The following is a 122,191-nucleotide window of genomic DNA, read 5'->3' as shown; positions in this document are numbered from 1 at the left end:
CAAAAGGAAGCACCTCTGATTTCTCTGCTCTGCGGGCTGAGGGTCACACCTGGTTTTACAGCCAGGCAAAGGAGAAGAAAGAAGCAATTCTGTTTACTTAAGGAGTAATTAATATCCCCGCTCCTGGCATGTACGGAGGCAGCAGAAACCTCCCCCACAGCCCATGGAGAGCAAGACTTTGCAGCCCTTTATTATTTCATTATCAGCTGGGCAGGATTAGGAGGGTGGGTCGGGGAACAGCACCGGCTTTAAGCAGGTTTAGCTCCTCTGAAAAGGCTTATCCGGGCTCAGCCTCACTTGCTGCCTGCGACGCAGTTATTTGCTGAGCAGAGGCGTTTGAGTAACGTTGGGGGTGCAGGGGGTCGTGCATTTTTAATAGGAAAAAAAATGGTGAAACCCAGCAGGGAAAACCTGGGAGGTTCCTTTACCAGGAACTGGCTTTATTTGTTGAATTTCAACGACCAGGGAGGGCAGTTTCTCAACTCTGCCAAATCCTGCATCACTCCCTGGAGAAAACCAGAGCCTCGGTGCTGCCCTGTGCATGCCAGGGGGCTTTGGGGCGGTTTCTTGCATCGGACCAACACGGCGCCAGGGCGGGACAGCCATTGCAGGCTGCTTCCTGCAGAGCTGGATGAAGTTTTGCCCTTTCTCCTTTACCAAATTTCTCCCTGGAGCCCGGGTGGGGTGGCCAAAGCACGCCGATCCCAGCCCGGCAAGAAGCCGTGGGAACTGTGGCAGCAAATCCCTCTTCTTCTTCTTCTTTCCAGGCCAGAAACGGGAGGCTGTGGTGGGACGCTGTGTCCCCCATAAGTATTTCTGCCCCGGGGGATGCTACCCACAGGCGCCGAGCATCGCGGTGGGAATCATGCTCCTCCCAGGATCGGGATCATGGCTCCCAGCCCAGCTGGTGGCATCCCGGCCAGGTGGTTCTCATTGCAGCCTCTGACTCACCTCCCAAAAATGCCTGCGCTCACATCATGGCAGGAAACCGCTACCGGGAAGTGGTGAAAACCCTGCAACAGCCTGAAATTCGTCTTCTCCCAGCAAAGGGGGAGATCAAATGGCAGCACTTTGGCCTCAGTCCCTCTGACGCCAGGGCTAGTCATCGGGGTGACTTTTCGGCTGAGCGAGCGGTGCGGGTGGTTACTCCAGACTCAGCAGCTTCTCGCAGGGCATTTGGGAGTGTTTCCCCAGAGCAGGAGTGACCTCAGAAATATTTTTGATTCAATCATCAGCTGGGAGGAAGGAGCTCAGCTTGTCGGCATTGCCCAGGGCTTCCCGGCAAGCCCTGTGGTCCCGGGATGTGCCAGTGGCCGCTGAGAGCTCAGCTGAGGGGTAGCAGGCCATGGTGGGCTGCAGAGCTTGGCTGTGATTTAGGAGCTGCCGTAATCCCCAGCTCCTCGGAGACTGAGAAACCTCCTGGGTCAAGCCCTGGGCCCCGCGTGAAGCTGGGGTTGTGGGTGATCCCTGCTGCCCACGGGTCACGGAGGCAGAGACCGACGGTGCAGTCACTTGCCAGAGTCTTGCAGCAAATGGGTGGCAGACCCAAAACCTGTGTCCCGTCTTGTGTGCCTCAGGTGGGATGCAATCCCAGTTGCTCCCCTCCGGAGGACACCTCTGTTATTTCTGTCCCCTCCTGCTTGGTGCTGGTCCTCTGCATCGGCACCAGCATCTCCCCGGTGGGCACAAGGGGACCGTTCCCTGCGAGCCCCCATGGCTGGGGGCTGAGAGGGGCCGAGCCACAGTCCCCGGGGCTGGGTCTGTCCCAAAAAGGCTCCGTCTCCGCACCGGCTGCTCCTGCAGGCGCTGGCTGGAAAGTTCCCACTGCTGCAGTCGGTGCCTGTCCCCCTGCCAAACCCTGCAGCCCTGCCAGCCCCGACGCAGCACAGAGCTGCGCTATTTCTGGCTCCACCTTGAGACATGTACCTTCAGCAGTGGGAACGATGCTAAAAGAGACGGATCTGGGATGAGCGCATCCCCTTCCCGTCACCGTCCCCGGGGCGGACGCGGCAGAGCGGGCAGGGATCTGGAGGAGCCGCGTGCCTCGAAGCGAAAGGCTGCGGTTCATCCTGCAGCAGAGCCGTGTCCTCTGCTTGCCTCCCCCGGAGCTGCCACTGCGGGCTGGGCAGCAGGAGCCCAGGATCCGGGCCTGCCCCGGCACAGAGAGCCTTGGGTCCATGCTGAGCCGGGGTGCATCAGCTGGCGGGGGGAAAGGGTTACAGCGCGTCTGGGGAGCCCCCAGTCTCTCTGCTTTCTTCCCCCAGGACAAGCTCCCTGGGGAGGAGCATCTCCTCTGGCAGCTGGGGGCAGGAGCAGGAAGAGCCTGGGGGTAGGATCGAGCTGAGGGGGTGTTTAATTGCCATATTTAATCTTTGTCTGCTGCTTCTGCCTCAGTTTCCCCAAGCACAGAGCATCCATCACATTCTCCAGCGAGCCCAGGGCATGGTGCTCCAGACATAGAATCACAGAATGGTTTGGGTTGGAAGGGACCTTAGAGATCACCCAGTGCCACCCCCTGCCCTGGGCAGGGACACCTCCCACCAGCCCAGGTTGCTCCAAGCCCCGTCCAGCCTGGCCTTGAACCCCTCCAGGGATGGGGCAGCCACAGCTTCTCTGGGCAACCTGGGCCAGGGGCTCACCACCCTCAGTGAAAAATTTCTCCTTAATATCTAACCTAAATCTCCCCTCTTTCAGTTTAAAACCATTACCTCTTGTCCTGTCACTCCCCTCCCTGATCCAGAGTCCCTCCCCAGCTTTCCTGGAGCCCCTTTAGGGACTGGAAGGGGCTCTGAGGTCTCCCCGGAGCCTTCTCTTCTCCAGGCTGAACCCCCCCAGCTCTCTCAGCCTGTCCTCACAGCAGAGGGGCTCCAGCCCTCCCAGCATCTTTGTGGCCTCCTCTGGGGAGGGTTCCCATATGAGCCTTCTCCCAAAAAAAACTTCTGTGGGGCCTGGGGCACCCCACCAGCCCTCCCAGGACAGGACTTTGAGGGGTGTTTCCTCTTGAAGGGAGCCTGGTGGCCTCCATGGTCACGGATGGACCGGATTCCCCGTGCCCTGGGTGAGCCCCCTCTGCAATGAGAAAGAAGGTGGGGGATTCACCACCAGCTGTCCCCACCGGCTCGCCAGCTCCATGCCGCGTCCCTGCGCCCTGTCCCCATGCCGCCCTCCCACACGCGTGGCCTCTGCAGCACCGGGCGGGCAGGAATGGAGCCGATCAGGACAAACATGATGGGCAGACACCTGCCCACGGTGCGGGAGCCCTGGCTGCCGAGCACCCTTTGGGCTGCCGGTTGGGTCAAGGGAGCTCGTTAAGCTCTCGTAATTAGGATAGCCCCAAACGACTGTTTATCAGCACTGAGCGGTGGCGGAAACAATCCCGCTTCCGCATTAGACATCGCATCTGGAGGCAAACAAGTGGTGTCCGTGCGGGACCGGGGCAAATCAGTCCGTGCGGGACCGGAGCAAAGGGACCCACGCAGGGCTGGTGGCGGGCACCGGGCTGGCTGTGGCATGAAGCGGGCATCTGCCAAACATCGGAATGGGGTCACATGAAGTCCCCGTAGACCAGCACCAAGACGGAAAAGCTCTGCCTGGCTGTCCCCTGCCATCACAGAGGCTGAGTTTGTGCTGGTCCCATTCCCTATCGGAGAAAATCCTGGCTGCAGCCCCCTCCTCTCCCTGTTCTGGGCATCCACCCCAGGGGCAGGCTTGCCCTAACCCTTCCTGTGCCCGAGCGCATTGCCGGCTTCCACAGCTCGCCATGAAGCCGCTCTCAGTCCCTTTCCCCAGCCGACACCCAGCAGAGCCCGGCCGGGCATTCAACCCCTATTTAAAGTGCAGGCAGGCAGGGTGAGGGGAATCCCCGCGGCATGGGGCCACGGATGGATGTAGCGCAGTGAGGCCAGAGCCCAAAGCAGACCCATCGCCCCATGGCACCTGTCAGGAGCAGTGCCACAGCTGCTGTCACATCCTCCCACCAGGTCCCGTGCCTTCCTGTGCGGAAATGGGGTGTGGGTTAGTCACCGGGAAGGGTGAGGGGCAGGTCAGGACACCACGCTCCCCAGCATCCAGCTGTTTCCTCCCGTGACACCTTGCTGAGGACCTCGGGGCTCTTTACAAACACCGGACCACAGCATGGTCACAGCTGGGGAAGCAGCCAAGCCCAAATCTCACCCTGAATCGGCCGCAGGTGCTGCGGTTCCTCAGCCAAAAGCAGCAGCCAGCAAGTCCCTGGGAGTGGGTTCTGCCCCACCTCCCCCTCTAAGCATCTCTTTGAACCCAGAGCGCCCAGGGAAGTCTTTGGTGATGCTCCAAATCATGGCACCTCGCCTTAGGTCACTGGGAAAGCAAGGCTTAACTGCCTTATCTGCCCAGCTGGTCATCCCGTGCCCTCCCTGTAATTTTTGGCCAGTCCCCGTGGGTTTAAGCGGGGACAGAGGGCTGAGGGCTCACCGCTAATTAAACTGCGGTAGGTGTGAAGAGCGATGCCTCCCCAGGGTGCGAGCTCAAGGTTACGGGGTCTCCGGCTGCTGCCAGCCCCGCCGCATGCAGAGTGCGAAACCCACATGAGCATTGCCACGAAGGGTGGTTCGAGGATGAGGAGGTGGCGAGGAAAGGCCAGATGAGGAGGAGGAGGGAGGGACTGGGGCACATCTCTGCCTGCCTTACCATTCCCACGGTGCGTGTCCGAGTGCCTGTCGCCTGCTTCCCCGTGCAGAGGCTCAGCTCTGCTTTGGTTAGAGCCTCAGGGGAGCAAAGGGCCAGCTGCAGCCTGTGGAGCAGAGATGCATCCATGGGGAATTGGCTAGCAAAATAAATCCTTGTTGAGCTGGGCCAGACCCTCCAAGCCCAGCAGCCCCTCGGGAGGGTGAGATCAGTCCTGTCACCATCAGAAGCTGCTGTCGGTGACACTTGCCAGCCGCCGTGGGGATGGAGTGGCTCCCAGCTGTGCTGGCACCTCTGGCAGGTCCCCTGGGCTCCATCCCCAGCGCTGTGTGCCCTGAGGTGGGGTTCACGGCACAGCCCACCCCCTCTATGGGGCTCCATGCCCATGGCACCTCCAACCCGCATGGATACCTGGTGGCAAACCACCAGTCATGGGCTGGACGTCGTCCCCCTCCATCCTCTCTCCTGGAGGTGTCCCCCGCCAGCTGCGCGCTGTCCTCCTCATCCCTCGCAGTGCCTTGGTTCCTCCAGGCTCTGCTCCTCTCGCCCTGTCCCAGCTGGAGAGATGCAGAAATGGTGTTAAATGCTTGAGCAGGCACCATGGCCCTGCCAGCGCTGGTCCGTGTGCTGCTGGACATGATGCATACGAGCTGTGGCTGCTGTGACTGCCCAGAACTTTGCTGCCACTCTCCTGGCGTGACCGTGGGTCCGTGCTGTGCCAGCCCCGTGACTGTGGACCATGGGAGCACCCACGATGGCCACCCACCCCACACGGTAGAGCCACCCACAGCAAACCCACAGCGTCGCTTTGCCCTCGCGTGTTTGCAGACCCTTGCTCCAGCCGGGTGGCCTGGGTGCCCCCCCCCGCTGCCCACCCCCCCGGGAGCCCTGCCCGGAGAGTGCGTGGCGCTTGGGGAAACTGAGGCAGGTTGGGGAAACTGAGGCGGGCTGCGGGGCGGGGGAGGGGGAGGGAGGGGGGGGGGCTCGGGGCAGCCCCGGGACAGGCCCCCCCGGGCTGGGAGGGGGATGTGGGTGGGTTAAATTTTTATGAATGGGGCCGCCCCGCCTGCCATTGCCGGGCGGCGCGGCGGGTGTCAGCAGCGAGCAGCGGCGGGCGGCGCTCCCCGGTGCGTCCCGCTCCCGTTCCGCCGCCCGATGGCCGCCGGCCGCCGCGCTCCCCCGGAGCCCGGTGGGGGCCCGGTGTTACTTCAAGGCATCTTCGGTGCGGGACCCACCGCCGGTGCCGCCGCCTGCTCCTTGGCTCTCACCCCCCGGGAGTTGCAGGTGCGGCGTCCCGGCGGTTCCTCCGGGGGCTCGGCCGGTCCCGACGCCTCGCTCCGCCTGGCCGACTGCGTGGGCTCCGCCGCCTTCCCCGCCGCCGCCGCCGCCGCCTGCTTCTCCCTGGTCTGCTACCCCTTCCGCGGGCCGCGCTGGGGCTCGCCCGCCCGCCAGCGCCTGGAGCGCACCTTCCGCGTCTGCCTGGGACCCGACGCCGAGGGCAACCTGCGCATCGCCCAGGCCTGGAGCCGCAGGATCCGGGAGCTCTCGGTGCCCGCCGTGCCCGCGCAGGACGGTGAGTGGTCGCCCCACGCTCGGGGGACAGCCCCTCCGCGTCCCCGCTGCGGGGCCCGACGGGGCGAGCCCCGGGACCGGGCAGGAGCGGGGGGTGCGGGGTGTGTTGGCGTTTGCCGGGACCGGAGCCAGCAACCCCCCGAGGGCGTGGGGACCGCCAGCTCTCCGTCGCCTGTCCCCAGGCGGCCCGGCTGTCCCCCCGTGGGGACGCGGCTGGCGCCCTGCCGGGAGCGCTGCGCCCTGGTCGGGCTCCGAAGGAACAGGTCGGGGTCGGGGGGGGGGACACGGGACGGACAGGGGGCGATCTGCAACCCCGCAGGGTCACCTGGATCCGCGCCCCCCCGCCCCGAGCCTGCGGGGGACGGGGACATCCCTGTGCACAGCCCCGGGGCCGGGGGTGGCTTGTCTCCCCCCTTTCTCCCTTAAATCGTAAGGGGCAGCAGGGACGTGGTCACACCACGGGGGCCCTTTGCACGGGTCCCCCCTCCCCTCGCATCACTTCGGTTCAATAGCAAAGCTCCAAAGGGCAGCATGAACCAAGAAAAAAAAATAATAAAGTCATCGTTGCTGACGCAGGCAGGATGGGAGCCAGGCACTGTCCCCGGCAGGTCCCATCCATCACTTGGGAGAAGGCGCATCCCTGCGGGACACCCCCGGGCCCAGAGGGGTCCCAGGGTGGCAGCCAGGAGGGGTCGGGGTGTCACTTCCCGCTCCCTCCGGGAGCTGCCACCAGCTGGAAGGGGAGCGGCTGGCTCGGGGGCCAGGTCCCCCAGCTCGCGCAGTCAGGGCAGGGCAGGCTGGCATATATTTGAACATCTGAGCAGAGATTCAATTATATGCACTACTTCATTTATTTAGCTGTCCAGTCGCACTGATCAGACTTGGAAATTAAGAGGCATGCGGTTAGAGGGATCCTGTCAAATCGCATTTAGCCCAGCTCTCCCCCTCCGGATTTTAAAATGCAGCTTTTTTACATGACCTGCAGCTACAAAACAACTTTCTGCTACTCTTCCTAAAGAATAAAAACAAACCCAGTGGAAAGGGGTGAGGGCGAAACCAGTTGCCTGGCTCCGTTTCCAGCCTGAACTCCGCAGCTGCAAGTCTCCGAGCGATTTAAAACCTTCGCCCTTTCAGCGGGCGGAGCGAGGGCGCTGGGGCAGGAGCAGCTCCATTGCATGGCGGGGGCCTCGGGGGAAGGCCGAGGAAGGAGGGCAGGGGAGAAGGTGGTGTGGGATATTTTTGCAGTTATTTCTTGAGCTGAGAGCCAGCAGGATTTGCAAACTTCTCCCCCGCCAAGTTTGAGCCGGAGCTAAAAATGCCTCTCACCACACCCTGCGCTCGCCCGTGGCCTCACGTGCCGCCATCGCCGCCTGCACGGGACAGATAAGGCCGTACCGGGCAGCTGCATGTGAGTCCGTGCAGAGCAATCCTGTCACCCCATCCCTGTGGGGAGGGGACCGGGGAGCCACCAGTGATCCCATCCTGGTGGCGTCTCCGTTCCAGCATCCTCTGGGATAAAAGCCCTATGGAGAGCTACAGCGGAGGGGAAGCTTCACCCTCCTTATATCACCCCCAGGGGGAAAACCGAATCCCTCCGCAGTGGCTGACCCCAGAGCTGGGGCTGCCCGCAGCACGCAGGGACGTGTCCCACCCTGCAGCTGGCTGGGACGGAGCAAACCGCCCCCGGGCTTGTGTCCTGATGGGGAAATCCAGCCCCTGGTTGTGGTCGGAAGCTGCCGTCGAGCTGCTGGCAGCAGCCACGGCGGAGCGGTGTGTCATCAGCGAGCAGGACGTGGCCTTGCCGCAAGTCCCCATTTTGGGGGACCTCGTCGTGCTCGGCCCCTCACCACGCGGAGGAGGTGACACTCTGTGGAGAGGGGACGCAGCGGGCATGTCCCAGTCCATCCCAGCCTCACGCCAGCTGGGTCACCAGGCAGGACAGCCCTGTCCCCCCACCAGCCTGGCACGCTTGTTCCTTCTGCCCAGAGAGTTTCCAGGAGGATGCAGGGACACGACAGAGCAGCTGGGGCTGCTGATGGAGCCGTGGCAGCGCGGTCCCCACGTGAGCGCGGCTGGGACACATGTCCCGTGGGGGGACGTGGGCGGAGAGCAGAGTTTGTGCAGTGGCAGCAGCTGGAGCCCCTTCCTCCTGCTGACTCAGTGTCTGCTCCGCTCGCCGCTGGAGGTTGAAAGCAGCCGCACGGTGCCGGGAAGTGGCCGAGCCTCGCCGAGATGCCAGGGGCCGGCCGGTGTTGCGCAAGGGAGAAGGGATGCTGCTGAAATCTAGCCCCCCCGTCCCTGGCCTGAGCATGGGCCACTGCTGCTGGGCTCCAGCTCCGAACCAGCGCCCCTCGCTCCCGCTGCAGGAGCTGGGCTGAGCCCCGCGCTGCTGGTGGCACTGGTCCCACACTGGGATCGCATCCCCTTCCCTATTCACGCCCTGGTACCAGCAATCTGTCCCTGGTGGCAGAGTCACGGCATCCCTCGGTGCGCTGAGGAGGGTTTGCCTTTCCCCCTCCAGCCGAGGACCGGGTCCTGGGGGTCCCGGCCGTACCCCGCTGCCCAGCGCAGGCCATGGGGCAGCCACGGGTCCAGGCAAGACCCGGCTGCGGCTCCGTGTGCGTGTCAGAAACGATGCGGCTGATAAGAAAGTTTGTGTGTTTAAAAACTGTATTTAGGTGCTTGAAGTACCTCGTGCAGAGGTGGGAGAGAGCACGAGGTGGGAGAGAGAGAAAAGCCCCCCATCACCTGCCTCCGGCCGCTGGGGCTTGAGCACGAACCCCCTGCCCGCAGGCTTGGCTGTGTTTGTCCGCGGGGGATTTTAGTCACCAGGGAAGGCTCTGGAGGGGAGGGAGGGGGACCAGCACAGCCCCGGGGTCGCTGCCCCTTGTCCTTGACCAGAGCTGGGGTGGCCTCCGCTCGCCGCGTTCCACCACTGTCCCCGAGGGCAGCTGGTCCCCTCGCATCTGGCACCCACTGATAAGGGGCCGGGGAGGGGGGGGCAGCCAGGGACAGCCAGCGCCCATCCCCAGGCTCAGCCCTGGCTCACGGGTGGACCTTTGCTGGGGACTCGGTGGCAGGTCCCAAGCAGGCGGCTTGGGGACAAGGAGGTGTCCTGGAGGGTGACAGCCTCAGCGGGTCGTTCCCAGGGGCAGAAAATCAACCTGATGGTGTCAAAATCAGCAGGGCTCGGTGTTCTCCCGGGGCTGGGACGGGCACGGAGATGGGATGCTCCAGGCACGTCTCCCCACGGGGCAGCTTGTGGACTCTGCCAGCCGCCGGGGAAGCCCTGGCGAGGCCCTGAGCGGTGTGATGCTGGGTGTCACCCCAGGGAGATGGCACCCTTAGGCACCCCCATCGCCCCAGGCTCCCCCCTCCCCGCCTGCATCCCCGGGGTGGCAGCAGGAGGGGCTTTAGCTGTAAAAACGCTGTCTGTGTGTTCAAACAGCTGGAATCAAAGTGTGCAGACAAGGCGGGGGGCAGGCAGATGTCCTAGCCCTCCCCCGTCCCGGGTTAGAAGGGGGATTCCCAACCCCGGGGCAGTGCTGGGAATCGCGGGATGCTTTGGTGACTCAGCTCCTGACGGAGCAGCTCCTTCTGCTGAGCCAGCAAACGCAGCCCCCGCACTGTCCGGCAGAGCCCACGCACCCAGAGGGGCACCCGACCCCCCCCCGGGGGCCAGATCACGGCTCAAGGGCCCAGAGCTGGTGGGGACACCCCCTGCCCCCAAAAACTGTCTTCACCCTGCAGGGCCAGGGTGTTCCAGAGGCGCTGCGGGAGCTCGAGGCACAGTGGCCTGCTCATTTCGGGGCTGGGGGTGCCCAAGCAGCACCCGGGGGTTCCCTGCCCTCAGGCAGGCTGCCACCAGCCCCCCCGGGGTGCCATTGTGTCACTCCTCCTCCCTGTGCCTCCCTCGCAGGGCAGCTGCAGCCCCGTCTCACCCCATCCCCCTGCACGGGGACCACGGCGCTGGGGGCTCGGGCAGGGGGACGCAGACCCCTGCCAGGCTTGTAATTACAGCCCTCACACGTGAAACCTGAGCCCCGTGGGGAGCAGGGGAAGCAGAAGCGTCCGTCTGCTGGCGCAGGTGTCTGTCCTGGCCCTGCTCCATCTGGGGTGGATGTGAGGAGTCGGGATCTTGAGTCCCTCCGTCCTTGGCTCGCTGTGCGATGTGGGGCTGAGCCATGTGGTGAGCTGTGGGGTTCAGCAGGGAAAACTCACCGCCGAGGGTGGCCGGGCCCTGGGGAGGTTGGGTTGCAAATCTCCCCTTTGCTTCTGCCTTTCTTTCCTCGGCACGTCCGAAAGCGCAGCCGGCAGCACCCTGCTGGGATGCACGGGGGTGCTCGGTGACGCAGAGCCCCGTCGCTGCTGCGGGACGCTGGGCTGGGTATAAAACACCTCTGCTGAGTGCAGGAGAGCTCAAGATGAGTCATAGAATCACAGAATGGTTCGGGTTGGAAGAGACCCTAAAGATCACCCAGTGCCACCCCCTGCCCTGGGCAGGGACACCTCCCACCAGCCCAGGTTGCTCCAAGCCCCGGCCAACCTGGCCTTGAACCCCTCCAGGGATGGGGCAGCCACAGCTTCTCTGGGCAACCTGGGCCAGGGGCTCACCGCCCTCACAGGAGAGAATTTATTTACTGCAGGACCCCCTGTGTCCCCATCTCTGCCACCTCCCCTGCTTTCCCGGCAGGGACCCTCCATCCCTGGTCACCTCCCGTGGGGTGTGTAGGGATGCAGCCTGGGGAGATTGTGGGGATTGGGGGCAGCTTCCCTCCCCCTGACCCTGATCCCCCCTCTCCCCCCTGTCCAGGTGACAGCTATGGGGTGCTGCCCCGGCCCTGCCGCGCGCTGGTGCTGCTGAACCCGCAGAGCGGTGCCGGCCGGGCGCTGGAGGACTTCCAGGCGGTGGTGCAGCCCATGCTGGCCGAGGCCGACATCGCCACCACCGTCTTCATCACCGGTGAGTCCACGAGCGGCTCCCTCACCTCCTCCTCCTCCTCTTCCTCCCCTCTTCCCAGGATCCTACCTGGGTGCTGTCGCCCCGGGATGGGCTCCTTCGAGGGTCTCGTACCCCCCGGCATCACCACGGCTCTGGCTCCTGCGGGGTTGGATTGGCCAACACAGTGGGTGGGCTGTCACAGGTGGAGTGGCAAAGGGTGCAAGGGACATGGTTGCACTCCATAGGGGCGACTGCCTCACCCCCTGCACCCCCAGCTGGGACCCTCACAGGGACAGGGGGCTGGGGTCACTGTATGGGGGGGGGTGGCAGCAGGCAGGGCAGAGGGACGGGGGGCGATGCTCGACTTTCTGCTTTGCCCTGCAGAGAGACCCCACCATGCTCACGAGAAGGTACGGGACGAGGACCTGTCGCAGTGGGACACACTGGTGGTCATGGCCGGGGATGGGCTGCTGTACGAGGTGAGAGGGGCACCGCGGGGCACCCCCCCCGGGATAGGCACAGGGCCAGGAGGAGAGGGATGCCTGGGGCAGGAGCCAAGCGCTGAGACACGAAGGCAGGCAGGGAACGGCAAGGGAGACGTGACCCCCAGCTTGGTGCTGCCCTGGACGGGGGCACCGCGGGCTCTGCTCCCCCCGAACCGTGTGGGGGACTCTGGGGTCTTTGCATGGCCCTGGGTGCCACCAGCGTCCTCCATCCCTACAGGTGGTGAATGGACTCATGGAGCGGCCGGACTGGGAGGACACCATGAAGAAGCCACTGTGCATCCTGCCGGGGGGCTCCGGGAACGCCCTGGCCGCCTCCATCAACCACTACGCAGGGTGAGCCCCGGCCCCGGGGAGGCACCCACTGCTGGCACATGGGGCTGCGCTGGCACCCAGGCGGGGGCGACGAGGGAAGGGAAGGGCTGAGAATGGCTCCAGCCCTGGGAAAGGGCGCTGGGATGCCCAGCACGGGGGTGCCCACCTGCGTCCCCACCTCCCCGCAGGCTGGTGCTGCCCAGCTCCAGCCAGTCCCTGCGAGCCTCAGCTTGCAGCCCTGTGTCCCCAGCTCCCCCCATGGCCTTTTTCTTCTCCACGCTTTAAGTCTGGCACAGCTTTACCCCAAAGGATCCACCCCGGGGCACAGCCGATGCTGCTGCACGGCGTGGGGACGGGGATTGCCCTGTCCCAGCAGCCCCAACTCCATTCCCTCTTACAAACTGGTTTATCCCTCCCAGCCCCAGCAAAACCTCTCCCAGCAGCTGGCCCTGAGGGATGCTGTCACCCAGCTGGCACCCTGGGTGCCAACCACGACGCAGGGGTGAGGGTTGCACGTGGACGGTGGGACGGGAGGAGAGACCCCGAGCTGGGTCCAGTGCAAACTCACCCTCTCCGTCCCTCGCAGCAACGATCATGTCGCCAAGAAGAAGCTGCTGACGAACTGCGCCTTCATCCTGTGCAAGGGGCTGCACACGCAGATGGACCTGGTCTCGCTGAGCACGGCCTCGGGCAAGCGCCTCTTCTCCTTCCTCGGCTTCGGCTGGGGCTTCATCTCGGACGTGGACATCGACAGTGAGAAGTACCGGCGCCTGGGCAACGCCCGCTTCACCCTGGGCACCCTGCAGTGCCTGGCCAAGCTGCGGGTCTACCAGGGCCGCCTCTCCTACCTGCCCGCCGTCCCCGGGCAGGGCACCCCCCCGCCACACAGGGACCCCCCCGTGCCCATCACCAACGGCCAGGTTGGCCACGTCCTGCCGCCGGCGGGGACGGAGGCGGCCGGGGCTCTGCCCGCCGACTCCCTGCTGGTGCCGCTCGGCCAGCCGGTGCCGGCGCACTGGACGGTGGTCCCCGAGGAGGAGTTTGTCACCGTCTACGCCATCTACCAGTCCCACCTGGGCACCAACCTGCTGCTGGCACCGGCGGCCCGGCTGCACGACGGCTGCATCCATCTCTTCTACCTGAAGGCCGGCATCAGCCGCGTGGCGCTGCTGAAGCTCTTCCTGGCCATGGCCAGGGGGACCCACCTGGACTTGAACTGTCCCCACCTGCGCTACGTCCCCGTCCGGGCTTTCCGCCTGGAGCCGCGGGTGGCCACGGGCATCATGACGGTGGACGGCGAGGCGCTGGCCTGCGAGCCGGTGCAGGGCCAGATCCACGGCCGCCTCTGCCGTGTCCTCAGCGGCTCCTGAGCAGAGGGGTGCCACCCCCCCGCCCCCCCAGCTCCCCACAGCGCTGAGCCGCCGGCACGGCCCGGCACCGTCTTCCTCCCACTCAGGAACCACCTCCTCCTCCCGTAGCAATAGCTCTCGGGGGCCGCGGGTGCTCGTCCCCTCGCGTGCCCCCACGCTTAGCTTTACCCCCTTCCTTGGGACAGCCACCAGCGCTGTCCCAAAAATGAGCCAAGAGTCCGATCAGGTACCCTGTGCCGGCGAGATGCCGGCATGTTTTATCGCGGTACAAGGTCCCAGCCCCAGGGCGGCTGCGCCGGCACAGCCCCGTCCCCTCCCTAGCTTGGACGCACAGGGGGGCACCGCTCGCGTCCCCACCGCGGAGCCAGTGCCCCCCCCCCCAGGGGTGGTCAGGACCAAGATATCTAATACAAGAACTCGACTTTTTTAAAGAATGTTTCTACCCAAAGCTTCCTGTAGAAGCAGAGTTTATTCTTGTGAGAAATGCAATAAATATCTAGTGTTTGCAAAAAAAATCCCACCCCCGGGTTTTAAATCGGAGCTCAGGGCTGGGGTGCTGTCACCCCGGGCTGTCACACGCAGCCCGGCCGTGGCAGCTGTCAGGACCGGTTTAGCTCAGCACCGCGTCCCCTCGCAGCAGCCTGTCCCTGCTGCCAGGCCACCGTCGCCCTGGGGCCAGGACCAGGATGGAGCCATGATCCCAGGAGATGCTCCCAGGGGAGGTGTCCCGGAGGCAGGTCACGGGGCATCGCAGCCACCAACCCCCATTTTTGGGGTGCGCTGGTGCCTCCTGGCCCAGCATGGAGAATGGGAGAGCTCAGCCCCGCAGCGACGCTTTGGGACACCCTGGGGAAGGGTCAGGGCCTGCGAGCGAGGGGAGGGGTGGCAGAAGAGGTTCAAGGGGGGTTGTTTAGAGCCGAGGGGTTTGGCTTTCCACCGAGATCGGGGGCCCTTCGGGAAGCTCACGCATCCCCTTCCCCAGGCAGCCCGGGACCAGCTGGAACCCTGCAACAGGTCCCTGCCCGGGGGTTTGCGCCTGAGGGAGGCGGGGAAGGGGGGGGATGCCTGAGCCTGTTTGGTATAAAATTGCAGTAATTAAACCTCATTTACGGCGCTCGAGTACAAAAGTAGAAGAGCAAACAGTGGTGGCTGTTTGCATTTATTCATCTGCAAACTATGCAATTAGCATCGCGGAGCTGGGAAAGAAGAGCACGATTGTTCCGTGTCCCCCCGCCCAGCCCCGCTCCCTCGCCAGGAGCTGAGCTCATGTTCCCGGACCAGTAAAGGGGGCAGCAGCTGGGAACCACCTCTCAAAATGAAGTTATTTCCCCCTCCGTGGCATCGGGCCAGGGGGAAAAAGGGACGGGGCGATGCTTTGCTGAACTTCTCCGACCCTGTGGAAGGGCTGTGGGTGCTGCAGGGAGAGGCCGGGGCAGGGGAGGTCGGTCACCGGAGCCGAGCTGTTGGGCTTGGCAGCACCCAAAAGGTGCCGTCCCCCATCTCCCGGGGACAGCTGGGTTGTTCACAGCAGCAGGTAGGTTGGGATTTCCCTCGCCCTTCCCTTTCCCAGGTTTTGCTGCAAAAACCTACGAGCCATCGGGTCTCCCAGGGGAGCCCCCGGCTCCTCCTGTGCAGCCCCTCGCTCCTGGCACCCCAGGGAGGGGGCAGCAGTGGCCGCCCACCCCTCCAGAGGCAGGTTCTTGCTGGTTTTGAACAAGGACAGACCTCAACAGAAGGGTTTAGGAACTCGCTGCTCCCACTCCTTTGCAGCTCAAGGCCCACGCGTTCAGCCACCTTCCTAGGAATGACCCTGAGGAATCCAAACATCATTAACGTTATTCCGCTGCAGAAAAAGAAAAAAAATCTTCATTTTCAAAGAGAAGAATTCAATTATCTCTGTTATTCTTGTGCTATGAAAAGACTGCGCTGAAGTTGCCAAGAAATAAAGGACACGGTAAAATGGTGTTGTAGGTAAGCAGTGTTTAAACCCAGCCCTGTCCCAGGAGGGACAAGCAGGACCCCTAGAGAGCTGCTGTCACCCTCCTCTTCCTCACCAGCAGGACTCCTTAGGGACATGGTTTAGCAGTGGACTTGGCAGTGTTAGGTGGAAGAAATTCTCTCCTGTGAGGGCGGTGAGCCCCTGGCCCAGGTTGCCCAGAGAAGCTGTGGCTGCCCCATCCCTGGAGGGGTTCAAGGCCAGGCTGGATGGGGCTTGGAGCAACCTGGGCTGGTGGGGGGTGTCCCTGCCCAGGGCAGGGGGTGCCACTGGGTGGGCTTTAAGGTCCCTTCCAGCCCAAACCATTCTGTGATTCTATCTTAAGGGTCTTTTCCAACCTAAATGATTCTAACTCCAGCAAAGCCACGTGGGCACGCATCAGTGAGCACCCAGGAGGTGTGGGAATCCCTGGGGACAGGAATCCCTCGGCTCCAGCAGCCCAGACTGAGCCTGGTCGTGGCTGTGTCTGCAGGGCTGGCACGTCTCCGCACTCACCTGCACGCTCCAGCAAGGGGCTGGGGGCGGGGGGAGGCAGCACCAGCCGTCCCTGGATGCCATTCCATGCCCCCCTCCAGCCACAACAGCTGCCCGTCGAGCCGTGGCACACGCCGGGCAGCCTGCACGCACCAGGGAAAGAGCACGGAAAATAAAGACAGCCTTGACAGATGTCCCGTGAACTGGGGTTTATACGGAGCCCTGGGGGCTGCCAGATCCGCCTGGCTCCCTGCGGGCGCACCGTCACCTCCAGCCAGCGGGACCCCGTCCAGCCCAGCCCCTGGCACAGCGCTGCCCGCCGGGGAGCCGGCCGGTGCCAAGGGCGGCAGCAGGGATGGGGAAAAGAATGAGACAACAGTCGGAACTACTCACAGAGGCAAAATTTAATGGCAAGTCATCTTCCCTCCTTTATTACACCTTGGTTAGCCAAACAAAACAAAACAAACAAAAAAAAAATTCTGCAGGTAAAAAAAGTTTTAATGGTCACACAGCACTTTATACATATATCGTAAGCAACCAAGCATCCACATCTGCACGTGAACGACACACCTCTAAGCATGGCCTCAATAGTCAGGTCTTTTTTTTTTTTCTTTTTTTTTTTTTTTTTTTTTCATTAAATACTGTACAGAATCAAGGCTACAAACTGATTTTTGTAATGCTTCTTCCCCCAACCCCAGCACTTAAAACAGTTACAGGCTGCTCTCATTTGTACATCACACAGTCGTGTAGCCAATTTTAAGGCTAACAATATGCATCATGCTTTGGCTTTTTTTTTTTTGTGTGGTTTTTTTTTTTTAATTATTTTTTAAGGTTTTAGCCTTTTAAATTTTGTTACCCTTAAATATTACATACATACACAAAAAAATTACATAGCTGCAGTGTGCTCACCACCAACCTCATCACCCAGGAGCTTCACATTATCAAAAGCTTTAGAAAATTTGTAAACCTCTGTGCACGCTTGAGTTTGGGACAGCCGGCTACAGAGAGCGAGCGATGCCAGGGGGCAGCAGCCAGGGAGCAGCATCCCCTTTCCAGAAGGCCAATACAGACCAATACACACCTCCCAGGCAGGAAGCCCCAGGAACCTGTGCAAAAGCTCTTGATTAGCGTCAGAAGAAATAAAGAGATTTCTTGAGCGAAGGGGAGGACTTGAAGGGTCTGAGGAGCTCACGCCAGCAGCCTGCCCCCCCCTCCCCAGGCCCGAGCAGCCCCTGCCAACCGCCTTCCCCGTGAGCTGGGAGCTGCAGAGAGCCAAGGGTGGGCAAAGCAGGGAACCCCAGAGCTCCTCCGTCCCTCTGATGGACTTTTAAAACCACGGCTCAGCCCTAAAAGGGTTTTCTCCCTCCCTCCCTGGCCGGTGGGGCTAAGGCCACCTGGCAGAGGGGACAGAGGAAGTCAGCATTTGCAGATCACGAACCGCAATTTTGTCTGGTGAGTAAGCGGTTTAATTATTTGTGGAACAAGCCTCTCCGCCTGCCCTTCCCCTGCCCTGAAGCAGCAGCCTCACCCCTCTGCCCCAGTCGGCCCTTTATGTTTTGGAGACGCTCCTGGCTCAAAGGGATCCATTCACTGAGCACCAGCCACAGCCAGAAAGCGGCCGCGAGTTACTCGTGCAGTTGGCACTGCCCTGCCTGTGGCTCCCAGCATCTCTCTGCACCCTGATGGGGGTGTCCGCTGTGCTGCCAGACCCCCTGCTGCCGGGCAGGGAGGGCTCCCGCTGCCGGAGCCGCAGAGTGGGCGATCCACCCACAGCCCAGGGCTTGGAGAGCCCTGCACGCCCAGGTCTTCCTTCACAGCCAAGCTCTGCTTCCTCCAGAGCACTGGGACATGCCTTCCAAAATCCCAGTAGTGGGTGGTGACATGAGAAGGGCTTTGCACAGCCAGCCCCAGCTCCGGACCATCACGGGGGCAGCGGGAAATAGCAGGCGCCGGGTGGGGGGATTTGGGACAGCGGGTGCAGATCCCGGTGTTTCAAGGAGCAGAAAGCTCTGTGCAAACGTGCTGAGATGCCCCTGCTGTTCTCCGTTTCAAAACCAGGCAGCCACATCCTAGCCTGAGGTGGAGGGAAGGGAACGCAGCCATATTGAGCAAGAGCAAAGGAGAGTTTTGTCTCTCCATCCTTACTTCTGGCAGAGCCATCTGCTCAGCCCGACTCCTCCCCGGGAAGCCCGGCACCGCTGGCTCCAAGGACCTACGGACTCTCCCCGACAGACTGTGCTAAGCGGGTGCTTCTCCAATGCCTAACCATTGGGCAAACGCAGTAGTGCTGGAGTGCGATCTCCCAGCTGCAGAAGTGAAATTAAGTGCGCGCACACAGAAGAGGAGGCTTCAGGAAGGTGTCTTGAGCAGGAGACTCTGGCAAGTCACTGCTTCAAAGTGCTCACGGTCACCGGCTCAGCCAGCGCTCTGCTGCCGAAACACGGGCTGACCTCGCCAGCCGTTTCCCAGCGCTGCAGTTGAGATTAGGGATAGTATGTGCTGTGCCCACAACGCTGCCGACCACAGTGGCCCCAGGCCACCACGGGAAACGGCTGGCGAGGGAAGGAACTGATAACAGTCCGCACCAGTGTCTGATGCGCTCCAGTTGCTGGCTGAGTAACAGCAAAGGAACGGTGACAAACTGCTGCTACAACAGGACCTCGTAATGACACCACAGCTCCTTTCCCTTAGGTGACCCTGGCTCAAACAGCTCCGAAATACCCATCTATGGCCAAGCAATGGAGAAGCAGCAGCCATGCCAGGTTCACCATCCTGACTAGGTCTACAATACGCCCCAAGATCAGCCGCTGCCACCTGCCGAGGCGGAGATCCGGGGTAGGTGTAGTGCTGTGTGACAGCCAGGATGGCTGGCAACCAAAGATGCGGATACCTAAGTAATAAGGGCAGAACCCTGAATCCCATGTATTTCTAGAAGACAGGCATGCATGGTGGGGAAAGGGAGATTCACCTTACTCTGGAGATAAAGTGTGCATGGCTAGAATTGCTTCCAGAAGACTGACCAGAAGTTGCAGAACTGGATGGAAACCGCAGGGCAGCACAAGTGCTAGCGCAGAGCTCTGCTTCTGCCTACCAAGTCCTGATCAGAAGAACCTTGTATCTTTCGGTGAACAACTAAGACTAGAGCAACTCCGTATGGTGTAGACAACTTCAATGCAAACACAATCCAATGTCTAAGTACATATAAGCTGGGGTAGACTTCATAAAACCCATGGTAACACAGAGAAAAATGAAAGATTGGGAGGGCATCGCCCTTCACTTCCAGATACTACAGCAATCACTTCTTCTGGCTTGAACCCCACCAGAACAAACTGCTGGGTGTAGTGCTGGGTGGGAAGAGTCCTTGTGTGGGAAGGTGCCCCAAGATGAAAGTGCAGAGGGAACGTGGCTGCAAGACTGCTTCTGTGCAGGTCTCAAATCTTACCATTGCAGGGTCAAACTCACAAGAGGAGCACATACGTGGGACAGGGGGAAGGAAGAAGGGCTGGGGGCAAAGAGTTATTCATGCTTAAACAACCTTTCCAGAGAGGCGCAATCAGGCCTACCACCTTCTTTGGAACAAACCAAGCTGAGGAAGAAAAGCTGGAAGGAGAAGCCAGTTTACTGGTAACAGCGTTTGCCAATTTCCTTTCTGCTGCTTTCCCTTCTCCCCTGCACCTGCCTGTCCCTAACCTCACCGTTTATTTGTCCTCTGTCCACTCTGGGATATTGGCCCCTGCTAAGGCAGCCCGGTACTGCTGCAAGACACCGCGGATGCTTTTAATGAACCCCTTGGACAAGGGGAAGAGGGGGAACCCGATATCAGGGTAACCGCTCTTCTCCGGAAGGAAACTCCTGTAGCTCTTTCTCCTTTTCTTTGGTTTCACACTAGGCTGCAAGGCAGAGTCCTGGGCAGCCTTCCCCTCGTCCGTTCGGTCTCTGGCCAGGTCTACCCCCCTGGCTTGGCCTGTGCTCTCCGAGTCTGAGTACTGTTGGAGATCACCGACGTTGGACGTCGAGGTTGTGAATTCCGACTCGTCCAGCTCCTCTTTCCCATCAAGTGCAGAGTCGGAAAGCTCGGCGGCTGCCCCCTGCTCTGAGCTGCTGCCGTATTCCCCCAGCGATCCCACATTGTCTCCTGGGCTCTCAGCCAGGGTGCCGCAGGCGGAGAGAAGAGAGGCAGAATCTGCCCCGTTGGCCTGTTCGTGGCTCCGCTCCACCAGCTCGTTTGTCTCCAGCCAGGACTCGATGCGGGACACCAGACGCCAGCCGTTGCAGCGAAAATGCTCACGGATTTCATGCTCAAAGACTTCCACTGGCCTACGCAGCAGCTGCATCATGGACTGCACCACCCGGATCAGGGTCATCTCATTGTAGCAGCGACTATTCTCATAGCCCTCCTGGAGGCCCCGGTCACTGTCAAAGCCCGCCTCATTGTAGTAGGGCTCATTCACTAGGATGAGACCTGCCAAGAGAAGAGGAGACCAAGGGGTTAAGGGAGGAACTTTACTGTGAATCCTCATCCAAAGCAGACACTGCTGGGCTCTGATTTCTGCCCAGGTGGTTGAGGTTCGAGGGTCACAGCATGGCTTCGCAGAGGCACCATGTCAGCTTCACCCCCAGCCCTCAAAGAACCACAGGAGAACACATTCCAGGGAAGCCATGCTTTGAGTTCAGGCAGGTAGCAGAGGCCAGGTTAGACAACCAGGAATCTGCAAGATGCACTGGACTGGTATCACAAGGGCAGTGGGGATCTCAGATGTCTGCTACCAAGAGCAGCACTCAAGATCCTTGGCTGGCAAGAGTAGCCTTCCACCAGTGGGATGCAGAGGGCACACAACAGCAGAGTAGGTCAAAAGGGCAGAAGGGGAAAGGTTTCACAGCTCCTATCCCTTCCTCCTCCCACTAGTAAAAAACCCACAAACACACCCAAAGCTTTTTTTCTTAAATAGGTTTTGTTGTTTTTTTTCCCCTCCTCTTAATCAGAACAAAGGCCGATCTCCAGTAACAGGCTTTGAGCTGGCTGGGTCCTACCCTATCCAGCACAGTCCCATCAGACAGTGCAGTTCTGAGACAGTGCATACTGCGACAAGTCACCCGTACCAAGCTTTCTCCTGCTTGCTTCTGCTCTAATGTAATTACACGTATGGAGCAATGGCACCAGTACTGCCAGGCTGCTGGCAGCCTGCCACCAACTGCATTAGAGCTGGTGGAGGCAAGATCATGTCTCCCAAAGCCCAGGCAGCAGGAGGGGGAGAGGAGATTTTTCCACTAGCACTGAGTAGCTCCACTTAAACATTTAGTATTTCATTTTCTAAATTTGGATCCTCAGCTTTGTAAATGACAAAAGGCTTTTCTCGCGGTGTCGTTCCCCCACAGGAAGATGCAGGTGGACTGTGAGACTTCAGAGGAGCACGAGTCGCTTGTGGACTCAAGACGGGAGCCTTTGCTCTGTGTCAAAGGTTCCTCAAGTCACATGCCTGGGCTCCCCGCACAGAAAGTTGGCCTTGAGGAAGAAATTTGATTTAGTCTGCTCTCAAATTAGATATGGCAGGGCAAAGCCCTATGGCAGGAAGCCCTAGGGCTGGTCTAGACACACCCCTGATTATTCTCTGCTTTGGAAGGAGCATAAACACCACCATCGTGTGCAAAAACATGCCCAGTGTAGGATGGGCGGGTGACTCAGTGGGGATAAAAAACAGTCCTGCGAATGCAGCCCAGTTTAGCAACTTCAACTAACTTCAGTTACTGGCTGAGGACACAGTGGTTCAGCCTTTGTCATCTCAGAATAATAAGGAAAACTGCTCTGTGCTTAGCTGCCGCAGTGAGAAGAAGAGAAAGCATTGTGTCAGAGACCTGGGATGCAGCCAAAAATCAGGGCATGAGAAAAGCTTGCACCTGCTTCGACATATGAACTGGAGAGATAAGGACATTGCTTTGTCCAGCAAGGTGAGAGCAAAAGGCACCACTAACCCAACTGGGGAGGCAGATTCCAATTGTGTGTCCCCCCCAACAAGCCTGCATTCCCTCCTCCCCCTGCCTTTTCCTGTCCCACAGGCTCTGTGGGAGCATTTACCTTGGATGGAGATGAGTACTTGAAGGAGACTGGATTTACTGGTCCACCTTTCTGTCCCCTGAAATGCACATACAAACGTGTTAAAGGGCTGAAGCACCATCAGTTTGCTCTGTGATAACTGTTAGATGAAGCGAGGCCCCAGCTTCTCTGTATTCTTATCGCTAAGGTCCTGTGGCTCGCAGCAGGAACAAGGGACTGACTCAACAAGCACGTGATGAGCTAGTGTCCTGTTGTACCAATCCATCTCTCCATTACTTTTTGCCAGCACCGCACCCCATCAGGGCAGTTCTGCCTGGAACGCTGTAACCCTACACACCAGACACCCCCCCCCAGCCATCCTGTCCATCTACCTGCCCAAAACACAGCATTTCCCTGGCTCTGTTTATTCCAAGTCTCCAGCTGGACTCTGTGCCACACTACACGATTTGTCTGCAGTGTGGGAGACAGGGACCCAAACCACAGGAGAACACCCCATGCTGGTGTTGGCATCTCTGCTCTATCCAACTGTGACACAGCCCAGCTGGTCTGACCACGGGCTTCTCATCAAGGAAGGACAGACAAGAGCCAAATACAGTCCCAGGAGAAGCCAAATTACACCAGTTACCCGCTCCAAACATCTAAAACAGAGCCCAAAGCCAGAGCTATCTGCAGCTCAAGTGCCACCTGAGACCAGAAGCCACCCAGGACTCTTGGCCTGGTAAGAAGTGGCTTGTTCCAAAAGCAGCCTAGCACAACCACCGCTCCCCACACATGGGCAGATGAAAGCATTACCTTGCCTATCCACGTCCCCAAAAGGCTGACACACACTTTGCCATTGTCGTAGAGGTTGGGATTCAGTCTCCCACTGCACTGGGAGAGGTAGCGGAAGAGAGGCGGCACAGCAGGGTAGATGTTGGGGAGCTGGATATCGAAGAGAAAGAGGCCATCTTCATAGGGCGTGCGCGTGGGCCCTTTGATAAGTGCTGAGAAGAGATCCTGTGGAGAAAGGCAATATAAGCCAGGTGCTACAGAATGTCCTCTTACCCTGGCAGCGTTGTATTTACACAGAGAGAGAGGGGATGCAACTGACTCCTGCAAGAGTCACCTTCCCCCTAGAAGCTGAGCTTCTACCATGGCCTGATGGCAGACCAAGCCTTCGGATCTGAATCAGGGCTTCAGAGGACACCCAGAAACCCCCAACGTGCTCAGTGGTTCCATCAGCCCCTCGCTGCCTGCCTGCCTTTCCTCATCAGTGGGACAGGCAGCCCAGCCGGCAAAGCACCCGAGATAGGCTTCCTGTGATGAGGAGCTCCCTACTGTTTGTCACCCTGACTTGGGAAATATGAAAGCAGCCGGTTACGGTAATTACAGCCATATTTCACATGCTGCACACATTCCTGCAGCTCTAATTCAAAGGATTAAGGCTAAGCAGGGAATTCCAAAGAAAGCAATCCGGATGCTGAGCCCAGCACTAACACACAGGCATTTGAGAGCAGACACTTGCCATTCGATCCTCGAAGGTTTTAACCATGATGCCATCAGGCAGGGAGGTGGCCAGGAGAGCCATCTCTTTCCGCACGGTGCTAAAGAACTTCTTTGCTTCTGGGGGCTGGAACTCCATTTTCTTGAAGGCATGGGTATCTGCGGGGCAAAGAGGAGAATGGGATTAAAGTCTGTCTTTGGAAACTGCCACAGGTTCCTCATGAAGGCAAATCTATCCAATGTGTTAAACCTACCATTTGGAAGAAAAGAGTTTACTTGCTTTGGGCTGAGCCTGGAGCCAGCCCAGACATTATTTGATTCACCCCCCTGCCCCCCAGCACCGTACAGCAGCCACAACCTGCGTCTCCGGTTCTCATGGTCCCACACAACATTGTCCCTGTGCCCCACAAGGAGCCCTGTCCCACAGCTGGGACAACGATGCATCGCACAAAGTGATGACCCTTTCTCTGCAAAACCTAAGCATAGCTCCTCATCTTTATTTATACCCACCTGGACGTTCAGAACAGTTTGGCCACCTTTCCTTCTCAGTCTGGCCCGGCTGCCTGGCTCGCCGAGCACCTTGGGCTCCACTGTCACCACTATTTCACACAACCAGATGCTCTTTTTTATTTTTGGCTGATTAACATTGGCATAAGTGAACAAGGACACTCACCCACCAAGGACACCCAGCACAAGAACACCAGCTGTTCCTGCTCTGCTTCTCAACCAATCCATTCCTGCAAAAAAGCCTGAACAAACCCTGCAGCTTTCAAGAAAGTATTTATCTGTAATGGAAAGCGACTGATCTCCACAGCCCTCCAAAGTTAGTTACCACCATGGACAAAGGGAAAGCCCACTTCTGTGGCTTGAGAAATTACGGTAGTGCCTAGAGATGCCATCTAAAAGCCAGGTTTAGGTCCTAGAACAGATTGTGCTACAGAAGTTGTTTTCATTTCTCCTCCCCAATTAAATGAGCTGTGAAAAGGACTAGGAATAAGAGAGAATACACAATCCAAAAGGCCCGGAAGCAAAGGCTTTGGTGAAAGAAACACTGCAGGACTAGCAGTGAAAGACAGAGTATCCCACACTGGCCTGACCTGACACACTCACCTGGAGCATACTCCAACACAGAGAAGACTTCTCCCTTGGCACTGGTGAAGGTGACTCCAGGCTTGCCTCCACTCTGCTGGCAGAGCACTGGTGTCTCACTGGGCCACTCCGACCTCACTGGTGTCTGTGCCTCTGCTTTTTCTTCTTTCTTCTCTGTCTCCACCATGGCTTCCATCTTTTCCTCCTCTGCAATAGCCACATTATCCAAGGTCTTCTTTAGATTTTCCTGCAGCTTTTTAATATCGTCCAAGAACTTCTTCTCCCGAGTGGGTTTTTCCAGCTCCACAGTTGGGGAGGTAGGAGAGCCAGTCAGCAGCTGCTCCACAGTCATATTTTTCAGGCTTTCCAAGATCTTGATGGCCTCCTTTAGTTCCCGGAAGCTCTTTGGGGCTCCGTCCTTGCCAGCTTTCTCTGCAGCAAGATCTGCAACTGCCATAGCCACAGCTCCCTGGACTTGTTCCTCTACTTTTTTCACCTCCTCTGCCGGCGGCTCCTCAGGCTCTAACTCCTCAATTTTTGGGTGGTCATCTTCCATGAGGCCATTGTCTGTCTCCCAGCTGTCGCTTTCATCCTCCCACTCAGAGGATGCCCCGCTGGTGCTGCCGTCGACAGAATCGTAGTCTGACTCCTCAATTTCTGATTCAATATTGTATAAGTGCTAAAGGAGAGCAGAGTTACAAGAGACTTAGGCTGAAGCACAGAGTTTTATTAGTTTTTTAAATGCAAGTCAGTTCTCCCCATGAAAAGGGAGCTTCCATCTAGGATCGGTGGGGCTGTTTCAACCCTTACCATCTACACAGGGTGGACTGTGTTTGATCCAAATACTACTCCCAATAACTGGCACAGATTATGAATGAGCATAGCCCCATCCTCCAGTTTTCAAAGTAGGGCATTGGGGGAAAATTAGGGCAAGTTCTAGGAGGGCTGCAGCCATCCCAGTGGCTGGAATCCAGCCAAGGAGAGCACACAGGCACCAAACAGCTACCTGGACGCCCCAGGGTTTCTGAACGCAGAGCTACTTCAGAGGTATTGGGTATCGTCTGCAGAGTTAGTATTTCTGGTCCTGCTTCTGCACCAGCAACTGTGTTGGCACAGAGCCCTGGTTTGGCTGCCTCCGCACTCCATCCTTCCACAGAGACAATGCTGGAACCAGGAAAACACTCCCATACCAGCTTTCTTCTGCTGTGGTCCGCACTACTTGCCATCATAGCTCTCCTATGCTGCTTTAGCTGTTTTATGTCACTACTGCCTAAAATTCAGCTGTGACAATGAAGCCTAACTCAAGCTGCTGAATAAGTTCTTATTTAAAACATTCTCTTCCCCTTCCCTACTGGAGGCTGAACCCATCCACACTCCATCTAGCCTGACCTCTTATAATTCTGCTTTTGCACATGCTGTATCTCTCATAAGGTCCCACTGCAGAGGCTTATAGATATATTCCAGCTACAGGCTCCAACACAGAAGCAGGGGAGCAAGAACAACTTTATAGGGCTGTGTTAGGAGTTACAAGATGGGGCATTTTATCCACAGGCTTCTGACACTTGAATGACAGCCCAAGAATCCTCTTAATCTTGAAAGATATGACCCCAGAGGCTAAAGCGCGTGGACACTCAGTCATCTTGTCAAAGCCTTGAACTGAACCAGCGATGTTCGGCTAGTCCTGTGCCACCCAGAGACAAGCAGCCAGCAGAGGTTAGTTGGGTTCAACACAAGCGACTGGAGGCAGGAAAAGCCATCAAAACTCACTGCCCTCCAAGCTAATCCAAATCTGAGTCGGAAAGTTAATTAGCCAGTTATGCCATCTTTATTTTTAGAGCTGAGAAAAAGCGCCCAGACAACTCGTCTCTGGGCACATGGACAGGCATTGATATATCACGGTTTTACCAACTGATAATTCACGCTCCTGACATTTCCCCAACTCCCATAATTACGCAGACGAGCAGAATCGAAGGGACTGGCGTGACACAGCAGGAGCTGCTGCAGAGCCCCAGCACCGCAGTGAGAGAACAGCCCTTTGTGGAGCACACATCAGACCTCCGATTGTGCCTGTGATCCAAGCACATGTGACAACAGGGGGAAGGGCGACAGCAGCCTGCTTTGTAAGGCTCTAGTCCACTGTCATAGTGCAGGCATTGACTATTCTACTGTAATTAATGCAGAGCTGCTTGGTTTAAAAAGAAATCTTGATCGAGTGCTTTCTACTTGCAAATGCATCTGCGCAGCGGAGGCAGTGGTGTTCTCTGCCACAGTGATGGAGATGGGACCCTACAGAACAGGTCTTCTCTTATCTTTAGGCTGTCTGCCTTCATTTGAGGCAACAAGGAGAAGAGACATGGGATGAAACTGTACATGGAGTAGCGAATAAGATTACAAGACAGTGCAACAAAAGCCTTAGAACAATGCAGAAGACAAACCAATGGGGTTAAGTGGATTAGTGTAACTACGTCTATATTTTTAAGTTCATACTCAACTCCTTTCCCTCCCTGTCCTGGGAAAAGAATTGGGTGTGATGCCTAGGTTAGCTAAGGTCACAACCTGTGGCTCTAGCCCAGCTTCTGGAGGAGCTTCTTCAGCCAAGAAAAACACTACGGTGCCATTTCACAAGCAAGACAGAACAAACAATCTTCTTTCAGCTGTGCCTTAGTTGGGCAACACAGTGAACCTGGTCTCAAGTCAGAACTGATGATCCCCACGGCCTGCAACCCCCTCTGCAAAGCAGCGGGTGCTGGAGGCCAGGAGCGGGGCCACGGTCAGAGCCACAAACACGCAGTGCAGCATGCGAAGGGAGCAACAGTCTGCCCATACCTTCCTATTCTCTATATTCAAGAGCAGTGATGACCAGTTAGTTGCCCGGTCCTCCTGACAAAGAAAGGATTTCCTTGTGCTAACAGAATTGGGAAGCCACCCTACTGTACGGGAAGGCAGCAATAAATACAGCAAGATTCCCTTACCCAATGAATCTCTCTGCACCCAGGATTTAAAACCAAAACTGTCACTCAGTTAAGAATTACAGGGATACCGCGAGCTGGAACAGGACCTCACCTGTGGCAGAATGATAGTCTTCGAGTTATCAGCCCACACCACTTCCACTTTACTGCTGACATCCACACGAGCCACCTGTCCGACTGAAGGCTGGGGAAACAAGAGCAGTTTGTCAGTCCCTTTTTCCCAGGCATTTCAGTGCAGAGCCAGGAAGGTTTCGAGAAACAAGACATTCCCCAGGCTGGAGACCCACCTAAAGCAATGCTTGCAGCCTGTTGCAGAAGTGACAGGAGTCCTGAGGTCCCATGCCAAGGGGGAGAAGAATCCTACAAAGAGGGTTTCCATGAGAAACCCCACAACACTGCCACGGAGATGGGGGAAATTCCCCCTGGCAAGGAGAGGAGCAGGAGGGCTGGCCTGGCAGCAGATCCTGACTTCTGATCAGGACCAGGGCCATTGCAGGGCTGTGGCCTTCCCAAAGGCAGCACAGCTGGGGTTGTGCCAACAAGGGAACAGGACCTTTCTCTGAATCGGGCTGCCCTCTACTGGGGTGCCAGCGGCTGTCCCTGCACTCCGACACCCAGCATCAGGGGCTCCCAGCAGCTTCTCCCAGCAGAGAGGGGGGAGGCGAGAACAGACAAGTCACCGTTGGCACAGGGTGTGCACAGTAAGTAGCATCTTGCACTGGAAGGTTATTTAGGTCAGCTGAGCAAGCTCGGATGTGTTTCATGCTGCTGAAACTAGAACCACAATAGGAGCCACACAACACCTTTTAACCCTTTTAGGGCAGCAGTCTCAAAAGCTGGAGGTCTTCCCTGCACAGTAAGGAAGCCTGTTTCCTAGCAAAGAGTGCATCCTCTACAATAGAAATTGTTCCTCCTTCCTCCCCAGGAGATCAATCAGCTCAACAAAATTAACATGCACATAATAACTCAGATAAAAACCAGAAGCTCAAGTCTTCTGTTGCCAAGTGAAACTGGTTTCATGACAAATCCACCTTCACTCTTGGCTCAGGAGCCCACAGAATATCCTCATATTAGAAGTTACTCTGAAATCATAAGCAAGAGTTTTATTAAAAGCCCTCAGGCATACGTTTGATTCTTGTCTCAACTTTGTTCTTGCTCTGCTATGGACTCCATCACCAAGGTCAAAGGGTTTCAAAGTTACATCTCCACCAGACTTAGAAATGTGGTATCTTACTCAGGACAGCAGGGGACACTGATACAAAATTAGCAAGCTCCGGAGTTTAGGATGCCCATGTGGGGCTTAGGGCCTCCTATTGACTCTTTCAAGGGTCTCCATTAATACCTGGTGACAATACGGTCACATAAACTGTGCCCAGAACCTACCTCATCTTCCTTAGCTGTGGCTCCGTCTGAGTTGCCAATGCGAATCACAATGTCAGTAGTGCGGAAGCGAAAGTCTGGATGATCAGCAATATCATACACACTCACATCCTCCTCCTCCCCGATCAGCTGCATTGGAGACAGAATGTGAACATGTCAGCCCCAGGATGCTGCGCTGACCTTCAGAGCACCCCTTCAACAAGCAAAAGTACTTTGTGTTATATTTTTGTCAATTTTCAGTTGCTCCAACAGCCTGCAAGGAGCTGCTAATGTCCCTTCTTGTCACCTCATCCTGGAGCACATCCATCAAGGCACAACAACGAAAGAAAGCAGATATTCTGTGTCATCTGCTCCCCCTCACCTTTACTTCAGGTTCCACGTCACTATGATTGTGAGACATGCAAGAACAACATTTTATTCCCTTCTGAACACCCAGATTTCTCAAAGCAGTTCATTGGGGCGCAAAGGGTTAGAGTTTACTTTTGAAATGATCTAAGGCAACAGGAAGCGTCTGACAAAAAACTTGCCAATTAATGGGAAACATCTTTCCTTTGATTTCTCCTGGAGAAAGAGAACCAGGAGCCCACAAATAACGAGAAATGGGTACAGAGGAGCATGCCCCCAGGTCAGACTGATGTTCTGCTTCTGGATATAAAGGGCCCTGCTCAGCTATGGCAATGCAGTCTCCCATCCTAAGGCAGAAAGCAGTACACCAGATTTGTGTGGATCGAGTCCCCCTCTCATCTCCAACTAGACTGGAGTCTGTCAGGACGCTGCAGAGTACAGTGTTCTCACAAGCCCCGGGAAAAAGGTAATAATGTCTGGCAGAGGCAAGCAGGACAACATGCAATAGATTCTCTTTCCATGAACTAGCAAAGACACGGGAAGGAAAAATTCTTATAGTGAACTCAAGAAATCAACTCTCTGTGACAACTTCAGCAAAAATCTTCATCTATACCAAAGCCTGATGTTGACTATGGGATGTAAACCCTCTGCCTGGCCTTCGCTGCCTTGCAGGCATCTACAAATATGAAGCAACATCACCTTGAGCTAAGCCTCCCAGGCCCCAAAGCACACTGCTGTTCCCATCCTCAAGGACAAACTGCACTGCAGCGCTGACTCCCAGCTTATCTGTGTTTATGTGTGAAGTTTATGCTGTTTTGCATCTGCTTTCTCTGAGCTGGTTCCAACAGGCACTGGCTCCTGCACTTACCTCCACATCATCTCCACTGGATTTCAACTTGAACCACTTCACCACACAGGTACGGCCGATATGGTCACCAGACTGCACGACTCCATATAACCCAGGGTCCTGGGAGCTCTGAGCTTTTGGTCATAACAGTAGGGAAGAAAATAAACAAGTTAAGTGGAGGAGCACAGGCTTCACACAGCAACTGAGGCTGTCAGCTCCCAAGCCCCCACAGCTGAAACCTTCCATTTGTGGACGGCATGAGAAGAACTAGTTCTTCCTACACAGTCAAAATTGTACTTGGCTAACAAGTTGCATTTTAATGGGGCGTGGAGTGATGACAAAGTAAGGTTATGTTGCATTGGACTGGGTGAACACATTCACTTTGGGACCACTTTGGAGCTCCATCACCAAGAGAAAACACACTGTCACCTTAGCGCTCTGCTCTCCAAATTAGCTCTACACCAAGACTGCCAGAGTTTCTGGACAGGCTTGGCCAAGAGCTCCTTGAGAGCAGCTCTGCCTGCCAAGGTCCTCATCTAGATATGCATCACCCAGAACAGCTTTTCTTCTCTGGAAAAATGGACTGGACAAAGGTGGAAGGCAGGCAGGTATATGTGTGCGTAAGCATGCATCGGGGATCAACAGCATCAAAGCTGGACCACCTCTCCAGGCCTGGGCTGTTACCCAGCACACTGGTAGCCAGACATCTTTCAGGTTTATCTGGCTGACAAGGATCTACCTCCCACATCCTTAGTGGGGGAATGCAAGGAACTGTGGGCATCCCAGACTGCTTGGGGAGTATGTTTGACAGGCAGAGGAATACAGATTCCCAGAGACCGAACTAGAATGGTAGAGCTTGAGTTGATGGATAACTTTAGTTTCCACAAACTACGTCTAACTCACAAGACCAGTCAGACTATTAGTCATCAGAAATGGCCATGCAAAACAGCATCTATTTTTGCTAAGCTAGCTTTCCCTCTTCCCAACCTGACAATATCTTGTGCTCCCCACTGTTGAAGGGCTATTCCCTGCTAGAAAAGAAGAGGAGCTGAGGGCCAGATGGTGTGCCATCAATATTTCATATCCAAAAGCCGTAAGTCTGCTTGAACTTGTACTGTGACCCTCACTAGTGTCACCAATTGGTTTGGTGAAGAAAAGGGATGCAAAAAGATGCCTCTGGATCCCGAAAACCTCCAAGAAAAAAAGGAGGGTTGTGACAGATAAGCCATACAGAGAAAGCAGCCTGCAGTGAGCTGTTCACTTCTCCCCTCGTTCCACGGGAGAGCTCAGAGCCATTTGGACTTTCAAGAAGACGGGCCACCTCTACTCTACAGAAATACTGAGAATCATAGCTTTGCTCCTTGGCATTTATTCCTTCCACATCTTGCCTGTTGTCATAGTTCAACTTTGGTATTTAAATAACGGTTCTCTGCTGACATTCACATCAAATCAGCTGAATAGCTGTCTGTCCCTTGTTAGGGTCTTGTGCCTACCTCAAGTACTACTAACGGCTACCATGAAAGGGCTACAATGTACATTAGGAGATCCAGATTGAAGAATACTTTGCAATTAAGAGCATGTTTGTTCCCTGAGGAGAGCATTGTTTTGACACCCAATACCTCTTTTGTCCACCACAAAATCCCCAGGGCAAAACTCGTTGTTGTCCAGATGATGGACTGGAATCAGCTCGTTGGAGCGAATGTTTGTCTCCACGGTGCCATCCTGCCACATCACGTCAGCCGAAGTCATCGTGGTCACCACTTCTACAGCAACCCTGGCAACACAGAAAGGCAGTGAGTTACCAGAGGGAACGTGTATGAGCACAATCAGAACGTGATGCTGCCGACATCAGGAATCTAGATGGATCTTGGGAACACAAAGGTACACATATCAGCAGGCTGGGAATTAAGTCAGGAAACCCCATCTCGTCCTCCCTGTGGAAGCAGCTACACAGCAGGCTTTGTTTTGACGGGTTCTCAATCACTGCAGGTGTTACATTGCTGCAAGCCTATACTGCAGGAAGAATTACCTTCCAGGGAGCCAATGCTGAGCTCACTTTTATTTTGAGCGGAGCAAATTAGCATCTACCAGCATCCACTTTCTACCCCGGCAGAGGCAAGACAGGAGCTTCAAATACTTTGAAACTTAAGATCTTCTCCAGTGAAGCACCTTCTAGCCTGGCAGTCTGAGGTGTCTTTGAAGCTAGAGGAGCATGAGACTGGAAAGGAAAGATAAAGCCACATCCACCTCAGCCCTTCCAGAAATTAAAAAAAAAAAAAAAAAGGAGCAACATACTGACTGTGGCTAAAGGGTTTTGTTTAAAAGAGAAAAGTCTCCTTCCCAGCTGTTCAAACACATACATGTGTGTCTCTGCAGCCCAGAAATGAAACCCAAACACGCAACAATAGACCACATGCTGCTACTCTGCTGTGGAGCTTGACAGAGCTGCTTGAAGAGGCGAGTTGCTCGGGGCAGGAGGAACAGAGCTGCAGCCAAGCTGGACGGACTCTTCTACTGAGCCCTCCACCATTTTCATCTCTCCTACAGCACAGAACAAATTGAATCCCATGCTGATTTTAAATCTTCTCTTTATTTTGCTGGCCAGGCCTTTGAGACACAACACAAGTGCCATATTTATGTTGGTTGCAAGTCAAGCCCTAAAGAAGGCACAACAGGCAAATACAACTGTTTTCCCCCAGCCCTGTTTTTATGAACATCAGAGAAATATTTTCAAGTGGAAATAACATGAAGTTTCTAGTAGGGCCAGCACTCAACAGCAGAAACTATCAGAGAAGGAAGCCTGTAAGGGGTCCAGTGCGGCGGGTGACGTGCCAACAGATGGTTCCCTGGGGAAAGTGGGGACACGCAGAGCTGAGGATGGGAGAGCAGAAAGGCAGGTCACCCAAGGAAATGATACTGCCCTGTTTGCAGCGCAGTTTATGCTGCTTCACAAACAAAAATCACAACTTGACATTGATAAAAATCCCTGCGTATCCTCACTAAAAAATAACCAGAGGTCTATGTGCTGCCTTGAGAGCTGCAGCAGGTCTCTAAACGATGGCAAAGCCACACGCTGAGTTGGCCCCCTGCAGTCAGAGATGCTCATGAGCTGACACATCAGATCTGGTGACTAACTGCAGCAAGCCCATCCACTTTGCATTTCTCAGCAGCGCTTGGCAGCACACCTACTGATGGTCTCACCAGCTTCATCTGAATATTCAAACGGCAACGACGGCTCAGAGTGAGCTGTGACCAGCTGCCACACGTGCCCTTCAAACCATCAGCTGGGTTTTCACATTCAGTGCTGAAAAAGCCTCTATTTCTTATTAGCTGTAACACGGTCATCTCTAAAGTGTCCCAACATCTGACACAGCATTTCCTTGTATGGAGCTGCCCAGATCCAGCATGGGAATCTCCCGGTGTGGTCACAGGGATTTCTTCCCACTGCCTGTATGGGCAGAAAGCTACCAGGTTTACCAGCTAAGCTCTCCTGAAAAAAACCTGTAGGAAGGTAGAGGCACTCAGCAAGGGGATGATGAGAAGTGAAAAGTGAAGCGAGAATCGGTTCCCAGGAACTCTACCACACACTCCCGTTTTTTCTTTCACTCGAATACTGCTCTGCTGAGGTTTGTGACCTTCAAATCCAGTTTCTCCAAAACCCACAAGGTCTAAAGGAACAGCTCTCCTTGCACACAGGCAAAGCTAAAATACCTAAAATGTGAGTGAAGTTCATAACATTCTCAAACTACTTGACCCCTTGAATCCTAATGTCACTTTTCTGTGTGTCTCACACATTATCTTGTACTAACGCGTTTCTGATTTAGGATCTGCATACAACTAAGTAGCCCAGGGAAGCCAGCAAGACAGGCTGGCCAGTTGTCAGATGTGTTTGCATCCCTTGAAAACAGTTTAAACATTCTCAAGTTAGGTAAAAGGTAAAAGCTGCTGAGATCCTGTTTTATCTAGAAATGGGGAGATACATGCAATGCCCCCTCCCGCAAGCTGAAATAAATTCCTCCATGGCTCTCAAGGAGTGCACTTTGTTCATTAAAAAAAAAATCCAAAACAATAAAAAGTATACTGCTGGCAAAAAGTTGCAAATCTCTCTCCAGAGCAGGGTAAGGATGACAGATGACCGCAGCGGTGACCCCCTGCCAGCCCAGACCTCCATGCTGATCTGGAGACCTCTCTCCGAGGATGAGCTGCCCATTCCTGCTACCATGGTCTGCCCTCAGCCTCTCTGCAGAAGCTGCCAATGGAGGTAACCAATTAGTGTCATGTTTAAGCTCTACGATCTTTATTCACCTGTCTCTTTCTCTGCGTACAGAGTCTAGCGCAGCACAGATATTCTGCCGATGCCCTGAGGCATAGCTGAAATAGAATAGCATCAGTGTCATGTCACGGGGCCCCAGTTTCATCAGAAGCTGGGCTGAGACCAAGCTGATTTCACACAGGCCACTGCACAGTCATCACAAGATAATCGCTGTTGGTTACTACCAGGCGGTGTCCTAGCATGAGGCACACCATCACCCTCTACCCAAGCTGAGGAGTTGGTTTTACATCTGAGAACTTTGATAAGGGAGATTGGGGCAAGTATACCTGGGTTTGGAAATCCAACTCACCTGTCTCCTGGCTTAAACTCTCGTGAAATCTTGGTCTTCTTTTTCTTGTGCTTCCGCTTCAAGTTTTTGATGGAAAGAGGGATGCTTTTCTTGCGGCCAGTGCCGCTGCCACTCTGGGACGAGGCAGTGGAGCTAGCAGAAGAGGTGACAGAACTAGTGTCATCAGTGTCATCAGCTGCCTCATCATCAGCATCTTGCTCCATGGACTGAAGCCGGTAGTCAGATGACCCTTCGTCTTTCAGCAGAAAGGGAGGCTGCTGCTGTCGTGCTGCTGCTCCCCCTTTCTCCTTCCCTGTTTCTTCAGGCTGCTCCTCCTTTCTCTCCCCAGGACTTGGTGCACTGTTGGAAGAGTCATCCAGCTCACACTTTGATCCAGGCTTAAGCTCTTCTGATTTTTGGTCAGCAGCTGCAGCAGACTCTTTGTCAGGGGCTTCACTGGTACCCTGAGACTCCGGGGAGCACGACATGATCTTCACTATCTGCTTCTTCAGCAGCCGCCTCACCTAGAGACAGCAAGCATGGGTCAAGACACACTCCCGTACACTCAGCAAGCTGCCAGCCAAGCTGGGGAATGGTTAGTTAGCTTTGTACACAGGGGAAAACAGCACCCCATGGGCCTCTGCGCATTTCACCTGCTCCAGAGTATTCTGCAAACCAGCATCTCACCGCTGCTCTATTCACGAGCAGCACTGGACTAGTCCAAGGAAAGTGAGCTTTGCTCCTTAAGGCTATTTTAAGCATGTTCTGAACTTTTTGTTATAGAAGGTCACAAGAGGCTGCAGAAGTTAATCTATATAACAGAGCTATGCAGGGAGGTCACCATCCCCACTGATGATATCCTGTTATTCTAGGAAGACCGCTGCTCTACAGCCAGCATGCAGAAGCCATAGCATGACTCATTTGGCCTAGGAAGCAGAGACTTCTTTCTTGTCTCACTGTAGCAAGGATTTAACTGAACAGTTCGGCTCCATGAGAAACCTGAGGTTATGCTGATGAAAACAACATGTGTCTAACAGCCCCGGCTGTCAGAGCGCACCAGCTCCGATACAGTTTGACCCCCTGCAAGGTGACACCTTTACGTTCAAGGTCCTGTTCACGTTCTCTCATGGTATTAGCTGCACGCTTCACTCAGTGCAGTCAGACTGCTGTACAAGGTTACTTTGCTGCTGGCAACATCAACCCATTACTCTTTACAACGATCACTTCAGGAGTCGCATTTCAAACCACATGACTACCAGGAAGATTTCTGCCTTAAAAGTCACAGCGATCAGAAACACTTGAAGTCAATGCCTCCCTCAACCCCTCAACTCACCTTTTTGGCAACTGATCCTTCACCCAGGACACAGTTCCTCTCTGGGCATTCACAGGTGATTTTTGCAGGTTCCACTTTGTCCGGGAACACATAGAGGCACCTTTCCCCGAGCTGCCTTTGGGCATGGTCAAAGCACCCCAGACGCTTTACCCTGGTAGAACAGGAGGACAGCCATGAGCAAAGTGCAAACGCAGTAAGAGAACCTAGCAGTGACCAGGGTCTTCATAAGGCTGGCATGACCTCATGCCAATGGCACTTCTTCTGGGGTGGCAGAAGCCGACATCCCACCAAATCTTTTCCAGCCACACAATTCTAAAGCGGGAAATCTCACCAGGGACCGGGTGGGGATACAAAGGGTTTGGGTGGGACATCAGTCACTCCTCTGCCTCCAGCTCCCCCTCCCAGAGATGGCTGCCAGGAGACATTTGAAGTTGGCATTTCTTAAATTTGGCTTTTTTTTTTTTTTTTTGCTGTCATCCATGAGCTGCTCTCTTCCAGCTAAAGAACTCCAGGCAGGAACCAGACCGCATTGTGCTATTATTACTCATCTGACTTTTCTTTCAGTTTGGTCCAGCCCATTTTTGCAACTGCAGCCGGCAGAGGGCACCAGATGCTCCCTCCGCACCAGCCTGGGTCCAGAGCAGGACACCTTCGCTGCCTACTGCACACGCACAGTTAAGAGATGCAGCCTGCTCCAGACACAAGTGGAAGGACAAGGGAAGAAGTGAGCTGTTGCCAGACACCGCTTTCCTCTATGCACTTGTCAACTCAAGCATCTGCTAAACTAATTTGGAATATACAGGCATGCAAGGCACAAAACCCACTGGAAACAGCAGCAGCAGCATTGTGTCTGCTCAGTTGGTAGGCATGTCACCCATAGTCTGTGCAGGGTGCTGGGAGTAAAAAGGGGTTTTCAACTGATCTCACCTGGACAGTTTCTCCTGGCTGATTACTGAGGGAGGAGGGCTCACACTGTCAGTACCTCCAGGACAGAAGCTTTTAGTGATCCAAGTAACCTTTAGTTCTACCACCTGTACCTACAATGTAAAGAGAGAGTAGGCAATTTAATTTCTCAGAGGCTTTCCTAGACCAGTGTCTAGGATCTGAACATTTACACACAGGAAAGCAGCAAACCTGCTTTTATCATTTAAGATTGCCAAATGCAGTTTCACCACATTCAGGACCACTACAGTGCTCCCATAGCATTGCTCTTGGTAACACCAAGAGCTTCTACAGTTTTTAACTTCAAGAAAGATGACATCTGGGCTTGGGAAGGAAGCTCTAGGATGCACAAATCAGCGGTCCAATGTCACAAAGAGACATGGTAATGGACTTGAAGCTGTTCCCTCTTTCACCAAAGAGTCAGCACCTTTTCTCCCTTTTTGGATAGCGTGCAACATTAAGTTTCAATAGAAGAGGTGCTTCTATTACCCTAACGATCAGCAGTGCTGGCCTCCAAGTGTATTGGCACACCATCACCTTACAGGGTGCTAGCAGGCACCCCTGGGAGGAAAAGCCAAACCACGCTCAAAAGTCCTGTCAGTCCGCAATGAGAACTTTGTCGCTTCAGAACACCACAGCCACCGTGCATTTGCTCTTGGAAGGTTACCATGGCAAGCTGACTCTGCTCCAAAACGCCAGCCAGGGACTGCGCTGTGAAAAAGGTAGCCGTGTGTCAGCTTGTCAGTCCTTACCTCTTCCACCACCACCCTGAACTTGCTCTTTGTGCTCAGAACAGGCTTCACACCCGAGAGCCACTGCACACTGGAGAAGACTTTAGAAGGCCCGATGAGGACTTGCCCAGGATAAAAGCCATATGAATCATCAAAGAAGAGACCCTGTGGGGGAAAGGGAGGAGAAAAAGACAGCATAAAGGATTCTTGCTCTTAAGATTTAAGATTCCAGCATTTCTCTTCTCTCATTCATGATCAGTACGATTAACCATACAGGAAAAGTCCACAAGTCACCCATCTCAAAGCTCATTCCTCTCCTGAAGACAGCCCAGCAGTTCCTATAGCAACCCACTGGCACACATGTATGGCAACTACGACTTAGTGGGAGAGAAGCAAAGGTACCTGGAAGAAACAAAAAATGTGGATTTCCACACAAGTGTTCTCAGTAATAAGGTAGCCAAGGTGGGCTGAGTCCAGGGCAAGGACACCCAGCTCTTTTCCATGCTCTAATTCAAGCACCTACAGCTTTCAGAGCCAGAGGATTCCTACCTTCACTCCTCTGCTTGTCAAATTAAGCTTCTAAGTATTATTTCTGTCTTAAGTGGATTAGTTAATGACAGTTCTTTGAAAAGAAAACAGGACAGTAAACACAACAATTGCTGCCCTAGAGCTCTTTCACACTGATATTTAGAGTGACTTGATGAGTTGAAGATTCAAAGTGTGGGGGCGGACAGAGCAGTTTAGGGTAGATAAAATACTGAGCACAAAACTGTATTGAGTCTTCTAATTTGTCAGAAAGGATAAGAGCAGTGCAACAAGACCTAAGTCAGGTAAGTATCTAACACAGCAATTCTGAGTACGGGATCAAGAGTAACACTGGAGACAACTCATGTTTCAAACCAAACCACAAGTCCCCAGAGGACTACGTACACTTTAAAGGCAGCCTGACTCAAAACAAGGTATCTCAGAACAGGGCACCCAGAAGCTGGATTCTGCTACAGCATCCATTTAGCAAGCAGAAAACACATTGCACAACCAAAGTGGCAGAGACTAAGACACTGGAGAAGAAGAAAACCAGAGCAGCACATCCTATTAAACTGATATTCCATTTACTCTTCAAGAAATAGGCAGCAAATTTTAACTGAAGTGCAGTTTTAGATCAAACGGACCTTTGCTTTGAAGGCTGGGAAGGATAAGAGCTGACTGCATCGCTAGTTCCTAAGAATTGCATGCCATTCTCAGTCAACTGCCAATACCGCTGGAGTAACAAGCGAGCTGTCCTCAGCCTTTGAAGGTGAGAAGTTAGATCCCATCATCACACAGGGAACTATGTTTTACCCAAAAGCTAGAAAAACCTTCCCCACCACATGATTTGGAAAATGCCAGTATTGTGGCAGGTCTCCATTCAGAGAATGCGATGGATTACAACTGCAAGAGAAACAGTATTTTACATTGTCTGGAAATGTGCTTGTAGCAGAACACCTTTTAAACAACATGCCCTTTTCCAGAAGGGGAACAATTTTGAAAGCACTAAATGGAATAAGAGCCTTTTCAAGCATGTACGGATGTAATGAGCAGAGAGTGAACTTAACATCAGCCATCTGACTGCATGTTATGCAAGTTGTTTGCAAAGAAAGCAGCTGGATATACTAATTGTAATACCTCCTCAAAACCTGCTCATTACTAACATCACCTTTAAGCTATATCCTGTTACACTTACTTCAAGTGAAGATCTAGTGAAGTGTTTTTCAGCTGTGATGCATCGTTTAATTTTTACGATTAATAAGTGCCCATGGTTTTGCCTTCCCCCTCCCTCCTGCTGAAAAAGCTTACAACGTGAAGTTGATCAAAAAGACTCTCAGGAGAACCAGAAGCTCACCGAGTCACTGACGTGAGGACAAACGTCATACAGCTTGGCTCCATCTTCTGTGCTCATAGAACACCTGGAAAACAGACAAGAGACATGGTCACATTTCCAGAGCCATCCGTCTCAAAAGCAAACAGCACCAAACTAACTGCCACTGCCTAAGCGGGTCTGTCCACACACCCAGCGGTAGCTCACTGAGCCTTTACGATCCACAGCAAAACTGGTTATAGACAAGCTATAAAAGTGCTGCCTGGTATTTAAAGGTTCCCTTCAGCAGGTAAAAAAGAAATAATTAAGTAATCTGCAGGATGCTGGACAAGATTTGTCTGCTGCAAAGTCCCATTTGTTATTCACACTGACACCGGAACCCAACGGCAATTTAGTATACTTGCTTCAGTAAGAGCTTCATTTCCAGAGCGAGTTCTGGTGGGATTTCAAATGATTCATTAGGAAGAGATTTTGAAAACAGTTACCTCATTTTACATAGCTATGCATGAGCTGGTAACAGAAACCAAGGAAGGTTTCGAATTACACCAGTAACTGCAGGCGTTAGAGAAATGTAGCTATTTTTTCCTCCCAGTTTTAACATATGCGCAAGAGCCGTCCAGCCTGGGTTAACCGGAAGCCAAAACAACTGAAATCTCAGACACATCCGCCAATCATCTGTTCTAGCTCTCACATTACTGACTTCTCTTAGACTCAGAGCTAGCTGCGGGGTTGTGGGTTAGTTTTATTTTTTTTTTTTAAACATCAGTGTCAACACTCAATTTACAAGACAGATGGGTTATTCCCCAGCTGCCAGGCCCACAAGCCTCTTGGCCCTTTGCTGGTTCCTTCCTTCCTGTGCATCAATAATAAAAGTTTGTTGGACAAGCCAGGTCTCAGTAACAGAGTGAACACGGTGAATTCAGAGGGGTTTAGTTCACAAGTAACTGTCTGACACGCACAAGGAACAGAATTCAGATCCTTCTGCTGGGTTTGCAGAACTACAAAGTAAGTTAACCAGATATTTCTTTCAATATCTCTGGTTAAATCTCTCCAGAGGTACAACTTTGGATTATGTCTTCCTTGAAAAAATACGTTCCTAATATAGTTGCAAATAACAATGAGAAAGCGAAGCTGTTCAATTTTGGGCTGCTTTTTTGTCTTTGATAACAACCACTAGCCTGCAGGTTTCTTCACTTTCACAGGGCTTTTTTTTTTTTTTTTTTTTTTTTTTAAGGTAAGAACCCTCATTCCCTGCATCTCAGTGAAGTTATGCTCTCCTACTGAGAAAAGGTCTGGAATATGCGATCCATCTTTAATGCCATTTTTCCAGGGCAGCTGTGCAGTTTAAAGCCCAGCGTGCTTCAGGTCTGGTGCAATGATCTGCTGAGATTGAAAAAAAAACTGTCACCTTTCAGACAACAGCTTTTCCAGAGAGTGACCAATGAATCTCAACGTTTTCAGAGAAAGACGTATTCTTACTCTACATATAAAGTTAACACAAGCAGATAAACTTCTTAGTGCAAATGAGAAGCCCAGCCTGATCCTAGTTCTCTTAAAACAGATCAGGATCATGAAACCCAAGAGGAACAGCCCTCAACAGAAAGTACCTGGCTCCATTGGAGAGCTTGAGGATGACCTGATTCTTCAAATCATAGACCTTGCCCAGCCAGCAGTCATAGGCTATGTAGTCACCATACATGAAAGGCTATGAAGAAAACAGGAAACAAAACCATATAAATATTAACCCTTGTACTCTGAGACATCAAAGAGGTTCTCACACAATGCAGACTAGATAGCAATCTCAAAGGGATTTAGGACAGCAACTGCAGAAATTCCTGTAAACAGGAATTAAGGCACATTGAAGAGTTTGCTTGACAGTCAGCACATTGCCTGGATTCTCCAGTTAAACAGCTCAGGTTTTCTCTGGGGTGGTTTCCCTTGGATCTTAAAACTTAATTCAAGTGTCCTGTTCTGTTCAAGAGGTGCTCTGCCAAGTAGCAGCATACTCGCATTCAGTTAATATTAACAATTAATTTTTATCACTGAGATTAATTTTCCACCACGAAGAAGCTGGTATCCCACCACCTTTCCACAGGCCGTTTCTTGAGAAAGTTTGTGACACACTTGGCTCTTCACTCTGTAATAATCTTTTCCTCAGAGAAAAAAGAATGATGAAATCCTACCCTGCCCAGTCTCTGGAAATCACCCACCCACTCAAGAGGGAGAACCAGGTATGCTTCAGACTGTTCCAGCTCAACAGAAAGATGCTCAGCTCAACTCATTTTAATAGCCTGTTTAAGCAGTACCGATATTGCAGCTCTAAAGCTCCGTGCCACTGCCACAGGGCTGTCCCAATCAGGTTGTCACACCAGCCCATCTCAATGCAGAAATTCTCACACAATTTAATGTCAACCTGGCCCCTCCAAGTCAATTTGGTCTCAGCAATGTGATCAGAAACACAGAACAGATGGGGAGATGAGGCGATACTGCATCATCTCATTCCAGGGAGGATGCTTGCAGTAAGTTTAAAATAAACCGCAGATGCATCTCGTACAATGTGGATGCTTCCCTTGCATGTGTTACTTGAAACACAGCAGCATCCCCTCAAACCACCGAGCCCTGGCTCCCACGTGTATTTTGTCTGTGTTCTTACCCAGATATGTTGCAGGTCTTTGCTGTTGACAGGGTAGAGGATGCAGTTGGTTCCTACCAGCTTCACAGCGCACTCTATGTTGACATCAATTACAGTTCCACACTGGCTGTCCTGAAAATGCAAAAGAGGAAAAAGGGTTTATCACCTGGGAAAGGCCCTACATACACACACACGTGCTCTGTGTACAGATCAAAAGTGCAGAGACAAGTAAACTTTCAGGACTAAACCCCCTCTTACCCTCCAGGTCCTCGTTCTGAAGGGGCATTTCACATGACCCTAAGACAACTCAGACGGCGAGATCACTATTAAAGACCTGCAATCTTTTCTTCCCAGTTAAAGTTTTAATGGCTGCTAAAGCAGCAGCCCAGACACTCCTGCATCTGGTCAGATAAGACCACACTACATCAGGTGATTAGTATTTACTGGCTTTAAAATCTGGGTGGCTCCTTGGTCTATTCAACTGAGCAGATCTCTGCAACTCCACAGGACCATCCTGCAGGTACTGCCCTGAGTCAGCAGAAAGGGGTAGATCATCAACCACAGAACAAAAGAAAAATTCTTTAAAGCTATCTGTGACTTCTCATGTAAAGCTTGATTTTGCAGGACATTATAGATGTTCTTCATTTGCTGCCATACTAAAAAAAAAAAATCTGGCACCTTTAGTCAGATTTCAAGGTTTCAAGCCAGATAATTTGCAGTTGGTCCAATTACGAGATGGTTGTCATTACCTCCCTCACTTTTTAAGCAAAGTTTTATTCTTTTTTGTCCCCAAGAAAATAACGCATGCTGTCAAGAGCCTTCTGGGGATAGTTTGGCAGGGAGCACACAATATGCACGTTGCTCACACATATGGTGGAGGCCTGCAAGGAAGGGCTGCTAACCCAAACACTGTCAAACATGGCAGCTGCCCTGGCCTCCTGACAGCTGGGACAATCGATACTCTTATTTATTAAAGACCACAAGTCCATTATAAAAGTTGACTGAGGGCCAGCATGACAAATGCCCTGGTATCAGCAACTTCTGAAGCTGTCCTTATCTCAAACATCAAGGTCTCTGCTCCAACAGGACTTGAGCGTAACACTCGAAGGGCATATACCCTGTGAGAAGTGGATTTGTTTGCTCAGTCCACTTATAAACATGCTGTTCTTTTGACCACATTAAATATTTATTCAAGGCTTTCACTCAGAGCCCTGGGCAGGGAGTTCAGGAGTTCAGTGGTGCTCAACTCATCCAGTCTCATCTTGGGGACTGGTAGCAGAGCAAAGACACCCTACAGACACCCACAGTCCAGGATAATTCCTGGGCAGACTGCTCAGCCCATTTGGCAGAGCTTGCCTTCCACCTGCGTCCTGCAAATAGTCTTCCTCACATCACACAAACCCTGTGCTCCTCAGCCCCCAAGGAGGTGGCGATGAGGAGAGTGGGTCCTGCCACTCCAGCATGGCCAGGAGGACTGGGAGAGCCAGGCTGGCAGAGCCCAAGGCAATAGGGGCTCACTCCCTCCAGCGGCTCCACATCACTCCCATTTCTTTCTAGAAAGGCTGGGAAGCAACAGGAGCCTTTCCCAGCTACAGCTCCATCACGACAGACAGCAGCTAAGCCCAGCGTAGCTCACAGCCTGCACGGGCTGCCAAGAAAGAGCCCAGCAGAGCTGTACCATAACTCACCTGAAAAGGGTTTGCCAGAACTATGCCGGATCACCGGATTCACAACAGCTGCTGCCAGCACAATTCAAGCTGTCAGATGAGCAAGGCTTGCTCAGAAATGGCACCTGCTCAACAAACCCACAGCTTCTGCAGGCTACAGCACAGCCACCTACCTTGCTTTTCCTCCAGATTAAGCTAAATTAAGTATGCCCAGTCCATCCTCTGCCCATGCTTTGCAGTTCAGGCCCTGTGTTTTAGATTGCTTAGTCAACAGAACAAAAAAAAAAACCTCAAGAAGCAAATTCCTTGCCCTACACTGAGCATTTCAGAATTAATTGTTCTTTTATCAATAGCCAACATGACAGCAGCTCTGAGACATGATACAATCCAACACCTGCGGCTTCTGTGGATCATCTTGTCTCTGGGCCTAAACCCCCTCTTTTATTGATGGTGAAAGAATAACAGGTAACAAACCCAGGACTGCAACAACTGACATAACACCAACACCCTCTTGCCCATTCTCCAGGTGACAGTTTCCCCATGGAGAAGGTGCCTTCACCACCCTACAAGCTTGTCTCCCATCCAGCACAGTAGGGTGCCATGGGCAAGAGCACCAGGTTTGATTCTCCTTCCAACTGCAGAATGCGTGAGTGAGCACAGAGTGCTATTATATTTAAGAAAGCAAAGATCAACATTGTGAGCAGCCCCAGAAGCTACAGGGTTGTTGAGTCACAGCTCTCCTCCCTCACCTGCCACAGAACCTTGTTTATTATGAGTTTATTTATCTCGCTGTCACACGAAACATTAGCTGGCAACAGGGGAGGCAGATTTGCAGGCTGAGGGGTTCTGCTGAATCACTCCATGGGATTTGCTCAGTAATGCAGTCCCGCAGCGAGAAGCCGCCAACTTGCCTCTTCGTCTTCCAGGGCAGGTCGACAGCCGGAGCACGGCTCCGCACCAGCCTGCTCGAATACAGCCGTCCCGGCCTGTTCATTAGATGTCCCCATTAAAGGAGGAGCCAAATGAAATGAGCTGACATTTCACAGTTCTGTTACAAAAAAATCAATTTCCATCAACCCCAACAGCAGAACTGGAAACGGGAGGTGACTGATCTTCATTGGAAGAGTTACTGGGTTCAAACCCCACTCACACCAGAATTAAGCACACTCCCTAGACTTTCTTCCTGCTGCTTCTGGCACCCTGACAGCATGTGCCACACTAGAGATACTGAATGTTTAAGCAGTAAATGGATGGAGAAGTGGCTCTTTTCCTTCCCCAGAGACAAAGCTTTAAGGCGGACCAGCAAACTCCCACCTGAGGGAACGGCAGCTCAGCAAGCATCGGCTTCACTTCCATATCTTCTGCCTCCCATCCCTCTACTCTTTCCCTCAATGCTCTCTTTTCTAATAAGGGGATCTTTACAGCACCCCCCTCTTACTCCTTTATTTAAAAGGGACAACATAGCCCAGTGCCCTTTGAAGCAACAAAATCCAGGTGCCGGAGATTACAGACCTACTTCTAATCTTTCCCCCAAATGAGCATATCACCTGGGAAAATGAACTCTGCCACTCTCACCACTTCTCATCCAGCTGGAATAGACTTACAGGCCCAACTGCATTCAGAGAAAATGATCTCATTTTATGCATTACCCCCTGAAGCAGTCTTTCCCCACACTCGGTGCTTGATGAGAAGCACATGAATTTGAGTCAGCTCTCTTCTCTTGAGGAACAGAGGATTTCGAGTCCTTCCCGCTCAAGGTTAAAAGTGAGCCCTAAGAGAGTGTGGTGAATACAGAATAAGTTCCACATTGTGCATTTGCCAGGCCAACTGGTGCAGGGCAACCATCCCACATCCTGAATTTGGCAGGCTGACACTTGCAGATTTTCTATTCTAAATGCTCTTGCAATTTTTGGAATATATCTGATTAGCAAGCGAAGGTGTGCTTTGGGATAGAAGCGGTTTATTCTTCCATTTACCATTGACATTCAAAACATACTTGAGGGTAAGGTGAAGTATATAAGTCATCTTCAGATTTGCTATGCTTTTGAATAGAGGGAAGAAATTGAGTTATACCCTCACCAAAAAATCAATTCAAAAAAAAGAAGTTACCAGCCACTAGTACAAATGGTCAAGCGAAAGCCAGTGTTTAAACATGCAAACAGATAATAAACAAGGAAGCAAACCAACTGCTGGGTAATATATCTACTGATACACGTGCAGCAAGCCAGAGAAGCCAATTTCTGCTCAGAAGAGTATGGAAATTGCAAACAAAAGCAGCACATCCATGCTTGCCAAGAGGAGAACACCTTGCTGTCCTGAAAACTAAAAATGACTTTAAGAAGCACTGGAGAACAAACAGTTGAGAGGCAGGACTCAAAGCATCCCTCTGAACAAGGAGGATACACTAGAGTCCAGCTGTGCCAGGTACAATGGCGTGAACAGCTGATAATTCAATTTGCTAGCTGTTCTTTGTTTTGGATTGAAAGACTTTTGTAGAACTGCAGTTTTAGTAAGATATGTTGACTCCAGATTTCCAATCCAAACAACAAGTACATTTCTTATGGAAATATTTTGTTTCAGCATTTTTCAAATCACCCTTCAAGTTTTTCCTCCCTTTTTTCCTCTTTGGAACATTCTGTGAAAAAAGGGGTGGGTTTACTTTGCCTTCCCCCCCCCCCCGCAATTGGAAAAAAGCTTTATTTAAAAAAAAAAAAAAAAACAAAACCGAAACACCAAGGTCAGAGATGAGCCCTCCCCATCCCTGCACCAGGCTGCACACCATGTGGTGCAACTGCAGCAGTTAATGGCCAGCTGCCGGCTTCACCACAACCTTGGTAGCCACATTGCTGGAAGCAAGTCAAGAGAAGATACAGGCGTGCACATGGCAGGCCATATGGCTCGGGGTTATAGGTGAGGTGTAAGCTACAGCAAGAAATTGCCAGCCTAGCTATGCTCCTGAAGAGACCACATCTCATCTGATCATTGATACTGAATAACATTCCCGGTATTTCCTACAAAAAAACCCCAAATCCACACATCTCTGATAAGCAACAAATGCTGTATAATTAGAATAGAATGATGAGGACTTAAAATAGCATCCGGGAAGAGTAAAGGTAATGATTATTGGCTGCTGATTAAAAACCAGCTTGCTTTCTGCCGACCTAGCTGTGTCGGATGCTTCAGCAGTGCTGGGATTTGCTGTATTTCTGTGAGAAATTGGATAAGATGGGTCTCACTGCAGATTGAGAGGTCTCCCTGAAAATACTTCCTCCAAATTCTCTATCACAGCACACCAAAAAGCACACAGCAGCAGTGTGATCTGTTTCCACTCCAGCCTCCCTGTTAGGTTCAGGTCCATGCTCCCCACATCTCAGAATGGATTGATTTAAAACTTAAAGGATGACAGGACAGACGAGCCTCTTGTCTCAGTACCTGACATTATCAGGCTCGCTTGCTCAGGAGACCTTTGCAGATATGCAACAGTGGAGAGGCAGCCTTATCAGCATTTCATTTTCAAAGGATGCAGCGAGGTCTATCAAACACACTAAAAATAGAACACCCTCAAAGCATTACCGTTCAGTTCCATTCAGGCAATCTGGCAAGTCTTATAAATCCATGCAGCAGTATCACAATCAAAAAAGGACAAAGAAAAAAGCACTTACGCTGGAGCTCATATGTCTGACCACATCTCGAGGGACCACAGAACGATCTTCGAGCTTCAGCTAAGGGGGGAGAGAGAGAGAGACACTGAATTTAGTGACCCCAGATGATACTTAGTCAGAAATAACACGACAAATACAAATGCACAGTATCCCAATCCTCTGGACTGAGACAGTTTTCAGCAGAGCATGCTGAGGCACTTCCATACACAGAGTTAACCCCCTTGTCACGTTCGCAAAATCCAGTTGACAGATCCAAAATGGAGCAACCGGCCGATCCGTCCACGACAGACACATCAAAAAAGGGTGCAGACATTCTGACTCGTTCATCACTTCAAGTCTCCCTCTCCTCTTCCTCTGCCTGCATCACGCATCACCTCCTCCCCACAGCCCGTCTATGTACCAGAGAAGACAGAAGGCACAGGAAGAAGCACCACAGTTCTGTGTCTCATCCTGCATGCCTGTCACTCAAGATACGCCCAGATATCTGTGGAAATCCTGGTTGGCCTGGACCATTTTAAGCAAGGTACTGTACACTGAGAAGTCTTAGCTGGCAGGGGAGTTGGTATTAAATTCACTGCAGCAAGCACCTGCCTTGGAAAAAAAGGAAAAGAAATGGCTGTCACTGCACTTATCAGCCCCCAGGTCCATGCAGGCAACACAAAACATCGTTAAGAGCATGGATAAAGTCAAAACACTGCTCGTACTCCAGCTCCTGCTAAAGAACTTGCTGGCAAAGAGCTAGGGCTGGCAACAACACATGCGGCTGGACCATCATTGCATATTCTACATTAGTTCACGCAGAGTTGTGGGGCACCAGGAGTCATTAGTGGTAAGAGGAGTATCACTTGACGAATCTCCAGTGACTACTGGTCAGTTAACCAAGTGATGTCCTTCCAAAAGTGGTCCTTCATCAAGCTGTTTCAGTGATCTCAAGACTACTTGCAGGCTATTTCAGTTAGTGTTATCAACAAGCTCAAAACTACAAAGTGCAGTTGAGATGCTACAGGAGGGCTAATGTCCTAAGCACACTAACAGGGAGGCCACAAGACTGAACTCTAATTTCAGGCTTGCTCAGCCTCACAGGAACTCAGTTCAGGTTCCCTTCTGCTGAACAGGGAGAAGCCTCATATGCATTTCAGCGGTCGAGAACACATTTGCACTGGTACATCATTCTGAGCCCTGCAAATACACCAATGACATGTGAACGCAGTATCAGGGACAGCATTTTTTCACATCTCACTTTCAGAATCCATGACTCCAACAACGCTGCATTCGGTGCTTTTCCTTGTTGATCCCCAGCCCAAAAACCCACTGTGCTTTGTCAGCATTTCATCCTAATCCATACCCTGGCTTACAGCCTGCTTTACTAAATTAGACATAAATCTATAGTCCAAGGACAGGATCCGGAATCAAACCAAAGTACCTGAGTATTTATTGCCTTCTTGATGGCGTGTTTCAGTAAGAGAGGAAGAGCACCAGCCAGCTAGGCTTTTACACCCAACTTCTGGAGTCAGAACTCCACCAGAATAGGAAACCTGAAGCCTCCCACAGCCCATTTCCAGATTGTGGAAGTGTTTTCATTGCCTCCCACATCCCACCAGGGTACGTAGATAGACATCAATTTTTATACAGCTTTCTAAAATTATTTGTTAAAATAAGTACTGTATAGATAGCCCCTTAACATCCAGGCAGCAACATTCACATTCCAGTAAGCACTCACACGCGAGCAGCTGTTTGGGTATTTCAACTGGAGTTCTCTTGCTGCAGAGCTCCAAATATACAACGATACTTTCATTTCAACATGCATTAGGGCAATTTATTCTCCAACACATGGTGCTTAAATTGATGCATTATGTTTCAACATATCATTGAGCCATACCTCTCTGGTCTGTATTAAACAGTATCTGAAGAACTCAGACTTACAAGATGATCCAATGCTACCTGGCAGCAGCAGTATTTGTGTGTTAGTCAACTCTGGCAAATCATAAAAAGTTGTAAATGAGCAGCTTTCCCATTTTGGGATCCTTCCTGAAGGATATAATCACACAAATTCTTCCCAAAGCAAGGCATAAAACTTTCTCCGCAGGGGGACTACATTTAACCTATTATGACATCTCTTGATTTTTAAAGGCAGCCCAACTATTTTCAGCTTCGTGTGCCAGACACACCTGCCTCAGTTGCTAGGATAAGCAAGCTAAGTAGTAGGCAGAATGCCAGCATCAACAATAAATACGTAGCAGGTCTGTCATCACACAAAAGACTGTCAAAACCCAGAAGAAACCCGACCAGAGGAATCCAGAATGGCTGTTGAGAACACATGACAGCTCATTCCTCCGACGTGATCGTCAGCTGAAGGCCAACCCCCTCACTCAGCAGCGAGGGAACTCAATACCGGAGAAGCACTTTTAAAATAGGTACTTACAGCTCAGTTGTTATATTTAGCTCTATGAAAGTCAGTATTAACATGACTAGTTTTATATTCCAGTGATGCGTCTTCATAATAGCCCCAAGAATGAGAAATACCAGTTTCCCGGAGATGCTCTCAGCCAGTCCTGCACTCCTGTATGCCAAGCTGGGCTCAACGCCCTCCAAACACCTCAAACGCAAGGCGTGCTTTGAGTTGCCTTTTTAAAAAATAAATTCACATTTATGTATATTAAGTAAGGCAAACCAAAGACACTCATCACTGCACGCACATTTAACCCAGGCAAAAAGGGATGACCAACACCCACCCACCAGCAGTCAGTTACGTTGGTTACTGCACCGACTGCAAAAAGAAGAGATAGAATAGCTCTGGCACCCAATTTATTTCCTCTGCTATTTAGATGCTCTCAGTGCTCAGCACTGAATCAATGCCTGAGCTCCACATCAGATCTACTAGTCAAAAGGCACCAGCTGCAACTCGGAGAACATCTGATACTTCACCAGGTCTGATGATGCTCTCATACCAACACAGCAGGAGGGATACAGAATTCTGATTTTTTGCATAGAGAACAAGCACCAACAGGAGCATGTTCCCCTTCTCAGCTGAGTCCCCTCACCTCCCACAAAACAAGGTAGCCATCACAGCTCTCACCTGAAACTGGGCAGATAAGGAGAGATGGAAAGATATTCCTGTCTAGCTGCTGAGCTTTAACTCATTTGCTTCAAACCATTTGCCTAAGTTCTTATCACAAACTTGTCATCTGAAGTAAAATCTTTGTATGCTTTTTTAACTGCAAAGGTTGGGAGCTGTGTCTGTGACAGTAAATTGGATTCTCGCTTTAGCAAATGCTCCAGAAGCTAAGCATAAGCATCCTTGGGCAGGGTGGGTTAAACTCACACTGTAACTTCGCTGGGTTTAACCGTTAAACCCCATAAAATGAATGGAAGACGCAAGGCAAGTTTTCCTCTCCAACAGCTACCTTCTGACAAGAGATCAAAACCAGAGCAATGAGTTTTGATGATCTGGACCAGCCACTAGTGCCAAGTATTGTGGCAGGTAAATAAGTAGCAACCACTTCTGAAGTTTAGTGACAAATAACAGAGGAGTTGCTGAGATTAATATAGGGATAACTAGCCCCGGTTGGTGTGTATCCAAACAAAACCAGTACTGCAAGTACTCAGTAGGGACATAAATCCCTGGTCACTATCTACATATTTAAAAGCAGAGCTTAAATTCACTAATTACCTGCTTGGGTTTGCTTGTAACATTATTGGTACGCAACAGTGGACAAAACCACAGTCTCCAGCTGCCAGTGTCATCCCCCCAGTGTTTTATCCAACAAAGGGGAAAAGACAATACATACACACTTACTTCTAGAGCTCCTTGTCCTTTCCTATTCCCGTACTGTCTCTCTTCTGTGTGGGGCAGGAGTCCTGATATTTTACTTTAGGAGAAATAAAAGAAGGTAATTCTGCCTGCAAATAGCAGCATTCTGTTTCGCCACTTTACTCCAAGTTGGTAATGTTGACCCAGGAGACAATTACGAAGTGTCCCCTGCACCGAACAACCCAAAAACAGAAGCTGGGGGACAAGCTTAAACACAGAAGGGAACCATAGTTTTAAAGGCAGAACGCATTTACTTGCGGTCATTGGTTTTTCAGCCTCAAAGACGACAGGATGCACCTTTTGCACAGGCTCCTTACCAGCTTCCAGAGAAGCTGACTGCTCAGTGGACCTTGCAGGTTCAGCCCACGCCTGGACACCAGGAAGGACAGGAGACCTTGCCACTCTGACTCATCATTGCCCAAGGCTGAACTTCAGATCATAGTTCCTTCATTTATCAACACCCAGTGACACGTGGACTTGGGAGCACACCTTTCAGCTGGATCAGCCATGGTTTTACAACGGCATTTCTGCTCAGCTACCCAGCAACACAGAGTGCACCCTGGCTATGGAAATGACGCCTGATCCCGCATAAAGCTTGCCAATGACAACTTAAACTGCTAAAGTTCACACTCAGTCAGTGCTGTCCCAACTGCAATGTCTGACCAATAAAGAATAAGATTTGCTCAAGGGTGCCAGTATGATCCCACAGCCTCTACCTCCAACGCAATCACTGTGGTGGTGAGAACATCAGTTTCTATCCCAGACACATTCCAGATTTTATCTTCCCAAACAAGAGCTCTGGGAATAAGCACATAAGGAAGGATGGAGGAGAAAAAGCATCAGGCACACACCCACCCTCCCTTGGTAGCTGCTTATAAAAATGGGAATACAAGGCACTGAAAAAAAAAAAATGAGGAAAGCATAATGCCGGAGACGAAGCTCTACGCATTTACCTGAACCGCTATATGATGGTTGAGATGTTTATCCAACTACAAGTGGATAAGATAGTTCAGAAATGAACTACCTATTATGGAAGTTGCTTCTGCCATTTAAGCAAGGACTTGGCTAGCAGTGGTCACCACCACGAGGGCTTTGACCTGCACAGACCTGCTACCACTATTCATTCTGGGCTATTTCTCCACATCTCTGCATATTCCTTATGCTTCTTGTGTAACTGGTCTCATTTAAACCACTGTTCCCAGGCTCTCCTCCTACATTTGCAAACAAAAAGTAAAAGAAAAAAATTACTTGCAATTTTATAAAGCCTGTCTTGTAATAGGGATGGTGAGCTCTCTCAGCAGCACTAAGAAAGAGTGAGGGAAAAATAATGAATAATGCCTTTTGGATCTATTACCACGCTGTGGTCTCCTTTTTAGTCAAGCCGAGGTATTATACATGGAAAACATGTCACACTTTTGTCTCTCCTGTGCCAATGGACAAATGCTGTGACGGAGGAGAGATGAACTAGATATCTGATTTCTGTCCAAGTTTAACAGTTAGGATTTTATTCTCACACATATTACGACTGTTTTAAACTGCACTGGGGAGTGCTCCTGGCAAGTCAACTGGCTGAATCTGTTCTGGAGTTAAAATTAATCCCCTCCCTGGGACATCCCTCCAGGTCATCAACTCCGACTGCCAGTGTCCTACGCTTCCCACGTTAGTGTTTTTGGAGAGAGAGCACCTATGTGTTAGCTTGGAAGTTGTCATGGAAACTTGTAGCATCAATGCTCAGAGGAAAAAGAAAAACCACGGGTTAAGAGCAAACCGTAGGGAAGGCAGTCTACTGCAGCAACAGGCAACAAGGCACCGCAGAGCTCTCCAAACCCCAGACGCACTCAGAGAATGCTCCATAATCAAGTAAAGCTAAATCAAAGTGCCCAATGCTGTGAAAAGATACAACCTTGCTTCATTCAGCTGACAGCCGTGCTCCTCAGAGGTCTTTTGAGTGACCTGACCTCTCAACACCTGAAGTTCACGTGAAGCAGGACATGGTGCACCATATTTCCGTGCCTGGTTTCTAAACCTGAAAGCAATTAGGTCCTTTTCTCCTATGGTAAAGGTGTGATTCAGAAACCTACACCAGATGACACTGGTTTGTGACTGGGACCACTGCAGGTCTCTTACTGGAGGTTAAGGGGAAACTTCCTTCTCACATGAAGCAGCTCCAGACCCACTTCCAGCTCTAGTCCTCGGCACTAAGAGAAGACAAAACGGTGTCCAGCTGTAAGGTGGAGTCGCTCAACAGCAGCCTCTGCACAGGGGTGGCTGTGGGACGATGTTCATGGAGGTGGGACAGGAGGAAGGACAGCTGGCAGCAGGCTTGGCAGCACCCAACCCAAGTCACCATCCCCCAATTTCTATTATTTTTTTTTTGAACTCTAAGGTCTGATTGCACACCCAAATTCACTTCAGCTAAAACAGTAGTGTAGCAATCATCTCAACACAAGCTGCTTTTATTTAACTCCAAATGAGGTGTTTAAAATAGCATGTCAGCTGTCCAAATATAGCATGGATACACAGAGTTACATGACAAAGGTTCAGAAATTCAAAGGCCCAGAAGGATCTGAAGCCAAGACATTTTTAATATTTCAGTATCAACACACTACCAGTGGCATCGCATACTACTCTTGGGAAAATATGTTTCTCATACGAAGTTCACTTGCCTTGAAAGACTTCTGTTACATTGATCATATTGCATTGCACATGAGCCGTCTAAAAAGCAGGAGGAGAGGGGATAAAGCAGCAAGAGCAGAGAATCCCATGGAAGCTCCGGCTTGGTTCACACTGCGACAGTTGAAGTGGCACATGTTGCTTCACTTTTAACATCTGGAGGTTTCCAACCACACTGGGTTAGGAAGATGTGAGAATGGGGCAGAAGAAAGACTACAAGAAACTAAAGACTCATGAGAACTCAAATTCTACTACCCAGAAGAGTTGAACAATGAGCTAGACAATACAGAGGGTTTTAACAACCCTGGTGGGATGCAGCTGTGAAAATACAAGTATAAGTTGTCTGCACTGATTGGCACAGAAGTTCTGCCCGTGACAGCTCCTGGTTACTCCTATGTGGAAAGCATGTGGCTATTCCAGACAAAAAGTTCAAAATCTGTTTGAGACAGGAGGTTGTGGAGACTCCCGTGTCACTTACAGAAGAATATGCCCTTCTGGAACAAGGTCTAGGCTTCTGCCTGATCAAGCAGTAGATGTCAAGAGTGGTACGTGGCTCCAAACACCCTACCATAGAACAGAGTCGGTCACTGCTCTGTCACATAACTAATGCCTTTAGATGCATTTCGCTTTTTAACATCATTCTGTGTTTTCATAATATCATGGTATCACTTGTCATCTCAAAGCACTCGAAGAATTACAAAAGGAGGAAACATTCAGAGTTACTTCGGAATTGCACCAGGAGATTAAAAATATTGTTCAATGTGGCCTGTATTAGACTAAGTCTCAAAAACCTTGAGTGACTCAGGAACACGCAACTCCCCATTTGGATTGGTCAAAGTGGGGGAAGGACAGCGAGCAGCATCTTTGTTTCCCATATTCACTAAAAAACAGTCCAACAGCTTGTTTGTGAGGCTGCTCTGGGCAGCGCAAAACACCATCCTGCAAAAGGTCAGGTTGACTATTAACTTCATCTGTAGAAAGAACAGAGCAGGGATGAGGTAGGGAGGTGCTAAAATGCTCCTCAAAACTGAAATAAATGCTTGAAAGGACTTCACAGAAGCCAAGATGAAATCAAGACAGCTTTGCATCATGTGCAGCACTACCTGATAACATATTACAATTCTTTTGTTCTTGCAACTAGCAGATCTGAATCTGCCCATCATCTGCCACTCAGCACATTCACAACTACCAGCACAAACTCTGATTCACCACTCAGCCTACCCCAAACAGCGCCTGTTACCAGCAAACTACTGTGGATTTAATTGTACGGTGTGGACATCACACTTTTTTCAGAAAACAAGCAAAAGGCATGACCTAAAGTAGGATTTACTAATTTAGCTCACTAAGACCTCATTGCTGGTAGGGATGAGCACACAACTTCCAGCCTCAGGCCGTCACACACTGCTCTAAAATAAACTTACCAGTCACCAGCTGAATGGCTACAACAGCTTTAAAGCCGCTGTACTAAGGGGACATGAATTTTTATTAAATTACAGACCAATTGTCTCCTGGACTGCCAGAGACAGGCAATGCCTGCGATCTTCTGAAGAGCCATTTAGGAAACCCAGCAGGTGACTGCGTGGAGGGCAGCAGAGGAGGGGAAGCCTTTGCAACACCCACAGGCCATCAGGCAAGCTGAAAAATGAGAATTGAATCATTGGTTCCGCATCCCTGTTTCCTTTTAACACCGCTAGTGGTGCAGGAAGGCTTGTTATGCAGGCAGCTTCAAAATCCAGCTGTGTCATTAGTTCCTAGGATCTCCCAACAGAGCAAGCCTCCCTGGGGACCTGCAGCTCTTGTAAGACAAACTGACAGCTCTTTAATTTATCTTTATGACATATTACGGAGACACAGAAACCTGAAGTTGTGCCACTCAGCTGAGTTCCTTCCAACTTCAGGCTGAAGCTCCCTGAGCCTCCACTATCTACACACCTACCTGCAATGGACTTGTAGCTGCTTTTGTCCCTGTCTACATTTCTAATCAACCTACCTCTTAGGTTCCCCCCCCCCCATTATTTTTGGATAGTAGAGTTCTTTGGTGGCAGAATATCTTTCCATCCTCTGTAGGTACAAAATTCCTTCCACCACACAGTTCTTGTCCTCTACTCACAGCCATATGCATCTTCCCCCCCCACCTCCCAGCAAATATCACCTTTGAGCCTTCCATCAGAAAGACACTGAAAGGCTCTACTTTCCTTCTCCAAAAAGTGGAATTTGGCTAAAAAGTCTGAACAAATCATTGTATGCAACAAAAGTTCGGTTTAATTATAATGTGGGTAAATGCTGTACTTTGGAGCAGAGGAATCTGGCTTTAACATAAATCTTTTGCTTAGCAAAAGTAAATCTTTTACTTGGATTTCCCTTGTCCAAGACTGACAAGCATTTATTTATTATATTGCCAACAAATCACTTCTGTAGCTCTGCAAATGTACATGACATTTTGGAAAACACTGCAAGACACATTCCCTGGCCTGGTGAACATACCAATCTGAAAACGAAGACAAAGTACAAGGCAGTAATTCAAGGCAAAGAAGACAAGGCGACAGGAAGGTTACTAGGTTATTATTTAAAGGAAGAGAAGTAGGTTTGGGAGCATTTCCCAGCAGAGGGAGCAACACAGCTGGGAAAAAGGAGGATCCTGGAAGTAAAACAAGGAGAGCTGCACAAATCCACTTTGCTCAGAAGGTGAATCCCACCTATAACCAGTGATAGCAACTCGCAGCTTTTCAGCATCCTGCGTCTCACATTTCCCTCTCATGTGTCTAAAAGCTGAGCACCACCACTCATCACAAAAGGGATGCGGCAACAGGGAACCCACTCACACGTGAGCCTGGGTTAGACAACCTGGGACCTAAAGTGCCAGCTCTGGCTTGAAGCAAGAGGGTCTCTAAAAGCCTACTGAGCTGTCTAGACTCAACAGGCAAGAACAGTCTTCAGGGCAATTGGGAAAAGTTACAGAAAAGTTTGACTTTGTCCAACCTTGTCATCAAGTGCTGCTGGATTATTTGTTCCAACAGGCTTACATCCCATATACTCACTCACACCAACTAGTAACCAGGTCTTTCCATCTGGGAATGCAAAGCAATCCCTGTGTGTGCAAAAAAAGGCCTACAAAACCTTAGAGAAGACCCGAAAAATAGTTCAGAAAGAATGAACATGATAATGATGCTCAGCACAAAGATCCGGAAGGCTGAAGTTTAAAAATAGATGGCTACGATTACAAAATATGGGAAGATCTTATAAGAGAAGATTTACTGACTAGTAAGTCTAGCAGTAAGCCACTTAGAGTCCTATGGGGAATCTTTCAAAGATGTCCCCAATTACATGATTTAAGGTAAACATAGGATTTTTCTTCTCAGCAGCAGTTTATAGTAAAAGATATGATCCCCTTTCTCAGTGTTTACACTTCTTGCTTCATGTACCCAGTCTTCTGGGTATAGCAGTTGTAGGAAAATCAGTTGCTTAATAGAAAAGACAAGATGAGCCTAAAGGATGTTCTCCAAGTGCAACGTTCCAGCAACGCAGATTATTACAGCACACACGCCCTTCCATTTTCTTATGGTAAGATGGCTGATTAAAAGCAATACTGTCCTACTACCTCTTAAGAATGTGAGAAAGGCTTGACAAAGAGCAGTGCTCTAGCACCAGATGGCACTGTTACCTGAAAAAACCCACATGAGACTGTGGTAAGAGACAGGAGAAGCTGGCTGGAAGGAGTAAGCAGAAAAGCAGACAACATTTCGCCTATACATCAGCCAACACTTCTCACAGACAGGCTGTCTCTGCACTCCCTCAGTAAAGCCTCATCTGAACACACAGGTCAGAGCTTGCAATCCCCACACCAAGAGGAAAACAGCCCTGAGGAGCACAGCACCTCCACAGACATCCAAGCTCAGCTTGTCGAGAGATGCCCAGTTCAAACAGGACCTAAGGGGATGGCTGTGGAAGCTTCGGTGAACACCTAACCATCCAGGGTGAAAGCGACGGTTGTGCTGAGCTTTTTGGTGGTATCTAACAAGGTCTCAGTGAGATGCATTGGACTGACAGAAGAGACTTCCCTAAGGAGAAGCTCACCTGGATGCTAACACCGACCAGTCTGACAGCGGAAGAGTAGAAGCCCATTTCAGCCACCAGTCTAGATTCCTGGGATTCCCAACAGCCTGCTGTTTTGGCTTGACAATTAAGTCGCATTCCTCCTTGTGTGCAAAAAAAGAGTATGTTCAGTAGCTCTTTCATTTACCTGAAGCAAAAGGATTCCTCAGATTGTTGCCTTGGGAGGGAGACGGCAGTTATTATGCAACAGGTTTTCCACCTTCTGGCTGGACCACTCTGGGGTTGCCATCTGGACAGTACTAGCGCTGTAGAAACGAGTCACTGGCCACTCTGAGTGGCATTTGGGGCACGCTGCCAGGCCTGGAGGGAAAGAGTGGGGCTGCTCGAACCTCCATCTGCCTTTCCAGAGGATAAAAAGGATGCTGTGAATCTGCATGACTATTGCTGACCACTCCTGAGGCACAATAAGTCCACCACACCTTTCTACGTCGTTGGGACTAGGAATAAAGAGTATAGGCATGAGAAATATTCCCTGCTCCATTCCAGAAGAGCAGGGAGGGCTCTTCTGCTGAGCCAAAACTGGACTCTGCTGGGTTGGTGGTATCTCTGTGCTAGGGAACGAAGCATCCCCTCTCCCCTGGCAATCAGGTCAGCAGTGCGCAGGAAGAACTCATTATTAGCCCGCAGCAAAAAATCCACCTTGCAAAAATTGCCAGGGAACAACAAGAGGGAGACATATCAACAGAAAATCACCGTGTCTGCTTTCCAGCTGGTTAGCTCATATGCTACTGCTGTGAATACAAACCAGCCATTTAAATTAGCTTCTAATTGTTCACAATTATTCAGAGACAGCAAAACCTGCAAGCAGCTTTAAGACGACAGGCAAGTAGGAGAGGAAGAATGGTTTAAGATGCCTTAACGAGATTCATATATTCGTGCTTTGTGAGTCTCCCAGCCTGCAATTTCCATCAATGCTGCCTCTCTAACAGGCCCCCCAGATACATGCTTTGCATTGCAGAGGAATAGAACTCACGGGTGTTTCCACACTTCAGCTTTCTACTCTTTCTTGCTCCAGTTTTTGGACTGGTTCAAAAATTAAACCAATAATATTTTGGTCTACCCCAGTCGTTCACAGTCTCTGCACACACAGGCAGTTTGAGCAACACTATTTATAAAGCTGCTTAAAATTCTGGACACAGCCGGAGCTCTTTGATAGGATGTCAGCCATGCGACACCCGAACGAACGTAGGAGGCTGACACAGGATGGTTAGTGTAATACAGCCCACTCTTCTTTCCCTTTCTTTCACCCAGAGCCTCCACCACCACCCTCACAGGAGTCCCTTCCCCCAAACACAGACAGTAATGTTTCACAATTGCTGCAATTTTCTCTCCTAGGAGAGAGGGAAGATATTAGCCTATTATCCTTAAATCCCTAGCATTTCAGTTTTGGTTCACACTTAAGACCCAATGCAAGTCCAGCCTGCAGGTTAAATCACTTCAGGGGACTGAATCCAGACATACCTTAATGATGAAATTCCCTCATTCAGCCATGTTTGGACACAGAGGTACAGCACTGACACAGAGCCAAAATGCTAATTTAGGTTTTAGAAACCATAGCAAATTTAATAAACTTAAGTGGGATTATTTTATCAGATACAGAATCTCCTAGAGGAGACAAAATAACACTGAAAAGCAATGTATAAATAGCTCTAACTGAAAGCACGGCATATGCTGTGTCATGCTACGCTCCCAAGTCAGTCCTGGGCAGCGAGTACACCCAGCTGACCGCTCTCTCTTGTATCTCCTCCGAGCTTCATGCCTGCTCTGAAATGAGAGCATCGCCCTGGAGAAATATTCCTGGTTGATCTGAGATGCAGAACACACTCCCCAAACACACCGCAGTACCACCGTGCCTCAGTGCTCTGCGATGAGGAACGCTGCACGGGCAGACGGGCTGGTTGAAGCCCAAGGAGAAGAGGCAGAGCAGGGAATTCAACGAGGCGGACCAGGACCTGGGCAAATTTGCTAGCTTAGCTGGGAAACACAGGATGGTTAGGATGGAGATGAGGGCAGTTTCCACAGCTAGCGATGAAATGTGCTCAGGGGAAACTCTGACATTTAGCTCATAAGGAAACCAGTGTCACTGCCACCTCATGACAACGCAGCTATGGGCATCTCTCCGGTCCCTCCCCACGCAGAGCAAAGGCAAGCGCTGTTTTAAGAGGTACAATGGCTAAAGGTAGCTGCAAGACATAGTAAGCGTTCTGCAAAGGCTTTCTGTCAAATAAAATGCCTTCCAAACCAGCTGTATCCACAGTTACGTCAGATTTTGCTTTAAAAAAAAAAAATCAAAGCCTTTACAACCAGTTCAAGCAGCCTCTGGAATGCTACAGAGAATCCACCCAAAATTCAGTGACAGCGTGGGTACCCTGTGCATGCATTTATTCCTGATAAACAGCAAAGCCACTCCCCCCGCTCGCACTGCAGACGAGTGTGTGAATGCTACTGGGACAATGCAGCACAATTGCATCACTGCCCAAAAAACCTCAGCTGCATTTTCTATTCACTGAAGGACTTTCAATTATCCCCCCCCTACATAAATGCTGTATTGGCCATTACAAAAAGGAGGAACAGCCCCTAATGAATCCATACACCAGGCTAGAGAAGCCCAGTTATTTAATGACTGAATTTCTGCAACCCCTGCACTGTTACATGCCTTTTTATTCAAGGGGTGAATTCACCACTTGCGGAATGCCTGGGGGAAGACTAAAACATCTCCCAGCCAAAGCAGGTTTCATTCATTGCCTCCTGTTTGTGCATCCTATAATAGAAAAACAACCAACCTTCAATAACTCTGAGAAAATGTCACCAGGACTGGTGACAGCAATGATGCAACAGGGACAGAAGTGTAAAAGCCCTTCAGAGTCTGACTTAATGCTCCTGCAGCAAAGCATTGTTTCACCCCCACCTTGCACAGCTAAGTTTAGTGGACTCACTTTTTCTTCCTTACCATCTCACCCAGAGCACAAAGAAAGCTTTAGCATATTTAAAACCCATCAATGCGATCATACAATGCTACTATATCATTTTTCCCTTCAGGTGTTTTCCAGGCTGACTTCTAAACCGTTTATCATAAGCTCTCCAGATTTGTGCCAGTAACCTCAGACAACACAGCATTTGCCCGTCAGAACGTCCAACATCTGTGTGGAAACACCACTCTCCTCTCCGCATTACTCCACAGGTATCCATTCAGTTATTCAGCAGCACGTTTGATGTGACAATAATTCAGGATTATAGCTCCGGGAATCTTCTTTTCTCCCCCTGTCCCTTTCCTTGGCAACTGAGCAACCAAAAAGCACACACACAGATGGCTCACACAAGTCACTGAGCCACTGGTATAAGTAAATACAATGGCATTGAAACCAGAGGACCGATAAAGCAGATGTTCCCTGGTTTTGTATTAAGTATACACAGTTCCCATTCTAAACCTGCTGAAGTTAGATTATTAAGTACCTCCCTGTACACGGGTTTTCAGGGCAAAATCCTTTATACCTGCATTAATCCTTGACAGCCTAATTTTCTTCTGGACATAGCACACAGGCAACAGTAAACTTCTTGCAGGAGTAACATCTTTAGTCTCCTCAAGTCTGCACATGTTCTACGGCACAACAGAGCCCAACAGCTGTACAGCAATCACAAATTACTGGTAAAAAAATATTTCCCAAGATGCTCAAATCCAGTTTTCAAGAATGGCTTAGGCATTTAGGAGACTCAGCATCAGAGGAGGCCCCTGGGGAGTAACACACTTCCAGGCCAACCAGGAAACCTTCCATTTTTAACAAGAGGAGAATCTCAGAGAAACCTGGAACTGCCCCTCCACTAAAAACATTTCTAATAGGTCACCTCTTACAGGCAAGCAAGGGGAGATTGACTGTTAACAGAACTCACCTCAGAGCTGACTACCTTCCCATAAACATCAAAGACTAAAGTCTTAGAATTTTCCTAACTGGGGTTAAACTCTGTTTTAAGGGATACTTTGCCGCATCCCTCATCTCTGCATACAGATCAGCAGGCTGCTCCTAGCAGGTTTTTAAGAAAGCCTTCTCTGAATTTGTACACCTTTAGCGGGAACATGGTAACATGTCTCGATTCTCTTCCTGGCCTAATATGACAAACATCAGATAGTTACATCACCTGCAGGATATTTCAGTGCAGATCTGGTTAGAAAAGATGCTAAAATGGCACTGGAGGATGTCACTTTTGACTCAGCAGCTCTGTCCAATATTGCACACTTATAACGTGCATTTGTCCTCCCCACCCCTCCTTCAGACCTGCCAGCTCAGCCTAAGGTCTGAGATGAGCTGAGGTCTTTCTTCTTCAGCATCTTTACTGCCTCCATGGACTCTCTCAGGTGTAACCTGACTGGCTGTAAGTACTGCTGCTGAGGATGCCCTTAGAGAAATAAGTGCCTCACTCCAGACAGCGTGAGCAAAAAGCAGTAAAAGCCTGTTTGCCTGAAGTCAGCAGTTCTGCCTCCAAAAAGACACACAGCTAGTCAGTGAGAGGCTTTTTCTTTTTTTTTCCCTGTAAAAAAGCATCCGCCTTTCAGAGCAGAAAGGCACTTGATTCCTAGCACAGATGTGACACTGAGCCTTGCATTGTACCTGTGCTAACAGTCTCTTGGGAATATCAAGAAGAAAAAATACTAAGGACAAATGATGCATCTAATCAATTACAAAGCCACCGATCCCGGTCCCTACAGTATCATGACTCCAAATGTATGCTCTGTACATCTGGATGCCTTCACATCTACACACCAAAGCATAAAAACAGTCTGGTGAACAACTAATCAATAGCTCCATCTGCAAAATACATTTTACCTTCTTAAACCAAGTCAGTTATCCTTGACAGGGAGCCCCATATTTCCTGGAACTGTAATTCACTTGATGCCTACTTCCTAAAATGACCTTTTTTTGAGGATATATTGCTATGCACATACGCAGTAGGAAAGTGTGTTTTTTTTTTCTTTAACACCAGACTCTTTTGTTATGTGCCATATACATAACATGTTCTTTGCTTTAATGACTTCAGTTATAATAGAGGGATTTCAGCCCATCACAACCCCAGTGAAACATGGGGCCGTAAACACAGTTAGAGCAGGTTTGCAAACACTATAAAAATCCCCTCGCAAGATGATTTAGAGCGCTCTGCTACCCTGACAGCTGGAGCTGTGCTCTGCTGCCTCCTCCTCCTTCCTGCTCCCAGCAAAAATGGAGGTTAACTCAACTCCAGCTCTAAGGAGCACTGCCAAAACACCACGGTGAGGACTGTCCCGTAAACCCTTGGAAAGTGGGACAAAGCTGCAGGCCTGTGACTGAGGAATGATCGGACAGCAGATTTCAGAGGCACTGAAAAGCCACGTGGCATGAACTGAACAGCATTAGCACGGCCATAAGTGGAACCGCCCCAAGGTGCTGGGAAGGGCCCATGGGTTGATAAGCCTTAGGCTGCATCATATGGCCTGTCGTTCTTAATTAAACATACAAACTAGGTTCTTCCTTAAAACTGCCCCCACTCGTTAATTGCCACTGTGTGCTCCTCCGATTTGGCAGGCTCCTAATAGGATGTGTAACCTCCAGCAGCAACTCGTATCAAGTCAGAGCAGCCACCACCAGGACGCTCCTACGCTTACAACAGTGATTTTTACTTGAAAAAGATTCCCCGGCTTTGCAGCCCATGCATATGCAAACATACTGTGTCATCAGCCACTGAAATGCACTGGGGTTGAACATGGCAGCTATGAAAAAAATCAGGTGCACCGTTAAATAGTAGACAATAATAAGCCAAGAACACAGGACTTCCCCATTTGAAGGTGTACGCTCTGCATATACTCAAGATACTGTCAAGATTAAAAAGTACGTTGAGTATACAGAAAAAGCAGCAAAAGGGATACTTGTGCTGTGACTATGAATTGACACACTGTTCTTACCCCAAACTAAAAAGTCCAGACAGCACCTGACGCAGCAGAATCCTGTAGTGAAAAGTCCTCAACCATGAACATCTGCATAATGTAACCACCAGCCTTAGACTCGCTGCCAGCAGGCTTTTGTTGTCTTTCTGTCAGATTTTTTTTCGATACACCCCTTATCAGGTGTGGGTTAGGAGATCTCCTGCATGTTACAACATGCGCCTTCGCAACAGATTCACACAGTGAACGCAGAGCCCCCCCCTCTCCACACAGAGCCGGCCTCCATCCCACTTAATTCAGCTGTCCAGATTCATTTCTCACTACCCCGAAACTACGTGCCTGGCTCAGACGGCCATGTATGCAACATTACCTTTATCCTATCAGGTACTTAACCGTGCCTCACACCTCGCTGCTTTCCTCCTTTACCCTTGCCTTGGGCTCTGAAGGCTGAGAATACCGATTTGGACAGAGAAAACACAGCCGACAGGAGGATGCGCTGGTCACGACGCCAGCTCTAAAGCCTTAAGAATCACACGTGCCACAGCGTTTAGGAGGGCTGCAGCTGCTATTTAATTAGGTTTGCTTAATGAGTCATATTAAATAGAGTATATGTAAGAACAGGTTTTCCATTAGTGTGAGGACCTCACTGGATTATCTAGGTGAAATGCTGCCATTACAATGGAGTCTTTTTTCATTTTATATACTTAACCATGACCTACATTCCTTTGCTCAAAGGAGGCCCATCTCCAGAGGGAATGTGCCTGTTTAATCAGCTCCAGCATTTTTTCAGAGTTCAGCAGGGATGGCTGGAGCAGCCTCATGTCTCTTCAGATAACACACAGCTTACCGAAGCTCCAGGAGAGAGTGGTGAAAAAGCCATCAAGTTCAAATAAGGGCAGGCAGTATCTGCAGCCTGATCTGAATCCTGGGAAGGAGGAGCACCAAAGCCTCCACATGCCCCAGCGAGCCTGGCCGGCTGCTTTATCTTGTGCAAGGGAGTGTCTCCTGGTGAAACTGCCATCAAGATCAGGTTTGAGGAGGAAGACAAAACTAGGAGAAGTCTTCGGGGTGGGTCAGCAACCTTAACTCTTGTCTCCAGAGGAAAGGAGCCCGTGAGCCGTTAGTGAAGAGAATGTAGAGAAAAGCAGATTTGCTGGCTGCAATACAGAAAGGGAGCAGCAACTCACATCTAAGGATTACATATTATCTTTGTTTGTCCAAAAGCTTCTCCCATGTTGAAACCAGTCGTTTCAAACTGCTTCCACAATACAGCTTCTCCCCTCTACCAATGCAGACCCAGCAACAAAAGAACCCCCTAAAACACCCCCCGCCCCCCAAACCAGAAAGGAGCCACAAAAGGCTCGAAAGAGAAGGAATTCCTGCAAAGCTGCTCTGGGGCAGGATGTCCAGGGAGCCAGGCACATCCCTTGGGGCTTGAGCCTGGGCTGCTCGGGGTCCCTCCAGGCACAAGGACGTGGCCACAGGCTGCCTGCAGGGCATCCGGCTACAGGGACAATGGCCCAGGGGTCAGGGCTGCGTCAGGAACCAGGAAGGGCTAGAAAAAGCAGTGGCAGAATAAACACACCTCAGTGCCACAGCCTTTGGAAAACACTAATTTGATCAGTGCTTTCTTCCCATCAGGAAGCGTTTCAGATTTACACTTTTTCAATCCCGTATCAATTTTAGAGATTTAAAAAAGACCAACATTTTTTACAGGCAAACCCACATTATTTTTCTGCCCTCTCCGTCACCACCAGCAATAAAGATCCCCAATACTTCCGAAGGCTGTTAGCTTTGTTGATGCAGAACAGGATACGCCCAACGCTGCAAAGCTCCACAATACTGACAGCAGTAAAAATAACTCCCGCTTCGGTATACTAAAGCGGTTAAGATCGGGAGGTATATGGAGAATGTGCATACAATAAGCTGTCACAAAACGACAAGGATTATACTGCACAGAAATAGGTCTGAGATTTAAACAGATATGAGATCACCAGGGGCGTGGTAAGAAAGCCACAGATAAAATCCCACGATTTTCCCTTTTGTTCACATCATCCCAAACAGAACAAGCTAAGGAGAGGATCAGCCTTAAACTTCCCTCCAGCTGGAGGGAAACAAGCACACCCTCTTCTTTGTTATGGTATAAACTCATTTTCTTCACAAGTGCAGCTATACTGGGATACAGGCTGGGGATATCCGTGAAAAGGGCCTTTCTTGCCCCAAGCCAGTGGCCTGGGCAGGGCTGGCAGCCAAACCGCATCCAGATCCAGGCTAAATACCACAGGACAGACCCGAGCGGGACCCAGCGCCACCACAGGCACCGTTCCTACCACACCACGCTCCCTCGATGCAACACCAGCAGCTCTGAAGTTGCTGGTGCCGCTCAGCATCGCATCTTCTCTCAAATTTTTCCATCCCACGTGCCAGACTTGAGGAAATGAAGGGAAGATCCCAAACTCGGGTGCGTGGAAGCATGCACTCTCATGCTGTACTCTACCAGAGCGTGATGGTCTCGGCAAGGAGGCAAGGGATGAAGAGGTGAAATCTGCTCATTTTCCTCCCTCTCCTCACACAGCCCTTTGCAGAACTGTCATTTCCCTTGCCATTTTCAAGTGTTTTGTTTTCAAACCTCAGCCAGAGGAGCATAACCTGGGAGTACAAAGCCATTAACTAACTGCTTCTGGCCTGGAGCCCTGGAGACAGGACAAGCAGATTTTCCGAAGGCTTCAACCCATGAGGGACTGTCTGCCCACATTACTACTACTCTCTGCACTACAAGAACTAACCAATCTCACTGCAAATCCATACAGAAGACTTTACGGAGCCTGTTGTATGACATCCTCAAGGGCCACTGAATATACTAAGCACACTGTAAACCAGTCTCATCTCTTTACTTTTGTCCATGTTCAGACTTTAGAAAAAGATAAAGTTACTTTTCACAACTACCTAAAAATATGAAGATCCAATAGAGGAACATTTACTTGTTTTAGAAGCAAATTTTAAGCCCAGATTTTAAGGGAAATTTAGGCCAACATTTGTATTTAAGCTGAAACGTAACAAGAAGGGTCTCCCCTTCTGTGTACCTGATCAGCAGTAACACATACCATTTGTGGCAGAGTCCCAGCAGAAATACAAGTCACCTCTGAAACCATCCCCTGCCTGCAAAGGTTGCACTGATGGATTGTTTGTATTGAAGTACTGCAATAATTAGTAAATTATTAATCGAATAGGAAAACTCTATGGTTGCCTGTTATCAGAAATCTGCAATTTCAACCCAAGGGAAGAAGCAAATGCCACCTTTCTGGCTGAAATGACTGTAAGGAAACTCCAACTCTTACCACCCTGATCTCTGCATGCCTGAGGATGGAGTCTCCAACTGTATTCTTACCATAGTTGTGTCTTTCATGGAAAAGCATACATGTTGTTTCAGCCCCAAATTATGAGTTCTTCCTAGCTTTCAGTCTGGTCAGTAAGCTAGGCTGAGATGGTAACACAAAAATGGGAATTACTAAAAATCATTTATAGTGCAGTGTGGTGGTACGTGCTTGTCCCTCCATCAGTGCTTGAGTCCTCTGCGCAGCCACGTTCCAGAACCTTTTCGGGATTACACTGTCACCACAATTACACCACCCACAGGCATCAGAACTAAGCCTCCTTGACAGTCACAAGCAGCACAAAGCAGAGATAACTTCCACAGGCTTTGGGTGTTAAGAGATTTTTGCCAATACCTTACTAGCTCAATTAAAGCAATAATGGTAACTGCAAAAAGGCACTCTCCAGTCAAGTGCTCCATCCAGCCACCTGAAGCCTCCAAGCACCTCAGTGTTAAAGCATTTAAGTGTCACACACCTCTTGAACAGGAATAGCCTGAAGATCAGAAGGCTTGGCTTAAAACTTAGCCTATAATTCAAGAGTCCCAGATCTATTTCAATCTGATCTTGATACAGTAGCTTTAAAAAAAAAAAAACACAGATGCCAATGAAGTCTGAAAAGAAGCTGCTGCTCATATTTCAAGAGTAAGCAATGATGGGTAGAGTTCATCATCTCAGAAAGTGATCGTGATAAAGGCAAGTAAAATTTGCAATTGAATCCTATTTTTCTTCTACCACATGCACCATTCACAGACCTCTCCACAAAGTTCAAGTAACACTTCAGGTCTGAATACATCAGGACAAACTGCAATTTTCCTCTTGCGGAAAACCTCAGCATCAGAAGGCCAGTCCCACAACAATACTGCAGAGACAGCATGCGACGGATAAATATTTCAATGGGGAAGTCACCATAGCTTACTCTGTCAGAGGACAATTATAAAAAGAGAATTGTGAAGACACTTGAACACTGCACCAAAAAGCATATTGCTAGATGTTACCAATGGTCTGGGCACTCAAACAACACTTCTTTTCATAATAATGGGGAAAAAAACCACTCTTGTGCACAAAAGTAGGGAACTGAAAGAGTAGTGTTTCCTGAAAAAAATAAATCACTTATGGTGGGGAAGTAAGGTGGGATAAAACAATACGCATCTGTCAGTGTGACATTTTTACAACAGCAGGTTTTTGTGAATGGAGCACCAAGATGATTCAAGAAAATACTAGACTTTCAAACCACTTCAAAGAGAAGCTCTGAAAAAAAGCTATCCCACCATTACAACGTCTCTCGGCAGAGATGCACGGCTCATGATCCATCCACCGAACAAGACAATGCCCCTCTGCTCAGAGACGTGCATCCAACAGATCACTCAGGTTTCACCCAACTGACATTTCAGTAGCACCTGCCCCCAGTCAGAAATAGCTATTTATAGAAAGGTGGGTGTCAAGAAGGGCAATTTCACCCATCAACTTGAGGCCTGGGTGCAAATCACAGACCGCATGTTGTCATTTATGATTAAAAGCTCTTCCCTTTCCTGGGCTCTAATGGAGATTTGCCACTTTGCTAAATCACAGCATAGCTGAACGTGACAGGTACCTTCTTTTCCTGAAAGCGTGAGATAAACTCAAAGGCAATGTTTGGACAAGGCTGAGCTGGCAGCAGCAGTACTAGCTATGCACGGAGCACATACTGACCTTGTAATGTTCCTACCGGAGACTCACTTCCACATGGGAACACAATAAACATCTTTTGTTTTACTCTTCTTCAGAACACAGATAATCCTGCCTCATTTGGGGGGGGGAGAAGCCCTTTTAGCTCACCTGCCAGCATTGCTCATTAGCAGGAAAACCTAAAACCCCAGCTCAACGTCACTCCTCAGTTCAGACACAATGCTCCCAGGCTAGAAGGTCAGACTTAACCAATTAAGCATTTTGAGAACATACAGGGATTTTTTTTCTGATTAAACTGGCAAAAACAAAAGGGCAAATAGATGCCATACCAGCCAGGAAGGCAAAGCATGGGACAGGTCTGCCACCCTCCAGAGCAGGGTAGGGTCCACTCACTTAAGAGTAACAAATTTGCTATTGCCCTCGATAACTTAATTCCCAGAGAAAAATGAAAATAGCAAAGATAAGGGATGTGAGGATAAATGGGTGAGGAGAAAGGGTCTTTGAGGCACCAGAGATCCTGGTGCGGGGAGAAAGCTAAACCTAATCAAAAAGCATGAACACTCAAGGGCCTCTGAAGCAGCAAAATGCTATAAAAATGAAAGAAAGGGCTATGAAAAAAGCCCTGCTACCACAACAAACTTTTGTCTACAGCAGCAGTAACACACCTGATCCTCTTACAGCACAGCAGGAACCAGCCAAGAGCCGAGCTGGCAAATACCTAAGAACTGCAATTTGGTGTCTTTTCTACCGTGCTCAGTAGTACACACAGGTTGGACAATGATGCTCGGAATGTCATTCTGCGTCTAATCCTTGATCTTTTGTTTTAAGCCTTCATTCAAGCGTTGCCAGCACTGTAGATCAGAGGCAGGCAATCCGAGCTGAACTGTAGCTGAGCTAAGTTAGCAGCACTAACGAGGACAAACGGCATTTCACAAAGATTTCTTCAGCTGCTTTCCAGAACAAGACTCACGGACTCTCCTGCTCCTGGGGTGCTCACTTCGGTGCCATCATCACATCAACAGGATTCTTCCAGCACCCAGGAGATGCAGATAGGAGCCGCAGAGCAGACTTCAAAGATTGCTCATAAGTGCTTTTACAAAATGGCTTGCTGGCCCAAACGGTACAAAGCAGTCAAAGATCCAAGCTCTGGAAAGCAAGAACTCTTGCAAAAAAGAGTTTGTTGCCACCCTTAGTAGCATAAGAGCACAACACTCACTTTGAGAAGCAGGTACAGGAGTACGGAGACGGGAATCTGCCCTGCAACCACCTTTAAAAGCTGATCTTTTCAGTCCCTTCCTTTCTCATCCCAGCTTTCCTGGCAGCAAACGCTTATCAATGCCAGATTAGAAGAGATTAATTAAATTATCACAAGAGAAAGTTAAGGTTCACATCAGTTCATGGGCAGTAAAGTACACACAACAGTAACTATCAGATGTAGGGTAGGTGATGAGAGCGGTCCACCCAACTATGGCCAAGAAGGTCAAATGCAGCTTGTCAAATCCAACAGGTCAGGCACACCATCAGTTTCCAACCACCTCCACAACCACTAGGGGGAAAAGAAAATAGCTTTTGCAGCGAGTATTCGCTTTGCAGCAAGTATGCCAGCTAAGGGAGTTCTCAGATAAGAGTGTTTTCTCTACAAAACTGCCTGGCTTGCATGGTTGTACAAATGCTAATCAGAAAGACTGCCGTAATCTGAAGAGAAAGCAACTGCGTGGGGCAGAAACAAAAGCAGCCAAAGCATCCCTGGGAGAGAGGACAGGAGGTGTGAATACACATTGTGTGTTTGCACCTGAATGCCAATTAAGCAGCAGAATACACAGAATTAGTGTACACACTCAGGCCACAGTCACTACACTAACATAACCATTGTGCAAGAGTAGGTAGATTCCAAATGGTAACCAGTATCTATGGGTGGCAATCTGGTACTAAATTATGTTACTGAGAATAGAGGAAAAAAAAAAATACAGACAGAATGATTAAGAGGAAGCCAGGAATTCAGCCTGGATTCCTTCCAAAGTTCAAAGTGTCAACACTGGAAAAAAACCAGAAAGACTCCTCCAATTAAAGATTTTACACATGCATTACAGCGACCACATCAATTACAGCATTTGTCATATTTATTTCCTAAAAATTATTAACCTTTCCCTAAGATCCCCAACAAAACAAGACATATGAGAGCTGATCACTTAATACTCCTGTGAAATACAAAGAGTGCTTGATACGGGAAGTGTTGAGTTTTCATCTAACACTTGGGCTCAGATAAAAGCAGCCTCAGGAAAGAAACATTAATACCATTCAAGCAGGTTCTCGAGGCTGATCGAGGCAGCCAGAGCCAATTCTGATGAAGAAAGCACAGTGCGAGCTGGAGCAGGGGCTGCAAGATGAGCAGGGAAAGAGCCTATCTGGGAAGGAAGTCAGTGATATACAGTCTGAGGGTGAAAAGGGAGAAAATGATTGCGCTTCACCACATAATAGCACATTTAGAACGGCAAGAAGCTATTTAGGAGTCAGGTTTGCTTTTTACAGGAAGAGACGGGTGTAAACTGCTCGCACATTTACGCTAGAAATTACAAATTTTCTCATCCAGATGGGAACAGCTTCCTAATTCAAGAAATCAAAGCAAACAGTTAACTCTTTATGACAGACCTTCCCTGAGGGAGATACACAGCTGCTGCAGTGATAGCGGGGCCTGGCTCAGGATGCCCTGGCTAGTGCTAGCCCGCAGTGCTCACGAGTCATCACAGGGCCTTCCTGCCTGGCACGTTTTTTATTAAAGTCACCCTGTACTTAGCACTTTGCTTTATCATTACAGGGCAGATTTTGTTCGTGAACCAAATGAGACATTTCTGTGTCACGTACCAGCACAATCCCCACCACCACACAAAACGAAATCGAGGAAGTTTCTGGCCTGAGAGACAGAAGGGCAAATAAGCCAATTCAGCTACACAGGTCAGATGTTCTGTTTAAAAGGTAGTTACTGAGCTAATACACACTCCGAATCCGATTGTCTAATTTCTACATATAAAGTGAGATCTCAAAACATTGACAGCTGTCACATTTGGATGATAAAAATATCAACTAATGTATTAAGAAGAAATTTCAGGATTTTCATCTTTTTAATCTAAGCAGCCAGGAATCCTGGTATTTTCTGTGCAGTGTCACCTTCCCCGCTGTGTAATTCTGCAAGGTGCTCTCTTCTTTCTCATGTTTCAGGAATATACAGAGCTGCACAGTCTAGGAAGCAACTTGCTTCATCCAGGATGCAGCTTGCTTCATCCCCTGAAGTTTGCTCCAGTTCAGAAAGCTTCCAGAGTCAGGATAATTCAGGTCTATGTCCATCAATCACAAGCTGCATTAAATATACCCCAAGGAGGAAACATTATATACTACTACACCTCCTCAGGAAGAGCTTCCCAAGCTCTTTGGAACACACCCGAAATGTTGGCCAGCCTATCTCTTACAGGAAGCAAATGAATCATCCACATCTGCAGACTTTAAAAAAAAAAAAAAACCAGAAGTTTTCCAGGAAGGATGGAGATTCCTCCCTCTCCCCTGCTCCCATTTGCTGCTTTAAACTGAAGCCCACAGACAATTCACCAAGACAAGATGGGACTCCAGCATGGGAAACCAGAGCAACTTTCACAACCTGTGGCACAAGGACAGAGAAGAGGCTTCTGGCAGAAGTCACATGTGTTAAGGACAAAACAAATATGAAGAGGCAGTTCATTATGTACCATTTCCAGCCAGTTACACAACTCCGTAGTAACTCTAAATTTAGAAATTGTGGCTATTTTGTCTCAAGACTAATGCTGTTTCAAGGAACTTGGACTCAGACACTGAACAGAAGCATGAATATTTCTTGCAATAGTCATGAGAATTATTCACTTGGATTAGATATGTAACACACCTTCCAAGGAAAAAAAAACAATTTTCATCTTCAAAAGCAGACAGAAGGGCAAAGCCAAAGGACAAATAGGGCCTTGTTGGAAATTGGAAAGCTATGACTTTGATGGGCAGACTGTCTGGTGGATGAGGAACTGGTTGGATGGCTGCATCCAGAGGGTAGTGGTCAACAGCTCAATGTCCAGATGGAAATTGGTGACAAGAGGTGTCCCTCAGGGGTCTGTATTGGAATCAGTACTGTTTAACATCTTAATCAATGACACAGACAGTGGGATGGAGTGTACCCTCAGCAAGTTTGCAGACAACACCAAGCTGAGTGGTGCAGTTGACATGCATGAGGGACAGGATGCCATCCAGAGGGACCTGGACAGGCTTGTGAAGTGAAGGTCAAGGGAGGGGATACTGCCCCTCCATTCCGCTCTGGTAAGACCCCCCCTTGCAGTGCTGTGTACAGCTCTGGGGTCCTCAGCACAGGAAAGACATGGAGCGGGTCCAGAGGAGGCCACAAAAATGATGAGAGGGCTGCAGCCCCTCTGCTGTGAGGACAGGCTGAGAGAACTGGGGGTGTGTTCAGCCTGGAGAAAAGAAGGCTCCAGGGAATCCTTATTTCGGCCTTCCAGTACTTAAAAGGGTTTTATGAGAAAGATGGGGACAGACATTTTAGCAGGGCCTGTTGCAGTAGGACAAGGGGTAATGGTTTGAAGCTAAAAGGGGGTAGTTTTAGACTAGATGTAACAAAGAATTTTTTTTGCAATGAGCGTGATGAAACCCTGGCCCAGGTTGCCCAGAGAGGTGGTGGATGCCCCATCCCTGGAAACACTCAAGGTCAGGTTGGACAGTGCTCTGAGCAGCCTGGTCTAGTGGGAGGTGTCCCTGCCCAGGGCAGGGGGGTTGGACTAGATGACCTTTAAAGGTTCCTTCCAACCCAAACCATTCTATGATCTGATCAACTCTAAACAAAAACATTAAGCAGTGCTCTATGCACACTCACCTCAAATACAGAAAAGCAAAGGTGTGAGGGCAGAGGCCAGTGGCAGCGTTGGACACTTGGGAAGGGCTGAGCCCCCCCACTGCAGGGGCTGAGACCCTCCAACCCCTCTGCAGCAGGAGATAGGGCAGAAGTGGCCATTTTAGTGCCATGCGGAGCAAAGCCGGATGAAGGAAAATATCAAGGCTCCTTGGTGATCGATGCTACTCAAGCTCCAACTGTGTTTCAGCATAGCTGCTGCCAACAATTTCACTGAGGACTGAGATCAAGGACCAGTTATTTAACAACACATCTTGAGCCAAGAGGCCTGGAACACCCACTTGATTCTAGAAACACCCCTATGAACTACACCTAGCCTGCCCTTCGCTAACTACATTTCTAACCCAGCCCTGCAAAACCCACAGCTCACTGGATTTATACCTAAACTAACTTACTAACTTTTAAAGAGACTAGGTTACTCGATTTAGCTACTCACATGAGTAAAATCAAACCAAACACAAGTTCCTCAATAGCAAGAGACACAGTATGCCATCTAGTTTCCAAGCATCCCATATGCCGAATAACCAATGTATTATGGTTCAGGGTGAGAATAATTTGCCCAGACAGAATTCTTTAGCTATAACTGCACTGAGCAACATCACAAGTTTCTCCTCCACCAAGCCGACAGCTCGTGCTCTCCATCCCTGATCAGAAAGGGTCAAACAGAGAAGGCACGGAGCACACACCAGGGCCGGAGCACACACCAGGGCCGGGCAGCAACGATGCAGGCTGTCTTACCCAGAGTCACCCGAGGTGAAAGTTTTTTGTCACCTTTCCAACAGGCACTGCCACATCAGAGCCCAGAAAACGCTTTGAAGATGAAAAGTGCTACTTACCTGCTAAGTATCCTTATCAGCAGAGAAGCAGCACCCTTTCGGACAAGCAAAATGATTCATACACAAGTCTTTTGTTCTCAAAGAAGTTATATCCTTTCAAAGTTGGTAAAAAAATAAATCTGTCGTGATGGAACTAATTCCATCTCTCCCAGAATTAGTGTATTTCACTGAGCAGAAGGTTCATCGTCCACTGACAAATGAAAACTGTATTCAGTGACTTCAACAGGAATGAGGCACCAGGAACTCGCAGCTTTGGGCTAAGAAACACAGTTAAAAGCCTTAAGCTCCTCTTTTCAGCTGGTGATTAAATAGCCCTCTTCACTTTTCAGTCTCCAAACCCCTCCCTCACAAGCAGAAAAGCTAATAGCTTTACAGGCAGCGGTAAGAACAAACCGCTGAGGCTGTGTTTGATGTGTGCTGAATACAGAACCACATGGTACCGCTGTTGCAATTTTACGGTACAAAACGAATGCTGCTTAATGGACCAAGGGCACAGCTACCTAGTTTCTCTTCAACTCAAGAGTGTAACCAGAGGCTGTGAAGTGATACCACTGCAAATGCAAGCTGAGCAGGGTTTCCTTGTTTCAAATTTACGCCCATGAATTAAATTTTTTCCTGGCCTGGAAGCTACAGTAAGATACCAAGTGCTCCTGTCCTCTCCTACCCTGCTTTCTTGCAGGTCCTTGGTCTCACCTCCTACCAACAGCCTTCACACTGCCCGTTCATTTCACAACGAATTACAGCACCAGCTGTTGAGGAAAGAAACAGAGGTCATGATTTTAAAAACTATGGCAAAAGCAGGGAACGAATGCAGCTTTGTAATCACAAAGAAGCCTAACTACCTACCTAGAGCATCCAACCTATTCTATAGCAGGGAGCTACCCCTTGAAAAGCTGGGCAAATTATTTAAGATGTAGCTTGATGCATCTCACTTTCAAGATCTCAACATATATGCACAAAAAACATTTTGTATCTTGGCTTCCACTTGCTCCCCTTATATACCCAAGCAACCTTCTACGCCACGCCAGAAGCTAATAGAGCAAGCAAATCCAAAAAAAACCCACCCAAAACTACAGAGTCTTATCAAGATACTGCTCTAGACACCACTTCCATAGGTCTCTAACTATTAATTTGTTAGAGTTTAAGTCAGCAGGTTAGTAGACACATGGTGCACGCCCTAAGCTCACAGCAATGCTATTTAGCTCGTCTTGCCCGTAACAGCAACCCCCTCCAAAGTCACAGGGCTTCTCAGGTGCAACATGGACCTGACAAATGGAGAAGGATGAGCAAAGCATAAAGGTGATGTAATTTCTTTAAAAACAACCAAAAAAAGCACAGACTATCGTACAGAGGTACAGATTTCTTAGTCTTAAAATCTGACCACTCTCAACCCATGTTTTTGACCACAACCTACATGTCATACTATGTAAGAGGCAGGAATTCCAGCTGCAGGTGCTTATTGGATCTCTCTCTTCATTAAGCTGCTTTAAACCCTACACAATTAAGGGCAGAAGACAAGTGTAACATCACCTGCCCTTTCCCTTACCTCTCCCAAGATACAGTTATCAATTCCACATTCACCATCAATATCTTTGTTTCCATCCGTACCATGCTCTGTAGCTTTCAGCCCAGTAAACATTCACAGTTTCCACCGGGACCACTTCCATTGCCTGCTCCAAGCATCCCCAAAGGCTGGGGCAGAGCGCAGCAGACCTGGCTCCATACACACAGTCCAATGCACAAGGTAGGCAAGAATAATCCTGAAATGCACAGTAAGAGATGCTTTTTATCAAGAAACACAGCCAAGCCCACAGGACACCTAACTGCATGATGCCAGGTGTGCTGTGGGTTACCACTGTAGCTGTAAGATCCTCCACACAATTCATTCAGTACAGACCAAAAAAAAGCAATAAAACTAAAAGGACACCTGTTAACTGAAACTCTAGCACATCTGAAAGCACTGCAGCTATTACAGTTAGCAGTAATTCCCACCACCTCTACTGCCAAAACCCCATGTTTTTCATTGATGTGTCTAATTACCCCTTACAATCATTGTCACCATACCCCCCACGTAGTCTCCTGTTCCCTTCACAGAAACGCTTCACATTGACAGATATTGATAAACATTTTAGATTTCTCAAAGGTAAATCCCCCGCCTAGTCCCAGGACCATTAAGAGAAAATGACTATTGCTGAAGTTTGGTAGCTTTGCAAATTCAAGTTAGCAGAATATTTTAGTTTCAGCCACATATATGCACACATCTATTTAGCAGTCTAACAGCAAATGGAAAAAAGCTCAAATATCACCATGGAGTCTCCCTATGGGTTTTTTTTTGTTCCAGAAGATGAGTTAGCATTCTCCTAACTTGCCACAGGTCTAAAACTCTCAAGAGTGGGACACACTGGCTACACAAGGTAGAGCCTGAACTGAATTACAAGGTCAAGTGCTCCAGAGCACAACTTAAAAAGAAGGAAGAAACCCAAGCCATCATCTCACATCTCTCAGTTCCAGGAAACTCAGGACTGACAACCTCAAAAGTAAATGCAAAGATTTCAGATGAAAGTATCAGCTCCTGTGCTTACAATGACCCATTTGGGCAAAACCCCAGCACATGGTGGGAGGTAACAGTAGAATGGAAACAATAAGGCAGGTTTTTCCTAAGTAGCATTTAGGAAGGTGTCATCACCTTCTGAGCCTTTGAAATCCCCCAAGTAATTAAACAATCAAACACTCAAACGAGAGGAGGCTTTTAGCTTCACAGATGCCAATTATTTCCCAGCACCAACACAGATGCCGAACATTAAAAATAGTGTCTTTCCTCTGAAGAGAGGAGGGGAGCAGAGGAGAGCTGCCATAAGTAAGCAAGACCTCACCCCAAAAAAACATCTGTCAAAGCTTCTGCCATTTAACTTCAGTGAAGAATCTTCAGCCAAAAAAACCCTAACTTTACCAAATTGCTTAAAGCAGCTTCTCTGCAGAAGTCTGCATTGGAGCTGCATCACATCAGCAAAGGAAGAACTTGTACAAGAAGATTGCAGCACAATGCCTTACTCATCCAGGTATTTTAAAGCCTGTCACAGGTTTTGACTGATTCCTTCTAAAGCTTTTAGTGCACATTAGTTTGTTTACTAGTCCTAAGAGCATTACTAATTTAGTTTGGGGTTGGTTTTTTTTTTTTAAGCTATGCCAGCACATTGAAAGTGAGTGCACCTTGGAAGAGAGCACATCACAAAAACTGCTTGCTTGGGGAGTGGTTTCGTCCATTTTAAAAATAACACTCCTGTCTAGATTTGGAATAGTTACAATTAATTGCTTAGCCCAGGTGGCCACTTGCAACTCCTGAATTATCAATTCACTCTGCAAGCTGTACACAAAGCAATTCTCCATACAGTAATAGCGTAGACTATTTAGTACTCCTGAGATTTCCATACAGCGACTTGTGCCGGATTCCACTTTTGCAGTAAAATATTAATGATGAACCCCAAGTCTATACTGCAAAAGCCAAAGAAGTCAAAGTAAAACAGGGAATCAACTCAACGGTACGTAACCTGGCAATGGATACTCACAGGATGGAAAGGTCACCCATTAAAATGGTTCTATTTTACACAGAACTGCAAAAATTCCAGTAAGCCCTTTCTCTTGTCCTGTCTCTAACAGCTAGAAACATCAGGCAGTTTCAAAGAACCCCCCTAGGAGAATAACTGAAATGTCAGATGCAAGAAGAGGGTTAGATACAGCTTCCTCACGCAATAAACACCAGTATTAATAGTTTATGGGCACTGAATTTATGTGCTGCAACAAAACCAGAGCTCTGCACTCTGACCAGCATCTTCCCCACAGCTCCTGAAAAGGACCTTGCTGTCCCTCTCCACCAGCTGCAATGTACCTACGCTACACCATCACACTTCCAGATGGCAAATGCCTTGCCAGGTTGGAAGACAAAAGACTTTTAGGGCACTCTGTTTTCACGCCTCAACTGCAAATAGGTTCCACAGAGTCACTAGCTGGGATTAACATCTGAAGAGCACAGGCTGGTGGGCTAGGATCCCAGCAGCAAGGGCTGGGAGTGGCTGTAAAGGGACGGAGGGAAAACACAGACCTTCTGTAAAAGGAAATATTTCCTTCCTCCAAAGTATAAGCACAGAAAGACTGCAACTTAAAAGTTTAGGTCACAGCAGTAACTACATGTCAGAATTCAGACAAGATACAAAGTGTTCATTAAAACTTTGAAACGATGAGAGTAGAACATCTTCAGACTTCTCCTGCAACCTTATGTTCAGGACTCGATATTTGAGGTCAAGAAATTATAGCAGTGAAGGGTGGGAAGGAACAGAAGGGCCACGTGGGATGAAGCAGAGTTGAATTCAGAGAGAGACTTGCAGAGATAACATCAGATCATTTCCAGCTAACAAGCTGATCAGCCACTGGATTATGTCTGAGGAGCCCTGATCATTTGAATCCGTTTCCAAAGCAGTAAGAGAGCCACCCAAACCAAGTTCTATTCTGCACCTAAAGGCTGCTAAAAGCTTCAAAAAAGAAATAATTCACCTTGACTCTTATAGCAATCCTGGGGCCCTACAGGGTCCCCTACATGTAAATTAATCAGCATCACACATGCGTACCACAGCATCACACCAAGGCACCAGTGCAACCATTTGGTACCCAAGGCAGACAACTCAGAGCAGGGAGCTCAGCAGCCCGGCCGGCTGAAGGTCTTTAGATAAGGTGCTGAAACACAACACCTGCGCTTCCCATCTCCCCCAGCTGCAGAAGCGGCATATCTGCCTTGCACAGGCTTTATGAAAATTAAAGGTGGCAGAGCACTCTCAGGCTTTCAGGTGAAAGGCAGGAGGAAGGGTAGCAGCATTTTAAGGCGCTCTATGAGCCTTACTACTATCTAATACATTCAAGCATTTTTATAAAGTTCCCAAAGGCAGCTCAAGTGTGCAGCAGACCTGCAGCTGAGAAATCCTGGAATTAAAATTCAGCTGGGTCTCAAGTACTCCTGCTAATTTGTTAGAAAAAGCATGAAGTGCTCACACCAGTTCACAGTACTTTCACAACCTGAGTTGCAAGTTACATCTAGCATTCAAAGGATACCATGAAGACAAGAAATATGGCTTTAGCCAGTCACAGGAACTGCTCTTTGGGTTTGCTGGGTCGGGCAAGACACGGATGGCATATTCGGAAAAGGAAAGCTTTCTGCTTACAGGACTGCTTGGGGTTTACAATACACAGCAACAATGATTTCCCAGTGTTCTGAATGGGGAAAGTGGTCATGGAAGGCAGGAAAGGAGCACACTGAGCCAGAGGGTAAGAAATCCTGGCTCTTCTTTTATTCACATCATTGGATGATACTGCTAACGACTATCAACAGGGGAATCAAAGGCAGGAATGCACTCGCATAAACCATTTATTCGGTTGGAGGAGCTAGCGGGGTTTTGTACCAAATGCTAGCTCTATTTCAAGAGAAAGTTTCTATTACTTATTAACATCAGTAATCATGTGCTTGGGTGGCATTCTGCCTACTGTTTCCAACAGGAAAGAGCAACAGCAAGCATTAGACTTGTGGAAGCAACAGTGAAAGCAAACAGCCTATCTATTCCGTAGCTGAAAAAAAATTATTTTAACCCCCTCATAGTTTAAAGAAAAGACAGGAAAGCTCTAGGATTATAAATAGGTACAGAAAACTGATTTTGACCTTTGCACTAGGAGCTAAAGGTGATGTTTCACTACCTTCAAAATTTGCAGCAACTTTATTTCTCCCCTTCCTTGGTTACAACATTCGCTTTATCCAATACACATGACAGGGTTCATAGATCTTAAAGTGCCTGACAAACAGGAGACAGACAGGCACACAGCCTTCTACATGGAAATGGGATCTAACATACAAAACAGGCACATGATGGCACAATATGCGAAAGCCCTGGCCCCAGGAGCACCTTTATCCTCATCCCATTGCAGAAATAAGAGCTCAGGGTAATAAAAGGGTGCCCCAAGCACCCTCTTTAATCCATGGTTTGGTGGCGACCAGAACAGGTTAACATTTTTAAGGATGCCAAACAAGAATCTCACAGCCAAAGATGCTAGAGAGTCACAGTCACAGTTAAAAGATGCATCTGCAGATAACAGCAGGCAACAGCATCCAAAAGCCACCAAACTTCAGGCCCAGGACAACTCTGTGGTGCCAATGGCTTATACTCCTCCCAGCGTGGATAATGACAAGCAGGTCAGGCTTACCTGGCTGGTTATCACATACTGGCATAACCCAAAAAGGGCTGGGTCAGCAGACAGCAAAAAAACCTGATTTATAACCACAAAATGGTAAGTCCCACAACATGTTTCCAATGGCATCAGATTTGTCTTTAGCACAGACTGTACACAATGCCTCTCAATTTTGTCAGTGGGCAGCTTTTCAAATGGAAAAATCAATATGATAAGTACACCTAAATTCCTCAAGCACTTAGGAAACTTCTCCCCAGGGTCTATTACCACCTGAGTGGTAAAGACGCCTACACCAGAGAAGGAGGACAAGAAGGAAAGACAGACAGAGCGTTTATTTACATAACTGTCTTTGATTGCTGGTCCTCCCCAGTCTAGCCTTTTCTAACACTGCAAAGGATACAGTTACCAAGCGACTAAAGTCAGAGCTAACACCTCTGGATTTGGGAACCCAATAACAACTCCTAAATCTGTGTTTACTCACCCAAATCAAGGCGGCTTTGTTTAGATGCTGAAAACCACACTGAACTTGGGACAAATTTTTACTGCAACAGCACACGAAGATTTCACTGGAAGGCTGCAGTGACTGAATTGCGGTTCTTTGGAGAAAGCAAGCTTTTTTTCTTTAAGGTAGAAATACATCACACAGCAGTATCTTTTCTGCATACCTGTTTTCATTTTCCTTATCTCCAACCGGTCACGTGGCTAATGACACTACCACCTAAATTTAGCTCATTCTGTTAGCACTTGCAATCCTACCGCTGCCTGCAGGACTGCAACACACCTTTCTTCCTCTCCATGTCCCCCCTTGGGCGCGCAGGGCCATTCTGAAATGGCAAAGCAGACACCATACCAGAAGTCTCCCGCTTTCGCCTGCCACCCCAGCAGAGCCCTCGGACCTGCAAGGAGAGCGCAGGCCGCCTGTTTTGTTCAGTGCAACGCCCATCCCTCGCAGGCCCCCTTTGTGCTATATTACAGTGCCCCCTCGCTCGCTTTTGTCTCCCTACTGTCAGTCAGTGGGGGAGAAACCCCACGCCAGACCAACTTTGGGAAGTGGGAACGTCCTCATCCAGACCTGCGCCTTGTGGCTCGCCGGTTATAATTAAGAGGTCACAGATTCGCGTATGCCTCGTCAGCGGTGGGGCTAAACGCTCACGTAAACAAGGGCAGAGCCAAACCATGGTTACTCGCCGCTTGAAATCTTTATCTAGTCGAGGTTTCCCTATTCGGCTGTTGACTCCCCTAAACCAGGCGATGACGACACTGTCCAATAAAGGCAGAGATCCTGGCCCACATCCCCAGCAAGGGAGAGGGGTCTGGAAACTGGCTCAAATCACCTCCACAGGCAGGCCTCGCCTTGGGCCATTAAATCCCAGCAGAACAGCCGGGCTCTGCCACCAGCAGCTTCCAGAAGGAGCGTGATGGAGGAAGGGAACGGGATTTCAAACCCCGGAGGACACCGTCCGCCTTCACCACGCTCAGACTGCTGCACGGCGCACGAAGGGGGTGGGGGGAATAGGAGAAAGGGAGAAAAAAAACCCTTTTTGAGTGCCTCCGGAACAGCCAAACCCCACAGCCCACAGGGGAGCGGGCCAGCGGGCCGCACAGGCCCCTGCCCCGGGAGGCCTCCAAGGCCTTGCAGCCGGAGCCAGGCCCCCCTGGGACACACACACACAGGGCCGCCAGGCCGCGGGTAGCCCCCACCCTGAGGGAAGCGGGGGAGCCCGGGGCCGCCCCGGTTACCTTGGTCTCCTTGACGTGCTGCTTGATGCCCTCCGGGTACCACTGCACCCGCACATAGCCCCGCCGCAGCGGGCTGGCGCGGCCCTCCTCCGCCCCGCCGGCCCCGGGGCCTCCGGACTCGGAGCCTCCCGAGCTGACGGCACCGCCGCCGCCGCCGCCGGTCCCGCGTCCGCCCTCCTCTTCCTCCGAGTCCGAGTCCTCGCCGTGGATGAGGCGCACCAGGCCGAAGCGCACCGAGCCGCGGTAGCGGCCCGACACCAGGTCGTGGGAGAAGAGGAGGCGCTGCGAGCCGCCCGGCGGGGCCGGCAGGGGCAGGGCGGCGGGGGGGGCCGGGGCCGGGGAGGCGGCGGGGGCCGGGGCCGCCTCAGCGGGCAGGTCCGCCATGGCGCCGGGCTGAGCGGGAGAGCGCGCGGCCGCCGGCGCAGGCTGGGGGAGGGGAGGGGCGGCGCGAGCCGCGCGCAAGTAACGGCCCGGGGGCGGGGCCCGGCACCGGGGGACACGCCCACCGCCGGGGACACGCCCACCGGGAGGGAGGGGCAGGGGGGTGGCGGGGCCCGGAGCCGGGGGTTCGGCGGGGCTGCGCTCTACCGTGTCCGGTATTCCCGGTTATGGGGGGGCTTCAGTGCGTCGTCCCCGAGTCCCCAGTTATGGGGGGGGCTTTACTGCATCGTCCTCGGGGTGCCCGGTCTTGGGGGGCTGCGCTGCATCGTCCACAGTGTCCCGAGGTGGGGGGGGGGGGGCTTCACTGCGTCATCCCCAGGGCCCCCTGTTACGGGGGGAGCTTTACTGCATCATCCTCAGTGTCCCCAGTTATGGGGTTGGGGGCTTTACTACGTCATCCGCAGGGTCCCCTGTTATGAGGGGGCTTCACTGTATCATCCTCAGTGTCCCCAGTTTTGAGGGGGGGTGTGTGTGTTACTCCATCATCCACAGGATCCCCTGTTATGAGGGGGCTTTACTGCATCATCCCTGGGTCCCCGGTCTTGGGGGGCTGCGCTACATCACCCTTGAGTCCCCAGTCATGGGGGGGCTGCACTCTATCATCCTCAGTGTCCCCTGTTACAGAGGGGCTTCACTGCATCATCCCCAGGGTGCTCGGTCATGGGCAGGGACAGCTGCGCTGCGTCATCCCTGGTCCTGGGGGGCTGAGCTGAATTGTCCCCAGGTCCCTGGTCGTGGCTGAGGGGGGGCTACGCTGCATCATCCCCAGGGTCCCCTATTATGGGGGGGCTGCACTGCATCTTCCCCGGGTCCCCAGTCATGGTGGGGCTGCACTGCATCACCCTGGGGTCCCTGGTCATGGGGGGGCTTCACTGCATCATCCTCAGTGTCCCAAGTTATGGGAGGGCCTTACTGCATTGTCCCTGGGTCCCCGGTCATGGGGGGGCTATGCTGCATCGCCCCCAGTGTCCCCAGTTATGTGGGGGGGGCATTACTGCATCATCACCATGGTCCCTGGTCCTGGGAGGGGCTGTGCTGCATCATCCCCAGGTCCTCGGTCACGGGGGGGCTGCGCTGCATCATCCCCAGCATCCCCAGTTATGGGGGGGCAGAGATGTCCCCAGTCCCAATGCCCCCAGCTGGAGTGGCCGATGAGTCTCACCTCAGAAGCCTGTGTGCTGGGTATTCTCACGGGGAGGGGGTACAAAACCCACCCACCACCCCTTGCTCCCACCTGGGCCCCCCCTGCCCTGCCCCAACCTCCGCCCTGGGCACGGGGTGAGGGTCCACCCTGGCACTGCGCACTGCCCTCCAGCCAACAGCAAAACCCAGTCTTGATTTTATGGCTGGTAGAAGCCCTCATTTGGCAAGTGAGCCAAAGATGTGGCTTCAGTGACTCGAATGTTGGGGTTTTCCCCCTCTATCTGCAGGGATTTTTGAAATAAAATGGTTTCTTGAGTGGGCAAAAGGCTAAAAGATTCCAAACCAGCCCTCGTTGCCTGTCCTTTACCCAAAGTCATCCTGTCTCTTTGCTCCACAGATATCCCCACCTGTGTAGCACTGCCTGGAATATCAGGAAAATGCCCCAGATCCTCAGTCTGCCTTGTTTTGGTGCAGGACAGACCCCAGGAGCAGCAGAACAGTGTTTTCTCTCTCGCACTCTCCCTCCCAAAAACGCAGAGCTGCTCTGCCTGGCTTGGGTGATCCAGCTGGCTATCATTGCTCCTTCCAGGGTTTCTCCTTTCAGGAAAAGCAACCGGGATACAGGTCTGCCTGTGCCCACCTCCGAGATTCACCACCCCACGAGAGAGCAGGGACACTCTCTTCAGGCCTGCTGGGATTTTCCAACCTTGCCCGAAAACCCTGGGAATGGGCTGGGGCAGACGGGTGGGTGTGTGGGTGAGGGATGCGCTGGGAGCCGGATGGTGTTTCGGCTCTGCCCGGCTCCTTGGCTATCCCGAGGTGCGGACAGGAGGGCAGCAGGATGCTCTAAGTGATGGGGAAGCGCGAACTATTCCCGTCCTGCCTTCAAATCAGGCGGGGAAGCACTCCCAGCCTTCCCCTGGGCCAGCCCGACCTCCAGGCCAGCATTTAATCCCTCGCTACAGCATCCTTTTAATCAGAGGGGTAGAGTGTTGACATGGTTCCCTGCCGGAGCATTTCTCGGCATCAACCCCAGGGATAAGGAAGAGAATAGAGCTAAAAGGAACCATTGGGTGGGAAAATAGCAGCAAGCCCTTGGGGAAGCACAACTTAAATATCCATTCAGTGCCACGTGGTTATGCGGATTTTTACAGGGATGAGCACATCTGGGAGTACAGACCTCCGTCTGCAAGCCATGACCTCCATAAAGGGGAGGAGGTGGGGTCTGGAAAGGCAGCACATGAATGCCACCAGCACGAGGATTTCACCCTCCAACCATCACTGTGCTGGAGCAGGGAGTGCACCGCATCTCCCAGCCCACCTGGAACTGGGGGTGAAGTGCCTCCCCCCCTCCCACTGAAGCCAGGGAGAATTGTGCCTTTGTGGGAAGGGGATCAGATCTTGGGATGGGGAGAGGGTGCCCTCTGGCTCCACTGGAACTGGTGGCATGTTCTTCTCAAGGTTTCAAAGCACAGCTTTTTCCAGCATGGTGATGCTTCTCGTCATCTCCTTAACATACATCGTAACGGCTGCTAATAAAATATACATACGCGTGATGGGCATAAGCAGGTGCGTAGGTGGAAACTGTCCCTCCTCGGAGCAATTACATGCTGAAGAGCAGCGGTGGGGTTTCAGATAGCCACAAAGAGCCATGCAAACAATCCCGTTATACAACCGGCGGGCTCACAGCAGGGGGATTTTAATGGGGACAAGTCAGGGCTGTTTGCTCGTTAGCAGGATTTGAGCCGGGTGTGTTTTTGCACTGTGATCCCAGCTGGGGCTCTGCCATGCTTCCATCATGGCACTGAAGGAAAAATCATCACTTTTTCAGGACACAACAGCCTGGGGCCTGGACTGCCACAACACCGACGTGCTTTGGGCATGTTACAGTCCCTGGGTGTCGAAAAGATCATCTCCCATTCCACACGCCGAGCTGTTCACATCTCCACTGAGGGACCTCAGCAAGTCAGACCACCCTGCAAAATACTAAGGCAAACCCAAGAAGCGTTTTGCAGGGCATGATTTTTTTTGGTGAATGAGACTGATTCAGCAGGAGATCTGAACAGCCAGGACTCCTGCAAAGTGACACATGTCAAGCAGCTCCTCCCCGTTATGGCAGTTAGATCACCAGTATCTCCCTGTCGAGATGCTGGTGGAAAGCAATCCCCGTCCTTCCTCCTTGGAACCGGGATGGAGCTGGGTGCATCTCTCATGGGCCATCGTTGCACAGGCCTTGCAGGGCAGGTGCTGGGATGCCCACTGGGTGCCAGGATGCCCACAGGGTTCCGGGATGCCTGCAGGGTGCTGGGGTGCCTGCCAGGTATTGGGGATGCCCGCAGGGTACCAGCATGCCTGCTGAGTGTCGGGGATATCTGCTTGGTGTCATGGTGCCTACAGGGTACTGGAAAGCCTGTCAGATGCTGGGATGCTCACTGGGGATGCTCACAAGGTACTGGGTGCCCACAGGGTTTTGGAGATGCCCAGAGTGTACTGGGATGCCTGCAGGGTGCTGGGATGTCCAGAGGGTGCCGGGGATGCTCACAGGGTGCCGGGTGCCCACAGGGTGCTTGGGATGCCTGCAGGATGCCAGGATACCTGCAAGGTGTTAGGGATGCCTACAGGGTGCCAGGATACTTGCAGGGTATTGGGAATGCCCAGAGGGTGCCAGGGTGCCTGCAGGGTGATGGGGATGTCCGGAGGGTGCCGGGTGCCCACAGGGTGCTGGGAATGGTTGGAGGGTAGTGGGTGCCTGCAGAGTGCTGGGATGCCCACAGGGTGCCAGGGATGCTCACAGAGTACTGGGATGCCTGGAGGGTGCCAGAATGCCTGCAGGGTGCTGGATGCGCGCAGGGTGCTGGGGATGCTTAGAGGGTACCAGGATGTCCACAGGGTGCCAAGGGATGCTCACAGGGTGCCGGGACGCCTGGAGGGTACCAGGATGTCCACAGGGTGCCAGGGATGCTCACAGGGTGCCGGGACGCCCGGAGGGTACCAGGATGTCCACAGGGTGCCAGGGATGCTCACAGGGTGCCGGGACGCCCGGAGGGTACCAGGATGTCCACAGGGTGCCAGGGATGCTCACAGGGTACCAGGATGTCCACAGGGTGCCAAGGGATGCTCACAGGGTGCCGGGGATGCCCGGAGGGTGCCCGGTACCCAGGCTGCGGCGGGGCTCTGGTGCCACCTCGTGGGCTGTCGCCTCCCGCCGCCGCTCAGGGCCCGGCCCGGCGAGGGGAGAGCACGAAGCCGGTTCGTTGGTCCGGAGGGGGCGAAGCTTTGCTGGGCAGCCCCGGCGCCTGCAGACAGGGTCTGGGGCGGCTGGTGGAGCTCCTGGGTGAGAGGCAGGAGAGCTCTCAGCACCCCCCCCGCTCTGCTGCGCAGATCCTCCTTGGCCAATCCTCCCAAAATTTTCCCTTTTGCTGCTTCCGAGGGGCACACGTGTCCCTCCACCACCTTCTCAGAAGAGCTGGTGCCTTCAGAAAAGGTGCTTTGGAGTCGAGCTCACTGCTCGGGTCCCAGGGAATGGCTCCAGACCCTCCCACAGGGACAGGCTGTGAGTTTATCGCTGTCGCGCAGACAAACAGCTTAGCAGGAATTGCTGTGTCCTGGTCCCATCAGGGAACAGAAACATTAGCAAGTGATGCAGCATATGGAAATCTTTCGTCCCGTCTTGGTGAGCTCAGAAAATCTCCCGAGGCCGGGCAGGCAGGGGAAAGCCTCTCCCCTGCAAGAGAGGCCCCTAGCAGTGCCTGATGCCCCCATCCTGCACTAGATTACCCGGCCCTTCCCTTGTTGCTTGTGCTGCACTCATCAAACACTTCTGTCCCCCCCTCAAAATGGCCTCAGAGTGACATCACTTTGTATATGTATAACTTTATGCAAACACAATCCTCCTCCACACTCTCTCATCCTCTTCACTGAGACCAAATTCCCTGATGGGGCTGGTCCAGGCCCAGCCTTGCTCTGGGATGCAGGATTTGGCTTCCCTGTCGGTGGCATCTGGTCCCCAACCGTCTCCATGGGGTCACCCTGGCTCCCCACCAGCAGTGGGCTGGGGCTGGACCAAGGGCAGGAGAGCTCCTGCCAAGCTGTAGGGAGCAGGATGCCCCAGTGACAATCACCCAACTGCCACGTCCCAAAGTCAGAACTGGAGCTAAACTGCCGGGAGGTCTGGGACTGGAGGGTGGTGGGTGCCTCTGCTGAGCCCCTTCCCATCTGCCCGGCCCTCTCCTCCCAGAGGAGCCCCCGCAGAAACCCGTCTTCCCGGGGATTGTGTCCTGAGTGGCCATGACCTAGTTACAAACTACCACAGCCCTGCAGAGAGAAGGAAAGGAGGCTAATCACCACTGGTGCCTGTGTTCCAGGGAGGGGATAAAAGAGGTCCCAGCCAGGTTCTGGCCCCCCCACCTCCTGCTTTTGGCTGAGATTGCTGTGACCAAGCAGACATGGGCAAAACTGCTTCCCTCTCTGCTTGCATTTTTTCCTCAAAGGCCCACGCAGAGGAGTAAGATACCCCCAGCCCTGCAAAGGCATGTGTTGATCTAGTGCAGGCCAAAGCCAGAGTTCAAAGGTGCTTCCCCAGACCATCGCTGGGATCCCAAATCAGCTGTGAAGCAGCATCCCTTCATCCCTTCCCCAGCTCCCCACCACTGTCTGTGGAGGGAATCAGCCCCGCGCCCTCGCAGAAGAGGCTTCGGATGCACTGGTGGGCCAAAAGGAACATGCCAGAGGAAATGCACATATGTGCATATTTGCATATTTTTTTTAGAGATATATACACACACACACACACTCTAACACTTCAGAGTACAGAGTGGAACCAGCCCCTCTAGGGTCTATTTAGAGCCTGGGGCTGGGGTCTGGGCACCATCCATAGAAACCCCATGTTGCTATTTTGGAAAAGCATCATCTTGCAGGTTCCTAAGTCACCAAATACCCGCTCCAGCGGAGAGGCTGGAGGCACCCTGACTTTGCAGGACCTGCTGGTGATTTTAAACTGCTCTTAGCAACTCAAGAGGGGAGAGCATCAAGGGATAAAAGCAGCAAGTAACCAGCCTGGCAAGTGCTGAGAATACCGAGTATGGCCAAAGAGCTGCACCCTGCTGTGAAGTTACAGTGACCACGAGCACTTGCATGCTACCACTCGATGGCAGCTGACAGAAAGGCAGGAGACAAGGGAGAATGAAATAAGAGCCTGTGGCTGACCTTGCAGCGATGCCAAACTGCAGAGCCCTGCTGCCACCTGTGTTATGCCATCGCCAGGAGAAAAGCGTCACCCTCTTTGGGTATGTGGGTCCCCACGGCTAAGCCAGGGGAAGCTGTAAAACAGGGATGTAAGCAGGGTGTCCAGCTTGGTATTTATGTGAGTTTGGGAGGTAAACCTCCTCGGATGGTGCCATATAGGGGAGGACCCTAATGCCGCCTGCGTCCCCTGTGATGGCAGACCCTGCCCCTTGAGGCCAAGGGACTACGAAGGCTGCAGCCACCAAAAGCAGATTTATCCCCCTGAGCCCTGGGATAACCCGGCGCTGTGGCGGGGACAACGGCAGAGCACGGCACAGCCGAGCAACCCCTGGGCTGAGTGTGTCGCTTCATTCCCAAGTCCCGGCAGAGCGTGGGGGACAAATACTGATTCATCTGCCTCCCACGTGCTGCCCCTCGATGCAAATCCTGCCCAGATATAATTGCCGTCTTCCTGAGCGAGCACCCCAGCGGAGGGACCAGCCGGGCTGCGGGGCTGCAGTGACAGCTCGGGGCTCTTTGAAGATGCTGAGAGAGCTGCTAAATATGTAAATCTCAGCACGCTGCTGTGGCTCTCATTTAATGGAGTTTTTGACCCTCTGCAGCTGTGTAGGAGCAGGGAGAGACGGATCCAGCTAAAACCACTGAGAGCAGCATCCCTGCTTGACTATTCCAGCCACGGGCCAGCCTCTGCTCTGCTGGGCTCAGTTTTAATAGCTGGGATTTGCTCTGAAATGCCATTTCTGAAGAGCTGGGTTGTATTTCTCTTTCGATTCCATGAGAAAAAAAACAACCTTAAAAGAGGGAGATAAGGGGGTAGCCCCAGGTCACTTTGCCCATGGCTGGAAACTAAACCAGGTCCTGAGCTCCCCTGGAAATATCTCCAGTGGAGCAAGCCAGCTCTGCCTCCTGCTCCAGGCTTCTTCCAGGGCTGCGTCTGGTTCATGATGATAATGATGATGCCAACATTTTTTAATTATTATTTTTGCTGACCTTCCCAGTCATTTCCTTTCTAGGAGCTCATGCCTGGGATAATCCCCCTTTTATTACTCATGTCCTGATTGGGGACAAATCGTGCTGGCTTTGCCTGTCCAGGTTTTTATGTAATAGCTCCCGGGGATGGAGGGCTGTGGAGGGAAGAGATGCTTGGTCTTTGGAGCAAGCTCCTTGGGACAAAAACCTTAGATCTGTCCCTCTATCCTAGAAGAAGCCAGCCAGCTCCCCTGAAAACCCCCACCACCACTCAAGCCCAAGGAGTGATCACACCTTGCACAGCCAGCAGCCTCCCCATCCTCGGCACAAAGAAATCAAATCCACGCTCGGCAGGGCTGCCTTCAGCTTCCTGTGGGCTCCCGGTGTCGTCAGAAAGGTCTGGATCAGGCACCATACGTTGCTCTCCTTTCCTCCCTAAGTCCTCTGCTCTCCCTGCCCATCTTGCAGCGCGGTCTCAGCGCAGAGCAATCAGCTAAATGCTTTATCCCTCTGCAGGCGGTCACGCCGGGGGGGGGGAAATAATAAAAGCCTAATGGGATCCTTTTGCTGGCCTGTCACCTTAAAGCCTCTCACCTCTCCCCGTCTTTCATCGGGGTTATAAACTCCTTAGGGTGTCATCACGTGCTCCATAAATAACAAATATATAAGCAGGGGCTGCGGAGGGTGCGGCAGACAAAGAGGAGGGGAGGCAAAACCCCGGGTCCTCCTCTCCTGCCGGGACGGCACTGCTGGAGCCAGGTGGGCAGAGGAGCGGCGCGGGGTCCCCTCTGGTAAGCACCCACCTTTCTGTTGCATCCTGGCAGTACTGACAGCCTTGGGGACGACCGGTGGTCCCGAGGCCACCGTGACTTGCCAGCCCCAGTATCCCAGGATGGGGGGAATTGCCCCAAAGGGGAGGGAGGTTGGTGCATGGAGGAGCTTAGCTTGCCTGAAAAGTGACTTTGGTGGAGGTAAAAGCGTGGCTCTCATCACAGCCCCTGTCCCATCCCTACAGTCCCAGCACATTCTATCAAAACCTGGGTGTAGGGATTCTTCTCACTGAAACCCTCCGTGTTCGGAGTGTGGGAAGAGCTCAGGCTCTTTTTTGCAGAGAATATTTGGCTTCAAAACTGGGTGAATAACTCCTTACTATCAACTCAATTGAAAATTCAAGCTCCAAATCCAAGCAGACATAATAAAAAGATGCTGTTAGGGGGTTACTGTAGACTTGCCTGTTTATTTACACGCGAGCACCTCTCTGGACCATGCAGATGCTTTGATCTCTAGCGCGCAAACACAAGTGGGGGGAAAAATTTACAGAGGGAGCTTTTGGTACGCTGCTACATGCACACTAATGTATCGGGCTCATCTCAGGCAGGTTTGACAAGGAGCCACAGCATAAAATTTAGCTTGGGGTATAAGTGACATGAGCAACATCCAGGAGGCTGTGTTGGAGCATTGGAAGGCAGATATCTGAAGCCAGGGAGAGAGGATTTTCCTCCTCGCTCTGGTTCTTACTCTGTGACTTAGGGGGAGTTCCCTTCACCCCTGCGGGTGGGATGCTGCCCAGCTGTAACTGCACTGCTGAGACCCCCGTGGGCGCGCGGGGCCCAGGGTCGGGCTGGGGAGGGCGGCTGGTCCCTCTGCAGGCTGCATGTATCCCCCCACCCCCCACACAGAAGACTTTTGCATCTGCAGGGAGCTGAGAAGCAAAGCAAAAAGCTCATTTCCAGAAAACAGAGGCAGATATACCAGCCCTCCAGCTGTATAACCTGTGTTGCCAGGAATAAAGTGCCGGAGGGGAAAAAAAAAATAGAAGGAAAACAAGCTAAGGAGCAGCCTTTCCCCATCACTGCCTTCTGCTCCAGGATGCTGCTGGTTGGGGGGGGGGTCTCAAGAAATTTCTAAAAATAGCTGGAGGGATCTGATTCTCCTTTCCCAGTCTTCTCTAAGGGGAACTGAGCAGCCACTTGCACAAGGGGTCTTGAACCGCCCCCCCCCCCCGCCCCACTCCAAGCTCTGTGGATGTCCCTGTAGAGACATTCCAGTGTTCAGTACTTTACAGCCTTTAAACCACCTGGGATAAAGACTTGCTTTCGGACAGTGACCTGGCTAACAGCAGCTGTCGGTGAGCAATAATTCCCACTCCATAATTCCCACAGCAGCCGAAGCACCAGCCCTGCTCCAGGCCGCGCTCGGCTGGTCGCTCTGCCCGGCCATCCCTGCCCAGCACCCCCAAAACCTGCCCCAGGCGCTCAACGCCACCCAGGATCAAACCATCCCTGTGTTTTCTAGGTGCCCAGAGCCTACCCTCCTGCCTGCTCTGGGATTTATCCAGGTGGATGAGCCCCTAATCCAATTAGCAGGATGAGGAGTTCCAGAAGATTTGATAAGAAGCTCTACAACCCCCCAGAACCCTGCTCTCCCCTCCAGCTTGGCCACCCCTTCGCTTCTCTCCTATGTGGTTCCCAGAAGGATTCCCATCACCATTTCAGTTAGTCCTTGCACTCACCCCTTGGTGACCAGAAACGGCATTGGGGATGCTAAATAATCCCCCCGCCAAAGAAACCCCCTCTCCCTGATGGAACCCGATCCCTTAGGATACACATCCACTGCCAAACCCGCAATTCATTGGAAATAAATCACGACGACACCCCATCTCACCCCGCACTGGACAAAACAGGCATTTCAAGCGCCCAGCCCTTGGCATTTCAGGATGGAAAATTCCCAGCTTGCGCCGGTTATGCCCTGCGCAATGCTTGTGCTGGTAACGCTTTTGTTTCTATAAATCCTATTAGCTGGAGGCAAGCCTATAATTAGCAGGGAAAGCCGGTACCTCTCAAACAATAATCAAAAATGACCTGGCTTCGCACTGGCTTTGCTGCAAATTGCTTGAATATTGGGCTGAGCAGGGACAGACGGACGGCTCAGGGAGCTCTTCCCACTATTTCTGCCTGTAGGAGGTGTGTGCTCAGCAAAGTTAATAACTCAGTTTGTGGTTCTCTCTGGATTTATTAACTTGGTTTACTCGCACATGAAACAGGAGGCAGACTGAAGCCAGAGGCTGTGAGCCAGATCGAGGGATTTGGCCGGGCTGTGCAGGATGGGCACTGCTGGATGAGCTTGGGGGCCGATGACCCTCCTGGGGGGAACCAAGGGGCCTGGGGTCCTGTATCGCAGGTGGCATGGCCTGGGGTGAGCTGTGCCCGGGGGGATCACACTGCCCAAAGCTCCCGGGGCAGGAGGCAAAGCCTGGGGACACCTCACCCAGTGGGATGCTCGAGGCTTGTGGCAGCAGGCACCTGCTCGTCCTGCCGCTGACCCATCTCAGCTATGTCTGTGAGCACAGACATGACCTAAGAGCCCAACAGGGGCTAAGCTGTGTCGCTTACCCACTGAGTGAGCCGGAAAAGGGAGTAAATCCCAGCAGCTCAGGCTACACCGCGGTGCACGTATGGTGGCCCAGCACTGACTCGCATACAACCATGCAGCACCGCACAGAGCTTTCACCCAGAGATGCTTATTTTGCAGCCCCTCAGCTTCCCACAGCCACATCCCACCCTGCCTCGCCCCAGGACAGGGGCTGGATTTGCCCCAGGGCTCTCCTGCCCTTCCTGCTGCCTGGCTTTGCCACGGGCTGGGGCGGGAGATGCGGGGCAGGGTACCAGGGTGGGATGCTCAGCCCCACGCCTGTTCCCCCTGCTCCAGCTCCGACAGCCCCTGGCCCTGCTCTGTCCCGCTGCCTGGATGTTGGCAGCTGGTCACAAGACTTTTGTCCTCCATGTCCCTGTGTCCCCGAGTTTGCTACAGCCCACGGCCCGTGCCAGGCTCCTCCACTGGCCACAGCTCACAGCGACAGCAGATGGGCAATGGGGTCACTGTGGGCGGGTATCTGCTCTGTGTGTATATATATATGTATATATATACACACACACCACTATGCATAGGAAAAGAGTGGCAAGCAGCCTAATCCTGTGTGTGATCAACAGGTATTTTTGGCGGCTAAGAGCGCTGGAGGAGATTGGCTGAAATAAAGGGTGCCGTGACGCTGCCGGGGCCAGGAGCCGGCAGAGGCTGCCACAAACGGAGGGAGCGGTGGGAAGCCGAGCAGCAGGAGGAAGAGGAGGAGGAGGATGTCAGCACTCAGCGCGTTGCCTTTCCTGAAGCCCGTTCACCTGAGGTCCCCCCGGAGCTCGCCCGGGGGCCAGCGCCGCCACACGCTGCCCGCTAGCGAGTTTCGCTGCCTCAGCCCTGAGGACGCCATCAGCGTGTTTGAGATCGAGCGGGAAGGTAAGGGTCTGCCCCGGGGAGGTCCTGCCTGGTGGCATCAGCTGGAGATGCCCCATCTCTTCCCTCCACCCAATCCCTTGTGCTCCTTGGGGGCACACCAGGGTGGCAAAACCCCCATGCACGCTCTTGTGGGCGATGAGGGAGGGAGACAGCAGCTGTGACTCGTGGCCAGGCCACCATGGGCTCCTTAACAAGGTGGGGGAGGCCGTAATTAAGGAGATGGAGAACCACAGCCCCCAGCTGCCCAGGGTGGGGAGAATGGGAGGTGACCCCGGACCAGGAGAGTGGGGAGCAGCTCTCCCAAAACAGCCCTGCCAGAGGCGAGCGGGCAGGAGAAGGGGAAGGTGGGAGGAAGGACACCGTGCTCAGCCTCCAGTTGCACAGGGGCACTTTGAGATGCACCCACAGCAACATACACCCCCCGCCGCCCCTCCATCCACCCCAGGCACCCCCCCAGCGCCCCTCACCCAGACTCACCAGCCCGTTTCTCCCTCCTCTCCAAAGGGCAGGGGCAGGCAGGAGGGCTCAGCTCAGCACCCGCTGCTGCAGCCCTGGAGTCAGCGAGGAGAGCGGGGAGCCGGTCCCTGGGCTGGGGAGGGCTGCCCCTGGAGGAGCAGAGCTGCTGCCTGGAATCATCCACGTCCCTTAGAGCTCCTTCAGAACAAGCAGGCAGCAGCACACATGCCATCTCTCCCCATCACATCCCATGCTGGGGGGTGGACAGGATCCCCCTTACTGTACTCACCGCCGTCCCTCTCCAGCCTTTATATCTGTCTCCGGGGACTGTCCCCTCCACCTGGATGAGATCCGTCACTTTCTGAACCTGTGCCCGGAGCTCTCCCTCGGCTGGTTTGAGGAAGGGCGGCTTGTGGCGTTCATCATTGGCTCCCTCTGGGACCAGGACAGGCTCAGCCAGGTAAGAGCCAGCCCCGGTTCTTCCCAGCTCATGTCCTGGCAGAGGCACCGCCAGGGCCTGGGGACAAGGAGAAGCCCCCCAGGGCCCTGAGGCTACTCACCAAGTCTTCTCCCAAGACTCATTGCTGCAGGGCTGCTCTGGTGGAAACGAACTTTCTCATTAATTAATTTTACTGATGCTGTTAAAAAAAAAACAAAACAAACGCTCAGTAATTCCCCACAACATTGATTTTAAAATTAAAAAGCCTGCAGGGATGATGGGGTGGGGGGCGGGACGGCACCAGGACCCTTCTCCCTTTGGCAGGGGAGGATGCGGATGCTGGTTCATTGGGATGGGGAACCAAGACACATGCAGGATGGGACGCCCCCGGTCACACTAACCCCCCCCCGTTCCCCCCTCGGCAGGCGGCGCTGACCCTGCACAAGCCGCAGGGCACGGTGGTGCACATCCACGTGCTGGCCGTGCACCGCACCTTCCGGCAGCAGGGCAAGGGCTCCATCCTCATGTGGCGGTACCTGCAGTACCTGCGGTGCCTGCCCTTTGCCCGGCGCGCCCTGCTCATGTGCGAAGATTTCCTCGTGCCCTTCTACCAGAAGTGCGGTTTCGAGGCGCTGGGTCCCTGCGAGGTGACGGTGGGGGACCTGGCCTTCATCGAGATGCAGCATCCCGTGCGAGGACATGCCTTCATGCGCAGGAACAGCGGCTGCTGAGCCCCCCGCTGGTCTGGCCCTGCCGGGGGGGGCTGGAGAGAGGCTGCCGGGGCAGGGGATAAGAGGCTGTGACCCCTCTCCATCCCTGCCGTGGCTATACATCTTCCTCTGCTAGCCCTGGCTACAACCCGTCCCCTCTGCCACATCTGCCTTCCAGCCAGACCAGCCCGGTCCCATCCCCGTGGGGCTGGGGACAGAAATCTCCAGCCTGGCCCCACTGGGAGCACCGACCCCCCCTGGTCTCCACCACGGCTGTGCCAGCAAGCCTGGGTGGGCTGCAGGGCTACACGTCCCCCCCGGCCCCGGGATGGAAAGGCATTGCCCTCGGAGCAGCTGGAGGGGCTCTGCTGATTTAAGGGCACTCACAGCCACGTTTTGCTGAGACACCCAGCAGAGCCCGTACACACACGTGTCCCCAGCCCTGCGCCCCCTCCCACCGCCACCACCACAAGTGAACCACACCACGGCCAAACCCCCTCCCCCCCAGCACCTCCCAGACCAGGCAGGGGTCCCGGCAGCCCCCCCCGCTGCCCGCAGACATCTTTCCAGACCCCTTGGAGCACACCCCCATCCACACATTGCAGAGCCTCCCTGGGGGGCCAGTCCAAACCAGTTCCCCCCCAGCTCCCAAAATCCATGACCAGGCCAGGACAAGCCTTCTGAAAATGCCTCCGGCTGTTGTGAAGCACCAAATAAAGACATGGTGGTGGTTTTCTACGCAGCCCGCGTGTGTTCCTGCCCCGCTCTCACTGCCACCTCACCGCGACAGCCGGAGGGAGGGCACCAGCCGGGATGACAGGAGCCATCCAACACCCCTTGGGACATCCCAGCTTTGGGGGAGAGGGGACAAATCCAGCCCTGGGTTATTCGATGAAGGGTGGGATGCAGGCAGGGGCTGCTCTGCCCTTGGGAAGGGTCAGGAGGCTCCGTGCATCATCTTCTTCCAGGTATTCGGCTTCCCCTTCTGCTTGAGACCCTCCAAACCCTGTCCCCCTCCCACAGAGGGGTTTTAAGAGGTACTGGGGGACAGTACAGCCCTGCACATCAGAGCACTGTCCCCAGGCACTGCCAGCTCATCCTCCCTCCCTGCCACACCGACCATCCTCAAAACAACCAGCATCCCCTAAAAGTGCCACAGCCCCATGCCTAAGAAGGGAGAAGAGGCCTTGTGCGTCTCATTAAATACAAGTAGAAATTTATTAAGAGGGGAAAAAAACCCACAGCTTTTAAAAAAAGTATCAAAAAGAGACAAATGAGGTGAAGTGTCTGTTTTAAGGCTGGAGCAGCGACCAGAGGGATGGAACAGGGCTGAAAACGGTCCCAGGATGGAGGGAAGGATGGAGGGAAGGATGGAGGGAAGGATGGAGGGAAGGATGGAGGGAAGGATGGAGGGAAGGATGGAGGGAAGGATGGAGGGACCACAGAGCTCCTGGAGCTCAGCCGGAGCATGGTTGTGGACAGAGGGAGCGAAGCTCCCAGCCCTTGAATACTCATCGCGGGACATCCCAGCTGGGGGATTCACACCTTCCCCCATTTAACAGCACTGAGACCCACCAGCACCAAAGCAACACATACCAGGGGAGAGACAGCCTGGCACCAGCCCTGCTCCAAACCAGCCCAGCGGAGTCACCTGGACCCCAGGAAGGACCTGCCTTTGCACTGGGGCCGGTGCGAGGGAGGAGGAGATGCTGGGAACAGCAGCCCAGGGATGGTGGCAGGCAGGGATGCGCAGCCTCGGGCAGGGAAGGCAACTAGCCCCGTCCTGCGCATTTCCTTTGAGGCAGGGAGGCCACCTGGGTCTCTGTGCTTTGAGAAAAGGAAAGGGGTAACAGCAGGGACTTGAGGCAGAAGTGAAAGGTGGGAGCACTGATGGCTTCCCAAGGGGTCTGCGAGATTCAGGAGCAGCCACATAAGCCCCCCAGGGTGTTTTTCTCCATACCTGCCTCCCAGTATGGCACTACAAAGACTGTTCATGCCGCTTCTTGGCTTCCAAAAAGGGAATTTCACTGAGATAAGGGGAAAAGGAGCCCCCCTGCACCAAGTCCTGCATCTCCATCCAGTGAGAAGCCCACGTGGGGAAGCACAAGCCTCCTTAAACAGCCTCAGGTGAGCATCAGATGCCAGAGCACGGCCAAAAAATACCTTCAAAGCTCAGCTCTGAACACCTCAGAGCCATGGCAGGGGCCCCAGGGAGCCCAAAGCTGGGGGAACCCTCGGGCCAAAGAGCTGCGGATAAAAAACAAAAACCAAAAAACTGCCCCTGCAAAAAAGGGGGTCGTGTTCACAGTATGAGCTGCAGCGCCCAGGGGCGCCGAGGTGGGACGGGGCAGGGGCACAGGCAGGAGACCTGGGCAGCTTCAGCCCCGGGGCCGGGAGCCCAGCCTGGCCGAGGGTGCACCAAAAACCCACTTTCATGTCCCTTTCCCCACGGAGGCAGCAGCTGGGGTCCTGGGTCGGTCCCCGAACCAGTTATGGCTTGAAAAGCCAAGAGGCAGCCCCAAAGGGGTGTAAGGCAGGGTGGCTCCGGCCCCGCTCCCCACTGCATCCCCGGCGTTTAACAGGGGTGAGCCCAAACCCACCAGCCCCGGGGATGAAGCCGTGACCGGGACCTGCCCCATCCCAGCAGGGAGGGCGAAGACCAACCATGGAAAGCATCACTGCTGGCGCCTCTCCCAGCCCCGTCCCCGCCGGCGGGGTCAGTGCAGGACCTGCTCCAGCTCGTACTTCTCGCAGAACTTGCTGGTGAAGGGCAGGCAGGTGAGATACTCGATCCAGCGCCAGTTCACGGGGTAGACGTAGAGCCAGACCACCAGCGAGGCGAAGAGCCCCACGAAGACCAGCAAGGAGACGATGATCATGGCTCGCTTGCGGTACTTGTCCACCGTGCCGAAAGTGATGTAGGGCAGGAAGGCGAAGGAGAGGAGGAGCCCGCTGAGGAAGCCGAAGAGGTGAGCGATGTTATCAATCCACGGCAAGAGGCCGCAGACGAAGAGGAAGAGGACGATGCCGAAGAGGTTGAGGAAGGCTTTCCAGGGTTTCTCCAGCACCTGCCAGCTCTGGAAGAGCTCCACAAAGAGGCAGGCCAGCAAGCCAAACTGGGACCCGGCGGGGCCCACCTGGGGGAACAGGGGAAGAAGTCATGGCTAGACCCTGCGTACGTCACCCCAGATATGTCCCCATGTCCCCAGGCACTGTCTCCTCCTATCGGAAAACGCATTTGGCTCCTGCCACCCTCTGAGGGCTGCACTCCACAGCCCAGGGCTCAGGGGTGGGAGCCCCGGCATGGGAGGAAGAGGAAGAGAGTCCACCAGCGCTGTTTCGGCAGAGCCAGCGCTTTTGGTGACTCAGCAGCCAGGCAGCATCACCCCCTCCCAGGCCACAGCCCCCACCGCGGGCCCCGTCCTGACGCACCCCCAGGGGGATTAGGGTGCTTGGTGTGATCTCATTTAAAGCCTGGCAGGGTTTCGCTGCCAGCAGATTAGCCATCTGCCCGCCCGGGGACCCCACACGCACACCGACACGTGGCCACCCGTGACCCACGCAGCATGTGTGAACCCCGCACGTGGGGCAGAGACCCCCCTGCCATCCCCACCACGGGGGCACCAGCCTCCCACCACCCCCGCAGCAAAACCTGCCGGGGGCTCAGAGATCTGCGCTGATGGCTGCAGCCCCCTCCCCAAACCTCTGCTGGGACAAGGATGAGCTTCCCCTTGGTCCCTGGGGAGCTGGCTGGGGTCAGGGTGGTGTGGGCAGAGCGCCCCCCCCCCCCCCACCTCCCCAGCCCTCACCTCCGCCCTGTACGGCAGGAAGATGGCACTGGCCAGATTGCCCGTGATGCCGCTGAGGATGAAAATGATGGAGATGCGATGCCAGCCTGCCAGCTTCTCCAGGTCCCTCAGCACCGTCATCTGGAAAGTCACCGACACCAGGCAGTGGATGATGCTGGGGAAAGACCCTGCGTTAGAGACCCCTGCCCTGCCGGAGCCCCTGCCCAGCCCTTGGGGCACAAGAAGTCTTACAAGACACCCTCCACCGATGGCACGTGTCACTGTAGCCTGGCGGTGTCCTCCCCTCTTCTCTCCCAAGCCATCAGGGATCACAGACCTTCCCAACGGATACCCCGCTCCCATGTCACCCCCCACCCCCTGGGAACACTGGGGGCCGTGGCTCACCCGGCATGCAGGAACAGGGACAGCCACAGGCGGTAGAACTGGTCGGGGACCTCCGGGTTGAGGAAGGGCAGGAGGCCGCAGACCTCGTCCAGGCAGTGCACCTGCGAGGGCAGGAGGGGTTTGGAGGGTGACGGGGGCTCAGCCCACACCCCAGAGCCACCGGGAGCAAAGGATGGGTCACAGGGACGCGTGGGCTGATGATGACGACATGTGTCAGTTGTGGGGGACACCCTCGGTGGTGTGGGGTACCCGCACTGCCCGGGTGCTGGGGAGGGAGCAACCGAGCACCCCCAGTGCCCCAGGAGATGCTGAAGGGCCGTTTTCCTGCCCAGGATGTGCCTTTCCCAGGGACACCGGTGCTGCCCGCGTGAGGCTGGCTCAACTCCTACGTTTCCTCCTGCCCCACACCGGCAAGGCGGGCACGCAGCGGCAGCAGGAGCCCGGCCCATAGCTCGGGCAAGTCCCTGCCTTCTGCATTCCCCCTGCTCACACCCATCCCAACCACATCCCAGGATACCATTAAACCCCTTGGCATCTGCAGGGTGATGCGGGACCCAGCTGCTAGCATCGCCTCCCGCGTCCCGGGCCCCGCTCACCTGCGAGCAGAGCGTCGCCTCCTCATGGAAGTAGCCGTGCATGAACTCGCAGTACTCCCGCGTCGTGATCTCGCAGCTGGGCAGAGGGCAGGCAGCGGGCTCACTCGGGGCAGGGCTCGCTCCCCGTTCCCCCGAGCATCCCTCTCCACTCCCAGCAGCCGGTCCTGCTGCCACCATGCTTCCCACCCCCCCAAGCATCCATAACCTCCCTCTCCCCTTGGCACAGGACGCAGGGTAGAGGGGGGAGCCGAGCCCAGGCTGGGTGTCCCCATCGCTGTGACCCACCTGCCCTTGGTGCCGATGCAGCAGGGCCTGCCCTTGATCTGGCAGTCCATGTGGGCGAAGCCTGTGTGGTTGGTTTTGGTCTCGTAGGTGCAGATCTACAAGCACGAGGGAGAGGAGCCAAGGTCAGGGTCTGGCCCCAAGGTCTCCCCGAAGCCCCCCAGCCTGGCCTGTTGCCTCCCATGGAGGCTGCCACCACGGTGCCACCCAGCCCACGGTGGCACCCGGCTCTTACTGGCCACTTGGTGATGTCATCTGGCCACACGTGGGGTGGGTTGGACGCTGGCTCCTCGCACGTCCTGGAGGGAGGAGGTGGATGGGGGGTCAGGGCAGGTTCCCCCAACACATCCCTCCCGTCAGACTAGTAACCCGCTTTGGGCACAGACATGCCCAGGACCTGCCCCTTCCCCGGGCTTGGGAGGGATCCTGCACATTGGTGTCCTACAACACCCCACCGCAGCACCTACTGCAGGTGAACCCTGGGACACTCACACCCGTCGGACAACCCCATTGATGCTCCCTCGCAGCATCCTCCCCTGACCCCTCGCAGCGTGCCAGCAGGCAGGGGCCAGCGCAAGACAACGGCATCACCCATTGCTGCCTACATTTAGGACAGGCCCCACCTCAGTTTCCCCACCGATTCCCTTTTCCTTATCACTCTCCTACAGTGTGTAAGAGCCCCCCAGCCCCTTGGACAAGAGGATTCAAGGCATCCAAGCTGGAAACGCAGCACCTCTGCTGTGCCCTACATGTAGCTGGGTGACCACAGTGCCTGTCCCCAGCTGCCATTCCTACCTGGGGTCCTGGTGACACACAGCCCCCGACGTCCGCTTCTCACCCCGGCCCATGGCTGGCGCGTTGGTGCCCGGCCACTTGATGAACGTCGCCAGCGTCTCCTGGGGAGGACAAAGAGACTGAGGATGGGGCAGCGAATGCACCGCCCTGACCCCGCACGCATCCCGCCCTGGTGCTGTGCAGGGCGGAGATGGTCTCCCCCCCATTTCCCCAGGGATCCCCAGCGGTGCCCGTGGGGGTGGTGGCACCCACCGAACAGTCCTGCGGCAGGGTCTGGATGCAGCCCGAGTTGTCGTTCTGGACGCAGCAGCCGGAGCTGCGCTCCCGGTCCCGCTCGCGCTGGATGAGCCGCTCCACCTGCCGATCCTTGCGGATGCAGGGGGAGAACTTGGCTCCCAGGTGGATCAGGTCGATCTGGGAGGGAGATGCCAGTCCAGAGGATGCTCCGTGGCCCACCCTCAACACCTCTCCTCCCTCCAGCTGCCCCCGGGGAGAGCTCGGCAGGGGCAGGGGGTCCCCACAAGCGATAGCCCTGAGTCTCCGTTACCCCCATGGGGGGAAGGCGGGTGGGAAGGGGGTGGGGGCTCTTCAGACCATCCCACCATGATGCCACAGATCTAGGAAGTGCTGCTGAGCCCCCAGCCCGGGCTGGGACCAGGCAGCATGTCCCAGAGGGATGGGGGCACCGAGAGCCCGGGACAGAAGGCTGGGATGAAGGGTTGAGCTCTGCCCCCCCGGGAAAGGAGCACCCCAGGGACCCCCGTAGGCTCAGGGCAGGGGGAGCAGGGGCTGGCGGAGGGCAGAGCCTCAGTGGTCCAGCAAAGCCCTTACCGAGCTGGGCCCAATCCAGAAGTTTTCCTGCTGGATATACTTGACGCTCTCGTAGACACCTTTGTTCCTCAGCACCTGCCAAGCCAGGCCAGGGTCAGCTGGGGGGGCGATGTGTGGGGGTGCAGCCCCCTCTCCCTCCACTCACGGGGGGCTGAGCAGCCCCCTTCATCCGCAGGGAAGGGCTGCGGGGTGCCTCCAGCGATGCAGGAGGAGAGGGAGGGCAGCTCTGCTGCAAAGCCGGCACGCTCTGCGCTAGCACGCACGCTGCTGCCACATGCCACTGCTCCCAGCAGACGTGGACCCCTTCCCTGGGCTATTTAATGGAGCCTCTCAAACAGCAGGAGCCAGCAGCACCCCAAGATGCTCCCAGCCCTCGCAGGGAGCATGATAGCATGGGACAGTGATGGTCACGGTCCCTCCAGGAAGATGGAGAAGAGAAGGCTCCAAGGACACCTTATAGCAGCCTTCCAGTACCTAAAGGGGCTACAGGAAAGATGGGCAGGGACTCTTTATCAGGGAGTGCAATGACAGGACAATGGGTAGCAGTTTTAAACTGGAAGAGGGGAGATTTAGATTAGATATTAGGAAGAAATTCTCTCCTGTGAGGGTGGTGAGCCCCTGGCCCAGGTTGCCCAGAGAAGCTGTGGCTGCCCCATCCCTGGAGGGGTTCAAGGCCAGGCTGGACGGGGCTTGGAGCAACCTGGGCTGGTGGGAGGTGTCCCTGCCCAGGGCAGGGGGTGGCACTGGGTGATCTCTAAGGTCCCTTCCAACCCAAACCATTCTGTGATTCTATGGATGCCTGCTCTTCTCTCCAGCCAGGGGACCAGGGGAGCAACACAAACGGCTGCAGGTTCCCAGGATTAATCCCAGAGGGAGGATCAACCCACACGGGTGTTGAAGGCACCCCCAGACACCCTTGCTTTCCTCAGCAGATAGCTGGTTGCCATTTCAGAGCCAGACATGTCACTGGAGAGCAGGGAGGGGACAGCCCCAGCTGGCAGCTCTTAAACTTACTAACTCTGTCGTCACGTGCTGGGCAAAGCCGATAGGGGCGATGCCGTAGGTGCCGATGACCAGCAAGGTGATGAGGATGTGGACAAAGGTGATCCAGTACGTGAAATACGGCCTGTGGAGGAAAAGACCTCAGATTTGACCAGCTCAAGGATGGCTGGGCAATGGGATGCTGCAGTCCCCCAAGCATTGAGGGGGACACACATCTGAGTTACAAGCTGGGGAGCCCTGAGCCCATCCCTGTCCCACCAGTGCCCCCTCACCGGTGGCTGTCGGTGATCTCCAGCTGTGACTGCACGATGCTGCTCAGGCTGCGGCGGTACGTCCTGTTCAGCCACTTCCCCACCACCCCCAGCCCATAGTAACGTTTCTTGCGGTCAAAGGCGAAGTGCTTCACTTTGGAAGCGATGCGCCTGCCCCGCCGGGGAGCGGAGTCGGCGCCGGTGGAGGCCGAAGCGAGCCGGACACCCTCCTGCCTGCAGAGAGAGGAGAAACCCTTCACATCTGCCGAAAGGAGCCAGCCGAGAAGTAACCCCGGTGCAACCTCACCACCACAGCCCAGAGCTGGGGAAGGCCAGAGGATGCCTGGGATGAGGGCTAGGGACACCTCTTGGCTTCATCCTCCTAGGAGCATGCCAGAAGTGCCCAGTGCCACACGGCAGTGACAGCTGGGGACACTGTCCTGACTGTGGCAGAGGACCTGGGCAGTCCCCACTGAGAGCTGGTACTCACGGGGTGGGCTGCTCCATCTCGGGGGACATCCTGGCATCCTCCCCCACCGGGTGCATGCGTAAATACGTGGCAGATAGAGGCGGCGACTCGAAAACGTCATCGGGCATGGAGTACGTCTCGTCATGCATGTCCATCTGGAAGGAGGATGGAGACGCATTTTTGGATGTGCGCAATGGGTGAGAAACCTCCCTCTGACCAAGCGTGTCCATCACCAGGGCAGCTTGGCTCCTCCTGGCCCCGGAGCCTGGCGAGGGGGGTGATCCCCATCGACACCCCATTAACTGCATGTCACAGGGTGCGAAATGTGCCCATGATGGCAGCGTTGCTCCCTGCCACCCCCAAGGAGCATCACCGAGACCAGGGCTCTGCAGCGCTGGGCACAGTGGCCACCGATGCCCCATCAGAGCCCTGCTCCACGTCCAGTCCCCATGCAGGGACATCGGGACCCCTCCCCGCTCCGGCAACCAGCGTGGAACGGCGCTTGCCTTACTGAAGAAGGATGAGTCCAGGGTATCGGCAGCATCCACCATGTCCTCGTCCATGAAGCTGGGGTACACGAAGGTCCTCCTGTTGATCCTTGGCTTGGGAGCCAGAGGCTCCAAGACAGAGCGTCCCTTTGGCAGGGGAAGCAAATGAGGGTAAACAACCAGAAGACCCCCAGTTTCTTGTGGCTTCCCTCCCCAAAGCTGGGTGGCAAGGATTAAATCCCAAGGAGCCACCTTTCCCCTCTGTGTGGGAAGGGCAGGCAGCAGGAGCTGGCAGCAGTGTCTGCCTTCAGCTCCTCAGAGCCAGCGTCGGACCACCACCACGTTAGTCAGCACGACAAGGGAACTCTGAATGCCCTGTTCAGTCTTGGTCCCACAAATCCAAACCTGAAGCTCGTCCAGGGCTCCCCGGGGGCTGGAATGCCACTGGAGAAGCTTCCCCTGCAGCAAAAAAGGTCTCCTATAAAAGGTCTCCCGGCTCCTCAGCAGTGAAACCAGGAAGCTGCTTTTTTTATAGGGATGCCGCGCAAGTTCCACCACTTTGGTGGTCCAATTTTCACCAAACCTTCTCTTTTTAAGCAGAAGTCAGGTTAAAAAAAAACCCCCACACCCTCCCCCTCAAACCTGCCCTGGGGAGACAGTGATCTTTGTACATGGCAAAAAGCCAAGAAGGAAAGTTGACGGGTGAGGGATAGAGCTGGAACTCAAGTCGGGAAGATGATGACACCCCCACCCCAGCTCCCCAAAACTCACGCGGAGAAGGGCTGCGGCCGCTTTGAAGCTCATGTGGGCGACGGACTCCCTCTTCCTGCGCGGCAGGCGGCTGTAGCCGGAGCGGATGCTGTTGAAGGACGCCAAGGAGACAACGCCAGGGGTGAGCGGGGGCAGGACGTGGTGGGGCGTGTGGGGACGGTCCGTCTCATCGGGATGGCGGAAGGGACGGCCCCTGGCCAGCGGGTCCACGATCTGGAGGAGGGAAGAGGTGTCGGTGGTGGGAGAGCAAGGCTGGGAGCAGGACCCTGCGCCCCGAGCTCTACCTTGGGCATCTTGGTGGGCTTGGGGGACTCGGTGCCTTGGAAGGAGGGCACCTCCTGGCTGGGCAGCTCCATGTCGCGGTAGGCAGGCTTCAGCTTGCCGTATCTCATGCTGCAGTGCTGCAAGCTCTTGCGTTGCCATTGCTGTCGTTTCCCCTCCCAGTCGCTGCTGACGCCGAACCATTGCGCGGTGCCTCTGGACACATGATGGGCACGCTTGTCACCCAGCTGGTCCCCCCACCCCAGGTACCACCATCCCGCCTGGGCATCCCCTCCGGCAGGTGAATTGGGTTGGGGTGTCTCAGCTCAGCCCGCAGCCGGGCAAGTTTTGACGTGGCTATGGGTCGGGGAAGGGATGCTGCAGAAAGTTGTGGGCCTTCGGGTCTCTCTGGAGAGGTATCTCCATCAAGGCTCACGCCTTGCACAGGACAGTGCATCAGCTCCGGGCTGCAGCAGACAAACAGCTCAAGGTGCTTGTGAAAGTCCTACATAAAAGGGGCTGAGAAATTTCCCCAGCGTACAAAACAATGGTGTGAATTAGCACTAAACAATTCTGCTGCAGGATTATCCCCAGGCAGACACTAGTGAGCCAAAGCAGAGCCGCATGGAACCCTCCAAGGCGTTCCCTCCCAAGCTGGGACTCTCCATCCCCATCCCAAGTCCTCTGCTGGTACTCGCAGCCACAACACCCCCACAGGGACCGAGGGACCCCTCTGGTGACCCAGCCCGGCCCTCACTTGCGGATGCTCTGGGACAGGGAAGTCTGCCGGCGGAAGCCGGGCCGGCGCTCCAAGCCATCGGATCCCTTTGACCGTGGCTCCTGCAGGCTCTTGCTCTTTCGGTAGATGGGGACTTTGGAGGGCTGGAAGACAAAGCAGGGCGTTAGGGACGGGATGGCATATGGGGGGTCCCCCATGGACGGCAGGCCACCAAGCTCAGCGATGGGATGCAGCTCCCCATCGCTCACCTCCTTGCGGGCGCCATCCTCCTCTGCCTCCCGGGGGGGAATGACGATGGAGAGGTTGGGGGGCTTCTTGCTCTGCAGGCGGCTGCTGCTGGAGCGGCTGCCCCCATTCTTGTCGCCGGCTGACATCTCGGGCCGGCGGCGGTCGGCAGGCTGGCAGGGTACAAGAAGTTAGTGAGATGAGAAGAAATATCCCCCCAGGAGCTCACGCACGGGGAGAGGCTGAGTCCCAGCAGGAGATGGGGCCTCATCAGCGGGGTCTCACCAGCCTCAGCCCCCCATGCTGCCGAGCTCATCGTCATCAGCCCAGCCACCATGTCCCTGACGCCCGCTCCCCCTCCCTGGGTTTGGGTGGACAGTGGGTTCCATCTCCCACTCACTCCCAGTCCCCCTGGGACCACTGGCACCAACCTCACCTACTGGGAACAGAGCGAGGGGTGGCAGGAGAGAGGGTCAGAGCATCCCCATCACGTGCCTGTGGGACGCCCAGGCTGCACTCCCCATCCCATCGGGATGCGCCTGACCCACTTGGCACATGCATGGAAATATGGGGGTGTCCCCTGTGAGCCCCAGCTGGGCCGACAGAACACAGAGAGCCGGGGCTCTTGGACACGGGGGGACCGGCCCCCAGGGTTCAGGAGCTGAAAGGGGATCACTGATGCTCCTGGGGGGTCTGCAAAGAGCTTGAGCTGCCCGTGCAGGGGCGAGCGGTGGGAAGGGAGGGGATGCAGCCGGGCAGGGGACACACAGAGCCTGAAAACACCCCATGCTCAGTAAATTCTTCGCATCCCCACCTGCACCACAGCCCCCACAGCAGGGGACGGCTCCTGCTGCAGCGAGAGGGGCTGGGGCAGCCCGTGCCACCTCCAGCCACGGCGCTGGGACCAGGGTGGCCCGAGGGAGGGGAGATGCGGGATGCTCCCCTCCGGCACGTGTGTGCACACACCGGGCTGGGAGACTGAATCCTCCCCAGCACCACGTGCAAGGAGGGGGAAGCTTAATGGCCAAGAGGTGCTTAATTCCTCGAGCAATCCCCTCCCGAGGGTCCCTGCAGCCCGGCTCTACCTCGCAGGAAAGGTAATTCCATCCGAGTGCAAGGAAGTGAGTGCCAGATCCTATTAGGGGCTATGGGGGCTCTCAAAGGGAGGCACGGCCCCCTCTGACCTCTCCACATCCCCCGGCCACGTGCCAGCACCCAGGGGACTCGCACAGGTCTCGTGAGCATCCCTCATCCTCCCGGCATGGCCATGGGGATGGTGCCACCTGCCGCATCCATCCCGTGTGGCGTGCACCGAGCCCTGCCATGGGTTGGCCACGAGGACCGGCATCCCCATGGGATCTGGCCCTCTCCACCCGAGGGTTGGCAGAGTCCCCTGGGGGGACCAGGAATCCTGCTGGGGCTCCTCTGCTGCTCCCCCACCCCCCAAGTCGAGCTCAGGGTCTAACAGTGCCACTGGCTGCAAAACCCCAGCTCAATCCATAGCCCTGGCTCCTCTCTCTGCCCAGGATCTCAACGACCAGCCTCGTACGGCCCCGCTCTCCTGAGGTAATGGGCAACCAGCTGAGCTATTGGGACCCCACCAGCCCCCTCTGCAACAGGGTCCCCCTTGGCAGCCTGTCCCCAAAGCGGGAGTCGGGCACAGGGGCACTTTTGGAGCTCCCCCAGCACGACCCTCCCCTCAGACCCCACCACAAGCAAAGCCTGGCTTTAGGCATGCGGGGTCCCCATGGGAGCAGCTCCCTGGAGATGCAGGAGTCCAGGACCACCTCCACGGGGACATGGGATCCTGAGGCCAGTGTCACTAGAGGGCATCGCTGCTCTCCGTCAGCTCCGGGGCCAGGTGACGGCCTGCTGCTCCTGCATGAAAACGGGTGCTGGGCTCCCTTCCAGCAGGGCCGGCTGGGGTACGGCGGGGCAGGGACGGGGCTGGATGCTGGAGATAGGAGACATGTGTGTGGTGGGGGAATGCCAGCTGCAGCCCAAGCAATACTGTCACAGAGACCCCTCCATCCAGGGGCACCGGCTGGCGGCAGGGCAGGGTCCTCATGCCCAAATTAACCCTGCTCCTCTCCAGCCTTGGCAATAAATCAGTTCATGGTGGGGATCCAGTGGGGAAGATGCAAGGAAACCATCACACAAATGCAGCTAGGACTAGGGGAGATGTTGCTGGAGGCAGCATCCGTGATCGCAGGCAGCATCCCGGCAGGCTGCCTGCCTCCCCTCCTCCCCAGAGGCATGGAAGCAGCACCCCTGGGTGCTGGTCTCATGGGGACCCTTGGGTGCTGCCGGCAGCTCAGCTGCTCCCTCACCCCTCGCTGCCATTAAGCACCAAAGCTGGGAGCAACCAGCCCCCAAATTTCTCCTGGGGGCTCAGCCAGTGCCGGTCCCCGCCAGGGTCTCCCTACCTCATAAGAGTGTCAGGGATCCTGCGCAGTGTGTCTTGATGGCAAACACCCGTGGTGGCCGCCTTCTTCCTCCTCCTCCTCTGTCCTTCACTCCCGGGAGCACGGCCGAACTCCTCCTGCCTCGCCTGGAGGGGAGAGAGACTGCAATGAAAAGCCACGCGTGGGAAAGCAGGCGAGGGCTGCAGGAGCATCCAGGATGGAGGGAGAGCTGAGCTCAGTGGCTCCCTTGGGGACAGGGCTACCGGTGGCCAGACACTGGGGACACGGAGAAAGAGCCGCTGTTTGCAGCGATGCACCTCGCTCCGTGGCAGGGGAACTGCACGGGGCAGGCAGGGAGTTTGCACCCGCTGCTGCCAGCCGAAGCTCTCGGGAAGCGAGACATCGGCAAAGAGCGGGCAGGAACCGTGAGTGCCTCGCCGAGGTATTTAATAGCTGTCAGCTGGGAGAACACCAGCCGGGCGGTCCAGCCCCAGCAAGCCAAGCTTTCCGTCCCGCTGCCAAGCTGGAGACGCTGTTTGTTTTCCTCCCAGGGCAGCCAGCAATGATCTGGAGATGGCAGCTGCTCCAGAGAGCCAGGGAGGGGAACACGCTGGGCTCAGGGCAAGCCTCGGGACACCCGCATCCACCTCCAGCCCCGGGCAATGGCTCTCAGCGGCGGGAGCCGACACAGCCCAGGAGCACAGAAATCGGAGCCAAACTGTGTTATCCCGAGGTGCGAGAGGACACCGTGCTCTTGTATGGCCCCGCTCTTACCTCCCTATCCTGAAATCCCATCCCCAGTTGCTCCCATCACACCCCAGGCAGCCCTTGGTGAGGGGCCTCCGTGCTTCCCAGTTAGGCAGGTTTAAGACCCCGGTGCCAGTCCCCGCTGGCTGCCCGTGTGGCACGGGTGGAGGGACGGAGCGGCAGGCGCAGTGACGCGGCTCCCGGGGGGAGCTGGCACAGCCCGGCAGGCACCTGCCGTCCCGGTCACGCGGCGCGGCCGGAGCAGTTTTCACGGCTCTGTGCATTAACGCAATATTTGGCATTGAGAGAGAGGGGAGGAGGGGAGCAGCCCCTGAGGGCTGAAGTCCCCTCGGCTACATGGGCAGCGGTCACCCCCCCAGCATGTATCCTGATCCACAAGTTGTTCTACCCCATGCCAGCCAGAGAAAACCCCCCAGGAATGGTGCTGGGAAGGCATTTTCTAACTCCCCACGTGTTTAGCGCTGGCACCGCTCTGGCCCAGCGCGCTCAGCCTGAGAACAGGCGAGCTGGTGCCTCCATCCAGAGCAAGCTCACGGTGAGCTCAGCCCTCCGGGTCCCCTTCGCCCTCCCAGCCCCGAGATGGAGGGCTCTGCCACCGGGATCATCGCTCTCTGCCTGGCAGCCCCGGCACCAGCAGCCCCATGCGCGGCTGCGGGTCCCCAGGCACTTGGGGTGGCCATGGTGGCTCTGCCCTGCGGACAGGAAAGGGAAGTGAGAGGCAACGTGCTGAGCTGGCAGGAGGAGATGGCTTCTGTGATGACAGCAGCCCAGCAGGGGTGACGGACACGGGACTCGGCACCCACGACCACGTCCCGAGCTTGGTAGGAGCTGTGCTTCCAGCTGGAAGAGGGGTCCCCAGGACAGCACGGTGTCACTTCAGGCTGGAAAAGATCTCCAGGGAGAGAGAAAAATGCACTGGGGATACTGCCATCACCCATGGGGGAGCAAGAATTGGTTGGGGGGTGGAGGGGGGTAACCCGGTCTGGTCAATAAGAAGAGATCGCCCACCATCTTCCCTCTCAAAGCTGTCCGAAGGCTCGCCAAAGCCTGACATCCAGCAGCGAGGGACACTGCCTGTGTCCCAGGCCCCATCCCCTCCCAAGAGGGCAGCGTGTGCGGGACCACTGGTGAGCAACTGGGATGAGGTTTTAGTCTTCACCCAGGCAAGGCACGGGGAGGGCGACCAGGGCTGGCTCCAGCCCCAGGGTGAATCATGACAGACGTGACCCAAGGAAGCACGCCCAAGGAGGAAAGCGATGGAAAAAGTGATGTGGCTTGTACAAGGCGTCACCATAGGACACGCCAGGATGCTCCGAGTGACGCAGAGGGACCATCAGCAACGCCAAGCACCAACCTGCCGGGCAGAGCTGGGGACAAACAAGCACAGCCATCATACAAGACACTGGAGACAACCCTGCAGAGCAGCCCTGGCCGAGGGGGATGTATGCAGTGCCAGAGAGGCTCAGAGAAGGATCGGGATCGCTCTTCCCGAGCCTGTTGGCGTGGGGGGAGGCAGCATTACCAGCGCTAGAACAAAAGTGCATCAGGCTGGTGCAATTAAGCTGGGAGGAGAACGCAGCTCCGAGCCACCCGAGGGTGCGGGGTCGGGAGTGGGACCCCTCCGAGCATCACCCTGAGCACGACGAGCCCCTGCTCTTCCCTCTCCATCTCCGCAGGGGAGCGAGAAAGGGGCCAGCGATGCCATAGAACCCCCGAAACACCCCCGCAGCCATCGCTGAAGCTCGCACCCAAGAGTCCATTAGGCAGAGCCTGCTGCTGCTGCCCATAAATGATTCACGAGCGCGTTAAAGACCTCTCTCAAGGCTGGAGCCTCGTTAAAAGGTGCTCCCGGTTATTAAAGAGCCCTGGATAGAAAAGTCAATCAGTCCAATCGCTCCGAGCGTCGAGCCCCCGCAGGCTCACACCCCAGCACAGGACCCCGAGCGGCCGCCCGGCACCTTCCCCCCCCTTTGCGCTCCCTTCCTAAAAGCTTTTTTACCATTTTCCAGTATCAAGTTTCCAACCTGAGAGAAGCAGCCCAAGACAAACAGCTCTTGAAATGAAAAGATATTATAAAAAAAAAAAAAAGAAAAAAAGAAAAAAAAAAGGAAAAATACTTCTGGGGTGGGGAACTAAATCTCTTAGGATATTTCTTCTTGGAAAGCCCAGACCCGCGTGTCCCTCGTGGACCCACTCAAACAGGGAGACCTGGAGAGCACCGACCCCCCAAACCCCCATCCGCTGCCCCCCTCCTCTCAACCTCCGCTTATTTTTTGTGCTTTGAGTATTTAGGCTTTTTTTCAAAAGGACAAAATACACTTTACAGCATCACGGCAGGAACCCTCCTGTCCCTAAGGCACTTCCATGTCCCTGTACAGCCCCGTGCCCATGGCACAGACACCACCACCACCACCCACCCCCCCCAGCCCACCCACGGCCATTTCACGCTCTGGCACCACGATATCAGGTTGATTTTTTTTTTTTTTCTACCCCCACCACGAAGAAGGCAACTCCATCTTTTCCCCAATGCGTGCCAACCCCTCCTCAAGGGCACCGGACGGCAAACCTCCGAGACGCCAGGTTTCACCCTGAGTCTTGAGAGGGGACCACTGTGTTTTGGGGGTTCCGAAGCTGCCCCCTCCATCATCACTAACCCACTTGGTCGGCACCGACACCCACAGGAGATTTAATCCCCGTCAGGGCTGCTGGGGTGGGCAAGATGGGGTACCGATGGGTGGCAAGAGCCCGGCCGCACACCTCGCCCGCGCTGCCATGAGGAAATCCCTCTCCCATTTTCTGCGTCGGGGCAGGACATTGGGCAACCGCAGCCGGGTTTGTTCAGCCCGGGCGAGCTGGGAGCCGGCGGCACACCCTGGAAGGAAGCAAAACTACCAGGGGAGATAGAGCACAGGGCTGCGCTGGGTGCCGCCGATAAAGGCAGAGCCCTGCCTGCCCACGGCGGGGCGGGGGGGGGAAGCGAGGGCCGGGGAGAGCGCAGGGCCACTCGCATGGCTGCACAAAGCGGCCACGTGCTGGGCTTCCCCCGGCCAAGGGCTCCATCACCGCGAGCACGCGTGGCCCCGGTGTGTCCATCAGTCCTGGGTGACGCCACCGGTAGCTGCACGGAAAGGGAAGGATTTGCCCGCGGGATGTGGGAGCAGGTGGAAAAAGCCACATGGAGGATTTCCCACGTCTCGCCCACAGCCCGTTCCCCACCCTCATTAATTTTTTAACAGCACAATGATCCCCCCCCACCAGCACCCAGCAAAGCGAGCGACGGCACCCAGAGGCTTCCCAACCCGCTGGGGTGGGCGGCGAGCCCCAGTGAGCCGGGGTCCCTCTGCGCTGCTGCCCACCCACCCCAGCACCTCCTCGCTCCCCCCTTCCCAGGGAGCTCCAGGGGGGTCCCTGAACCCCCCTTCCCGGGGCGGGGGGGCCTCTTCAGGGGGCATCCCTGCATCCCCTTCCCGGAAGGCTCTGGGGGCCCCTGCTCCTCCCTTCCCGGGGGGCTCTCTGTGGGGGCTCTGCACCCCCCCCTTCCCAGAGGGCTCTGGGGGTTCCTGCTCCCCCCTTCCTGGGGGGCTCCAGGGGATCCCTGCTCCCCCCCTCCTGGGGGACTCTCCAGGAAGAGAGCACCTCCTTCCCAGGGGACTCTCCAGGGGGGTCCCCGCTCCCTCACATCACACTAACCCCAAACAGGTGACGCCACACGAATCCACTCTGCTTCCCACAGTGGGGACGCGCCGGTCGGGGTAGGGTGGTGTGTGTGCTGCTGGAGGGGCCGTGGCAGCACGGGGGGGGACTCCCCCCAGCCTGGCAGCCCTGGCCCCGTGCTGCAGCCCAAGCCAAGCAGGGGACGCGCACGTGGAGGCTTTGAGTCACCCCAACGGCTTCGGGAAGAGCAAAGGGCAAAAGCCTCTGCCGGCAGCGAGGGAAGCAAGGGCAGCTCCACCGGTGAAAGCATGGAGGGATCGGCTGCTCCCCGGCAGCACTGCAGCACTCTCCAGACCCAAGGAAGGCTCTTTTCCAGGCGCCACACAGATTCCTCAGGCTACCAGCACTGATTTAACTTGGTTTTATCCAAGAGCTGCGCAATTACTCAGAGCTACTCCAATTCCTCGTTATCTTGGCTTAACCACAAGGTGTATGAGTATGATGGTGGGAGTGCTCCCGCTCCTCCTGTGCCTTCTGGAAGGGGCTGAGGGGTCCCAGGTCCTTATTCCCCCGAGGCGAGGGGCGGGCAGCCTGCCTGCAGGCCATCTGCCCGCGATCCCGACGCCGCCCGTTGTTACTGAGTTCATTCTCGCTTCCCTCTTCGAAGCAAAATTCTTGGTGCAAGAGCGTGATGGGGACACACTGCTTCCCCCAGTTCGTCTGCAAAACACTCATTTTGACAAACAACTCTTGGTGCAAGGGCTCAGGCCGGACTTGCAGACTTCCCCAATCCTCCACTGCCTGTTTCAGAGACCATCAAACCACCCGGACCAGCACTGGGCTAGGAGAAGCACCCGGTATTTGCGGAGGGTCCTCTCACCGTGAGCTCTGAGCACCCCTGTGCCATGGGGGATGCGGCAGCGGGAAGGTGGTGCTCAGCCCCACGAGATGAGCCCTAGGCTGGTAGCAAGATGATCCCCCTCGGCTAAAACTCCCTATCTTCAGCGACAGGCTCCTTATCTCAACGCAGCCGTTTCAAGGCTCACGCAACACGGCTGCTCGCCCCGCTGGTCCCCCGTGCAAAGGGAGAGGTGCGGATGGACACCAGCAGCCTCCGATTTCCCCTAAGGAGGGGGGACAAGGACTTCACGGCCTCCCTTTGTGCCATGGATGAAGGTGGCATCTCTGCTGGCAGTGGGCTGGAGGCTGCCCCTTTGACACTCCCCATTCACCGCCCTCCAGGCATCCCTGGGGATAGGAAAACCAGAGGCTAACCACCCCCGAAAGCCTCAGGGCTCCCTGCGGCAACCCAGGGAGGTTGCTCCCATGCCCACCTCTCCCTCCTCCCAAGGACCAGCAGCCGAACACGGGCCATTCCTCGGCTTTGTTCCCTTCGCTCCCGATTGCCACGAGGCCAGAAGCACCCAGGTCTGCACCCCGCAGAGGAAAGCCTGACCAGGAGCAGCTCATCCCCTGCAACACAGCACAAGCCCAGTACGGGGGATCTTACACCCACCGGTGCCTACGCAAACTATGGGATGCTCTCCCCGCACCGCAGCATCGCCGTGGACCTGTGCCAGCAACGCACTTTGCAGCCTCTGAGCTGCCAAGAGCTGGTGGTGGGGTCTCCCCCACCATCCTGCCCACCATCCCGCCCCAGGGATGTTGCATGCACAGCTCACTGCAGGGGCTGGAGATGCTGATTTTCAAGGAGCCATCTCCATGCCTGCCCCAGGAGCGCTTGGACTGGGTTAAGCCACCATGTGCATGAGCCAACTTAGCCCCAGTTCCAGCATCACCCATGGAAAAGCCCTGTGCCAGTCCCAGTAAGGCTCTCGCGCTGCCGAGGAGCCAGGGAAAGGGCAGAACACGCCAACGCCGAGCATCGGGGATTCTCCCCGGCTGCCCGTGAGCGTGGCGTGCAGCCTTCGGGCTTACACATAACGGGAGGTGACTCCCAGCCCTGCCCCGGCGTTCCTGCGGGCCGGCGAATTACAGGGATAACCACATCAAATCCCCATCACAAGCTGCCGCATGACGCACAGGGAGCGAAGGCAGCCCCGCGGTGCGGGAGGGGGCACCGGCACATCAGGCATCTCGGGGGGCATCAGCCACATCTCCCCTGCTCCGAGCAGGTCTGTCAGACCAGACAAATGCATCAGGAATTACTATTTTTAAACAAAAGGCCAATAAATAAGAAAAAAACAACAAATCACAGACTGATGGAAGGAGGGGATCATCACCCTGGGAGCTGCAGCACCCCAAAAAGGCACCTGTGGATGGGAGGGATGGCGGGGCACATCCCCAGGGTGGGAGCAGAGGGCAGGAGCATCCTGCCGAGGAGTGACCGGCCACGTGCCACCCGGCTGAGCGGGTCACCACAGGGCCAGACATCCAGCACAGGGACCGTGTCCCTCCCACACTGGAAGATTTCTCCCTCCTGCCTGATGGCAGCAGCCTGGGAAAAGGCCGAGGAGCATCGCTGGGCACTTGCCCAATTCCATCCCTGCCCCGTGCCCTGCCGCAGCCTCTGGTGCTGCAGGTGTCGAGTGAGTCGGTTCGCACCCATGCTCCCCCCTCTCAGGGTATGGCCACAGCAGTGAGTCCTGAGCCAGGGGCTGCTCAAACTGCCCTGGAGGCGATAAGCAGTGGGTTTCACAGGAGACCTTCACAGTGAGTCATTTGTGGCATTTCACAGGTGGGGAAACTGAGGCACGGCAACAGAACAAGACTCCCTGCCTTCCCACCGCCCCCGCTGCCCCCACAGGCAGAGACCTGGTCCCTTCCCTGGGCAGCTTGAAAGGACTTCAATAAAACCCTTACAATTCTCTCAGATTTAAGTTACTGGAGGACAAAAGAGGAGGGGGGGGAAGCCCTCACTTGCAAACCCCATAAGTGCTTGATCTCCACAAGGGGTGCAGGCTGTCCCCCTGCCCTCCCAAGGCAGTTATTCAGGGGCTTCCCCTGCCTTCACTGAGCTAATGCGACCTGCACCCCATAATGCCAGCCCTGAGGGTGCAGGTCCCCAAGGACGAGGGGGACACAGGGGTCCTGCACGGTGGCCAAGCAGAGGGCAGAGTTGGTCCCAGGGCCACCCGGGACTTGGACCTTCCCCAAGGCATCCCCCCGAGTCGATTTCCCCCCCCTCCCAGCAAAATGCCTCATTAAGAGAGCAGCCACCAACCAACTGCTTTTTGGTTTGTTTTTTTAAGAAATGGGGATTAAGTGAGAAAAAGAGTACCAGCGCCAAGGGCTTCTTCCATACTCGCAAGAACACACACAGCTTTCAGTGCTCACTCGGAAGCCGGGAAACTACCATAACTCAAAGCACCACATGCTCCCAAACGACCACAACTCCTGGATCCTCGTAATTAAAAGACACCGTGCCCATCCCCTCCGGGGGCTTGTCACATTCCCAGACATCTCCCAGCCTGGCAGGACAGCAGGGACCAGCGGCCATGAGATAAAAACCTCTTCAAGAAGAGAAGAGTTTACGATCCCCATCACCTGTGGGCTCATATAGATTTAAGTAATTAGTTTTTAGCCTTCACTAATTGACTCCTTTGGTGCAGGGCCCCTGCCAGCACCAAGTCCAGCAGGGCTCCCAGTGCCTGTGGGAAGTGTGGAAGTGTCTTGGGAGTCCCGAGCCGACCTGGGCAGCTCCCACGGAGCAGGAGAGGGACAGCAGGAGAAGGACAAGTCCCCTCCTCGCAGGGCACGGCACGCTGCCATGGATGCTTTAGGATGTGGGAGCAGGGCTCCCACCACCACCCCCTTCGGAATGCCCCACCAGCCGGTTCTCCATCACCTGCCCCCGCTTTCTTTGGTGACAAAAAGCTGTTTTGACTCCAGTCCTGAGGGTTGTTCTTGGATCGAGACCAACAACCCAAGGGAAAGAATACGGATTTATTTGGGGGATCCCTCAAGTTCACTACAAGAGTTAAATAGGAGCAGTATCAAAGGCAAAAAGGTCTGCAACCAGAAGAGCCATGTGCTCCTCGTCCAGCCCAGAGCAGCCAAACAACGCAAATGCCACCCGAATCCCCCAGCGCATCCCAAGGGATTACAGCTCCCCCAAGGAGAGATGGCCCAGCCAGCCCCCTTCCCCACCAGATTCCCACCCCCGGGCCCCACAACCCCAGCCTCTGAGCTGCTCCCCCAGCACCCGCCGGCATCTATTGTTCCTCCTGCCAGCCTCCACGGACACGCTCCGGCAGCACCGCTCTCTCCTGGCACACACGAAACGCATCAAGCACTCGCACATGCATCCCAGAGCAACACCAGCCTCGGCCCCGGCTTACAAAATTTGTACTAGGGCAGCTGTTTGGGTGTCAAACCCCGCTCCGCCTGCTGTGGTTTATCCTTTCTCACCCTGTGGCTTGCAGCACCTCCGGGTGCAGTCTCCAGCGCAGCTGCAGCGGTGCTGAAGAAACCCCCAAGCCGGGGATGGAGGGAGGCCACCGAGGTTTGTTTTGGTCACCAGCAAGCAGGAGCAAAACAGGCAGAAGCCACCCTCCAAATGAGCAAGCAGGACTAGGTGTTGACCGCCCCATTAATTGCAAACGAACCCAGAATGGCAGAGCCCAGGGATGGCAGCTGGGGGGCCCAGAAAGCCCCTTGCGAAGCCAGTTGTGGTGCAGAGCCCATGGCGCCTGGGGCAGAGATGGAGTTGAACCCTCCAACTCATTTTGGAGGTAGGATGTTTTCAAGCTGTGCGAGATTTTCCACTTGGAAAACAGGCAGGAGCCAAAGGACCCTTGTTCAGAGGGCACAACGGAGTGAGCCAAGCCAGGTGGCATTTCCCCGCTCAGCACAGCCATGGGACAGTGGGGGGGTGCACTCCCACACCCTCCAGCTGGGTTGACGTCCTGCAACCCTGACAATACGATGAGCTCACCCTGGAAATCCCAGGGAGTGACCATCCAGGACCTGGGCGCGCGCAGGCAGGAGGACGTCCCAGCTCCCTGCGGCGGGAAGGATGACGCCGCGCTGGGGAAGAGGGCAGGCACTTCCTCTTGCTGCAGGGACCCAGCGGCGACAACGCAGCCTCTCAGGTCCCCTTCCCCCTGCAGAGCGCGGCCATGGGGAGCTGAGCGAGAGCTGCGGGGTCTCAGAGGGGAGAAGCAGAGCCCTCGGCCTATTGTGGGCAAACCTGGAGGGATGGCTTCTGCCTGGTGCTGCTGGCCTGGCAGCGAGGCAGGGCAGGACCGGGGTAAAGCCCAGCCTCACCCCTCTGCCCCAAAACGGCTGAGGGCCAACACTAAAAGAACAACTGGCTCAAACATCCACACCCGGCATCCCCCTGTGGGATGCAGGTACGGATGTGGGATGACCCGGACCCTTCTGATCTCGAAGGCTTTTGTTTGCGAAAGGCTGGCGGCAGCACTCATTGCTTCAGGCAGCACGTGCGAGCCTGCCAGAGCCTTTAAACCAAACCTCAAACCAGCAACAACAACAAAGCCCCGGCACGGGCAGGGGAGGAGGAGGAGGATGCTCTGGGGCAGAGCGGGAGCGGGCAGGGACCCGGGCACCCTGGCCTGCCCGCCCTCGCCTGTGGCTTCGAGCCTGCCGCCGCTTCCGAAGGGCACTGCCAGCCCCGGTCGCCTGGGAAGGGAAAAACCCACAAAACAAAAATAAAACCGCACACACGCTTGTTTATCGGGCCATCGGCTCCAGAAAGTAGGTTAGGGCTTTCCTCCCCGGCCCGGGCAGGGGAGAAGGCAGGGCCCCCCCGCTCCACGGTTTCCCCTCCGCACGGCCGGGTCACCCCGCCGGGACACGCACCCGCTTCCCTCCGTGATGAAGAGGAGGAAGAGGAGGGTCCTCCCCGCCATCCATCCGCGGTGCCCGCCCCGGGGGCGCCGGGGAAGGTGCGGGGCACGGCCGTAGCCCGAGCAAGGGGACCCTCGCCGCCATCCCCACCCCGGCAAAGAGCCCCCCGGGGTGGCAGCGGCAGGCGCCCATCGCCGGCGGGGCCGGTACCCCGGGGCCGGGCCGAGCCGGGCGGCCGCAAGGCGGGAGGCGTGGGGCGGAGGAGGAAGCTGGCGGGACGCGGCCGGTCACAAAGCAGCCACGAACCGGGCGGCCGGGAAGCGAAGCGGCGCGGAGGCACCAGGACCCCCCGCCGCGCTCCTACTCTCGACCCCGCTCACCTCGGCGTGGTCCCGCTCCCGGTTCCGTTCCCGTCCCGCTCCCGGCGGCACCGGCCGCCGCCTCCACCTGGGCCGGGCGGGGCCTGGGCGGGGCTTACAGGGGGCGTGGTCTCGAGGGGGGCGTGGTCTCGAGGGGGGCGTGGTCCCCGCCCGGCGCGTCACGCGTGTGTGTCCCCGCCGCTCCCCGCCCCGCTCGGCGACACCGCGGCCCCCGGGGGTGCCGGCACCCGGCGGGGAGGGAGCTCTGCCGCCTGCCCCCGCCTCCGCGCCCCGGCACCGGCGGCTGGGAGCTGCGCACCGCCGGCACCGGGCGCTGCCGGGGCCCGGCGCTGCTGGCACTGGTCACTACTAGGACCGGTCACTGTTAGGACCAGGCACTATGAGGACCAGGCACTGTTAGGACTGAGCACTAACAGCACTTGTCACTATTAGGACCGGTCACTATTAGGACCAATCACTATTAGGACCAATCACTATTAGGACCGGGCACTATCAGGACTGGGCACTATTAGGAAAAATCACTATTAGGACCGGTTACTATTAGGATGGGTCACAATTAGGACTGGTTACCATTAGGACCAGCTACTACTAGGACCGGTCACTGTTAGGACTTGTCACTATTAGGACCAGGCACTATTAGGACTGGGCACTATCAGGATAGATATAGGACACTATCCTATTTTTCATAATAGGACTGGGCACTATTATGAAAAATCACTATTAGGACTTGTCACTGTCAGGACCAGGCTCTATTAGAATTGGGGACTATTAGGAAAAATCACTATTAGGACTGGTCAGCATTAGGACTGGTCACCATTAGGACTAGTCACCATTAGGACCAGCTACTATTAGGACCAGCCACTGTTAGGACTATCAGGACACCGGGGCATGGCCCCCCGGACCCCATTCCAAGCAGCGGGGACCCTGGTGTGCTGGGCAACGTAGTGGGCACGGCGTGGGCTGGCACAGCCCAGAGGGCACCGTGGGCCCAGGCACGTCCTGCCGGCCAGGCCAAATCCAGGTGACGCATAGCGAGGCTGGGGCAGCGGCCGCAGAGCCGGTCCTGTTGGCTTTGCCAGCGGTGACTCCTCCAGAGCCTGGCAGAGCCTCGGGGAACTGCCCTGCTGTGCTAAAGCTGTCCCTGGGTGCTGCGGCTTGGGTCCAGCTTGGATTCGCTGACATCTAGTAGGGCGTTGAGCTCGTGCTTGCGGTGGCCCTCCGCCTTCCACTTCCATGAGTTCTTGCTCAGCAAATCCACTCCTGTTCCTGGTTGAAAAAATAAGCTGGAAAAATCTTTCGGTTCCTCCCAGCTCCTTTGAAGTCGTGTTTTGAAGCGGGTGGAGAAGGGGAGAGCCCAGTGGGTGCTGGGGTGGGTGGCTGGGCACGGGTGCCCCAACGCGGGCTGTGCCACGGGGAGGGCGGGTGCTCTCTGCCCGTGACTCAGGGGTGAGGGAGCGGTGAGGTGGGGGTGTCCCCTGCTGCAAGCTGGGGCAGGTGGCAAGCGGGGATCCGTGCCAAGATGCCAGGCACTGACTCCTCCCTGGGTGGGGACAGATGAGACTGTCTTTGTCTGGGACAAACATCGGCCAACAAAAGACATCGCTGCCGCGGCTCTGCCTGCATCCCGCTCCAAGGCTCCAACCTGCGGGATGTGTCCTTCTATGGAGGAAAGAGAGGACGGTGACGGCCACCTGTGCAAACCCTGCGGAGCGTTGGGCAATAAGGAAGTGAAAGAAATGACCAAAAAAACGCCCAAGGCAGCAGTGTCAGGGTGTTGCATCAGCACAGCAGGGAGATGCTCTGCAGAGCACTTCCCTCTGCGGTGCGAACCACCCCACAGCCCAGCCCGGCCAGAAATGTCCTGGCTGGCCTGTCCCCAAAGGAAGCAGGGAGGGGACACAGTGCTGTGCACCCC

The 122,191-nt window shown here is 53.6% G+C and overlaps 4 protein-coding genes across 7 annotated transcripts; 2 read left to right on the top strand and 2 right to left on the bottom strand.

Moving 5' to 3' along the window:
* Positions 1-5,764: 5,764 nt before the first annotated feature.
* Positions 5,765-13,882, top strand: SPHK1 (sphingosine kinase 1). The gene is made up of 5 exons (XM_054221756.1): positions 5,765-6,238; positions 11,051-11,200; positions 11,564-11,658; positions 11,903-12,018; positions 12,584-13,882. The coding sequence occupies exons 1-5, from the start codon at positions 5,821-5,823 to the stop codon at positions 13,365-13,367; spliced, it is 1,563 nt and encodes a 520-aa protein (XP_054077731.1). The 5' UTR covers positions 5,765-5,820; the 3' UTR covers positions 13,368-13,882.
* Positions 13,883-16,223: 2,341 nt separating this feature from the next.
* On the bottom strand, positions 16,224-83,086 carry UBE2O (ubiquitin conjugating enzyme E2 O). The gene is made up of 18 exons (XM_054221412.1): positions 82,703-83,086; positions 47,425-47,484; positions 42,117-42,227; positions 41,071-41,168; positions 39,488-39,551; positions 37,630-37,773; positions 36,863-36,972; positions 35,936-36,086; positions 34,624-35,126; positions 31,621-31,775; positions 30,023-30,135; positions 28,813-28,938; positions 27,524-27,613; positions 24,482-25,139; positions 23,394-23,530; positions 22,682-22,885; positions 21,911-21,968; positions 16,224-20,299 (listed from the first exon to the last, which is right to left on the bottom strand). The coding sequence occupies exons 1-18, from the start codon at positions 83,084-83,086 to the stop codon at positions 19,536-19,538; spliced, it is 3,930 nt and encodes a 1,309-aa protein (XP_054077387.1). The 3' UTR covers positions 16,224-19,535.
* An 11,465-nt stretch (positions 83,087-94,551) lies between these two features.
* Positions 94,552-96,435, top strand: AANAT (aralkylamine N-acetyltransferase). Its single transcript, XM_054222010.1, has 3 exons — positions 94,552-94,789; positions 95,551-95,705; positions 96,110-96,435. The coding sequence occupies exons 1-3, from the start codon at positions 94,633-94,635 to the stop codon at positions 96,413-96,415; spliced, it is 618 nt and encodes a 205-aa protein (XP_054077985.1). The 5' UTR covers positions 94,552-94,632; the 3' UTR covers positions 96,416-96,435.
* A 1,153-nt stretch (positions 96,436-97,588) lies between these two features.
* On the bottom strand, positions 97,589-120,368 carry RHBDF2 (rhomboid 5 homolog 2). Of its 4 annotated transcripts, XM_054221735.1 has the most exons (19): positions 120,268-120,358; positions 109,724-109,836; positions 107,321-107,470; positions 107,091-107,215; positions 106,357-106,549; positions 106,073-106,285; positions 105,320-105,448; positions 104,835-104,968; positions 104,366-104,578; positions 104,106-104,217; positions 103,092-103,166; positions 102,513-102,674; positions 102,261-102,361; positions 101,701-101,764; positions 101,469-101,563; positions 101,184-101,259; positions 100,588-100,688; positions 100,204-100,357; positions 97,589-99,531 (listed from the first exon to the last, which is right to left on the bottom strand). In XM_054221735.1, the coding sequence occupies exons 3-19, from the start codon at positions 107,444-107,446 to the stop codon at positions 99,112-99,114; spliced, it is 2,493 nt and encodes an 830-aa protein (XP_054077710.1). In that variant the 5' UTR covers positions 107,447-107,470; positions 109,724-109,836; positions 120,268-120,358; the 3' UTR covers positions 97,589-99,111. The 4 variants fall into 4 exon arrangements, with proteins under 4 accessions (XP_054077710.1, XP_054077708.1, XP_054077706.1 ...); XM_054221733.1 differs by having other exon boundaries at positions 107,091-107,470; positions 109,724-109,848; positions 120,277-120,368; XM_054221731.1 differs by having other exon boundaries at positions 107,091-107,470.
* Positions 120,369-122,191: the final 1,823 nt, after the last annotated feature.

The sequence above is a fragment of the Rissa tridactyla genome, chromosome 15 (genome assembly GCF_028500815.1).
Source record: "Rissa tridactyla isolate bRisTri1 chromosome 15, bRisTri1.patW.cur.20221130, whole genome shotgun sequence".
Lineage (NCBI taxonomy): Eukaryota > Metazoa > Chordata > Aves > Charadriiformes > Laridae > Rissa > Rissa tridactyla.
This window is presented reverse-complemented; position numbering and strand designations above follow the sequence as displayed.

Excerpts from the sequence above, each read along its gene's own strand:
- SPHK1 (XM_054221756.1), top strand. The coding sequence starts at position 5,821 with ATGGCCGCCGGCCGCCGCGCTCCCCCGGAGCCCGGTGGGGGCCCGGTG. Across the intron at positions 6,239-11,050 it reads CGCCGTGCCCGCGCAGGACG|GTGACAGCTATGGGGTGCTG; the intron begins GTGAGTGGTCGC and ends CCCCCTGTCCAG. Across the intron at positions 12,019-12,583 it reads TCCATCAACCACTACGCAGG|CAACGATCATGTCGCCAAGA; the intron begins GTGAGCCCCGGC and ends CGTCCCTCGCAG.
- UBE2O (XM_054221412.1), bottom strand. The coding sequence starts at position 83,086 with ATGGCGGACCTGCCCGCTGAGGCGGCCCCGGCCCCCGCCGCCTCCCCG. Across the intron at positions 39,552-41,070 it reads AAGCTCTCCAATGGAGCCAG|GTGTTCTATGAGCACAGAAG; the intron begins GTACTTTCTGTT and ends TCTGTTTTCCAG. Across the intron at positions 20,300-21,910 it reads AGTACTCATCTCCATCCAAG|GTCTCATCCTAGTGAATGAG; the intron begins GTAAATGCTCCC and ends TTCTCTTGGCAG.
- AANAT (XM_054222010.1), top strand. The coding sequence starts at position 94,633 with ATGTCAGCACTCAGCGCGTTGCCTTTCCTGAAGCCCGTTCACCTGAGG. Across the intron at positions 94,790-95,550 it reads GTTTGAGATCGAGCGGGAAG|CCTTTATATCTGTCTCCGGG; the intron begins GTAAGGGTCTGC and ends GTCCCTCTCCAG. Across the intron at positions 95,706-96,109 it reads ACCAGGACAGGCTCAGCCAG|GCGGCGCTGACCCTGCACAA; the intron begins GTAAGAGCCAGC and ends CCCCCTCGGCAG.
- RHBDF2 (XM_054221733.1), bottom strand. The coding sequence starts at position 107,446 with ATGTCAGCCGGCGACAAGAATGGGGGCAGCCGCTCCAGCAGCAGCCGC. Across the intron at positions 102,675-103,091 it reads TCTGGATTGGGCCCAGCTCG|ATCGACCTGATCCACCTGGG; the intron begins GTAAGGGCTTTG and ends TCTCCCTCCCAG. Across the intron at positions 100,358-100,587 it reads TCCCTGTTCCTGCATGCCGG|CATCATCCACTGCCTGGTGT; the intron begins GTGAGCCACGGC and ends GTCTTTCCCCAG.